The sequence below is a fragment of the Symphalangus syndactylus genome, chromosome 20 (genome assembly GCF_028878055.3).
Source record: "Symphalangus syndactylus isolate Jambi chromosome 20, NHGRI_mSymSyn1-v2.1_pri, whole genome shotgun sequence".
In the NCBI taxonomy this organism is placed as follows: Eukaryota; Metazoa; Chordata; class Mammalia; order Primates; family Hylobatidae; genus Symphalangus; species Symphalangus syndactylus.
In genome coordinates, this window is record NC_072442.2 from 60029692 (window position 1) to 60156180 (window position 126489).

At 50.3% G+C, this 126489-nt stretch overlaps 6 protein-coding genes, 1 long non-coding RNA gene, 11 other non-coding genes and 1 pseudogene across 38 annotated transcripts; 12 read left to right on the forward strand and 7 right to left on the reverse strand.

Moving 5' to 3' along the window:
• Positions 1–6205: 6205 nt before the first annotated feature.
• Positions 6206–6972, forward strand: LOC129469676 (small ribosomal subunit protein eS24-like; annotated as a pseudogene).
• A 3108-nt stretch (positions 6973–10080) lies between these two features.
• Positions 10081–15854, forward strand: SLC25A35 (solute carrier family 25 member 35). Of its 4 annotated transcripts, none has more exons than XM_055257550.2 (5): positions 10081–11344; positions 13200–13265; positions 14430–14582; positions 14939–15073; positions 15237–15854. In XM_055257550.2, the coding sequence occupies exons 1-5, from the start codon at positions 10970–10972 to the stop codon at positions 15408–15410; spliced, it is 903 nt and encodes a 300-aa protein (XP_055113525.2). In that variant the 5' UTR covers positions 10081–10969; the 3' UTR covers positions 15411–15854. The 4 variants fall into 4 exon arrangements, with proteins under 4 accessions (XP_055113525.2, XP_063484411.1, XP_063484409.1 ...); XM_063628339.1 differs by having other exon boundaries at positions 10362–11344; positions 14442–14582; XM_063628341.1 differs by lacking the exon at positions 14430–14582 and having other exon boundaries at positions 10106–11344.
• RANGRF (RAN guanine nucleotide release factor) lies at positions 15823–17290 on the reverse strand. Of its 2 annotated transcripts, XM_055257552.2 has the most exons (5): positions 17054–17290; positions 16847–16963; positions 16502–16658; positions 16327–16412; positions 15823–16102 (listed from the first exon to the last, which is right to left on the reverse strand). In XM_055257552.2, exons 1-5 carry the CDS (start codon positions 17128–17130, stop codon positions 15979–15981), a joined length of 561 nt encoding a protein of 186 aa, XP_055113527.1. In that variant the 5' UTR covers positions 17131–17290; the 3' UTR covers positions 15823–15978. The 2 variants fall into 2 exon arrangements, with proteins under 2 accessions (XP_055113527.1, XP_055113528.1); XM_055257553.2 differs by lacking the exon at positions 16327–16412 and having other exon boundaries at positions 17054–17271.
• A 19230-nt stretch (positions 17291–36520) lies between these two features.
• Positions 36521–58656, reverse strand: PFAS (phosphoribosylformylglycinamidine synthase). 2 transcript variants are annotated; one of them, XM_055257131.2, is made up of 28 exons: positions 58557–58656; positions 53759–53959; positions 53537–53672; positions 52705–52810; positions 52145–52334; positions 51926–52031; positions 51429–51569; positions 51186–51310; positions 50872–51000; positions 49601–49732; positions 49339–49467; positions 43887–43960; positions 43615–43771; positions 43244–43305; positions 42944–43105; positions 42543–42668; positions 42282–42413; positions 41766–41996; positions 41423–41603; positions 41252–41335; positions 40874–41029; positions 40538–40657; positions 39994–40139; positions 39657–39864; positions 39429–39520; positions 39227–39341; positions 38179–38502; positions 36521–38081 (listed from the first exon to the last, which is right to left on the reverse strand). In XM_055257131.2, exons 2-28 carry the CDS (start codon positions 53898–53900, stop codon positions 37771–37773), a joined length of 4017 nt encoding a protein of 1338 aa, XP_055113106.2. In that variant the 5' UTR covers positions 53901–53959; positions 58557–58656; the 3' UTR covers positions 36521–37770. The 2 variants fall into 2 exon arrangements, with proteins under 2 accessions (XP_055113106.2, XP_063485510.1); XM_063629440.1 differs by lacking the exon at positions 50872–51000.
• Positions 58657–59544: 888 nt separating this feature from the next.
• Positions 59545–80421, forward strand: CTC1 (CST telomere replication complex component 1). 5 transcript variants are annotated; one of them, XM_055255983.2, is made up of 23 exons: positions 59545–59889; positions 64747–64910; positions 69604–69841; positions 69991–70202; positions 70693–70837; positions 71870–72154; positions 72253–72381; positions 72917–73149; positions 73276–73453; positions 73547–73747; positions 75173–75299; positions 75730–75844; positions 75978–76302; positions 76390–76479; positions 76736–76929; positions 77586–77674; positions 77769–77943; positions 78265–78342; positions 78800–78944; positions 79040–79104; positions 79353–79518; positions 79616–79742; positions 79924–80421. In XM_055255983.2, the coding sequence occupies exons 1-23, from the start codon at positions 59857–59859 to the stop codon at positions 80061–80063; spliced, it is 3654 nt and encodes a 1217-aa protein (XP_055111958.2). In that variant the 5' UTR covers positions 59545–59856; the 3' UTR covers positions 80064–80421. The 5 variants fall into 5 exon arrangements, with proteins under 5 accessions (XP_055111958.2, XP_063485511.1, XP_055111959.2 ...); XM_055255984.2 differs by having other exon boundaries at positions 59829–59889; positions 70798–70837; XM_055255985.2 differs by lacking the exons at positions 79040–79104; positions 79353–79518 and having other exon boundaries at positions 59829–59889.
• A 752-nt stretch (positions 80422–81173) lies between these two features.
• TRNAI-AAU (transfer RNA isoleucine (anticodon AAU)) lies at positions 81174–81247 on the forward strand. The gene has a single exon. It is a non-coding gene; the product is annotated as a tRNA-Ile (tRNA).
• A 293-nt stretch (positions 81248–81540) lies between these two features.
• TRNAS-AGA (transfer RNA serine (anticodon AGA)) lies at positions 81541–81622 on the forward strand. The gene has a single exon. It is a non-coding gene; the product is annotated as a tRNA-Ser (tRNA).
• Positions 81623–81924: 302 nt separating this feature from the next.
• TRNAT-AGU (transfer RNA threonine (anticodon AGU)) lies at positions 81925–81998 on the forward strand. Its single transcript has one exon. It is a non-coding gene; the product is annotated as a tRNA-Thr (tRNA).
• Positions 81999–85609: 3611 nt separating this feature from the next.
• Positions 85610–85681, forward strand: TRNAP-CGG (transfer RNA proline (anticodon CGG)). The gene has a single exon. It is a non-coding gene; the product is annotated as a tRNA-Pro (tRNA).
• Positions 85682–86204: 523 nt separating this feature from the next.
• Positions 86205–86276, forward strand: TRNAD-GUC (transfer RNA aspartic acid (anticodon GUC)). The gene has a single exon. It is a non-coding gene; the product is annotated as a tRNA-Asp (tRNA).
• A 620-nt stretch (positions 86277–86896) lies between these two features.
• On the reverse strand, positions 86897–86968 carry TRNAG-UCC (transfer RNA glycine (anticodon UCC)). Its single transcript has one exon. It is a non-coding gene; the product is annotated as a tRNA-Gly (tRNA).
• A 611-nt stretch (positions 86969–87579) lies between these two features.
• On the forward strand, positions 87580–87651 carry TRNAW-CCA (transfer RNA tryptophan (anticodon CCA)). Its single transcript has one exon. It is a non-coding gene; the product is annotated as a tRNA-Trp (tRNA).
• Positions 87652–98470: 10819 nt separating this feature from the next.
• AURKB (aurora kinase B) lies at positions 98471–104634 on the forward strand. 12 transcript variants are annotated; one of them, XM_055255990.2, is made up of 9 exons: positions 98471–98547; positions 98809–98881; positions 101525–101627; positions 101740–101794; positions 101998–102189; positions 102477–102615; positions 102726–102874; positions 103971–104145; positions 104324–104634. In XM_055255990.2, the coding sequence occupies exons 2-9, from the start codon at positions 98834–98836 to the stop codon at positions 104495–104497; spliced, it is 1035 nt and encodes a 344-aa protein (XP_055111965.1). In that variant the 5' UTR covers positions 98471–98547; positions 98809–98833; the 3' UTR covers positions 104498–104634. The 12 variants fall into 12 exon arrangements, with proteins under 12 accessions (XP_055111965.1, XP_055111966.1, XP_063485549.1 ...); XM_055255991.2 differs by having other exon boundaries at positions 101998–102047; positions 102431–102615; XM_055255989.2 differs by having other exon boundaries at positions 98478–98547; positions 101995–102189.
• A 6219-nt stretch (positions 104635–110853) lies between these two features.
• LOC134735267 (uncharacterized) lies at positions 110854–113522 on the forward strand. The gene is made up of 2 exons (XR_010118261.1): positions 110854–111505; positions 112339–113522. It is a non-coding gene; the product is annotated as an uncharacterized lncRNA (long non-coding RNA).
• A 900-nt stretch (positions 113523–114422) lies between these two features.
• Positions 114423–116433, forward strand: BORCS6 (BLOC-1 related complex subunit 6). The gene has a single exon (XM_055255988.2). The coding sequence runs from the start codon at positions 114638–114640 to the stop codon at positions 115709–115711; it is 1074 nt and encodes a 357-aa protein (XP_055111963.2). The 5' UTR covers positions 114423–114637; the 3' UTR covers positions 115712–116433.
• A 613-nt stretch (positions 116434–117046) lies between these two features.
• Positions 117047–117120, reverse strand: TRNAI-AAU (transfer RNA isoleucine (anticodon AAU)). Its single transcript has one exon. It is a non-coding gene; the product is annotated as a tRNA-Ile (tRNA).
• Positions 117121–117479: 359 nt separating this feature from the next.
• On the reverse strand, positions 117480–117553 carry TRNAT-AGU (transfer RNA threonine (anticodon AGU)). Its single transcript has one exon. It is a non-coding gene; the product is annotated as a tRNA-Thr (tRNA).
• A 212-nt stretch (positions 117554–117765) lies between these two features.
• TRNAS-GCU (transfer RNA serine (anticodon GCU)) lies at positions 117766–117847 on the reverse strand. The gene has a single exon. It is a non-coding gene; the product is annotated as a tRNA-Ser (tRNA).
• A 435-nt stretch (positions 117848–118282) lies between these two features.
• Positions 118283–118354, reverse strand: TRNAW-CCA (transfer RNA tryptophan (anticodon CCA)). Its single transcript has one exon. It is a non-coding gene; the product is annotated as a tRNA-Trp (tRNA).
• Between the last annotated feature and the right edge of the window lie 8135 nt (positions 118355–126489).

A 126489-nucleotide genomic window follows, 5' to 3' on the forward strand; every position in this document is an offset into this window, starting at 1 on the left:
CAGGTTCGAGTGATTCTCCTGCCTCAGCCTCCCGAGTAGCTGGGATTACCAGCGTGTGCCACTGTGCCTGGCTAATTTTTGCTATTTTTTTAGTAGAGACGGAGTTTCACCATGTTGGCCAGGCTGGTCTCGAACTTCTGACCTCAGATGATCTGCCCACCTCAGCCTCCCAAAGTGCTGGGATTACAGGCATGAGCCACCACGCCCGGCCTATATTTCTTAAATGTATTTGAATGTGTTTGATTGAAGCCAGGCGCGGTGGCTCACGCTTGTAATCCCAGCTCTTTGGGAGGCCGAGGCGGGCCGATCAGCTGAGGCCAGGAGTTCGAGACCACCCTGGCCAACATGGTGAAACCCCGTCTCTACTAAAAATACAAAAATAAGCCGGGCGTGGTGGCGAGCGCCTGTAATCCCAGCTACTGTACTCAGGAGGCTGAGGCAGGAGAATCACTTGAACCTGGGAGGCAGACGTTGCAGTGAGCTGAGATTGCGCCACTGCACTCCAGCCTGGGTGACAGAATGAGACTTGGTCTCAAAAAAAAAAAAAAAGTATTTGATTGAAGTCTCATGTCTCCCTAAAATGTATGAAAGCAAGCTGCACCCCAACCACATTGGGCACATGTTCTCAGGATCTCCTGAGGGCTGAGTCACAGGCCATGGTCACTCATATTTGGCTCAGAATAAATCTCTTCAAATATTTTACAGAGTTTGACTCTTTTTGTCAACATCACCATCAATTTTATTTGTGTCTTATCTCATTACAAAAAGAAACTCAGCTCCGAAAATCGTATTATGCAGTAAACATGAGACTATTTTTGCATGCACATGTTATTTATTATAAAATACTTTTGCAAAGACACTGAAGGTTTTTGACGTAATAATTCATTCTTCTACCACCCTTACAGAGCAAAAGTTTTCTATTTTTTCATATTCCAAAGGTGCCATCATAGTTTCAAGTCTGTCTTCTGCCTTGTTCTCTTAGCATTGCTTTATAACAAATTATCATGTCGCTATGTCATCTTTGCAGCTATAATGTTTCCTGGAATATAATGTTGCATCAAATAGATTTCACCATCCTGATAACAGTAGTGCCCATCTCCTACGAAACTCTCCATCACCCACCCCACTCCCTGTGGTTCCAGTGGGACAGCCAATCACAACAGCCTCCCTCTGGCCACATGACTCAGGTTTGGTCAATCACAGTACCGTATTCCTCTGGCCACAGAGACTGGTCCAGGAATGAGCAGGTCAGGACAGACTCCAGGAGAAAGAGAATCTTCTGGGCCTCTGAGAAAGAGAAGCTTTCTCTTTCCTCCAAGCTCACAAGGCAGGAACAATCTAAGCCAGGAGCTGTCTGTACCTTGGCCTTCTTCCTTCCTCTGGAAAAGGAGGAAGCCAGTCAACAGTGGGAGAAAATGAGCCCTATACCTGAGGGAAGCAGAGCCAAGAGAGGGAGGAGGCCTGGTGGTGGCACATGCCTGTAGTCTCAACTACTCCGGAGGCTGAGGCAGGAGGATCACTTGAGCCCAGGAGTTCAGGCTGCAGTGAGCCAAGACCACGCCCCTGCACTCCAGCCTGGGTGACAGAACAAGACCCTGTCTCAAAAAAAAAGTGGGGGATTACAATGATATTTGAGTCCCTTGGACTTCCCAGTTTCCAGAGGCATGACATTCCCTTTTGTGCTTGAGCTGGTTTTAGCTGGTTTTCTGTCACTTACTGCTGAAAGAGTCTTGACCATTACAATTTATCCCCTAGTGCAGAACTGGGAGACAGTCCTCCTAGGGAAGCTTACAGTCTTTACCATTACAAATAATGAGTGCGGCCAGGCATGGTGGCTCACACCTGTAATCCCAGCACTTTGGGAGGCTGAGGCAGGCGGATCACGAGGTCAGGAGATCGAGACCATCCTGGCTAACATGGTGAAACCCCGTCTCTACTAAAAGTACAAAAAATTAGCCAGGCGTGGTGGCAGGGGCCTGTAGTCCCAGCTACTCGGGAGGCTGAGGCAGGAGAATGGCATGAACCCGGGAGGCGGAGCTTGCAGTGAGCCAAGATGGTGCCACTGCACTCCAGCCTGGGCGACAGAGCAAGACTGTCTCAAAAAAACAACAACAACAAAAAAAACTCTTCTGCTTGGGGAGACTGATTTGAGTAATAATAAAACTCCCGTTTCAGCTGGGTGCAGTGGCTCACGCCTGTAATCTCCTTGGGAGGCCGAGTTTGGCGGATCACGAGGTCAGGAGTTCAAGGCCAGCCTGGCCAACATGGTCTATACTAAAAATACAAAAAATTAGCCGGGTGTGGTGGTATACGCCTGTAGTCCCAGCTACTCGAGAGGCTGAGACAGGAGAATCGCTTGAACCCAGGAGACAGAGGTTGCAGTGAGCAGAGACCATGCCATTGCACTCCAGCCTGGCTGACAAAGCGATACTCCATCTCAAAAAAAAAAACAACAAGATTTGGTTTAGGAGTCATGCAGCTGGAGGCTGCGAGATTCTGAACCTCCCCAAATTGCTCCTGGGGATAACATCATTGTTGTAAAACCTAAGATCAGTGCTTGTGATATTCTGCAGACCCTGCACTCAAAGCATCATCTGGCAACACCCGGATCAATAAACTGGTTCATCTGGTCTTGTGCCCCCCACCCAGGAACCTACCCAGTGAAAGAGGAGTTTCAACTCCCTGTGATTTCATCTCCCACCTGACCAATTAGCACTCCCCACTTTCCGACCCCCTACCCACCAAATTATCAAAAACCCTGATCTCTGAATTTTCAGGGAGATTGACTTAAGTAATAATCAATTTTGCATATGGCGTGGCCGGCCTCGTGTCAATTAAACTCTTTCTTTACTGCAATGCCATGGTCTTTATTTGTGCAGAGGACAGGAAGAGCCCACTGGGCAGTTACATTTCCACTGAGGATGCTAAGCTGGTGGAATATGGGCCTGGAGCTACTAGTGGCCATCAATGAGGTGGCCTGAGAATAAAACCGATATATGGCAGAGGTGGAGGGAGACAGATGGAAGAGGTGGAGGGAGACAGATTTGAGTGCCTGATTCTGCTGACCTGAAGTCATATCTGTGTCCGGAGTTTTCAGTTGTGTGAGTCAATGAGTTCTCTTTTCGTAAGCTAGTTTGAGTTGGATTTCTGTCACTTACAACAACAAAACAATCCCTTGTAAAGGGAGCTTCTAATAAAAGAAGTGTTGAGTCCAACTGCCTCCCGTAGGGCCAGGACTTGGAAGTCCAGTAGAATCTTTCATGGAGCACAGAACACCTAGGCCTCATTTCTGTCCGGAAAGCTGTTAATGTAGGTAGCCTGCCTGTGATGGGGGATAAATCAGGAAGAAGCAGTAAGGAAAAGGGGGCCTGCTCTGGGAGTTTATACAGGTTTTGGTCCAGGTGAGGATACACACAGACGATCCTTCCACACCACCACTAGGTGGAGTGTGAGCACTTCGGGTGTGCGGTCAGCAGCCAAAAGGAACCCATCAGTGTCTAGGTCACCAAGGAGGAGGCAAGAAAGACACAGCCCCCTGCCCTCCAAGCCTCCGCGTCTTTCTCGCTCCCTCTCTATGTTACCACCCCTTCTTTCAGACACCTGGGGACTTTTATGTTCCCTATGCAACCCCCCTCAAATCTGACTCAGGACATTCACATCCAGGAATAAATGATAACAGCCTACAATAAATCAAGACAGCATGATATTGGTCAAAGACTAGACACACAGATCAAGGGAACAGAAGAGAGGGCACAGAAATCAAGCCACACAAATACAGAAAACAGATTTTTTACAAAGGACCAAAGGAAGAAGAAGAAAGAAGAAGAAGGAGAAGAAAAAGAAGGAGAAGGAGAAGAAGAGGAAGAGGAAGAAGAAGAAAAGAAAGAAGAAGAAGAAGAAGAAGAAGAAGAAGAAGAAGAAGAAGAAGAAGAAGAAGAAGAAGAAGAAGAAGAAGAAGAGGAAAAAGAAGAGGAAGAAGAAGAAGAAGAAGAGGAAGAAGAAGAAGAAGAAAAGAAAGAAGGAAGAAGAAGAAAAGAGACAAGAGGAGGAGAATGAGGAAGAAGAAACCAAACCCAGACCTCACATAATTTACAAAAATTAACTCAAAATGGATCATAGACTTAAATGTAAAAAGTAAAACTATAAAGCTTCTAGAAGAAAACATAAGAGAAAATCTAGGTGACCTTGGGCTTAATTATACATTTTTTGTTTTTTGTTTTTTTTTTTTAAGTTTTTGTTTTTGTTTTTTTTGAGACGGAGTCTAGCTCTGTTGCCTGGCTGGAGTGCAGTGGTACGATTTTGGCTCACTGCAAGCTCCGCCTCCTGGGTTAAAATGATTCTCCTTCTTCAGCCTCCCGAGTAGCTGGGATTACAGGTGCCCACCACCACACCCAGCTAATTTTTGTATTTTTAGTAGAGACAGGGTTTCACCAGGTTGACCAGGCTGGTCTCGAACTCCTGGCCTCAGGTGATCCACCCGCCTCAGCCTCCCTAAGTGCTGGGATTACAAGCGTGGGCCACTGCATCGGGCCTTTTTTTTTTTTTTTTGAGACGGAGTCTCACTCTGTCGCCCAGGCTGGAGTGCAATGGCACAATCTCGGCTCACTGCAAGCTCCGCCTCCCGGGTTCACGCCATTCTCCTGTCTCAGCCTCCCTAGTAGCTGGGACTACAGGCGCCCGCCACCACGCCCAGCTAATTTTTTGTATTTTTAGAAGAGATGGGTTTTCATCGTGTTAGCCAGGATGGTCTCAACCTCCTGACCTCGTGATCCGCCCGCCTCAGCCTCCCAAAGTGCTGAGATTACAGATGTGAGCCACCACAGGTGGCCAATTTTCGTATTTTTTTTTTTTAGTAGAGATGAGGTTTCACCATGTTGGCCAGGATGGTCTCAATCTCTTGACCTCATGATCCGCTGACCTCAGCTTCCCAAAGTGCTGGGATTACAGGTCAGGTATTTAGTAGAATGTTCCTCTGCCGAGGGCTTTTCTTAGGAATGTACTGGGCTTTTGACAGGAAGACCACTTTGGGAGGCCGAGGCAGGTGGATCACCTGAGGTCGGAGTTCGCAAACCAGCCTGACCAACATGGAGAAACCCTCTCTCTACTAAAAATACAAAATTAGCCAGGTGTGGTGGCGCATGCCTGTAATCTCAGCTACTTGGGAGGCTGAGGCAGGAGAATCACTTGAACCCGGGAGGCAGAGGTTGCAGTAAGCCAAGATCACGCCATTGCGCTCCAGCGTGGGTAACAACAGCAAAACTCCATCTCAAAAAAAAAAAAAGAAAGAAAGAAAGAAGAAAAAGTTTAGGCCGGGTGCAGTGGCTCATGCCTGTAATCCCAGCACTTTGGGAGGCCAAGGCGGGAGGATCACCTGAGGTCAGGAGTTCGAGACCAGCCTGGCTAACATGGTGAAACCCCGTTTCTACTAAAAATACAAAAACAAATTAGCCAGGTGTGGTAGGGTCATGCCTGTAATCCCAGCTACTCAGGAGGCTGAGGCAGGAGACTCGCTTGAACCTGAGAGGTGAAGGTTGCAGTGAACTGAGATTGCAACATTGCACTCTAGCATAGGCAACAAGAGCAAAACTCTGTCTCAAATAATAATAATAATAATAATAATAATAATAAAAATAAAGAATTTAAGAAGAAAAACAAGACAATTCTGATATTCCTATACACGTGTCCTGGAATAAACACTTAAGTAAATAGATGGCAAATTATGGAAGCCAGGTTTCTCACAGTTTAGATAAACAGGGGAGGTGGCTAGAATGATCCATGTAGTAATGGATTAAAGTTGGTGACATCAGTATGAATTCATGCTTAGCTTAATATAGATATGGATGGTTACATATGGAAATACATGTTTGTGTATATACATGGGTTAGTACACACACATTTATTTCCTTGCTTTCTCAGATGTGAGGGTCCAGAAGCAATGATACCTCAAAAGCAACAAGCATACCTAGTGTCCAGATCCTGGATTCTGAAACCATTTGCCAATAAAAGAAAATAGGGGTCCTTGGAGAAATGGCTGATTGCAGGACTGTGGCAGGAAATACACAAAATGAGCCTGGAGCATTTTATAGTACCAGAAAGTAAGGTGATACTAAATAAACAAAAACAAGGTTTTAATTAAAACAACAATGATGACAACAACACTGATGGGACTCTTATTTTTCTCCCTGGCTGAGGATTGACCGCCATCATGAATGACTTAGTAACTGTCTGAACTAGGAAGTTCATGATCAACTGACTGTATACTTCAGGAGGAACAAATGGTTATTGAGGTCCTTCACCCTGGGAAGGCAACAGTACCTAAGACAGAAATTCAGGAAAAACTAGCCAAAATGTATGAGACTACACTAGATGTCATCATCTTTGTTTTCGTTTGTCTTTGTGAGATGGAGTCTCCGTCTGTCACCCAGGCTGGAGTGCAGTGGCGCAATCTCGGCTCACTGCAACCTCTGCTTCCCGGGTTCAAGTGATTCTCCTGCCTCAGCCTCCCGAGTAGCTGGGATTACAGGTGCCTGCTACCACACCCGGCTAATTTTTGTAGTTTCAGCAGAGACCAGGTTTCACAATGTTGGCCAGGCTGGTCTCAAACTCCTGACCTCAGGTGATCTGCCTGCCTCTGCCTCCCAAAGTGCTGGGATTACAGGCGTGAGCCACCACGCCTGGCCTCATCTTTGAATTTGGATTCAGAACTCATTTTGGTGGTGACAAGACGACTGGCTTTGGCATGATTTATGATTCACTGGATTATGCAAAGAAAGATAAACCCAAATGCTGACTTCCAAGACATGGCCTGGATAAGAAGAAAAAGAACTCAAGAAAGCAATGAAAGGAACACAAGACCAGAATGAAGAAAGGGGGACTGCAAAGGACAGTGTTGGTGTGGCAAAAAGCCAAAGTAGTAAAGATGCTACAATAACATCTGTGGCCATTGTGGATTTTTCACGGGAAGATTTATAAACTAAAAACTTTTGTATGCAAAAAAAAAAATGGATGGGGGTATGCTAAAGAGACACAGGAGCCAATGGAAAGCGCTATCAAAGGCCAAAGCTAGAATGAAATTAGCTAGAAAATAAATATGAAGTATATTGGATTAGAACCCAAAGTATAAATGTCCATAAGTCCATACTGATTAAATAAATGGTCGAAAAAATAATGGGGGAGTAGAGACAAATATCTCATATGAAAGAACTCCAGGCCGGGCCTGGTGGCTCACAGCTGTAATCCCAGCACTTTGGTAGGCTGAGGCGGGTGGATCATCTGAGGTCAGGAGTTTGAGACCAGCCTGGCCAACATGGCGAAATCCCGTCTCTACTAAAAATACAAAAATTAGCTGGGCATGGTGGTGAGTGCATGTAATCCCAGCTACTTGGGAGGCTGAGGTAGAGAATTGCTTGAACCTGGGAGGTGGAGGTTGCAGTGAGCTGAGATCGCGCCACTGCCCTCCAGTCTGGGCAACAGAGTAAGTCTCCATCTCAAAAATAAAATAACCTCCAAATAATGTATTTACATACTCCCCTTTCAAGGAGGGAGAGGCATAACTTCCTACTTCTTTAATGTGAACTGTGCTTAGTGACTTCCTTCCAAAAAGTACAGTATGGAAAGGGGGAAAAAAGAATAATGTTATATGGGGAGGCTGAGGCAGAGAATTGCTTGAACCTGGGAGGTGGAGGTTGCAGTGAGCTGAGATTGCGTCACTGCACTCCAGCCTGGGCGACAGAGTGAAACTCCGTTTAAAGAAAAAAAAAAAAAGAATGTTATAATGGGAAAAACTGACAAATGCCACCTCAGCCAGGTGATCAGGGTCAATATCAACAGTGATGAGTCATGTTGATAGTATGGATCAAGTACCACCCTTGATATGATGTGATGAAAATAGCAGTTTACCTTGGTGGTCTTCCTGCCAAAAGCCCAGTACAATCCTAAGAAAAGCCCTCGGCAGAGGAACATTCTACTAAATACCTGACCAGTAGTCCTTAAAACTATTAAGGTCATCAAAAACATGAAAATTCTGAGAAACTGTCACAGCCAAGAGGAGCCAGAGGGCTGGGCACGGTGGCTCACGCCTGTAATCCCAGCACTCTGGGAGGCTGCGGCAGGCAGATCACCTGAGGTCAGGAGTTTGAGACCAGCCTGGCCAATGTGGTGAAACCCCATCTCTACTAAAAATACAAAAATTAACCGGGTGTGGTAGCGGGCACCTGTAATCCTAGCTATTTGGGAGGCTGAGGCTGGAGAATCGCTTGAACCTAGGAGGTGGAGATTGCAGTGAGTGGAGATTGAGCCATTGCACTTCAGCCTGGGTGACAAGATTGAAACTCCCTCTCAAAAAAAAAAGAGGAGCTACAGATATGACAGACAATTTAATGTAACTTGGTATCCTGGATGGGATTCTGGAACAGAAAAAGGACTTTGAGCAAAAACCAATGAAATCTGAATAAAGCATCCACTGTATCTCTCTCTCTCTCTTTTTTTTTTTTTTTGAGATAGAGTTTCGGCCGGGAGCGGTGGCTCACGCCTGTAATCCCAGCACTTTGGAAGGCCGAGGCGGGCGGATCACGAGGTCAGGAGATCGAGACCATCCTGGCTAACACAGTGAAACCCTGTCTCTACTAAAAACACAAAAAAATTAGCCGGGCGCGGTGGCGGGCGCCTGTAGTCCCAGCTATTCGGGAGGCTGAGGCAGGAGAATGGCGTGAACCTGGGAGGCGGAGCTTGCAGTGAGCAGACATCGAGCCACTGCACTCCAGCCTGGGCGACAGAGCCAGACTCCATCTCCAAAAAAAAAAAAAAAAAAAAAAAAGAGATAGAGTTTCGCTCTTGTTGCCCAGGCTGGAGTGCGATGGCGCAATCTTGGCTCACCGCAACCTCCGCCTACCAGGTTCAAGCAATTCTCCTGCCTCAGCCTCCCGAGTAGCTGGGATTACAGGCATGCACCACCACGCCCAGCTAATTTTGTATTTTTAGTAGAGATGAGGTTTCTCCATGTTGAGGCTGGTCTCGAACTTCTGACCTCAGGTGGTCCGCCCGCCTCGGCCTCCCAAAGTGCTGGGATTACAGGTGTGAGCCATCGTGCTCAGCCTTTTTTTTTTTTTTTTAGACAGTCTCGCTCTGTCACCAGGTTGGAGTGCAGTGGAGCAATCTCGACTCACTGCAACCTCTGCCTCCCAGGTTCAAGAGATTCTCCTGTCTCAGCCTCCTGAGTAGCTGGGAATAGAGGCATGTGCCACTATGCCCAGCTAATTTTTTTTATTTTTCGTACAGACAGGGTTTCACCATGTTGGCCAGGATAGTCTCGATCTCTTGACCTCATGATCCACCCGCCTCGGCCTCCCCAAGTGCTGAGATTACATGCGTGAGCCACCGCGCCCGACTTGTATCTCTTTTTTTAAACTTCTTTTTTAGTAATAGGATTTCACCATTTTGCCCAAGTTGGTCTCAAACTCCTGGGCTCAAGCAATCCTCCTGCCTCAGCCACCCAGAGTGCTGGAATTACAGGTGAGTCACTGCACCCAGCATGAACTCAAGATTTAGAACAATGATGAAATCTCGGGCGCGGTGGCTCACGCCTGTAATCCCAGCACTTTGGGAGGCCGAGGCGGGCGGATCACGAGGTCAGGAGATCGAGACCATCCTGGCTAACACAGTGGTCTCTACTAAAAATACAAAAAATAAGCCGGGCGTGGTGGCGGGCACCTGTAGTCCCAGCTACTCGGGAGGCTGAGGCAGGAGAATGGCGTGAACCCGGGAGGCGGAGTTCTCAGTGAGCTGAGATCGCGCCACTGCACTCCAGCTTGGGCGACAGAGCGAGACTCCAACTCAAAAAAAAAAAAAAAAAAAAAGAGCCTAAGGACTAAGGATTTAATTAACCAAGCACCACCCCGTGCAGCCTCAGGAGACTGGTCCCGCAGCGCAGGTGTGTCCCGTTACCCCCCGCAGGCCGGGCCGCGTCTTCCTGGCTCTCCTGGCGCCGGCACCGAGCAGGGCGTGGACTTGAACTTATGTGACCCCACCCGGTCACAACCCAGGGTAGGAAGCTAAAGAAGGGAGCCGTCCGCCCACCCGAGGGGCGGTCCCAGCACCCCAGTGGGGGACTGCTGCGCTCGGCCTCTGTGTTCGATCGGGAGCCCAGGTCTCTTCCCTGCCAATAACAAAACCGCCGCGTCCCGGGCCTCCCTTCCGGAGCCGGAGTCGGCGGCCAAGCGCTGGTGGCGGGGCCGGGAGTGTTAATTCCAACCGCCTCCGGGTGATTCCGGGGACCGGAGCGCCGAGAGCTCCTCCCATTGGCCGCGGAGTCGGCTCGGCGCTGATTGGCTGAGGGCCTCGGTTGTGGCTCTCGAAGGCTCTCCATTGGCCCCGCGCTCCAGTGGCAGGAGTGTGGCGGCCCGGCCTCCGCAGGTTACCCGGGGTTGAAGCTGCTGCGAGCTCCAGTGGCTGCCTGGGGACGCTCGGGGACGCTCATTCCTGGCCAGAGTCCTGACTTCTTTCTCGGATCCAGATCTCGTTGCTGGCTCGAGGAAATCACCGGCTCTTCTCCCGGATCCTTTTCTTCTCTCACTTGCTGGCTTTCTTCTTCCTGCCTCCCTGGCTTCCATCTCCCAATCCCGCGATTCCCTCCTCTACTCCCCTGCCCCCGTCGCCCGCCATCCTGAGCCATCCCACCTGCAACCTTCTGTCTTTTGCCCCTCCTTGACCTCAGAGGGTCCTGCCATAAGCTTCTCACCAGAATCTCCTAGATTTCTGTCTCTTCCCTGCTTGCCAGCTCTTGACTCCCAAATTCTAGCTGACGTTTGACCACTTGACATTTGACCCTGACACCCTTGACTGCAAATCCAAATTCTTACCTTCTGCAGCCTGTACTGCTAAAACAGGCCTTCCCCTGTCTTCCAACCCCGCTTTCTGACACACATTTTTACTTTCTTACTCTTGGGTCAGTTCCTGCTGCAGCTATCCCACCATGGACTTCTTGATGAGTGGCCTGGCAGCCTGCGGGGCCTGTGTATTCACCAATCCCCTGGAGGTGGTGAAGACCAGGATGCAGTTGCAGGGAGAACTGCAGGCCCCTGGCACATACCAGCGGCACTACCGAAATGTCTTCCATGCCTTCATCACCATCGGCAAGGTGGATGGCCTGGCTGCCCTGCAGAAAGGCCTGGCCCCTGCCCTCTTATACCAGTTCCTGATGAATGGCATCCGACTGGGCACCTATGGGCTGGCTGAGGCTGGGGGCTACCTGCACACAACTGAAGGCACCCACAGTCCTGCCCGCAGCGCAGCAGCTGGGGCCATGGCTGGGGTCATGGGAGCCTACTTGGGGAGCCCCATCTACATGGTAAGAAGAGGGCTCTTGCCTGGGACCTTCAGGGCAGATCCTTGTTGTAGGATAGGAGCCTGGTCTTTCCCAAGGGCATAGGTGGCAGGGTGCTGCCCCACTGCAAGCAGGGAAAGGCATCAGGAAAGTGCTGGTAGGCTTTGGGGTCTTCTGGTCTGCCCTATACACACCCATCTGATGGACACGATTGAATGTATTGATTAAGATTATGGACTTTGGGGCCGGGCGCAGTGGTTCACACCTGTAATCCCAGCACTTTGGGAGGCCAAGGCGGGTGGATCACGAGATGGAGGTCAGGAGATGGAGACCATCCTGGCTAACACGGTGAAACCCCATCTCTACTAAAAAATACAAAAAATTAGCCGGGCGTGGTGGCGGGCGCCTGTAGTCCCAGCTACTCGGGAGGCTGAGGCAGGAGAATGGCTTGAACCTGGGAGGTGGAGCTTGCAGTGAGCCGAGATTGCGCCACTGCACTCCAGCCTGGGCGACAGAGCAAGACTCCGTCTCAGAAAAAAAAAAAAAAAAAAGATTATGGGCTTTGGAATCAGCCTTTCTGGAACTAAAATCCTGGTTTTGAAAATTACTAGTTGTTGGCTGGAGGTGGTGGCTCACGCCAGTAATCCCAGCACTTTGGGAGGCCGAGGCGGGCGGATCACGAGGTCAGGAGATCGAGACCATCCTGGCTAACACGGTGAAACCCCGTCTCTACTAAAAATATAAAAAATTAGCCAGGCATGGTGGTGGGCGCCTGTAGTCCCAGCTACTAGGGAGGCTGAGGCAGGAGAATGGCCTAAACCCAGGAGGCAGAGCTTGCAGTGAGCTGAGATCCGGCCACTGTACTCCAGCCTGCGCCACAGAGCGAGACTCCGTCTCAAAAAAAAAAAAAAAAAGTAAGAAAATTACTAGTTGTTGAGCTTCAGTTGCCACATCTGTAAAATGGTGATAATTGTAGTGCCCCTTCTGTGTGATTATTGGGAGGATCGAGGGAGACAAATGCGGTAGACATGAAAGCATTAGTGCGAATCCTGGCAGACAGTAAGCATTTGGTAGCATTTGTTTTTATTAGTATGTGTTGATATTGAGGTTGGATTTGTGAAGGGGAGGGTAAGGAATTTAACATACGTCAGAGAGTCTAGGGATCAGGAAGACCCTGGGCATCACAGAATTAACAATCTCAACGTCTGCCCCTTTGAGTTATCTGGTATAGGTGAAGGGTCAAGAGCCTGAGGCCCAGAGAAGGGAAGTGACCCACTCAAGGTCACACAGCTGTTTATTGCTAGGACTAGGCCCTGCTTAGTGCTCCGAAGAGCAAAAGAGATTGGGAAGTAGTATGTCCTGTAGCAGAGGCAGTCTGGTCTCATCCTCAGGGTGTGAGTTTTAGGGACAGTGGTCTCTCCAAAGTCAGCTAGATAACTCTGTGGGGATTGGGGGCTAGAGAGCAAGTTTTGCCCAGAGTCTGATGGGGAGCCTGATAGAAGTGGTGGCTGGAGATCCAGTCTGGGAATGGGAGCTAGCATGAGAGGCTGGACACCAGGTCTTGCCTAACGTGAACAACCTTAGGAAATATTGCCATTCTCCCACTGATCCACCCCCCACACTGCTAGCCCCAAGGGAAGGAGGATATGAAGGGGGTGGAGTGTCTTGTAGTGCTGGGAGATCCATCCCCCCGGGGCTGGAGCCTAGAGATGGAGTCTTTTCGTTAACCAATTTGTTAAGTAGGAGCTACAATAATTATCAGAATAAGAGGCTATTCATTGCTGAACACCCTAGAGGAAGTGTGAGGGGGTGAGACATTTGGTTCTGAGGTAGGAGGATGGCCACTGGGGCATAGGCTATGATATTCTCTTGTTCCCAGGTGAAGACACACCTGCAGGCACAGGCAGCCTCAGAAATTGCTGTAGGGCACCAGTATAAGCATCAGGTGAGTGTTCCCAAGTCTGCCAAAGTCCCTGACCATCCTTTCTCTTTTCCCCTAGCTTTCTGCCTGCACCCAACAGCTCCAGTCCCAGCCACTGCTCTGCTCAACCCATCGGTTCTGTCCCATTTTGCCCCTAGAGTCTACCCAGACCCTCTTTACTTTTTTTTTAGACGGAGTCTCGCTCTGTTGCCCAGGCTGAAGTGCATTGGCACGATCTCGGCTCACTGCAACCTCTGCTTCCTGGATTCAAGCGATTCTCCTGCCTCAGCCTCCTGAGTAGCTGGGACTACAGGCGTGCACCACCACACCCAGCTAAATTTTTTGTTGTTGTTGTTGTTGAGATGGAGTCTCGCTCTGTTGCCCAGGCTGGAGTGCAGTGGCATGGTCTTGGCTCACTGCAACCTCTGCCTCCCGGGTTCAAGTGATTCTCCTGCTGCAGCCTCTTGAGTAGCTGGGATTACAGCCGTGCGCCACCACATCCATCTAATTTTTGTATTTTTAGTAGAGACGGGGTTTCACCATGTTGGTCAGGCTGGTCTCAAACTCCTGAACTTGTGATCCGCCCGCCTCGGCCTCCCAAAGTGCTGGGATTACAAGCGTGAGCCACTGCACCCAGCAATTTTTGTATTTTTAATAGAGATGGGGTTTCACCATGTTGGCCAGGCTGATCTCAAACTCCTGACTTCAGGTGATCCACCCGCCTGGGCCTCCCAAAGTGCTAGGATTACAGGCGTGAGCCACTGCACCCAGCAATTTTTGTATTTTTAATAGAGATGAGGTTTCACCATGTTGGCCAGGCTGATCTCAAACTCCTGACTTCAGGTGATCCACCTGCCTGGGCCTCCCAAAGTGCTGGGATTACAGGCGTGAGCCACCACGCCCGATGCCTCTTTCCAATATGTACTCCAGTTCCTCTAATATTCTGCCCCTGTTTCTCCTGACCAGTGAATGGCCTCACTTCTATCCATCCCGCCCCAGTTCTTGGGTGCCCAGGGAGGGAACAATGGGGTGGCTAGACAACCAACGGCCCACATTCTGGCTCTAAGCCCACATTGAACTGGTTGTCTGGACAAGAGGTTCCTATTAAGGACCCATCCTTGGCAGTGTTAGGATGGCAGCCCCTGATGCTGGGCTGTCTGAATCCCACCCCGGTCTTCCCCACACTAGGGCATGTTTCAGGCACTAACCGAGATTGGCCAGAAACATGGTCTGGTGGGGTTATGGCGTGGGGCTCTGGGCGGCCTGCCCCGAGTTATCGTCGGTTCCTCCACCCAGCTGTGCACCTTCTCATCCACCAAGGACCTCCTGAACCAGTGGGAGGTACTGCCTGGGAAACGGGTGGGTCTGTTTGGGGAAGGGGGGAAGGGGAGGGCAAGCTGCACTAGGCCCTGGAGGGGATGGTGCCCAACATTCACGGGTGAGGGAGTGGCAGGAGGGCTTGGAGTTCAACTCTTTAGACCCTTCCCACAGTTCTCTTGTCACTTCCTCCCAGAAGGGGTACCTGAGCCTTCAGGGTACCCTGGCCTTCCTCCTTCTCGCTGTTTTTGCACTGTTATAACTGGTGGAGTGGAAGCTCCCCGAGTTACCAGCATCTGTGTCCCCAGGACAGGGACTGTCCTGTCCTTGGGATGGAATGGTTGGCTGGTTAACAACGCTCTTCCTCTCTACCCCCTTAGATCTTTCCTCCCCAGAGCTGGAAGTTGGCGCTGGTGGCTGCCATGATGAGTGGCATTGCAGTTGTCTTGGCCATGGCACCCTTTGATGTGGCCTGCACAAGGCTCTACAACCAGCCCACAGATGCACAGGGCAAGGTAAGGAAGTGCTCTGGGATGCAAGCAGGAAGCAGGGGATGGGGAAGGCAGATTGCGGGTGCAGGTGGGATAGCCTGAAATGCAGCCTGTGGAGGTGCTGCCCCTGGTGGGCTCTGACAAACTCCTTCTCTGTGCTCTCCCTCCCTCTCTGACACGCTCTCAGGGCCTCATGTACCGGGGGATACTGGACGCTCTGCTGCAGACAGCTCGGACCGAGGGCATTTTTGGCATGTACAAGGGTATAGGTGCCTCCTACTTCCGCCTCGGCCCCCACACCATCCTCTCCCTCTTCTTCTGGGACCAGCTGCGCTCCCTCTACTACACATACACTAAATAACAGCCGCTCTCCCAGTCTCCATCAAATGAGCACTCCTTGGCCACTTGTGCCTCCACCACTATGTCCTGGTGACTACTGATTAGGTGACCTTTCATCCATCCACGGGAGACAGCCAACCCCACTCCCCATCTGTTCTCAGGGTTGAATCACTACAAGAGATGAGTTTCCCTTCTTTCCTTGGGTGTTGCTTTAAACCTTCCCTACCCATTCCCTGGGTAACTCACACCCCTCTCTCAGGGCTGAACCAGTCATCCCAGAGTGTATTTCCTCCCTCTCACCACTGCCACCCTTGAGTCCCTCCTGCTCCCATGCACAGCTTTAAACTCCTCCCTCCAGAACCAAAGGGAATTGAGAGACCCAATTCCCAGGCGTCTGGGACCCAGGCGTCCTGTTAGATTCAAAGGCACAGAGATTATATTGATTATAAAGCAAGTTTATTCTGAAGAGGGATTGTCTTATGTTTACGCACAGGCAAGAAATAAGAGGAAACCCTCTTTTCAACCTCTTTTCCCCCTCACAGAACCGAGTCCCCAAGTTCTCAGCAACATCATGCAGTGCTTCAGCGCCTTTACTGGGGACCAAAGATGTTGGGATCATGAAGGGTCAGACTGGTCACCAGCTGTTCAAAGTCACCCAGGCTCCAGGGTGCAGGTGACAGATTTTCAGGGCCAAGAGATGACCTGTTGTCAGGGCTTGGGGTGGGGGAACAGATGGAGAGAGAACATCATCCAGGCCTGAGGTTTGGAAATTGCCAATTCCTGTTCCCCAGAGGACCTGGGTATCAGTTACCCCAAACCTCTGGCCCACTCCCGCTTCCTTGGAGGATCCCACCAGTGAGTCTCCCTGTTCTGTCCCTCCCAGCCTGATTCTCCTAGGAACCCAGTCATGAGATACCCGCCCGTTCCTTCCTCCTTACGGGGGCTGATTGAAGGTGAGCAAGAGATCAGTCTGGTACTGGGGCAGCCTCAGCAAGGCCTGATGAAGTGTCACGTCCTTTGCTACCTAAGGGGATCAGAGTCGGGATGTTTACATGGATCTCTTGCGTCCCCGCTACCGCCCTTCCGGGACATTGCACACTCTCGGGCTCTCACCTGCTGGTTTTCCTTAGCTATCTGCTGCCTGCCAGAGAGGACCCAGGCTTCTTGACAGCAGCCCCTCAGGGCCAGGTTCTCCAAACTGAGAGGCTGAACAGACTCCACATGGACAGCCCTAGCCCCCTGCACGCCACCAACATCCTCAAAGTGGTACCTGGAGTAGGGAAGCGGGGTCAGGAAGAGACATCTCTGGTCGCCTCCCCGGGAGCATCTTTAAGTTGCAGGCCTGGCTCCCGGCCCCTTCGTGGTCTCACCTCCCAGATTAACCGTCGGCCGCGGGCCCCGCCCCCCACTGGCCCGACCCCGCCCCTGCCATTGGCCAGCCGGGGGCCATTCCCTCACCGCGCAGCCGCTTCGCCCCGCACGTGGGCCTGCAGCTCGAGAAGTTCCACGATCAGGCTCTGGTCCGTCACGGGATGGCAGAAAACTTCTTGATTGTCCGGGACTGGTCGGAGATCGCTGGAGTGAGGCGAGGCAGACCCTGATTGACCCCGGTCTCTTCCCACAACCCACCCAGTCAGCCGCCCCTGGGCGCCCCGGCCTTCTCACCTTACGTCAATGGCCCCCGTGGGGAGGGTGGCGGAAAAGGCGCCCCCGAACAGCGGGCAGTCTCTCGTGGGCTCCATGGGCCTGAGGCTGGGTTATGGGCATTAGAAAGGTTTAAAAGAAGCCCACATTGGGTCACGTGGCATCGGCTCCCTGTGTTTCGCAGCTGCCACCGCCACCCGGGTCTGACTTAGCTCCCGGATCCTTTAAGATTTGGCTCCGCCCTGCGCTCTCACTGGCCAATCGGCGCCAAGGCCCTGGGGGCGGGGGTCAGCGGCTTTGCTCTGGAAGCCGCGCTCTTAGGAGGGCGCCTGGCGGGACGCTGGGGTCTGCCTTGGGGTACTTAGGGTTAGGGTCTGTGTCGCCCTCGGTGGTCACGAGCATGCTCCCGCCAGCCTCCTCTTGATTAATTGATTGATTGATTGACAGGGTCTCGCTCTGTCGCCCAGGCTGTAATGCAGTGGCGCGATCACGGCTCACTGCACTCTTCACCTCCAGGACTCAAGTGATACTCCTGCCTCAGCCTCTCGAGTGGCTCCTGCTCCCGCCACCACGCCCGGCTAAATTTTTCATTACTTGTAGAGATGGGGCGGGGTGGGGAGTGTCTCCCAATCTTGCCCAGGCTGGCCTCAAACTCCTGGGCTCAAGCGATCCTCCCGCCTCGGCTTCCCTAAGTGCTGGAATTACAGGCGAGAGCCACCGCGCCTGGCCTCCTCGTCCTTTTCAAGTGGTCACACCTATCAAGAAGGTCGCCTGAGACCCTTCTGAGGGGCAGATGCTTGTCAAAGGGGCCCACGTCTAGGTAGGGTCTCTTGAGTCAGGGAAGCATAGTTTCACGGTGTTCTGGGCCTCTGAACGACGAATGGGCTGCCACCCAGACCGCTAATTCACAGATGCGATGCTGGGAATTAGGGGAACAATGAGTCCAGGTTAGGATTCAGGTCTCACACCTTCCTGAAAGTGAGAGCCAACCTGGGTATTAGAAATCTAATTCCCCTCAAATATTTGCCTTGGAAATGCTCCCCGGCAGGTGCAACCCTACTCCCAGCTCCGCAAACCTGGACAGAAGCACAAATTAAACCCTCTTTTGTTTGTCTTTTACAGATTTGTTGTGTTCTTTAAGTTTTAGCTTCACTAGGCCGGGCGCGGTGCCTCACGCTTGTAATCTCAGCACTTTGGGAGGCTGAGGAGGGCGGATCACGAGGTCAGGAGATCGAGACCACTGTGAAACCCCGTCTCTACTAAAAAATACAAAAAATTAGCCGGGCGTGGTGGCAGCCACCTATAGTCCCAGCTACTCAGAGAGGCTGAGGCAGGAGAATGGTGTGAACCCGGGAGGCGGAGCTTGCAGTGAGCCGAGATTGCGCCACTGCACTCCAGCCTGGGCGACAGAGCGAGACTCCGTCTCAAAAGAAAAAAAAAAAAAGTTTTAGCTTCACTATATCCTTCCAGTTCATTTCTCTATTCGTCTTTGATCCCCAGCACCTGGCACGGTGTTTAGAGCATAAGAGACCTGATATATATTGGTTTGTTTTGTTTTGTTTTGTTTTTCAGACAGAGTTTCACTGTTGTTGCTCAGGCTGGAGTGCAATGGCGTGATCTTGGCTCACTGCAACCTCTGCCTCCTGGGTTCAAGCGATTCACCTGCCCCAACCTCCCAAGTAGTTGGATTACAGGCATGCACCACCACACCCAGCTAATTTTGTATTTTTAGTAGAGACGGGGGTTTCTCCACGTTGGTCAGGCGAGTCTCGCACTTCCAACTTCAGGTGATCTGCCTGCCTCGGCCTCCCAAAGTGTTGGGATTATTACAGGCATGAGCCACCGTGCCCAGCCCAGACCTAATATATATTGTTAAGTGATTGAATAAACTCAATGCAAATGTCTGGAACCCAGGAGATCACCCATACCCTCATGGATTCTAGATGTCACCTACTTTCCAGCCAAGAATTGGGCAAGAGGACTCTGATCTTGAGGCCATTCCACAGGGTTCCAAATGCTGACCATACCTCTGGACCCTAATGATTTAGTGAAATGAAGCCAAAGGGCACATATTTATTGGTCTCTTACCTTGCTAGGCCCTATGTGAAGGGCTGGAGATACAAAGACATTTAGGACCCAGCCCCTGATGCCTCATTGAAGGAACAGTGGAGCACACTTTGAGTCTTGTTTTGTTTTTTTTGAGAGGCGGTCTCACTGTTGCCAAGTCTAGACTGTAGTGGTACAGTCATAGCTCACTGCAGCCTCAACCTTGTGGGCCCAAGTCATCCTCCTGCCTCAGCCTCCTGAGTAGCTGGGACTACAGGCATGCACCACCATGCTCTGGTAATTTTTGTGTGTGTGTTGTTTTTTTTTTTTTAGGGATGGAGTCTCACTGTGTTGCCCAGGCTGGTCTCAGACTTCTGGTCTCAAGTGATCCTCCTGCCCTGGCCTCTCAAAGTGATGGGATTATAGTCATGCGCCACCATGCCTGGCCCATACTTTGAGTATTAAAGGTTGACTCAGAATTCAGTAGGACATCCTAGGGGTATTCTAGCTGGGGGAACATCAGGAGCAAAAACTTGGAGATGAGAGGGCATATTTTGGGGAAAGTAAGTGTATCTGTTTGGCAAAGGAGGGTAGGATGGGAATGGGTGGCAGGGAGCTGCAAACACAGTCAGGTGTGCAGGGTTTTTGTAGCACACACTAAGGAGCTTGACTCCTCATTTCTTACTACAGCCATCAGACTCCTCTCTGAGTCTCATTTTCTCATCTCTAAAATGCTGTTGGGGGGCCAGGCGCCGTGGGTCACACCTGTAATCCCAGCATTTTGGGAGGCTGAGGCAGGCAGATCACTTGTGATCACGAGTTCGAGACTAGCCTGGCCAACATGATGAAACCCCATCTCTACTAAAAACACAAAAATGAGCTGAGCGTGATGGCGGGCACCTGTAATCCCAGTTACTAAGGAGGCTAAGGCAGGAGAATTGCTTGAACCCAGGAGGTGAAAGCTGCGGTGAGCCAAGATTGCGCCACTGTACTCCAGCCTGGATGACAGAGCAAGACTCCGTCTCAAAAATGAAATAAAATGCTGTTAGGAAGAAACGAGATGTGGGCCAGGTGCAGTGGCTCATGCCTGTAATCTCAGCACTTTGGGAGGCCAAGGCAGGTGGGTCACCTGAGATCAGGAGTTTGAGACCAGCCTGGCCAACATGGTGAAACCCCATCTCTACTAAACATACAAAAAAAAAAAAAAAAAAGGAAGAAATGAGATATGGATGTAGTTGAGTCTGACCTATTTCTGGGTAAAGAGAGTAGAATAAGTTTGCTGTATGAGGAATTTGACAGAGCGGGGGCGTTACAGGCTCCAGAGGGAGAGAAGGAGCCCAGCCATGGGAAACAAAAGGAGCCAGGTCAGAGGAGTCCACCCCATGATGCTTCTCTGGGATAATGAGTGACAGACCTCTTTGTCCCTCCCTCCTCCTTTCTGCCAGCCTGCTCTCCAGCCCCGTTCCCCACCAGGGGCAATACTGGCGCTGGCTGCTTTGGGAGCAGTCAAGCAGGTAGAGTCCTTGGAAAGGGACCTACAAGAACATAGAAGCTAACAGGGTGCCTGCACTAGGCATAAGGGGGTGTGGAGGCCTGTTACATGGGCCCAGAGGAAGTCACACTAGGTCAGGAAGGCTGAGAAAAAAAGCCCCCCCAACCTCCTCATTTTGGGTGTCTGGCCTGTCTCATGTTCTACCATGAGCCCTGCGCAGCTGGGGACCCCTGGCCCTCCACAATTCTGTGGGCTCTTGGGGGCTGCTCAGCCAGACCTCCTCTGAATGAATGGGGTGGAAGGCCACCCTCACTTGGCAAATCCCCACGCTTGGCTCCACTTCCCCTTCTCCCTTCACCTTTTTTTTGTGTGTGTGTGCCTGTCAATTCTGCTGGCCCTGCCACCTGTCAACTCCCTCAAGTGTTCAAATTCCAACTTCCCAAGGGACAGGATCCAGTTGGGTCGATTAATTGTTATTCAATCTGAAAGTACCTATTTGGCCGGCTCTCCTGCCTGGCCACTCCTCAGGCCACCACCCAAACACGAGAGAGATCTCTGGTCCAGCTGGCTGTGGCTAGGATGATGAGTATCAGGGGACAAATCTCAGTAGAGAGATGGCCAGCAGCCACTTTTCTCAGGAGAATGTGAGGGTATGGCTGGCTCTCAGCCCACTGGTTGCAAGTAGGCCTGCAAATGATTGATTCTCTACACCTGGGACATTCCCTTATCCAGTGCCCTGCATGCAGTTGATGCAGTTGTTTGCTTTCGGGACAAGAGTCCCAGAGACTCTCCCCTTTAGGGCACCAAGAAATGGACTCAGATCAGAGAGACAACACCACACCCAAAGTCAAGCATCCCTTTGAGAAGAGTTAGGACAATGAATATTTCTATTAAGCAGGGGTTTTTGTCTTTTTTTCTACTGTGGACTGCTTTGGCAGTTTTGTGAAGCCCATGATCCCCTATTCGGTGTAATGTTATTATTATTTTTATTTTTTCTGTGTTTTTGAGACAGGGTCTTATTCTGTCACCCAGGCTGGAGTGCAGTGGCATGATAACAGCTCACTGCAGCCTCAACCTCCTGGGATCAAGCCATCCTCCCACCTTGGACTCTCAAAGAGATTACAGGCATGGGCCAGGTGCGGTGGCTCACGCCTGTAATCCTAGCACTTTGAGAGGCCTAGGTGGGCAGATTGCTTGAGCTCAGGAGTTTGAGACCAGCCTAGACAACAAAGTGAGACTCTGTCTCTATTACCAAAAAAAAAATTAGCCGGGCATGGTGGCATACGCCTGTAGCGCCAGCTACTTGGGAGGCCAAGGTGGGAGGATGACTTGAGCCTGGGAGGCAGAGGTTGTAATGAGCCAAGATCACGCCATTGCACTCCAGCCTGGTCGACAGAGCCAGACTGTTTCTCAAAATATAAAAAAGAAAATTAAACCCAGATATTTGATAGAGTACAAATCTACTTCTTTGTTATTGTATTAACTAGGTCTAGCAGTGGTCTCTAATAAATGTAATAAAAAACTAGTGATGCATACAAATTATGGTTCAAGAGATCCACAGCCATTCTAAAGTAAGCCTATCTGTAACTGCTATTGAGATGAAACCACGGATACTGCTAATACTACTGTGGTTTGTTACCTAAATTCACAGTGAAAGGAAATGCTAAATTTCAGTTAAAAGGTTACTGAAAACATGGCTGTACGCAGTGGCTCACCCCTGTGATCCTAACACCGTGGGAGGCCCAGGAGGGAGGATTGCTTGAGCCCAGAAGTTCGAGACTAGGCTGGGCAACATGGCAGAACACCATCTCTACCAAAAAAATACAAAAATTAGCTGGGCATAGTGACTCGCACCTCCCAGCTACTGGGGAGGCTGAGGTGGGAGGATTGCTTCAGCCTGGGAGCTTGAGGCTGTAGTGAGTCGACATCCTGCCACTGTACTCCAGCCTGGGTGACAGAGGGAGACCCTGTCTCAAAAAAAAAAAAAAAAAAAAGCCAGGAGTGGTGGTACACACCTGTAGTATCAGCTACTTGGGAGGCTGAGGTGGGAGGATGGCTTGAGCCGGGAGGTTGAGGCTGTGGTGAGCCAAGATGCCACTGCACTCTAGCCTGGGTGACAGAGGGAGACCCTGTCTCAAAATATTATACATATTGAAAATAAAGATGGGCTGGGCGCAGTGGCTCAAGCCTGTAATCCCAGCACTTTGGGAGGCTGAGGCAGGTGGATCACTTGAGGTCAGGAGTTTGAGACCAGCCTGACCAACATGGCAAAACCCTGTCTCTACTAAAAATACAAATTTAGCCGGGTATGGTGGTGCACACCTGTAATCGCAGCTACCTGGGAGGCTGAGGCAGGAGAATCACTTAAACCGAGAGGCAGAGTTTACAGTGAGCCAAGATCACACCATTGCACTCCAGCCTGGGCGATAAGAGCTAAACTCTGTCTCAAAAAAAAAAGAAAGAAAGAAAAGAAAAAAGAAAGATGAAATTTTTATCCAAGCTCATTGACTAAAGATTAAGAAACCCAGCTATGAAGTATTTTGTATATTTAGCCCTGTGCTAGGCTTTAGGAGAGGGTCTAAAAATGGGTGAAATAGGCCGGGCGCGGTGGCTCACGCTTGTAATCCCAGCACTTTGGGAGGCCGAGGCGGGCGGATCACAAGGTCAGGAGATCGAGACCACGGTGAAACCCCGTCTCTACTAAAAAATACAAAAAATTAGCGGGGCGTGGTGGCGGGCACCTGTAGTCCCAGCTACTCGGAGAGGCTGAGGCAGGAGAATGGCGTGAACCCGGGACACGGAGCTTGCAGTGAGCCGAGATTGCCCCACTGCACTCCAGCCTGGGCGAAAGAGCAAGACTCCGTCTCAAAAAAAAAAAAAAAAAAAAATGGGTGAAACATGGCCCTTCTTTCTGGGCCTTCAGCCTGAACAGGAAGAGCTAGGGTGTGCTACAGTTCATATCCTGTAATGAGATCTAGTTTGTGCCCCTGCTTAGTCCCCAGCTGAGAAACCTGCCTTGGGGAGATGCTTAGAATTGTCTTGCAATCAGTGGTAGCCACAGTAGATACACAATACACAAAGGCCTGCTATAATGAAGTTAGTGTCTGAGGAAGACCAGTGTGTCCTAGTGTTTGGAGCAATTCTATACCTGTCACTCAGTCCTTTCCCTGGAACTTTTCAGCCCCATATCCCATCATTTTCCCCTTATAGTCTTTTTTTTTTCTTTTATGTTTTGAGACGGAGTCTCGCTCTGTCGCCCAGGCTGGAGTGCAGTGGCACGATCTTGGCTCACTGCAACCTCCACCTCCCGGGTTCAAGTGATTCTCCTGCCTCAGCCTCCCGAGTAGCTGAGATTACAGTCATGTGCCACCACTCCTGGCTAATTTTTGTATTTTTAGTAGAGATGAGGTTTCACCATGTTGGCCAGGTTGGTCTCCAACTCCTGACCTCAGGTGAGCCACCTGCCTTAGCCTCCCAAAGTGCTGGGATTACAGGTGTGAGCCACTGCGCCCTGCTGTTTTCCCCTTATAGTCTGTGTGCTAGACACTGAACTTTCTTCAATCCCTTGACTGAGTCAACCTCTTTCATGCCTCTGGGCATTTGCACATGCAGTGCCCTCTGCCTAGAACTTTCTTTCCCCCTTCTTCCCTAGCTAGCTCATCCTCAGATCTCCAGAAAACATTTGTAGATTAACTGCTGGCTCCTGCTGTGCTGCTATGCCCCTGTCACCACTGCAGGCGCCTCACTGTATAATACACTAAGCACCAGGAGAGAGGGGTCCGTGTCTGTCTTTTTACCATCAACTTCCCACTGACTTGTACAAGGCCTGGCCTGTATTTATTGGATGGCTGTTAAGAGATAGGTTATTTACCAATTAGGCCCTGTTAAGAGATGTTGTACAATAAAGAACTTGACTGGGCCAGGCGCAGTGGCTCAGCCTGTAATCCCAACACTTTGGGAGGTTAAGGTGGGAGGATCACTTGAGCCCAGGAATTCGAGACCAGCCTGGGCAATGTAGCCGGACCCCATCTCAACAAAAAATTTACATAATTAGCTGGGCATGGTGCTATGCACACCTGTAGTCCCAGGGAAGCTGAAGCAGGAGGATCGCTTGAGTCCAGGAGTTTGAGGTTACAGTGAACTATGATTACACCACTGCACTCCAGCCTGGATGACAGAACAAGACTCCATCTCTTTTTTTTTCTCTTTTTTTTTTGAAACAGAGTTTTGCTCTTGTTGCCCAGGCTGGAGTGCAATGGTACAATCTCAGCTCACCACAACCTCTGCCTCCTAAGTTCAAGTGATTCTCCTGCCTCAGCCTCCCAAGTAGCTGGAATTACAGGCACGCACCGCCATGCCCAGCTAATTTTTTTTTTATTTTTAGTAGAGACGGGGTTTCTCCATGTTGGTCAGGCTGATCTCGAACTCCTGACCTCAGGTGATCTGCCCGCCTCAGCCTCTCAAAGTGCTGAGATTACAGGCATGAGCCACCGCACCCGGCCAAGGCTCCATCTCTTAAAAAAATAAAAATAAAAATAAAAACGAAAGAGCAGGCACGGTGGCTCTAGCCTGTAATCCCAGCACTTTGGGAGGCAAAGGCGGGTGGATCACCTGAGGTCAGGGGTTCAAGACCAGGCTGGCCAACATGGTGAAACTCTGTCTCTACTAAAAATACAAAACTCAACCGGGCGCAGTGGTGGGTGCCTGTAATCCTAGCTACTAAGGAGGCTGAGGCAGGAGAATTACTTGAATCTGGGAGGGGGAGGTTGCAGTGAGCCGCGATCACGCCACTGCACTCCAGCCTGGGCGACAGAGTAAGACTTTGTCTCAAAAAAAAAAAAAAAAAAAAAAAAGACCAGGTGTGGTGGCTCAAGCCTGTAATCCCAGCACTTTGGGAGGCTGAGGTGGGTGGATCATGAGGTCAGGAGTTGAAGATCAGCCTGGCCAACATGGTGAAACCTCGTCTCTACCAAAAATACAAAAATTAGCTGGGCATGGTGGCATGTGCCTGTAATTCCAGCTACTCAGGAGGCTGAGGCAGGAGAATTGTCTGAACTGGGACCCGGGAGGCAGAGGTTGCAGTGAGCCGAGATTGAGCCACTGCACTCCAGCCTGGGCTACAGAGGGAGACTCTGTCTCAAAGCAAACAAACAAACAAACAAAAAACTTAATTGCCCTTTATGCCTGGTTGCTGAAAAACTCAAAATCTGTGGAATTTCCCATTATTGGAGTTCTTTGTTATTCTTGATAGGCCCTAATGGTTTATACTAATGAGGTGATTCATGGTGGGCCCCTAGATAGGTTATGCTAAGGACATGAATCAGGATGGGGGTGAGCCATGCCAGAAAGATCAACCATGTGATTAGAGGGTTGGAGCTTTGGCCCAGTTGATATCAGCCCAATAAAACCCCAGTAGGAATTCTGGACACTGAAGTTCAGTGAGGCTTCCTGGTTGGTGAACACACTGATGTGCCAGTAGGCTCTGTGCCCTGACTCCTCAGCAGTCCCCACAGAAGCTCAGATTCTGGGACCTGTTCCAACCTTCCCTATGCATATTCTTTTTTTTTTTTTTTTTTTTTAAAGACAGAGTCTCATTCTGTCACCCAGGCTGGAGTGCAGTGGCGCGATCTCTGCTCACTGCAAGCTCCGCATCCTGGGTTCACGCCATTCTCCTGCCTCAGCCTCCAGAGCAGCCGGGACTACAGGCACCTGCCACCATGCCTGGCTAATTTTTTGTATTTTTAGTAGAGATGGGGTTTCACCGCATTAGCCAGGATGGTCTCGATCTCCTGACCTCGTGATCTGCCTGCGTTGGCCTCCCAAAGTGCTGGGATTATAGGCGTGAGCCACCGCACCTGGCCCTTTTTTTTGTGTATGAGTCTCACTCTGTCACCCAGGCTGGAGTGCAGTGACACGATCTCATGTCTGGCTAATTTTTGTATTTTGAGTAGAGATGGGGTTTTGCCATGTTGTCCAAGCTGGTCTTGAACTCCTGACCTCAGGTGATCTGCCTGCCTCGGCCTGTCAAAATGCAGGGATTACAGGCGTGAGCCACCGTGCCCGGACACCTATGCATATTCTTTATAATAAAACCACAATGCCACAATTATAAGTATAGTGCTTCTCTGAGTTCTGTGAGTCCTTCTAGTGAATTATTGAGCCTGTGGAATTGTGGGAACTTCTGAACATATAGCCAGTCAGGCAAAGTGTGGCTGACTTGGGGACCCCTGAGATTTGTGGCTAGTGTCTGAAATGAGGGGAGTCTTGTGGAAGACTCAGACCTTTACTTGTGGGATCTGACACTAACTCTGGGTGGTCAGCACCAGACTTGTATAGTATGTGTAGAGGGATGAGAGTCTGTGCTAAGTTGTTACAGTTAGGAGAGGGAGAGATGAAACCCGGATGAGCAATGCAGAAGGAAAACAATAATATGGGACGATGCACAAGGTGGAGGGGAAAAATGTAGAGCAGGTTCCAAGATGGAAGCCTGGTCAAGAAGAATGGAGACACCAGCCGGGTGGCTCATGCCTGTAATCCCAGCACTTTGGGAGGCTGAGGCAGGCGGATCATGAGGTCGGGAGTTCGAGACCAATATGGTGAAACCCCGTCTCTACTAAAAATACAAAAATGAGCCAGGCATGGTGGCTCACACCTGTAATCCCAGCTACTCAGGAGGCTGAGACAGGAGAATCACTTGAACTTGGGAGGTGGAGCTTGCAGTGAGCTGAGATCGTGCCACTGCACTCCAGCCTGGGCAACCAAACAAGACTCTGCCTCAAAAAAAAAAAGAATGGAGACACCAATGACAGAAAGAGAGTTGGAGGGTTTGGGTTGTAAGTAGGGCAAAGAGGAGAGAGGGCCTCTGTTCTTTGCTGCTGCTAAGTCACGAGATTGGGCACTTTATCCTCTGTCCCCTAGTTCCCTACGATGAGTCCAATTCCTCTAATTCTGTCATTCATCCCTTTTCAGCATAAGATCATCAGTGCCAGTGCAGCAGGGACCACCATCCATATGCCAGTGCTCCATAACATTTCTCCATAAGGACTCTGTGCCTGGAGCCGGCTAACAGCACATGGACCCACTGCTCTCCCAACGAGGAACGAGGGACGAGGGACGTATTTTTCCAACTAGATTCTGGCAACCTTTAGTTTTGACTTCTCCACAGACACACGCCCTCCTGCATCTCACTGCTGTCTCTCAACACATATTCCAGAAGTGGGAGGAGGAGGCAGTTTGGACACTGTCAAAAGGGAGAGGTGGTGTGTGGTGATGGATAGCAACCCTGCTGGCCTGTCCTGAGTCTGATGGAGAGCCGAGGCGGGGCTCCCATCACAGCTCTTCAGAATCCTATGGGCCTCCTGCGGAGACAGAGACAAAACATGGAGAAGGGAAAGAGGACTTTCCACATCTACAACCAGTCTATGCAAACCTACCCAAAGGCCAAGGGAGCTGAGAGGCTGAAGAAAGAGACTGAGGCCAGGCATGGTGGCTCACGCCTATAATCCCAGCACTTTGGGAGGCCAAGGCGGGCAGATTACCTGAGGTCAGGAGTTCAAGACCAGCCTGGCCAACATGGTGAAACCCCGTCTCTACTAAAAATACAAAAGTAGCCAGGTGTAGCGGTGTGTGCCTGTAGTCCCAGCTTCTCGGGAGGCAGAAGAATCACTTTAACCCAGGAGGCAGAGGTGGCAGCGAGATGAGATAGTGCCACTATACTCCAACTTGGGTGTGGCAGAGCAAGACTCCATCTCAAAAAAAAAGAGGGAGACTGACGTATCCAGTTTCTCAGAAAGAAACACTTAATAGTGACTTAGAAACAGAAGTCAGTCAGTTATCCCTGAGTCCCAGGGCTGATATACCTGACCAGAAAGGTATAAATGCCTCAGTAGAAATGTGTGGCACCACTGAAGTCAACCCCTCAGGGAAAGGCGCAGAATGCTATGTGAATCTACCTAAGAGCAGGATTTAAGGTCACAGTAGATAAAGTGGCAATCTTAGAGGAGGCATTCCAGAACAGGGGTTAACCAGAGGACAACATGGCGGATCAGCATCCAAGATGGAGCAGCTTCATCCTCCACAACAATCCAGGCCGAGATCTCTGTGTCTGAAACCCAGTGGAACTGCCCCTTGTTTCTTCCCTTGGAACCTCTTAGAAGGTGCCATCCCTCTTAAGAGTCCATGTGGTCCCAGCTTCCAAAGCACCACATAATTTAGCTCTTTTTTTTTTTTTTTTTTGAGACTGAGTTTCACTCTTGTTGCTCAGGCTGGAGTGCAATGGCTCCATCTCGGCTCACTGCAACCTCTGCCTCCTGGGTTCAAGTGATTCTCCTGCCTCAGCCTTCCTGAGTAGCTGAGATTACAAGCATGTGCCACCATGCCCGGATAATTTTGCGTTTTTAGTAGAAACGAGGTTTCTCCATGTTGTTCAGGCTGGTTTTGAACTCCCGACCTCGGGTGATCCGCCCGCCTCGGCCTCCCAAAGTGCTGGGATTACAGGCATGAGCCACCATACCTGGCCTAATTTAGCTCTTTCCATCTGCTTGATTAAGCCAAGGCCACTTCCCTGTAACTTTCTACAGGTGAGATGTTTGGGAGTGGGGAGGGCGGCTGTACTGCGTTTGGCAATGATCTAGGGGAGAGGAGTTGTGGTAAACAGGCCTGCTTCCTAATCCCTTCTGTTGCCTTGGATCCACAGGCAGTGGGAAGCCGCTCAACTGGTTAGACTGTTGGGTTAGTTGTGGCCATTGCTTCTCAGCTTCCTCTTTTTCTGTCAACCCCTTCAATGTTGGGCTACCAGGCCCTGCACACTCCCCCTAGATAACCTTACCCATCCACATACCAGTGCTTCCCAAATATTCATCTCCGTCCCAGATCTCTTCTGACCATCACCTGGATACCTCCACCTACATGTCTCATTGACATTTCAAACTGAATACATCATAAGCAAAGCACATCATCTTCCTCCCAGACATGTCCCTATCACAGGTAATGACATTATCTACCCAGTGGTTCAAGCAAGAAGCATGGGCATCATCACTAGCTCCTCTTTCCCCATCCCTCTTCCCCAACACCCAGTTTGTGGTGATTCTTTCCCCGCCACCCCTGAGACAGAGTCTCGCTCTGTGGCCCAAGCTGGAGTGCAGTGGTGCGATCTCAGCTCACTGCAACCTCTGGCTCCTAGGTTCAAGCAATTTTCCTGCCTCAGCCTCCTGAGTAGCTGGGATTACAGGTGCGCACCATCACACCTGGCTAATTTTTATATTTTTAGTACAGATGGAGTTTCGCCATGTTAGCTGGGCTGGTCTCAAACTCCTGACCTTGTGATCTGCCTGCCTCAGCCTCCCAAAGTGCTGGGATTACAGGCGTGAACCACCGCACCTGGCCATTCATGGTGATTCTATCTCCTAATAGTCCTCGAATCCTTCCACTTCTCGCCATCTCCACTGCCACTACCGTAGTCCGGGCTAGCACTGTTTCTGCCTGGAGACTGTGTAGCTTTCTCCATGGCCTCCCATGTCCTCTCCTGCCTCCCTCCTCTCAGAGTGATTTCTCAAAAATGCAGGCCTACTCATGTCTATCCACTGTATAAACCCCTCCAAATGGCTTCCATTGCTCTTAGAATCGAGTCCAGATTCCTGTTCTGTTAGGCCTTCGATTTTGCCTGTCCTGTTTCCCAGTTATATTATACTTGATGTTCCAGACAGACTCACTCACCTTTGTTTAGCTCCTTACCATGTCTCTCGCCTCTGAGGCTTTGCAAATATTGTTGTTTTTCTGGAGTGCCACCCACCTTCATGTAACAAACTGCTACTCATCCTTCAGGTCTCAGCTCACTCCGAGAATCCTTCCCTGATCCCAAAAGTCTGGGCCACATCCCCTGCTATGAGCTCCACGGCACCCTGAGCTTCCCCTAAAAGGCATTAGATTGAAGTCACTTGTTCCAAGTCTATCTCCCTCATGTGTGCCACCCAGGAGGAGGCCCTTGACAATGTTGTTCCCTGAGTGACAGTATGGGCAGGGCTGTTTCACAGTGCTTTGTCTCATTCTGTAGTCACAGGCTGCCCCTCCAGCCTGACCAGGCAGAGGGAGCTGCACAAAGCCCTTCCTGCTTGGGGGAGGATGGCCCAATGTCGCAGGCACTCCTAGTGGGCTGCTCACACGGAAAGGTTTCCTGAAGCCCCACAAGATGACAAGACCCAGGCTCCACTGCAGCAGGTCTCCGGTCTCTACCATCTGGCTGTTTGCCGCTCCCAAGTGTCCAGTGACGGAAGGTTTATTTGGTTTCCACCACCACAGAGTCTTATATACAGCAGGTGCTGGGAGCACGCTGCTAGCCAGGCCCCGGGATACTGACCACCAGCTGCCATGGGAGACATTCCTTCACCAGGCTCACTACTGACTGATGTCCACTCCCCCTCTTTCTAGTCTTTCTCCATTATCTATGTTCTGGTTAAGCAGTGTCCCAGACACAGTTCAGAACAAAGTCCCTTGGTGGGCTGGCCTGTTGGAGAGCAGAGGATGCCCTGGCAGGAAGCCTCTCTAAAACAGGTGGCGCCCACCAGGTGGTCCCATCTGGACGCTCTCACCCACACTTCGTCTCTGTGCTTAGCCCCTGCCTGCTGCCTCCCCGGCCAGTAGTGCTCCTTCCAGCAACTGAGGATGACGGTAATGTGGGCTTAGTTCAGTGTTGTGTCTTTTTCTGTGCAACTGAAGGGCCCTGTTGGCTGCCAGACAAATGTTAAACTAAGCGGAAAAAAAAAAAAAAGAAAAGAAAAAATGTTAAACTAAGCAAGAAAAGAGGCCGGGTGCCGTGGCTCACGCCTGTAATCCCAGCACTTTGGGAGGCCGAGGTGGGTGGATCACAAGGTCAAGAGATCGAAACCATCCTGGCCAACATGGTGAAACCCCATCTCTACTAAAAATACAAAAATTAGCCAGGCATGGTGGCATGCGCCTGTAGTCCCAGCTACTTGGGAGGCTGAGGCAGGAGAATCGCTTGAACCTGAGGGACGGAGGTTGCAGAGTCAAGATCGCACCACTGCATTCCACTCTGGGCAGCTGAGTGAGACTCCATCTCAAAAAAAAAAAAGAAAGAAAGAAAGAAAGAAAAGAGACTTACTGGTTCTCCCTGTCTTTCCACTTACACAGGGCCAGTCCCCTTCATTTGACCTGATAACAAGAACTCGTGACTTTAACTGGACAAATGAGGTAAAAAGGGGAAATGCTTGAGAGGATGTACAAAGTCCAACCACTCATGAACCCAATCCACCAATTCACTCTTGTATTAAGGGAAAAAATGTATGTCAATACTTACTAATGTTAACATTCATGTGTATTCATTTATTCAGCATATATTTATCGAGCACCTACTAGGTGCTGGGCACTGTGCTAGGTATTAGGACACAGTGGGGAGCAAAAATGGGTCTCCTGATCCATGGAACTTACACACTAACAGAGAGACAGATCTTTGATCAAAGAAACAGTTCAGGCTGGGCACAGTAGCTCACGCCCCTAATCCCAGCACTTTGGGAGGCCGAGGCGGGCAGATCATGAGGTCAGGAGTTCAAGACCATCCTGGCCAACATGGTGAAACCCTGTCTCTACTGAAAATATAAAAATTATTGCGCCACTGCACTCCAGCCTGGGCGACAGAGTGAGACTCCCTCTCAGAAATAATAAAATAAAATAAAATAAATAAAAATATAAAAATTAGCCAGACACTGTGGCACGTGCCTGTAGTCCCAGCTACTTGGGAGGCTGAGGCAGGAGAATTGCTTGAACCTGGGAGGTGGAGGTTGCAGTGAGCTGAGATCACGCTACTGCACCCATCTCTTTTTTTTTTTTTTTTTTTTTTGAGATGGAGTCTTGCTCTGTCGCCCAGGCTGGAGTGCAGTGGCGCGATCTCGGCTCACTGCAAGCTCCGCCTCCCGGGTTCACATCATTCTCCTGCCTCAGCCTCCCGAGTAGCTGGGACTACAGGCGTCCGCCACCACGCCCGGCTAATTTTTTTGTATTTTTAGTAGAGACGGGGTTTCACCGTGTTAGCCAGGATGGTCTCGATCTCCTGACCTCGTGATCCGCCCACCTCGGCCTCCCAAAGTGCTGGGATTACAGGCGTGAGCCACTGCGCCCGGCCTTAGACTCCATCTCTAAATAAATAAAAACAGTTCACAGTTCATTGATTGCAATGGTGAAAAATAAAGTACAACAGAGACTTGGGCTGAAAAGGGAGGTACGTGGTGCTACTGAAGTAACCTCTCACAAAGGATTTGAGCAGCGCTGTTGACCCAGCTGAAACCCAAAGGAAGGACTTGATCACTGGTGTGTATGTTGTTGTAAATGGTTTTTGCTTTTAGACCTCAGGTTTAGAGAACTAAGGTCATCATGACCCTTGGTTCATGGCACATTGTATCGTCAAAGGCCCACTTGGGCACTTTCTTATTAACCTTTCATCTCCATTTTTCCTTCCCATTCCCTGTTTCCCCATAGGTGGTTAATGATGAACTTATGAGAGAACCTGCTCTGTCTGGCTTTCTCAGAGAACGCAGGTAGGTTGGGAGTTTGCGAAATGGGTATGATGAAAAGGTCATAGCTCAAGTGAAGGGGCTTTGGAAAGGCTGTTACTGGAAGCTGGATAAGGAGGGAAGAAAGAAAAGGAGCAATGGATTGGGGTAAAGTAATTATTGCACTGGAGGTCCTAATTACTTTGAAATCTCAGAGTATTGTGGATAAAGAAGCAAGATGGAGGGAAAGGGCCGGGCGTGGTGGCACATGCCTGTCATCCCAGCACTTTGGGAGGCCAAGGTGGGTAGGTCACTTAGGTCAGGAGTTTGAGACCATCCTGGCCAACATGGTGAAACCCCATCTCTACTAAAAATACAAAAACTAGCCAGGTATGGTGGCACATGCCTGTAATCCCAGCTACTTGGGAGGCTGAGGCAGGAGAGTTGCTTGAACCCGGGAGGTGGAGGTTGCAGTGAGCCGAGATCGCACCACTGCCCTCCAGTCTGGGCGACAGAGTGAGACTCCATCTGAAAAAGAAAAAAAAGTTGGAAGGAAACAGGACACCTGCATAAATAAGTTTGGAGACAGAGCCGATCCTGGGTGATGATAAAATCCAAGTGGGATAGTTAGCTGAGGTGGAATGAAGGTCACTGTAGAAAAGTTCAGTGTTGGATGGTCACTGACGTGGATACAGGATAACAGAAGGGGCTGAGGTGAAGCACAAGACAGGGAACCAGGGCCTAATACCCTTAAAGAATGAGAGGGAGTTAGGAGTGGTTGCACAGGGTAAGGTTTAGTTACAAGGGATGGAAAACACCAAAATTAATAGTGCTTAAACAAGATAGGCTGGCGCTTTGGTTTACACCTATAATCCCAGCGCTGTAGGAGGCTGAGGCAGGCAGATCACTTCAGGTCAGGAGTTCAAGAGCAGCCTGGCCAACATGGCGAAACCCCGTCTCTACTAAAAATACAAAAATTAGCTGGGCGTGGTGGCACGTGCCTGTAATCCCAGCTACTCAGAAGGCTGGGGTGGGAGGATTGCTTAAACCCAGGAGGCAGAGGTTGCAGCGAGCCGAGATCACACCACTGTACTCCAGCACTCCAGCCCGGGAGACAGAGCGAGACTCTGTCTCAATTAAAAACAAAAGCAAAAACCAAAACAGAAGTTCATTTCCTACACTCAAGACATTCAGTGTTATCTTGTCCTCATGGCACTCCTGTGTCAGAAGAACCAGTCTCCTTTGATCTTTTTTTCAAGACAGGGTCTGGCTCTGTTGCCCAGGCTGGAGTGCAGTGGTATGATCACAGTTCACTGCAGCCTCAATCACCTGGGCTCAAGTGATCCTCCCACCTCAGCCTCCCAAGTGGCTTCCTCTTATCTTGTTGCTCTGCATGGTACCAATTCCCAAAGCTACTTCAGTATGGCTACTGAACTTCCAGCTGTCGTGTCTGCATTCCAGACAATAGGAAGCAAGAATGGATAAAGGGAAAAATGTACCCTTCTTGTAAGAACACTTGGAAATTGTATACATCATTTTCTCTACCATTGGCCACAATTTAATCATAACTGGGAGGGAAGCTGGGAGATGTCATCTTTATTTTCAGCAGCCACAACCCCAGCTAAAATACTGGAACATTCTATTTCTTTTTTTTTTTTTTTTTGAGACGGAGTCTCGCACTGTCGCCTAGGCTGGAGTGCAGTGGCACAATCTCCGCTCACTGCAAGCTCCGCCTCCCGCGTTCACGCCATTCTCCTGCCTCAGCCTCCCGAGTAGCTGGGACTACAGGCACCCGCCACCTCGCCCGGCTAATTTTTTTTGTACTTTTAGTAGAGAAGGGGTTTCACCGTGTTAGTCAAGATGGTCTCGATCTCCTGACCTCATGATCCGCCCTCCTCGGCCTCCCAAAGTGCTGGGATTACAGGCTTGAGCCACTGTGCCTGGCCCTGGAACATTCTATTTCTTTTCTTTGTTTTTTTTTGAGATGGACTCTCTCTGTTGCCCAGGCTGAAGTGCAGTGGCATGATCTTGGCTCACTGCAACCTCCGTCTCCTGGGTTCAAGCAATTCTTCTGCCTCAGCCTCCCGAGAAGCTGGAATTATTGGCGCACACCACCACACCCAGCTAATTTTTGTATTTTTAGTAGAGACGGGGTTTCACCATGTTGGCCAGGCTGGTCTCAAACTCAGGTGATCTACCAGCCTTGGCCTCCCAAAGTGTTGGAATTACAGGCATGAGCCACTGCACCTGGCAGGAACATTCTATTTCTGGAGAGGAATCAATTATTGAAGAATTGGCACCCTCTCCCACAGGGAGCGCCGGGGAAGTCAGTAGAACACAAAGAATTGGGTGAAAGGGATGTAGTAGAATGGCATGAGCCTGCAATGGGCAGGGTTTTCTTTGAACTCGGTCAACAGTCTGGCAGTGGTACCAGGACCCCGACTCCCCAGCCTGGGGAAGATGAGATACGTGAGGTTGAGGTTTGAGAAGAAAAGCCACCACTTGGAGGGGCTGCAGAAATGGCTCTCAGAGGATAGCTGGTTTTCCATGAAGGCAAGGAGGGGGCAGAGAGCTAGCCTGGAGGGTTCATCAGAGGGCCCTTGGGAGTGGGTGGGTGGGAATGGAGCTGGGTGGGGGTCAGCAAGGACAGGGTTACATGGCTACTGGATGAAAACACGGATGAAAAGCCAGTGGACTTGGTCTTGATAGTGTCTGAGGAGGGTGGGTCTTACATGGCCATTGCGACCCAAACCAGAAACTGCTCCCCCTTCAAAATCCACAAGTTTACTTATCACAGCCAACCAGGAGGTTACCTTGCATGCCATCCTTTGACTTTTGCATCGAGCACTTAATAAACTTGATATCTAAGCCTTGGTACCAGCCCCCAAATTGTACGTTCGATACTATAAATTTGAAAGACATACATATATCCTTTCCAAAGGTCAGGAAAGAACAATCAAATGTCAAAAATGATCCGGAGGAGTCCCATACTGCTCAGGGTGGGTCACTTTGCAAGGCAATGAGAAAAATCTCTGAAATAGTTGTTTTCCCCACAGCCATCATTTAACATTGTTTCATTATTATCCGTTTCTTCTCAGGGTGGCTACTCTACCAGGAGCACACAGAAGTGCTCAGCGCCCCCGCCCAGCTCTCGAGCCCTCAGGGATATGGGATTATAGTCTCCATTCTCAGGCAAACTCCTTTTATCAAGATGTTGAACATTCTAGGGAGCCAACTGACTTGAGGTGTACAACAGAACAGTCATGAGGAAGGGACCTCTATTCCTGTGAGCAAAGGAAGCAACAGACAGCAAAGGAAGCAAAGACAGTTGCCAGCAGAATGTCTCGACACACTGCCTCCAGGAAGTGAAATGCAGGAAGGCGGGAAGCAGATGTAGTATGGGTGAGCCCAACCCCCCTCACCATCTGTGGACCCCAGGCAATGCAGTCAACCTTCATTCATTCTTTATTAAAAAGGCGGGGAGGGGCTATCAAGTCCTTTGCTGAATTTTAGTGAGAATTAATTCAGATACATACAAAATGCCTCACACATGCATGGCTTAAGTGTTATACACAGCTATTATTTTTAATTCTATTACACATAAACCCCCTGAGGCCGGTGACAGTGCTTTGCAATAATAACTAATCAACAACAGTCAATGGAATAAGTGAAGAGTAGAATTCCAGCATACTAAAGGGTTAGGATCTAGGGATGAGAGCGCCAACCACCTCTATCAGAAACAGAGCTGCTGGGCCAGGTGTAGTGGCTCCCACCTGTAATCCCAGCACTTTGGGAGGCCGAGGCAGGCGGATCACTTGAGGTTAGGAGTTTGAGACCAGCCTGGGAGACATGGTGAAACCCTGTCTCTACTAAAAATACAAAAATTAGCTGGGTGTGGTGGTGTGTGCCTGTACTCCCAGCTACTCGGGAGGCTGAGGCAGGAAAATTGCTTGAACCCAGGAGGCAGAGGTTGCAGTGAGCCGAGATCACGCCATTGTACTCCAGGCTGGGTGACAGAGTGAGACTGCCTCAAAAAAAAAAAAAAAAAAAAAAAAAAAAAAAAAAAAAGAAAAAGAAAAAGAGAGCTGCTAATTTAGAAGCAAATAACAGGAATGCTGGGTTCTGAGGCCAGCCCTGAGACAGCCAGAAACACTGAGAAACTTCCACAAGCAACAATTCCTTACATTCAGTGCAGTGTAGCACTTCAAGAGAAATCCAGAAAGTTCTAGTTCCAAATGAGAACAATGAGGCGGTGAGGGGCTGATCTGCATACTATTGCTGAATTTGTCTGCACCCCCTAAACCCCAATGATGAGAAAAGGGAGCGCAAAACATCCCTCAGAGTCAAGGAGGCAAATGCATGCCTGTGATCGGTGGGTGTTGTGAAGTAGGCAACAGAAGCCCCTGTTCGGACCTCAGGAGTCCTAACTTTTCCTTGTCGCTCTTTTCTCTGAATCACATGCTGTTTCCTGGGCTGAGAAAGGGCATGCCATGTTAGAGCAGAACCGAAAATAGACACAGCCGCGGAAGGAACATCAGCAGGCAGATCATCGAGTCTGCTGAGATTTTGGCATTTTGGTCCTTGTCTGTCCAAGATATTTTTGGAAATAATATGGGGTGCTCCTGAAGGTCATGACGAAGGGGGCAGGACCCACTTAGGGGAAAAGCCATGGGGCCCAGGTGAGCCCCTGTGGCCAGTCAGCAGCTCCCTTCCAGGGTCCAGTTTCGGGCATTAATAAAGAGCTGGAGCCAGGGGGAGGTGGTCAGAGTATCAAATGGAGGGGGTCGCCATGCCCACTGCCAAGGCCTCACGGCCCGCTCAGGGTGAGGCATGACAGCCAGGTGGCGGCCATCACGGGAGCAGATGCCAGCCACGCCCCCTGGGGACCCATTGGGATTCAGAGGGTACTTCTCTGTGGGGTTCCCATCATCATCGGCCCAGTGCAGTGGAGCCAAGCCCCTGGCCTCAATCTGAGCTTGGAGTTCTGGAGAAGAAAATGCCACGTAACCTGGGATGGAAGGAGGAGGGAAGTGAGAGCCAATGTCCTTCATGCCCACCCTTGCCCCCAACCCTCGGGCCCTCCCCCAGCCTTCCTTGCTCCTGACCTTCCCCGTGCGCGCTCCACACGGGCAGCACGGCGCCCTCCATCCCTCGCAGCATCAGGGCTGGCCCAGGCCCCACACGCACGCTGGCCCAGCGAGACTCGTAGCGCCCAGACAAGTTGTGGCGTAGCAGAAGGCCTGGCCGGGCTGGCTGGGAGTCAGGGCCCATCTCTGCAGCATCCTCACTGGGGTCGCCTCCCACCCAGCCCAGCAGAGCCAGCAGTTGACAGCCATTACACACGCCCAGGCTGAAGGTGTCTGGCCGCTTCCGGAAGCGCCTCAGCTCAGCCCCGGCCCTGGGATGAAAGGTCACGGCAGCTGCCCACCCTAGCAGGGAATAGGGAAGTCAGGGTGAGACGTGGAGGACCTCAGAAAAGGGAATTGGGAATGAAGGGGCATAACTGCTCTTCTGTTTCTTTTATTTTTTCTTTCTTCCTTTTCCCTCCCTCCCTCCCTCCCTCCTTCCTTCCTTTCCTTATTTTTTTTTTTTGAGGTGGAATCTCATTCTGTCGCCCAGGCTGGAGTACAGTGGCATGATCTTGGCTCACTACAACCTCTGCCTCCTGGGTTCAAGCGATTCTCCTGCCTCAGCCTCCCAAGTAGCTGGGATTACAGGCGCCTGCCACCACGCCTGGCTAATTTTTGTATTTTTGCATGCCTGTAATCCCAGCTACTCGGGAGGATGAGGCAGGAAAATCGCTTGAACCCAGGAGGTGGAGGTTGTGGTGAGCCGAGGTCGCGCCATTGCACTCCAGTCTGGGCAATAAGGGTGAAACTCCGTCTCAAAAAAAAAAAAAAAATATATATATATATATATATAATTTTTAAATATATATATATATACTTTAAATAATAATATATATATACTTTTTTAATGAAAAAATTAAAAATTTACTACCAGCCTTCTGTTGGCATGTGGCCCGGAAAGAATGGGCCCACTCTCTCCTAGCTCGGTGGAGTGAGAGGCCAATCCCCAGCCCAGGAAGAGGGGGCTAAAGGCACCTCTTCAGGAATGTGGGGGAAGGGAGTAGGCAGAAGCCTGCATACTGACCTTTGGCAGAGCCCAGGACATCTGCATAGCTGAAGCCGCCCACGAAAGCCACGCCACGGAAAGTGTCCAGCCCAATTGCCCCAGAGCAGAGGTCCTGCATAGTCACGTCCCATACCTGCGAAGGTGGGGAGGGGGAGTATGGGTGGGAGGACACGCAGCTGAGGCTAGACAACCACCCCCAGCTGCTCCCTACCCTGCTCACCTCAAACCCAGCCAAGTGGAAGGCATCGGCCATCTCCCGGTCTCCATTACTGCCCTCCTCTCGCAAGATGGCGACTCGGGGGCTGGGACCACCTTGGGGGAGAATAAGTGTCTTTGGGCCAGAAAGTTACTTCCCCACCCCAACTCCCCAGACACCTTTTCGAGGGCAGGCCCAGGCATCCAGGCTTAGCGCCCCCAGGATGCGGAGCCTCTGCACACACTCCCTCACCAGGCTCACGGGGCACAGAGGCTTTGGGAAAGGTGGGGGGCAGGCAATAGCTGGGCCCCATCCGCTCCCTCAGGCCCTGTTCCTCCTCTGCCACACAGCGAGGCTCTGCCTGTAGCCGGTCCAGCTGGAAACTCGTCTCCTCCCAGAGGGCTCGCAGCTCCCCAACAGGCTCCTCCAGAACCACAGCCCCGTTCACTGACACCTGGACCTAGGAAGAGGAACAAATCTCCCACGGGCTAGGAGAAAGGAAGGCCCCCTCCACAGTGGGAGAGCGATGGACCGCGGCCGCCCCACTCTGACTGCCCACTGCACACCGCTCTCTCCCTCACTTCCTCACCATGGCATGGGGCCCGGCCTCGCCTGTGTGGCCCAGCTCCAGGCAGTGGAGGCCAGCATCCTGGTAACGCTTCAGCACCTGGGCCAGGTCTGGCTCCTGCACCTCCAGCACGAGGCCTGGCTCCTCAGCGAACAGCACAGACAGGACTGGGTGAGCAATGGGGGGAGTCAGGGGGATGCAAGAAGGGCCAAGAGAGTTGGGGTGGGGATCAGGGAAATGCAGGAAGGGCCAGGGCGGGGGTCAGAGGGATGCAGCCAGAGAGTAGGGTGGGGATCAGGGAGGATGAGGGCTGGGAGCGCAGGACTGAGGATGTTTCATCATGGACATCTCAGGGATGGGAAGTCTCAGAGGGGTGCAGTCAGGAACATGGCGGGTGTCAGCCAGTTCCATCCAGTTCAGCTGTCAGAGACAGCACAGAAAAGCTAGTCGGGGAAGACTCAGTGAAAGGGGATTGGAGGGCACTCCACTCTTTGATATATTGAAAATGGGGTCTGCAGGGTGGAGAAGGCAGCCCAGGCCTGAGACTAGACCCCAGGTTCCTTACCATCAACCCCGGGGACAGGCACATCCACCTGTAGCCCACAATTTCCAGCAAAGGCCATCTCCAGCAGGCATGCGATGAGGCCTCCGTCACTGACATCGTGGCCTGAGCAGAGGAGGCGGTCTGGAGGAAGGAGAAGAAAGCTCAGCAAACTCGGGGCCCAAACCTGACAGCCCCGTCCCACCTTCCGGAGTCAGTCCATCAAGAGTGTGTGTTAGAATGTCAGGGGATCTGGGGTACATCGTCCACTGGAGTCCCTTTTGCCCCACTGCTCAGCTGGTGAACGCCTGCTGCACGCCTGGCACCCCGTGCGCCATCTCCCGAGGGGTCTTCACTTACCTTTCAGCAGCCCCTGAGTGATGGTGAAGGCCCGCACCAAGTTCTCAGGAAGGTCCAGGTCTGGAGGGTGTTCCCCGAGCTGGGAGAAGCACTGGGCCAGAGCCGTGCCCCCCAGCCGGTGCTGCCCAGGGCTCAGAGGCACATAGAGCAGATGGCCTGGGGAGACGGAGAGGGGTGAGGGGAGGAGAACAGCTCAGGAGGACCCGTCCCTGAGGTGCTCACAGCACTGCTGTTCCCAGCATGTGGTGAGACACCTAGACAATCAGTCCCAGAAAACACCACAGCCCAGTGTTGAGATGGGGGCCCAGCACTCACAAAGCAGGAGCCAAGCAAAGATCACACAAGCAAAGATCACAAAGGATGGGGCTATGTCCATACCTCTCCCTTCAGGATGCTTGAGGTCTGGGGTCACGGTGGCTGTGATGTCTGGGCAGACGGCATAGGCTGAGATGACCAGTGACCCTGGAGAGCAAGGAGGAGTCCAAAGGAATGAGTTGCCAACCCAGCTCCATAGCTCCTCCTCCCCTCCCTGGGGCTCCCACACCTCACCAGGGGCCCGCACAGTCTCAGTGCCAACCCGAGCAGCCATGCTGAGGGAGTCCTTGCCACCGTCCACTGCCACACCCAGGGCTGCCATCACTGCCACCATAGCCTCACAGGCATCCGCCAAAGCTGCGCCCTCCCCTGGGAGCTTGGCTGCCCACATCCAGTTCCCGCTACACTTCACATCCTGGGGGTAGCAGAGGCACAACATTAGAGGGGAAGAGAGATGTGGAGAGGCCAGGGGTGCAGGGGGACTGGGAGGTTGCAACATGAAATGAAGGGCTACAGATGGATGCGGAAGGGTCCTGAAGCCCGGGGGCTCCAGGATAGAAGCTGTGGGAGAACTCACCCTGAGGTCAGTGACCGGAGCAAACACCAGGTTGGTGAGGGCTTCGGCCACGGCCAGTCGGGCGGCGACCTTTGGGTCCAGCAGGCTCTTGACTGGCTGTTCTCCCAAGGCTGTGGCAGCCCCTACGAGCTCCTCATGGCTCAGTGCCACAACCGCTACATCTGCCAGAGGAGTCTGCAGGGGCCCCACGCACTGCTGCTGGGCCACCAGGCCGCCCACGGAGCGGTCCACCTGTTAACCAGGTGGGGTTAGCAAGAGAGCAAGGGACAGGGACAGCCTGTGCTCCCGCACATGCCCCCAAGGGACCCAGGGCAGTGGGAGGCCTGTCTTTCCCCCAATGCAGACAACAGCTCTAGTCAGGTAACAGGGAGACCAGGCCATCAGGGTGGCTGCCCTGCCCCTGCTGCTTCCCCCAGGGCCAGGCAAAAACCCCCACAGCAGTTTCGAGGGGTGGGAGGGCAGAGGAGGCTGAGCGGAGGAAGGAGGCAGGGGGCAGAAGAAGGGTGCAGGGAGGACCTTATTGGTGAGGTAGCGCTTGCTGGCCACGGCGGGCAGCCTCAGAACCCTCTCCAGAGCCTGGCGCACGCTCAGCCCTGGGGGCAAGGCCAGAGGCTGCAGCACAGGGGGCTTCCTCTGCAGGAAGAACTCCTGCAACACAGCGACAGGCAAGTGTGAGCACCTGGGGTGGGCTGGGCACACAGGTGACAAAGTGCACGTAGGGTAAAGGGTGGTGTGGAGAGGACCACAGGAGAAACTCATCCCCCCAACCCCACATACCTTCCGAGGCATCTTGCCCAACACCCATTCGAGCTCCAGGTCCACGGGGGTTGGCGGGGGTGTCGGGGGGGCATTCCCCTGGCTATTTCTTCTGACAGGACACTCCCGATCGTCCACCAGCACTATCTGTAGACCACAGGGACCCCACCCAGAGGGGATGAGACTATGAACACCAGCAGGGAATGTTCCTAGAAATCAGGGCACAAATGTGCTTTCCACTCCTTGTTTGGTTTCCATATTGAGTCCCTGCCCCTCCTTGGATCCTACATTCCCCACAGCTTGTTTGCCACTACCTCCCGTCTTCCTCTCGTCTCTCTCCCTTGACAGCTCTCCCTCTAGCCCATACCCAGGTGGCTCATGTCTGCCCCAGTGTCTGCTCCCAACTCCCTGGGCCAACTCACTCTCCGGTCTCCAGTGATGGTGCCCACGAAGCAAGCCGGGCAACGTTCACGGGCACTGACACGAGTCAGGAAGTCCCGGTCGGGGGACCTCAGCAGAAGTGCATTTGATTCCTGGTACTCAGCCCCCCAGATTTCCAGGGCATTCAGGGTTGAGTCCCCAAGCTGCACAGCCATGGCGGGGAGGAAAGAGAAGGGCCAGTGGGCACTCCCACGTCTCATGTTGTTGCAAGAGAGATGGGTGGGAGCGGGCTGTGGCTGGCAGGGGTGGGAAAATGACAGACTTCAGGGAATGAGACCCACCTGGAAGCGGCTGGTGTAAATGATGGCTCCAGCTGGGTCACTCAGCTCTTTTAGGACATTGCCTGGTGAGAGGGTTGCAAGGAGAAGCAGTGACCTAGTGGTGGTCAGGCAACAAAGGGCAGTCCCTGGCCTCCAAAGGAGCCTGTAATTCGGTGTGTTCCTGTGTCAACTGCTGCCACACCCTCACCACCAATCATCCCACGGCAGCAGGCTTCCACCCTTCCAACCCTGAACCTCTCTAGAATGTACAGAGCATGGAGAATGGGACCCAGAGCTGGGTGGTTGGTTGGAGATTCCTGATACCTCTCCCTAAACCAAACCTGGCAGGATACCAGACAGGCCCAGTCTCTTGTTCCAACTCCTTTCCTCACCATTGCCACCAGCGCCCTGATCATGAAGGCTGCAGATGGGGTTTCCCTTGGGGGCCTCCACACAAGCCCTGATCACACGGTTCATCTTCTGTTCCATCTCCGGGTCTCCTCGCTGCACAGCCCCAAAGTCCAGGTCACTGGTGTTATCTCCCTGCACCTGGGGGCATATATGGCATAGCTCAGCTCAGCGAGGCTGGAAGCTCCTGTATGCTCCCCTATGCCTGGGGCCCGGTTATATCAAGGATTCTGCACCTTTAGCAATTCCCACTCACTTGCACAGATGAAGCAGCTCCACCTCCAACTCCAATCCTGTAGACGGGACCTCCAACCTTTACAACTTCCATGCCTGTAAGAAGGGAAGGCAGAATCAGAACACTGGGGAAGCCACGAGAAGAGGCCTTGAAAGCAAGGCAGCGTGAGCACAGAGGAAGCTGATGTTAGGGAGGAGAAGCCTGACCACCTTTTTTTTTTTTTTTTTTTTTGAGATGGAGTCTCGCTCTGTTGCCCAGGCTGAAGTACAGTGGCGTGATCTCAGCTAACTGCAACCTCCGCCTCCTGGATTCAAGCGATTCTCCTGCCTCAGCCTCCTGAGTAGCTAGGATTACAGGCACCCGCTATCGTGCCCGGCTAATTTTTGTATTTTTTTTTAGTAGAGACAGGGTTTCACCATGTTGGCCAGGCTGGTCTCAAACTCCTGACCTCAGGTGATCCGCCCACCTCGGCCTCCCAAAGTGTTGGGATTACAGTCGTGAGCCACCCTGCCTAGCCCAGAAGCCTTACCACTTGACTGGGTTGATAGGAGAGTAAACTGGTACAACTGCGGAGGACGATTTGGCAATAACAACCAAAATGACAAGTGCACACAGTCTCTGATTGGGTAAATACACTTTGAGGAAGTTATCCTGCTAATTTATTTGCACAGGTATAAAATCACCTACTTACAAAATTAAACACCACAGTAACGTCTGTATTAGCAAGTACATGAAATAACTTAAAGGCTGACAACAGAGACCTCATTAAGTAAACTATGGTATGTCTATACAATGAAAGACTAAGCCACCAAAAAAAGAGAATATAGGAATGTAATGAAGTAATATGACTTCATCAATATGAAATTATTTCCAAGATATACTGCTGAGCGAAAAATGAAAAAGGCAAAAATATGTATGTCTATTTACAGTAGCATCAAAAAGAATAAAAATAATTAGGAATAAATTTAACAATAGAAGTAAGGCTTATACACTAAAAACTTTTTATTTTTTGAGATGGGGTCTTGCTCTGTTGCCCAGGCTGGAGTGCAGTGACGCAATCTCGGCTCACTGCAACTTCTGGATGCGGAAGGGTCCTGCAGCCTGGGGGCTCAAGGGTAGAAACTGTGGGAGAACTCACCCACACTCCCAGCACTTTGGGAGACTGAGGTGGGCGGATCGCTTGAGCTCAGGAATTCGAGACCAGCCTGGCTAACACAGTGAAATCCAATCTTTACAAAAAATGCAAAAATTAGCCAGGCATGGTGGCGGGAGCATGTAGTCTCAGCTACTCAGGAGGCTAAGGTGGGAGGATCACCTGAGCCAGGAAGACGGAGGTTGCAGCGAGCTGAGATCGCACCATTGCACTCCAGCCTAGGTGACAGAGCAAGATCCCATCTCAAAAAAGAAAAAAGAAATAGGAAAGGATCTGAATAGATGTTTCTCTAAGGAAGACATACAAATAGCTAACTAGTATATGAAAACATGCTCGGCCAGGTGCGGTGGCTCACGCCTGTAATCCTAGCACTTTGGGAGGCTGAGGCGGGTGGATTACCTGAGCTCAGGAGTTCGAGACCAGCCTGGGCAACACGGTGAAACCCCATCCCTACTAAAATACAAAAGAAATTAGCTGGCCGGGCGCGGTGGCTCACGTCTGTAATCCCAGCACTTTGGGAGGCCGAGGCGGGTGGATCACGAGGTCAGGAGATCAAGACCATCCTGGCTAACATGGTGAAACCTCGTCTCTACTAAAAAATATACAAAAAAATTAGCCGGGCATGGTGGCAGGTGCCTGTAGTCCCAGCTACTTGGGAGGTTGAGGCAAGAGAATGGCATGAACCCAGGAGGCAGAGCTTGCAGTGAGCCGAGATCGTGCCACTGCACTCCAGCCTGGGCCACAGAGCGAGACTCTGTCTCAAAATAAATAAATAAATAAATAAATAAATAAATTAAAAAAAGAAATTAGCTGGGTGTGGTGGCACATGCCTGTAATCCCAGCTATTCAGGAGGCTGAGGCAGGGGAATTGCTTGAACCCGGGAGGCGGAGGTTGCAGTGAGCCGAGATTGTGCCACTGCACTCCAGCCTGAGCAACAGAGCAAGACTCCATCTCTACAAAAAAAAAAAAAAGAAAGAAAACACGCTCAACATCATTAGTCATTAGAGAAAAACAAACCAAATCCACAATGAAATACTGCTTCATACCCACTATTATGCCTTACAATCAAAAGGACAGATAATAACAAGTGTTGTCAAGGATGTGGAGAAACTGGAACCCTCACACACTGCTAGAGGGAATGTAAAATGGTACAGCTGCTTTAGAAAACAGTTTGGCAATTTTTTGAAAAGCTGAACATAGTTACCACATGACCCAGCAATTCCACCCCTAGTTATATACCTGGGAGAAATGATAACATATGTTCATACAAAAACTTGTACATAGGCCGGGCGCGGTGGCTCACACCTGTAATCTCAGCGCTTTGGGAGGCCGAGGCAGGCAGATGACGAGATCAGGAGATCGAGACCATCCTGGCTAACATGGCGAAACCCCATCTCTACTAAAAACACAAAAAATTAGCCAGGCTTGGTGGTGGGCACCTGTGGTCCCAGCTACTCGGGAGGCTGAGGCAGGAGAGTGATGTGAACCTGGGAGGCGGAGCTTGCAGTGAGCCGAGATGGCGCCACTGCACTCCAGCCTGGGCGACGGAGCGAGACTCCGTCTCAAAAACAAAACAAAACAAAACAAAACAAAAAAACTTGTACATAAATGTTCATAGCAGCATTATGCATAATAGCTAAAAAGTTGAAACAACCCCAACGTCCACCAACTAAGGAATGGGTAAACAAAATGTGACATAGCTATATAATGGGATATTATTCAGCCATAAAAAGAAATAAAGTACTGATGCAATGGATAACCCCTGAAAACATTAAGCTAAGTGAAAGAAGGCAGACACAAAAGGCTGCATATTGTATGATTCCATTATGGTCATGGCCTGACTAATGACATTTTGCTTAACAACAGACCACATATACAACAGTGATCCCTTAAGATTATAATTGTGCTGAAAAATTCCTATTGCCTAGTGGCATCGTGGCACGCTGGTGGTGATGCTATTGTAAATAAACCTACTACACTGCCAGTCACACAAAAGTATACTGCAGACCATTATTGTATGTATACTACATAATACTTCATAATGACAATAAATGACTATTGCTGATTTATGTATTTACTACACTTTAAAAAAAATTTTTTTTTTTTTTTTTCTGAGACGGAGTCTCGCTCTGTCGCCCAGGCTGGAGTGCGGTGGCGCAATCTCCGCTCACTGCAAGCTCCGCCTCCCGGGTTCACGCCATTCTCCTGCCTCAGCCTCTCCGAGTAGCTGGGACTACAGGCGCCCGCCACCACGCCCGGCTAATTTTTTGTATTTTTAGTAGAGACGGGGTTTCACCATGGTCTCGATCTCCTGACCTCATGATCCGCCCGCCTCGGCCTCCCAAAGTGCTGGGATTACAAGTGTGAGCCACCGCGCCCGGCCAAAATTTTTTTTTTTTTTTGAGACAGAGTCTCACTCTGTTGTCCAGACTGGAGTGCAGTGGCGCAATCTTGGCTCACTGCAACATCCACCTCCCAGGTTCAAGTGATTCTCCTGCCTCAGCCTCCCGAGTAGCTGGGATTACAGGTGCGTGCCACCACACCCGGCTAATATTTGAATTTTTGGTAGAGAGGGGGTTTCACCATGTTGGCCAGACTAGTCTTGAACTCCTGACCTCAGGTGATCTACCCACCATGGCCTCCCAAAGTGCTGGGATTACAGGCGTGAGCCACCGCACCCAGCCTACATTTATTTTTTATTTTTATTCTTTTTTGGAGACAGGGTCTCACTCTGTCACTCGTGCTGGAGTGCAGTGGTATGATCATAGCTCACTACAGCCTTGAGCTCCTTGGCTCAAGCGATCTTCCCACCTCAGCCTCCTGGGTAGCTGGGACTACAGGTGTACACCACCATATCCAGCTAAGTTTTATTTCTTAACTTTTTTAGAGACAGGGGTCTGACTATATTCCCCAGACTGGTCTCAAACTCCTGGCCTCAAGTAATCCCCCTGCCTTGGCCTCCCAAAGTGCTGGGATTACAGGCATGAGCCACTGTGTCCAGCCAACTATACTTTTTACTGTTATTTTAGAATGTACTCATTCTATTTATATAAAGCAAGTTTATTTTGGCTGGGCACCATGGCTCACACCTGTAATCCCAGTGCTTTGGAAGGCTGAAGCAGGAGAACTGCTTGAGCCCAGGAGCTCAAGGCCACAGTGAGCTAGGACAGAACCACTGTTCTTCAGCCTGGGTGACAAAGTAACACCCTGTCTCTAAAAAGAGAAAAAAAATCTGACTTGAGAAAGAAAATGCAGATTAAAAATAATAATAATTAACAAAAAAGAGAAAAAAAAGTTTACTTAAAAACAATATGCCATGTTATATTGACAGTAGCTTCATATATCTCATATTTACCATGTCTTTTTTTTTTTTGACAAGGTCTTGCTCTGTTGTCCAGGCTGGAGTGCAGTGGTGCAATCTCCACTCACTGTAACCTCCTCCTCCCAGCTTCAAGTGATTCTTGTGCCTCAGGAGGCTGGGACTATAGGCGTGCACCATGACACCTGGGTAATTTTTTTTTTTTTTTTTTTGAGACAGAGTCTCACTCTGTCGCCCAGGCTGGAGTGCAGTGGCGGAATCTCAGCTCACTGCAAGCTCCGCCTCCTGGGTTCATGTCATTCTCCTGCCTCAGCCTCCCGAGTAGCTGGGACTACAGGCACCCGCCACCACACTTGGCTAATTTTTTGTATTTCTTTAGTAGAGATGGGGTTTCACCGTGTTAGCCAGGATGGTCTCGATCTCCTGACCTCGTGATCCGCCCACCTCAGCCTCCCAAAGTGTTGGGATTACAGGCATCAGACACCGTGCCCGGCAGATGCCTGGCTAATTTTTGTATTTTTAGTAGCAACAAGGTTTCAGCATGTTGGTCAGGTTGGTCTTGAGCTTCTGATCTCAGGTGATCCACCTGTCTCAGTCTCCCAAAGTGCTGAGATTACAGGTGCGAGCCACCCTGCCCGGCCCACCACGTCTTGATTGCATTATTTTCTCTTGTGCTTAATTTATTCTCATGCTGTTTTGTTCATCATGGCTCCTAAGTGTACAAAATTCCTGGATAATATTGCCAGTAAGAGGCTGTGTGGATTGTGTAGCAGGCTATGCTATCTAGGTTTGTGTATGTACAGTTTATGAAGCGGGCACAATAATGAAATTACCTAATAACCACATTTCTCAGAATGAGTTGTCCATCATTATGTGACACATAACATAAGCCAACACATTAAAAACTCACCACTAAAGTGTTCCGTAAGTTCCCTCCCTATAGCCATCCTGTGCTGGGGAGAAAGCTGGCTGGATCCAGAGAAAGGTGGCAGGCTCTTACCTGGCTCTGGGGCCTCCTTGCTTATGTGGTCAGCTTCCATGGACCCAATGCCCCCACTAAACATGATGGGCTTGATCCACTCACGCCGCTGGCCGTCTGGGAGCTGGAGGCCCAAGGAGCGGGCGAAGCCTGGAGTGTGAACATCAGAGGGACCTGTCACTCAGTTCCCCCAGTGCTCGCCCAATAGCACAGCCCCCGGGTCGCACACCCCACCCACAAGCCCCTCTGGGTGTTTGTCATCCCTCCACACCCCCAGCCTCACCAGCCAGCACTGGTTCCCCAAACTTGTTGCCATAGTCAGAAGCTCCATTACTGGCTTCAATGGCAACCTCCAGGGGCCGGGCAAAGTTCCCAGGATACTGGAAGCTTGGATCCTCCCAGGGCAGATTGTAACCTGGGAGGGAAGGAGAGAGAACTGGATGAACTGAATGAACTGTGAAGACAGGCCGGAGCAGCCTGCATCCTTCAGGAAGAGTCAAGGCCACCAAGGACCACCTGCATGGTTGCAGTGTTCCACTTCAGGAAGTCCTGTTTTAGGAAGCCGTAGAGCCTGCAGTGAGGCACTGGTCTTCTTTCCACCACCCACACCAGCCTTCCCCCTGAATCTCGCGATCAGAGTTACACAGGCTTTCTGTATTTTTTGAGATGGAGTCTCGCTGTATCACCTAGGCTAGGGTGCAGTGGCGTGATCTTGGCTCACTGAGAGCTCCGCCTCCTGGGTTCACACCATTCTCTTGCCTCAGCCTCCTGAGTAGCTGGGACTACAGGCGCCCGCCACCACGCCCGGCTAATGTTTTGTATTTTTAGTAGAGATGGGGTTTCACCGTGTTAGCCAGGATTGTTTCGATCTCCTGACCTTGTGATCCGCCCACCTCAGCCTCCCAAAGTGCTGGGATTACAGGTGTGAGCCACCATGCCCGGCCAAGTTTCTCAGGCTTTCTAAGAAACCAGATTTGAGGGGCAGGTGGTGATCATAAGAGCAACCCAGGCCGGGCGCGGTGGCTCAAGCCTGTAATCCCAGCACTTTGGGAGGCCGAGGCAGGCGGATCACAAGGTCAGGAGATCGAGACCATCCTGGCTAACACGGTGAAACCCTGTCTCTACTAAAAATACAAAAAATTAGCCGGGCGTGGTGGCGGGAGCCTGTAATCCCAGCTACGCGGGAGGCTGAGGCAGGAGAATGGCGTGAACCCGGGAGGCGGAGCTTGCAGTGAGCCGAGATTGCGCCACTGCACTCCAGCCTGGGAGACAGAGAAAGACTCCGTCTCAAAAAAAAAAAAAAAAAAAAAAAAAAGAGCAACCCAATATCATACTTTCTGGCTGAATGAAGGCTAGTTTCTGGCAAAATAGTCTGGCCACCTCATCTCTCCAGGTCTACACTTACAACCATAGTTAGTGAAAGGCCAGTTATCCTAGAGCCCTTCCTCCTGAGAAAAGGCACACAGGATAACCCTATGACCTAACAGATAGAAGTTTGGTGCCTGCCAGGACAAGGAATCCGGAAGGGAAGGTGCATAGAGAAGGAGATGGAACCTGGAATATGCAGATTTCCAAAGCAATAGCCGGCAGTGCCAGCCACCACGTGGGCCCCACGGCCTGTGCACTGGACATCTCGAATCCGGCCCCCTGTGCCAGTGGTCGCACCACTAAAGGGGCATACTCCTGCAAAGAGAGAGTGGGGAGAGGTCTGGGTGCCTCAGACACAAACCCCATCTCTGACCACCCCCACTGAAAATAAGGACAACCAGCTTCCCTGATTATTTTCCCCAAGCCCAGCCCAGGGGCCTAGGACCTTTGCCCTACCCTATTCTGTGATCTCACCTATTTCTCCAGGGAACCCAGCTCACCTGTGGGAAAGTTGTGAGTCTCTGCTGTGAAGACAACATGTCTTAGCCCTTGCTGTTGCCGGAAGTGGCTTGGCCGTGTAGGGTCCTCAGGCTGTAGGAATCGGACTTCCTTCCCCTGGATTGCACTGTGGACATATCCATCCTGGACCCTGCTTCCTTTCTGGGACCTACACTAACCCAACCAGGGCCTGGGGCCTCCCCTCCCCGGGTCCTGATGCCACCCTAGTCTAGGGCACAGCCCACCTGCTGTTATCACAGAATTTGAGGACGTTGTTGGGGTTCGAGGATTCCTGGGTGCTCATGATGGACTCAAACAGTGAGTGCATCAGCTTCTGCCCATCCACATGGAGCTGGCCCTTGAAGAACCAGTGTCGGCTGTGCTCGCTGCAGGGGGCGATGCAGGGAGGGGAAGGCAGGTGGAAACGGGGTCATTTCTTAATTCCATGTCTTCTCACCAGCATTTAACAGCAGAGTTACAGCCAAATTCATACTTAGATAATAGATCAAAACATATTCCAAAAAGTCATAATCTTCAAGTATTCTGTCATTTTGGACTATCCAGAGCCAAAGTGAAGATAAAACCAAGATTTGAATGTAGACTCCTTGATGGATGACAGGAGCCCAGGCCCTCAGAGACTCAGGGAGGCCCCTAAGCCAGGGGAGAGCCATGAAGGCGAGTCCCTGTGGTCTCTCCCAGCATCCATGGGCTCAGGTATCGGAACAATCCCATTCCTCCTCACCTATTGGACTGCGCCAAGTCAAAGGCCTCCACAGTGCTCGGGTTCCGCTGTAGCTCCTGGAAGCGCTTGGTGTAGAAGTCTAGGTCCCAAGAATCTAAAGCCAGACCTAGGAGACAAATCCAGGAAGAGGTGACTGTGGAACTCAGGCAGCCACATTCCAGATCTCAGCACCCCTAGTGGCCTATCCTGGGCCCTACACCTCCCTCCCCAGCTACTCACCAAGCTCCTGGTTGGCCTTCTCCAGCGCAAGCCGGCCCTCGCCCAGTATATTGATAGGGCCATTGAGGGGTTCCGGGATGCTCTCAGGGCAGAAACTCTGGATGGGATGGGGGAAGTGCTGCTCTGTCATCCGGTCGTGCAGGGTAGCCAGAGCAATGGCTTCCACCTCAGCTGACGGGGGGTGGGCAAACTAGGGGTGCAGACACACAGAGGGCAAGGGGTGAAGAGTTTAAGAATGGAGAGAAATGGTCCACTTTCCTACCCTCTTAAGTCATGCAAGGCCAGCCCACTGCCACTCCATATAGCACTTTTTCTCAGATTACAAAAAGACACCCTTTCCAGGTATGAATCCATGCCAGGATGCACAGATTAAGGGAAGCATAGGCTGGATTTCTGCCCCATTTACCCCTCAGCCAGGTACTTTCAGGCAGTGAACAACTTGTACAACCATACAGAGCAGGCCTCAAGCCAGGAGCACCTGTCCCTGCTTCTCTCTAGAGCTTAGGGTCTAATCTTATATCTCTGGCCCGTCTCCTTCTCCTGATTCCCCATCACCTCACCAAGAGCCGGTAGCGCCGGGTGGTCTCCACACGATCCACAGACCCCAGCCCAGCGGCGTGGCACACTGACACAATGTTGGTAGATGTTGGGGTGGAGAAGTTCAGCCTGAACAATGGGCCTGATGGTTAGTACTGGAGAACCCCCGGCAGGCCTCAGTGGGAAGGTGGATCCTGCCCACTGCTGTCTGGACAACCTCCCACCGCTATCCCCTCACCATTGGCTTTCAGCCTCAGGCTGGGCAACAAGAAACCTGGTTTCAAAGTACACTCAAACCAAACCATAACTGTCCTCTAGCATCAAAACTATTTGATTTTTTTTTTTCTTTCTGTGAGACAGGGTCTCGTTCTGTCGCCCAGGCTGGAGTGCAGTGGCACGATCTCGGTTCACTGCAACCTCCACCTCCTGGGTTCATGCCATTCTCCCGCCTCAGCCTGCTAAGTAGCTGGGACTATAGGCGCCCACCACCATGCCCGGCTAATTTTTTGTATTTTTTAGTAGAGACGAGGCTTCACCGTGTTAGCCAGGATGGTCTCAATCTCCTGATCTCGTGATCCGCCCGCCTTGGCCTCCCAAAGTGCTGGGATTACAGATGTGAGCCACTGCGCCCGGTCAAAACTGTTTGATTTTAACTTGGAATCTAATTTATTTTGCTTTGAGAACATGTTTTGGAGCAGGCTGGGTCTTCAGAGGGATCTACCCAAATGGGGAAAGCACATGCGTGGTTTCCTAGGCAGGAAGTAGCAAAGAGCAAAGGAAAAACAAATCTCCCAAGGATCACAAGAGGAAGCAGAGAAAAGCAGGAGAAAGGGGTGGGCAGGATGAGATACTTACCTGGGCCCGACCTCCAGCAGCAGGTCATGGGAGCCAGGAAGAAGCCAGGACTCCCGAGCAACATCATTCAGCAATAAGGGGCAACCAAACAGCCACATCAGCTTCTTTGTCTCCTCAGCACTGGGGAGGGCCTCAGCTGCAGGGAGACAAGGCAAGGACACCCTGAGACACTGCCCCCAGCACCGAGGCATGTCCCCCAAGAATCTAATACCTGGGCCCAACCTGTCCAGTTCACATTGTAGCACAGTTCAGTCTCGACGCCCTGCAGCTCTGGCAGTTTCCCTTGCAGTTTCCTTAGAGTGTGTCCAGAGGCTGCCCCCTCGTGGCCAGAGGGACAAACATAGAAGTGAAGGACTGGGGACATCTCTGCAGGTGTCCTTTGCTGGAGAGATGTGTCCTTTGCTGCAGAGATGAATTAGGTTCCTAAAAAAATAACATTAACTGAGCCGGGCGCAGTGGCTCACATCGGTAATCCCAGCACTTTGGGAGACTGAAGCGGGTGGATTGCCTGAGGTCAGGCGTTCGAGATGAGCCGGGCACGGTGGCTCACACCTGTAATCCCAGCACTTTGGGAGACTGAAGCGGGTAGATTGCCTGAGGTCAGGAGTTCGAGATCAGGCCGGCCAACGTAGTGAAACCCTGTCTCTACTAAAAATATAAAATTAGCTGGGTGTGGTGGTGGGCGCCTGTAATCCCAGCTACTAGGGAGGCTGAGGCAGGAGAATTGCTTGAACCCGGGAGGCAGAGGTTGCAGTGAGCCGAGATCGCGCCATTGCACTCCAGCCTGGGCAACAAGAGCAAAACTCCGTCTCAATAAATAAATAAAATAAAAATAACATTAACTATGGCCTATCTGTTGAACTGATTTCAGATTTCAAGGAAAGTTGAGGTGTTAGGGATAGGGTATGGGAAAGTAATAGGGACATTTAGAGAAACAAGGTAACCTGAAAAATGTAACCTTGGAGATTTTACTGAACCTTGCAAAACGTGGTCTTTATTAATGTGGTAGGGAGGTGTACAGGTACGTGCTTGACACGTGTTCCTGGAGTACATGCACTTTGCTGGGCCCCAGGCAAGGTCTTAGGAACACCGCTGTGAAACAAGACAGAAACTATGTCTGCTCTCACAGGGTCTATATTTTATTGGGGGAGAAAGGCCAAGTACCCAGACATTTCCAGTCCCGTGTGGTGAAGGTCAGGGGACTGTGGACACCAATCCTGCACTTTAGGTGTCAGGAAAAATTTCCTGAGAGAAATGGCATCAGCCATGGATTGAATGTTTGTGTATCTCCCCCTCCCAATTCATATATTGAAACCCTAATCCTCAATGTGTATTTGGAGGTGGGGCCTCTGGGAGGTAATTAGGTCATGAAAGTGGAACTCTCAAGAATGAGCTACTAATCTCACCAAACCTCTTATAATTTGCTCTTATAAGAAGAGGCCAGATTGGGCGGGGCATAGTGGCTAACACCTGTAATCTTAGCCCTTTGGAGGCTGAGGTGGGAGGATTGAGCACAGGCATTTGAGAACAACCCGGGCAACATGGCAAAAACCCCATCTCTCTCAAAAAAGATAAAAAAATTCGCTGGGTGTACTGGCATGTGCCTTGTAGTCCCAGCAACTAGAGAGGCTGAGGTGAGAAGATCACTTGAGCCTGGGGAGGCGGAGGCTGCAGTGAGCTGTGATTAAGCCACTGCACTCCAGCCTGGGCAACACAGTGAGAACTTGAGATCAGGAGTTCGAGACCAGCCTGATCAACATGGTGAAACCTCATCTCTACTAAAAAAATACAAAATTAGCTGGGCGTGGTGGTGCATGCCTGTAATCACAGCTACTTGAGAGGCTGAGGCAGGAGAATCACTTGAACCCGGGAGGCGGAAGTTGCAGTGAGCTGAGATCGAGCCATTGCACTCCAGCCTGGGCAACAAGAGCGAAACTCTGTCTCAAAACAAACAAAAACAAACAAACAAAAAAGATCTCTGATCGCAAAGCTTTTGTTGAAGAATTTATTGCTTGATGATATCATGTCATAAATTATTTATTTATTTACTTATTTTCTTTTTCTTTTCTTTTGAGATGGATTCACTCTGTCACCCAGGCTGGAGTGCAGTGGCACAATCTGGGCTCTGCAACTTCTGCCTCCTGGGTTCAAGTAATTCTCCTGACTCAGCCTCCCAAGTAGCTGAGATTACAGGCATGCGCCACCATGCCCAGCTAATTTTTGTATTATTAGTAGAGACGGGGTTTCCCCATGTTCGCCAGGCTGGTCTCCAACTCCTGACCTCAAGTGATCTGCCCGCCTCGGACTCCCAAAGTGTTGGGATTACAGGCGTGCGCCACCATTCGGACCCATAAATTATTAAAAAAAAAAAAATAGAATTGTTTAAGCAGGGCTGGGCATGGTGGCTCACATCTGTAATCCTAGCACTTTAGGAGGCCAAGACGGGCAGATCACTTGAGGTCAGGAGTTCAAGACCAACCTGGCCAACATGGTGAAACCCTGTCTATTAAAAATACAAAAAATTAGCCGGGCGTAGTGGCAAGTACCTGTAGTCCCAGCTACACGGGAGGCTGAGGCAGGAGAATCGCTTGAACCTGGGAAGCAGAAGTTGTAGTGAGCCAAGATTGAGCCATTGCACTCCAGCCTGGGTGACAGGGCAAGACTCTGACCCCCCCAAAAAAAAAAAAAAAAAAGAATTGCTTAAGCAGATCCTGAATTCCAGCAGAACAGCTGACTCCACCAGCTCAAAGACTCCCACAGAAGCCAGGAGCAGTGGCTCATGCCTATAATCCCAACGCCTGTAATCTCAGCACTTTGGGAGACCAAAGCAGTGGACTGCTTGAGCCCAGGAGTTTGAGACCAGCCCTGGGCAACCTGGTAAGACCCTGTCTTTATAAAAAAAATTAAAAATTAGCGAGGCATGGTGGCGTGTACCTGTGGTCCCAGCTACTCAAGAGGCCGAGGCAAGAGGATCACTTGATCCCATGAGTTTGAGGCTGCAGTGAGCTATAGTTGTGCCACTGCACTCCAGCCTGGGTGACAGAGCAAGACCCCATCTTTCTTTTTCTTTTTTTGAGATGGGGTCTCACTCTGTCGCCAGGCTGGAGTGCAGTGGCACGATCTCGGCTCACTGCAACCTCTGCCTTATGGGTTCACGTGATTCTCCTACCTCGGTCTCCCGAGTAGCTGAGACTACAGGTGCACACCACCATGCCCAGCTAATTTTCGTATTTTTAGTAGAGATGGGGTTTCACCATGTTGGCCAGGATGGTCTCAAACTCTTGAACTTGTGATCCACGCACCTCAGCCTCCCAAAGTGCTGGGATTATAGGCGTGAGCGACTGCGCCAGGCAGACCTCATCTTTCAAATTAAAAGAAAGAAAACAAAAAAAGACTCCCACAGTGGAACCAAGTGAGCATGAGAATCAGTTTCTTCATCTCCCTGTTTCACGACCTCACCCTGCACTCTTCAATCAATGATTTTCACACTTCATCCCAATCCTACTCCAAACCCTTTTTTAAAAACCCTAGCCCCAAAGTACTCTGGGAGATGGATTTGAGGTTTCCTCCTGTCTCCTTGTTCAGCAGCCCTATGATTAAACCTCTTTCTCTGCTGCAACCTGGTGTCTTGGTGTATTGACCTCCAGTGTGCATCAGTCAACAGAACTATTACAGTTAATACTTTTAGCTTAACATTCAAAGGCCCTCCCCATGTATCTCAAAGTACCTGTCCAATTTCTGGTCCCACTGCCTCTCAGCGGGACCCTGGCTTTACTCACCAAACTCTGCTGTTCCCCTAGCCTTGCCATCTCAGTAAACACTACCATCATCCAATTTGTTGCTCAAGACAAAAACACAGAAGTCATCCTTAATTCTCTTTCCCTCAGACTCTCTAAATCCAATCCACCAGGAAATCTATTTCCAATCATGTCTCAAATCTCTCATCTCTTCATCTCTACTACCTCACTCTAGTTCAAGTAAGCCACCACCATCACTCACCTGAACCAATGCATTAACCTCCTGACCACTGCATAACCACAATTCATTTGTCACACATCAGCATAAAGTGGATTATGGCTTCCCATCACACATGGTATAAATTCCAACTCAGCATCCTGGTTTACCAAGTCTGGCCACTCTCTGGCCTACCTTTCCAACCCTATCTCACACCATTCTCTTTTTCACCCACAATGCACCAACCACATTAGCTTCTTTTTTATTTCTCTAACTTGCCAAGCTCAGTCCTGGAAGGCATTTTTTTCACCCTGACAAATGCATGGCTAGCTCTTTCTTGTTATTTAGATTTCTGGTGATTCGCCTTCGTGGAAAAGGCTTCACTAACCACTCAAGTAGTTACTGTCAGATGGCCGGCCCTATTTTAATTTCCTATAAAGCGCTTATCACTATCGGATGTTTTTATTTTTCGCTCTATATTCTCCACTAGGAAAAAATCTCTACGTGGGCATGGGATGTTGCTGCTTCGTTTCCATTGAATTACCAAGACTTAGAACAATACCAGGGCTTGGAACGCAAAAAAATTCTAAAACTTGTGGACTGACTGAATGAACTCTTGATTCTCACCACTCTTCAGCCCCTCTCCCACTTGCAGGACAGTCTTCCTGAAGGCATTTTGTTTATTAAGTCACTTGATTTCCGTCTATCATTCCCAGTAAAATATAAGCTTCAAGAGCTCAGAGACAGGGTTTGCGTGCATGAGGGCTGTATCCCATGACCAGCATGGTGCCTGATATAAAGTAGGCGGCCTGCAGACTTTCTGTTAGTTGAATCCATGAATGGGACAATGGGGCTAAGTTTACATGGGGGTCGGCCATGCCTGGGGTCTGCGGAACGCACGCAAGATAGGACGAATGGACGCCTCCACTAAAGCAAATACGCGGGCACCAAGTAGACACAGCTCGGCCCGGTGAGGATACTGAAGCGGTCAGACCAGGCTTGGGCTAGATGACGAAACGCTGCACCTGGAGGAGGATCCAGGTCCGCACGCGGTAACTATACTCACGTGGAAGGTGCACTCGCGGCCACAGAGCACCTCGAATCGTCGCGCGCGCTTGTTACGTCATCCGTTTGCGCCGCGGGCAGAGACTGGACCTGCCAGCGCTGGGGCGACTACGCCCCGCCCACTTTTCCCAGCCACCCGGCAGGATTCCAGGTTCTTGGTGGGGTGAGGTTTGTCCCCAAGTGGTTTCTCCCACAAATATGTCTTGAATTGACGTTTGTGAAAATACATTCAGTTCCCCGTCCCCGCGGGGACAGTTAAGTAATGACATCAGTTAGTTAAGGCCATAATGCAAGCATGTGAAAGTTGTGCTTTGGTGGCATTACGAGGAAGCGCTTCTCTGCTTGGCAAGATCAGGGAGACTGAAAGATGCTTAGAAGTCATCCACCAGGAGGGCTGTGTTTGAGTTCCTGAGCTCTCCCACCCCATCCTTGTGAAGGCCTGCGGGATGCCGGACAGGATGTCACTTAGAAGGGAGACGGAGGCTGGGCGCGGTGGCTCCCGCCTGTAATCCGAGCACTTTAGGAGCCCGAGGCGGGCAGATCGCTTGAGCCCAGGAGTTCGAGACCAGTCTGGGCAACATGGCGAAACCATGTCGCTACAGAAAAATACAAAAATTAGCCGGGTGTGGTGGTGCACGCCTGTGATCCCAGCTACTCGGTGGGCTGAGGTGGGAGGATCGCTTGAGCCCGGGAGGTCGAGGCTGCAGTGAACCGAGATGGCGCCGCTGCGCTCCAGCCTGGGCGATAGAGCGAGACCTCGTCTCAAAAAAATCAGAGAGAGCCAGGGGCTGTGGTTCACGCCTGTAATCCCAGCACTTTGGGAGGCTGAGGCAGGTGGGTCACCCGAGGTCAGGAGTTTGAGACCAGCCTGGCCACGTGGTGAAACCCCGTCTCTACTAAAAATACAAAAAAAAAAAAAAAAAAAAAAAAAAAAGTAGCCGGGCGTGGTGGCAGGTGCCTGTAATCCTAGCTACTCAGGAGGCTGAGGCCGGAGAATCGCTTGAACCTGGGAGGCGGGGGTTGCAGTGAGCCCAGATCGCGCCACTGCACTCCAGCCTGGGCGACAGAGCCAGGCTTCGTCTTAAAAAAAAAAATCAGAGAAAAGAGACAGGGGTGTCGGGAGTTGGGATGGTGCACCGAGGCGCCTCGCGGAGTCTCTAGGATGCAAGGGGGTGAGCAGCGAGAAGGAGCTGGAGGTGGCGAGTAAACCCGCTCACCAGTGACGTCACCGAGCGCCCCCCCCCCCACTCCCACCCTCAAGCGAGCACCTGCCCCTCCCGGGGGCGGAGCTCCGGCGCATCATGGCGGCTGGCCGGGATCAGGCCCTTTCCTCCGTGAGTGCTGCTATTACGTCCCCTGTTCCTTTTTTCTTGTTTGTCACAGATATTCTTTCTCTTCCTATTTCCTCTGCCTTGTCTCTTTGGGCTGGTTGGCCGCGTCCGGCCAATGGGTGAGGGAGTTGTGAGTCGGTCCGCTCCTACCTCTTACTGGTTCTGCGAATGTTTATTCCCTCATTCACGCGGCGCCCGCTGTGAGCCTTAAACTGGTCTCCGTTCACTCTCTACGGTTTAGGCCGGGTAGGAAACCAGGAGCAGGTTAATGGGGGAGCTATGGGGCTGTGGGTTCCTGGAGAAGACCCTTGACGGAGCTGTAGGGGAAAAGGGCAACCATAATAAGAAAAAGCGTCTGAGACCCGAAGTGCGTGTAGAAGGCAAAAAGCGCCAAAAGGGGCCGGGTGTGGTGGCTCACGCTTGTAATCCAGCACTGTGGGAGGCGGAGGCGGGCGGATCACTTGAGGTCAGGAGTTCGAGACCAGCCTGACCAACATGGTGAAACCCCATCTCTACTAAAAATACAAAAATTAGCCGGGCGTGGTGGCGCGCACCTGTAATTCCAGCTACTCAGAAGGCTGAGGCAGGAGAATCGCTTGAACCGGGTAGACGGAGGCTGCAGTGAGCTGAGATTGTGCCACTGCACTCCAGCCTGGGCAACAGAGCGAGACTCTGTCAAAAAAAAAAAAAAAAAAAGCGCCGGAAGGGGTTTCAGGACGGAAGGAAACATGTTCAAAGGCTGGAGGATAGAGCAGGTGTCTGAAAAACTCAAAAGTTCAATTGGGTGGTGGTGGAGGGGTCAGAGCTGACAGTTTTGTACCTCTTGCTAAGCAGCGACTTTAACATGAGGGTAATTGGGTGTAGTGGCACACGCCTGTAATCCCAGCTGCTCAGGAAGCTGAGGCAGGAGAATCGCTTGAACAAGGGAAGTGGAGGTTGCAGTGAGCCGAGATCACGCCACTGCACTCTAGCCTGGACGACAGAGCCAGACTCCATCTCAAATAAATAGATAGATAGATAGATAGATAGATAGATAGATAGATAGATAAAAAAGATGTTAAGAAAATACAATCTAAAGGATTGGTTTGTGTGTGTGTGTGTGTGTGTTTTTTTTTTTTTTTTTTTTGAGACGGAGTCTAGCTTTGTCACCAGGCTGGAGTGCAGTGACGCGATCTCGGCTCACTGCAACCTCTGCCTCCCAGGTTGAGGCGATTCTTCTGCCTCAGCCTCCCGAGTAGCTGGAATTACAGGCATACAGGCAGGCGCCGCCATGCCCAGCTCATTTTTGTATTTTTTTTCTTTTTTTTAAGTACAGACGGGGTTTCACCATGTTAGCCAGGATGGTCTCGATCTCCTGACCTCATGATCTGCCCGCCTCGGCCTCGGAAAGTGCTGGGATTACAGGCGTGAGCCACCGCGCCCAGCCAGGACTGGGACCTATGTAGGGAAAGGAAGGAGTTAAGGAGGTCATCTAGGTTTCAGGATAGAAAAACTATTTGGTTAAGGGTACTATTTGCTAAGTTAGTGAACATAACACTAGAAGAGTTCTAGAAAAGGAGAGGGTTTTGTGGAAAGTTCAGTATTGGGCATGTGTGCTGCCTGTGGATTGACCACGGAGAGTCTGGCAGATGGATACGACTAAAGCCCAGGAATGAGATCTCAGCTAAAGTAGACATGCAGGAACAGTTATCATCTGGCCATGGCTGTTAAACCCATGCAGTGGTTGAGATAATTGTGGGAAAGCATATTGTGTTCTTAAACTTCAGCCTGTATTAATCTGGGTCTTCCCCCCTCCTTTTTTTTTTTGAAACAAGGTCACCCATGCTTGAGTGCAGTGGCACCATCATGGCTCACTGCAGCCTCCACCTCCCTGGGCTCAAGTGATCCTCCCACCTCAGCCTCCCAAGTAGCTGGGACTACTGGCGTGTGCTACCACGCCCGGCTAACCTGGCTAATTTTGAATTGTTTTAGAGTTTCACCATGTTGCCCAGGCGGGTCTCAACCTTCCCAGGCTCAGGTGATCCTCCCACCTCAGCCTCCCGAGTAGCTGGGACTACAGGCACGAGCCACCATGCCCAGCTAATTTTTCTTTTTTGTAGAGATGGGTCTTTGCCTTGTTGCCCAGGCTAGTGGTGAACTACTGGGCTCAAGCGATCCGCCTTGGCTCCCCAAAGTGCTGGGATTACAGGTGAGAGCCACCACATCCAGTCTGCTCCATTTTTATTCATAGATGAAAACATGAATTTGCCTTTTTAACAAAACTTAGGTAATTTTACCTTGAGGCCATGGGATCACTTTGAGAGACAATAGTATTCAGTGCACCAAGCAAAGGAGAGGCCATCCAAGAAACAGGAACTACAAAAGAATACTGGGAGAGGAAGACAAAAAGTGTGAGAGTTGGAACTTTGCTTATACTGGTGGGGCAACTCTGAATGATGATTTGGTCTGCTTTCCACAGCTCTGACCATGAATGAGTGTGTGGCTGAAGTGGGCTGAAGGTCAGTGGGTAGGGCTGGCCACAAGGATGCTGAAGACATCTAGAACTTGGAGACTTTTTTTTTCCTTTTAACTTTTATTTTAGATTCAGGGGGACGTGCACAGGTTTATTATGTAGGTAACCTCGTGTCATGGGGGTTTGGTATAGAGATTATTTCGTCACCCCTGTACTAAGCATAGTACTTGAGGGGTATTTTTTCCGATCTCTCGCTTCCCACCCTCAAGTAGGCCCCAGTGTCTGTTATTTCCCTCTTTGTGTTCATGTGTTCTCGCTATGTAGCTCCCACTTAGAAGTGGGAACAAAAATGCAGTATTTGGTTTTCTGTTCTTGGGTTAGTTTGCTAAGGATAATGGTCTCCAACTGCATCCATGTTGTAGCAGAGAACATGATCTCATTCTTTTTTATGGCTGCATAGTATTCCATGGTGTATATGTACCACATTTTCTTTATCCAGTCTACTGTTAATGTGCATTTAGGTTGATTCCATGGAAGACTGGCTTTTCTAGCTCTTTTCAAGCTCCTTAAGATTAGAAGAATGTGAAAGGCCAGGCGCAGTGGCTCATGTGTGTAATCCTAGCACTTTGGGAGGCTGAGGCGGGCAGATCACTTGAGTTCAGGAGTTCGAAACCAGCTTGGCCAACATGGTGAAACTTCGTCTCTACTAAAAATATAAAAAATTAGCTGGGCATGGTGGTGGATGCCTGTAATCCCAGCTACTTGGGAGGCTGAGGCAGGAGAATCGATTGAACCCGGAAGGCAGAGGTTGCAGTGAGCCGAGATTGCGCCATTGCACTCCAGCCTGGGCAACAGAGCAAGACTCCATCTCAAAAAAAAAAAAAAAAAAGAAGAATGTGAAAGATTGACCAGGATGTTAATATATGAGCCTTGGAGGACCAGGGAAGGTGCTGTAGTGGCTTAGAAGTAGCATTAAGGGAGAAGGATAAAGGGCCTACTACCAAGTGTGTTAAAGCTGCCTAGCACTGGGAGTAGGCCAAACTGGTCCGTTTCCCTAAAGTTATCTACACATCATGGCAACTATGTGTCCAGAATCTGTGTCAGGTATACAAAGATAGTCCATATCCTCCTCAGGAAGCCCACACCTTAGCTGAAAAGACAACAGGAAACAAATCGAGTGAGGTTGTGTCTTGCATATATTTAGCTTGTGGGAAATGCATACATTTGAATAAAAAAAGGAGATGATTAAAAATTATACTCTGCCTATGTCCTTTTTATGTACTGTCCACTATTAGGCACTTATACATAGTATGGCACTATGTCTTACTCATTTTTGGTTTTGGTTTTTTTGAGACAGCATCTCACTCTGTCACCCAGGCCAGAGTGCAGTGGCACCATCCGGGTTCACTGAAGTTTCAACTGCCCCAGGCTCAGGTGATCCTCCCACCTCAGCCTCCCGAGTAGCTGGAACCACAGGCATGTGCCACCACGCCTGGCTTTTTGTATTTTTGTAGAGACATGATTTCGCCATGTTGTCCAGGCTGTTCTTGAACTCCTGGACTCAAGCAATCCACCCGCTTTGGCCTCCCAAAGTGCTGGGATTACAAGCGTGAGCCACTGCACCCAGCCTGTCCTATTCTTTATGAACAGTTTAAAGGATTGTTCAACAATGTTTTTGTCTACTCAGGAGGCTGAGGCAGGAGAATGGCGTGAACCCGGGAGGCGGAGCTTGCAGTGAGCCGAGATTGCGCCACTGCACTCCAGCCTGGGCGACAGAGCGAGACTCCGTCTCAAAAAAAAAAAAAAAAAACAATGTTTTTGTCCATTCTTGCTCTTCAACGTACTGACTTTAGAACCAGATTCCATGTAAGATGGCATGAGTACAAGTTTGTTAGAGAAAGGGGCAAGACCAAAGCTGGATGGCCAGCTGTCTACGGTATGGCTGGACTAAGACTTTTAAGGTTTCTTCAAGTTCTAAACTCCTTTACTTTTGATCTTCATTTCATGTGCCCTCTGGATATTCTTTTCTTTTTTTTTGAGACAGAGTTTTGCTCTTGTTGCCCAGGCTGGAGTGCAATGGCTTGATCTTGGCTCACCACAACCTCCGCCTCCTGGGTTCAAGCAATTCTCCTGCCTCAGCCTCCCAAGTAGCTGGGATTACAGGTGCGCACCACCACCCCCGGCTAATTTTGTGTTTTTAGTAGAGACAGGGTTTCACCATGTTGGTCAGGCTGGTCTCGAACTCCCAACCTCAAGTGATCTGCCTGCCTCAGCCTCCCAAAGTGTTGGGATTACAGGAGTGAGCCACTGCACCCAGCCTGGATATTTTTTTCTAGTCCTTTATTCTTCCCAAGTTTCCTTGGTGGGCCAGATAGTCAAGATGTTTTAACTAAATTCACTTTCCTCAGGAACAAGCCTGGCTTGAGGATGCTCAGGTCTTCATCCAAAAGACCCTGTGTCCAGCTGTCAAGGAGCCTAATGTCCAGTTGACTCCATCGGTAATTGATTGTGTGAAGACTGTCTGGTTGTCCCAGGGAAGGAACCAAGCTTCTACACTGCCCCTCAGCTATAGGTAAGGAGAGGTGGCGGTTGCAGGGGCTGGGCAGGGGTGGGTATTGAATTCAGGATTGAAAAGTAAGGTTCTATAGTTAGAAAAAGGGCAAGTGAGAGAGTGAGTGGAGGACAAGGTAGTCTAAACATACCCCTTCTGCAGAGCTTTTTTGTTCTAACGCTGTCAAGCTTTCCTTTTCCTAAAGTTCTCCCGAATTGGCTCAAGATTAAAGAAAAGGAGAGGAAGAGGGGAAGAGAGAAGGAAAATTTGGAAAAAGAGCTCTCAAAGTGGGGAGAGAGGCTGGTGTTATCTTTATTTTGTGTATTAGGAAACAAAGATACAGAGAGTTGTTTGACATTACCAAGTACAGATCATTGTGTTTAAGATGTGAGTTTTCGGGCTTCTGAGAGTGTGTTTTTATATATATATATATATATATTTTTTCTACACTATCATTTCCAAAAGTGTTCTAGGCAATGTTAGTAAAGCACAAGAAAAGGGGTTCATAGCTAAGTAAGTGTGAGGGACATTGAGTATGATAAACTTCTCTGGGAGAGTCATAGGGTTTATTAACATATTAGAGGCTATGACAAGTCCTGCAAAAGAAACCTATTTATCTCCTCATAGAAGTAATCACTATTGGCCAGGCACAGTGGCTCATGCCTATAATCCCAACACTTTGGGAGGCCAAGGCCAGGTAGATTACCTGAGGTCGGCAGTTCGAGGTCAGCCTGGCCAACGTGCTGAAACACCGTCTCTACTAAAAAAAATACAAAAATTAGCCAGGTGTGGTGGTGGGTGCCTGCAATCCCCAGCTACTCAGAGGCTGAGGCAGGAGAATCGCTTGAACCCGGGAGGCGGAGGTTACAGTGAGCCGAGATCACACCATTGCACTCCAGCAGTGAGCCGAGATCGCACCATTGCACTCCAGCAGTGAGCCGAGATCGCACCATTGCACTCCAGCTGGGCAACGAGAGCGAAACTCCATATTTAAAAAAAAAAAAAAAAAAGTAATCACTATCTTGAAGATGGGATATATTATTCTAATAAATATTTTAGTATTTTTACTACACATGCATCTATCCTTAAGCAATATAATGTAGAGTTTTGCATACGTGTAGACTTTAAATAAATGGTACCATACCCTATGTAAATACCCTCTGTGGGTTGCCTTTTTTTTTTTTTTTTTTGAGACAGAGTCTCACTCTGTCCCCCAGGCTCTAGTGCAGTGGTGCAAACACAGCTCACAGCCTTTACCTCCTGGGCTCAAGCAATTCTCCTGCCTCAGCCTCCCACATAGCTAGGACCACAGGTGCATGCCACACTGGTCTCGAACCCCTAGGCTCAAGCAGTCCTCCTACCGTGGCCTCCCAAGGTGTTGGCATTATAGGCATGAGCCACCGTGCCTGGCCTTTTTTTTTTTTTTTTTAAGATGGAGTCTCATTCTGTTGCCCAGGCTGGAGTGCAGTGGCATGATCTCGGCCCACTGCAACCTCTGCCTCCTGGGTTCAAGTGATTCTACTGCCTCTTCAGTAGCTGGGACTATGCGCCACCACACCAGCTAATTTTTGTATTTTTTAGTAGAGATGGGGTTTCACCACTGGCCGTGCTGGTATCGAATTCCTGACCTCAGGTGATCTGCCGTCGTGGTCTTCCAGAGTGCTGGGATTATAGGTGTGAACCGTTGCACCCAGCTCCTGCCTGCTTTTTGTGCTTAACATTATACTTCTTTTTTTGTTTGTGGTTGTTTGTTTGTTTTTTGAGATGGAGTCTTGCTCTGTCATCCAGGCTGGAGTGCAATGGCATCATCTCGGCTCACTGCAAGTTCCACCTCCCAGGTTCAAGCGATTCTCCTGTCTCAGCCTTCCAAGAAGCTGGGATTGCAGGTGCCTGCCACCACACCTGGCTAGTTTTTGTATTTTTGCAGAGATGGGGTTTTGCCATGTTGGCCAGGCTGGTCTTGAACACCTGACCTCAGGTGATCCGCCCACCTCAGCCTCCCAGAGTGCTGGGATTACAGGCGTGAGCCACCGCACCCGGCCAATAGTGTATATGCATGTCTTGAGCCTGTGTTTACCTTGGTTAAAAAATTATTTTTATTTATTTTTGCCTATTTGGTAGGCATTAAATGATATTTCGTTACATTAATTCCAAAGTAATTTCTTTTTTTTTTTTTTTTGTGATGGAATTTCACTCTTGTGGCCCAGGCTGGAGTGCAGTGTCACGATCTCTGCTCACTGCAACCTCCGCCTCCCAGATTCAAGCAATTCTGCCTCAGCCTCCCGAATAGCTGGGATTACAGGCGCTCGCCACCACGCCTGGCTAATTTTATATTTTTGGTAGAGACGGGGTTTCACCATGTTGGCCAGGCTGGTCTCAAACTCCTGACCTCAGGTGATCCTCCCACCTCGGCCTCCCAAAGTGCTGGGATTACAGGCATGAGCCACTGTGCTTGGCCTAATTCCAAAGTAATTTCTGAGGGTACTTGTACCCATTTTTTTTTCCTTTCTATCTTTTTATTTCACTGGACTGTTTTCCTTTCTTTTAGTATAATTCTTTTTTTTTTTTTTTTTTTTTTTTTTTTTGAGACGGAGTCTCGCTGTCGCCCAGGCTGGAGTGCAGTGGCGCGATCTCGGCTCACTGCAAGCTCCGCCTCCCGGGTTCATGCCATTCTCCTGCCTCAGCCTCTCCGAGTAGCTGGGACTACAGGCGCCCGCCACCACGCCCGGCTAATTTTTTGTATTTTTAGTAGAGACGGGGTTTCACCGTGGTCTCAATCTCCTGACCTCGTGATCCGCCCGCCTCGGCCTCCCAAAGTGCTGGGATTACAAGCGTGAGCCACCACGCCCGGCCTCTTTTAGTATAATTCTTGTCCACGTCCGTAACACTTAAGATTACTTTTCTTGGCTGGGCGCGATGGCTCATGCCTGTAATCCTAGCACTTTGGGAGGCTGAGACGGGCGGATCACGATGTCAAGAGTTCAAGACCAGCCTGGCCACCATGGTGAAACCCTGTCTCTCCTAAAAATACAAAAAATTATCCAGGCATGGTGGCACATGCCTGTAGTCCCAGCTACTCAGGAGGCTGAGAAAGGAGAATTGCTTGAACCCGGCAGGCGGAGGTCGCAGTGAGCCGAGATCACGCCAATGCACTCCAGTCTGGGCAACAGAGTGAGACTCTGTCTCAAAAAAAAAAAAAAAAGAGACAGTTCTCTCTGGTTGCTTTTTCCTGGGTCTTCAGATAAGTAGGAAAACAGAGAAAGAACACGGACTTTTGAATGAGGCACATCTAGCTTTGCCACCCATGCCTCTGTGTACCTGAGCCTCTGAGTTTCCCCATTGGTGGTGTTTACAGGGTTTTGAGGTGAAGAAAATTCAATATTGAGCCTGACCAGACTCAGTATAGTATAGCGTGCGTGGCAGGAGCCAACAGGTATTAGTTTCTGTCTTTGCCTTGTGTCTTCTCCAAAGCCGTCAGGGAGGGAGAGCAGATGCAGAAGGGGAGTGGCTTTCTAGAACAGCATTCTCTCTCTTCAGTACTCATTTGTGCGTAACGTTCTTGAGTCCAACAGGGAGGATTAATTGTCATGTTTTGTAACTCGATCCTTTTCATTTCCACTTAAAAAAAATCATGGGGCTGGGCACAGTGGCTCATGCCTGTAATCCCAGCACTTTGGGAGGCTGAGGCAGATGGATCACCTGAGGTCAGGAGTTTGAGACCATCCTGGCCAACATGGTGAAACCCCATCTGGAGAGCATTCAAGATTTCAGTCTTGTTTTCACTCCAGCCTGGGCGAAAGAGTGAGACTCTGTTTCAAAAATAAAAAAATTAAAAAAAATCAGGGGAATGCAAGCAAGTGAGAATAATGGTATTACAAAAAGGTGAATTTATCACAACTTTGATAATTTAACTATTATTTGTATCACATCCAACACCCACATCTCAGCCTCAGCTTCTCCCCTAGTCTCTAGTACTGTGCTATTCTAGACTAGAAAGGAACTTGGCTGGGGTCATTGTAGTTGGACCGTTAGATGCCTAAGTGGTCCCGTTAAGTTCTCTCTGGAGCTAAGAGCTGAGATGCTTTCAAGAGAATTGCTTTTGTTATTTACAAAGTGTTCTCCCCACACATTCATTTCCTCAGGCCCCTTATGCATTCCTACTTTATTTCTCTGGATCCTCTCCCTGGTACCATCTTATTGAAGATACTATTCAGCACAGAATTGGACTCAGATCCCATCCTTATTTTCTTTTTCCTTTTTTTTTTTTTTTTTTGAGACAGTCTCACTCTGTTGCCCAAGCTGGAGTGCAATGGCATGATCTTGGCTTACTGCAACCTCCATCTCCTGGGTTCAAGCAATTCTTCTGCCTCAGCATCCCAAGAAGCTGGGATTACAGGTGCACACCACCATGCCCGGCTAATTTTTTGTATTTTTAGTAGAGATGGGGTTTCACCATGTTGGCCAGGCTGGTCTCAAACTCCTGACCTCAGGTGATCCACCTGCCTCAGCCTCCCAAAGTGCTAGGATTACAGGTGTGAGCCACTGCGCCTGGCCCCCATCCTTATTTTCTTAGGCCTTTAGCCCCAGGTTTTACCCCTTTAATCAATCAAACTCACCTCTTAGTCCATGTTCCCTGCAACCTTTCCCTGGGCTCTTGAGGGTTTATCAGGCTTGGACCTGGCTTTGCAGGACCTCTGTTCCCTTCACTCTACAGCTTCGTCTCAGTACAGGACCTCAAGACTCACCAGCGTCTCCCATGCTGCAGCCACCTGTCCTGGAGCAGTAGTGCATACCAGGCCTGGGCCCAAGAGGCTGGACCAAATGGGAACCCCCTGCCCCGAGAGCAGCTGTTACTTTTAGGGACACTAACAGACCTATCGGCGGACTTGGAACAAGAGTGCAGGAACGGAAGCCTCTATGTGAGAGATAACACTGGCGTCCTGAGCTGTGAGGTGAGTGGAAGGTAGAGGCCAGATGCCTCAGATCCTGACAAGAATGGTGTCCAAGGATCAAGGCAATTAAGTCTCTGAGGAAATAAATGGGGAGGTGGGTGGATAGGATGCTAAGGTCCTGATTAACCCTTGCTCTTGGTCTTTTTTAGCTCATAGACCTGGACCTTTCTTGGTTGGGCCATCTTTTTCTATTCCCCTGTTGGAGTTACCTCCCTCCTGCCAGGTGGAATTCCTCAGGGGACGGGCACTTGGAGCTGTGGGATGCCCCTGTGCCAGTGTTTCCTTTGACCGTCAGTCCTGGCCCTGTCACGCCTATCCCTGTCCTCTACCCAGAGAGTGCTTCCCGCCTGCTCAGGCTCAGGTAATTTCCCCCTCTAGGCATGGCTGGGGCACTGTGAAACTGGAGGATGATGCTGGGTCAGTGGAGGGAGAGAAAGAAGGGCATTGATAGTAATATAGACTGAATGTTCCAAATCAAGGGAATAGTGGGCTTTGACTAGAAAGAAGGTAAAGAGAAAGGTTTTTCAAGGGATCCGTGCCTTACCTAAGGGGGAGAGAATTTCGAAGGTTTTTAGCATACCTAGCTTTGGGCTATGGACATTTTGTATCACTACCAGGTTATTCTTCACTGTGGAAGGGACAGCATTTATAGGGAAAAAGAAGAGAAATAAAGATGACTGCTGCTTTTTTTTTTTTTCTCTTTTTGAGATGGAGTTTCACTCCTGCTGCCCAGGCTGGAGTCCAATGGCGCTATCTCAGCTCACTGCAACCTCTGCCTTCTGGGTTCAAGTAATTCTCCTCCCTCAGCCTCCTGAGTAGCTGAGATTACAGGGCTTTTTCTTCCTTCTTAGAAACAAGCTCAGAGGTGTGCAGCGAAACCTGGCTGGGAATCTAGTTCGATTGAGTGCTCTGGTGAAAAGTAAACAGAAAGCTTACTTCATCCTGTCTCTTGGTAGATCACACCCAGCTGTCACTCACGTGTCCGTCATCGTGCAGGTGAGGATTGGGGTCATTTCAGCCATGGAAGTGGGGGAGGGTGTTAGAACTTTCAATAGGAAAGATAACATCATAGGAGGAACCACGTAGGAAAGGGGGACAGCTGGGGAGAGCTGTTTTCTGGAATAGCGCTGTTGGGAGAAGATTCCGAGAAATGTTTGTGCATAGAGTGAGGGAGTAGACTCTCCTGCTGTGCAACTCACTTGAGCACACAGCTTTTAGATTGTATGTGACCTTTTAAAAAACTGCCACGCTCACTTGTGGAGATGACCAAAGAAATCATTCATCTTAACACCTTCGAGACATTGAATACAGGCATTAAAAAAACAAAGAAACAAAAACTTAGTACTTACTGTTGACTCTTTTTGCATCAACTAGTACAATTTTATTTTTATAATTTCAACTTTTAGACTCATGAGGTACATGTGCAAGTTGATTAACTGGGTATATTTTGTGATTCTGAGGTTTGGGGTATGATTGATCCCTTTACCCAGGTACTGAGCATAGTACCCAAGGTAGAAATTGTAAATCATTAATTTTTATTCTAACCATTGTTTTATGACATGTAAGTATCTGAATAATGTTTCTTTTCCTTTTTATAAAAATTTAAAAAATATATGTATTTTGTAGAAATAGGGCCTTACTATGTTGGAGAAGAACAGTTTGTCATACTTCCCTTGACATCAGTCGCAATACTGGATACATATATACTCAATACATATTCATTACATGAATGAATGTTGTTTGTGTGTTATGGGGCGGGATAGGGCACACTTTTCTCAGTGGAATAATGTATTTTGAAGGAAGTTTTAGGGATGGTTTGTATGTTGGGGAAGTGGTTTGGAAATATTTGGCATCTCCCGTGAGAGGAGAGACGCTGAGATTTAGTTGGCAGACATAGGGAAGATGGAGAGATGAGTAGAGACTCACAGGGGGCAGGGCTCTGAGTTCAAATCGTGAGGGAAAGGGACTCTGGCAGAGTGGCAGTGTTGGGGTCTCTTGTGTCACATTGCCTGTCTCTGCACAAGCCAGGTCCCTGCCCAGCTGGTGTGGCACAGAGCCCTTCGGCCTAGTACGGCCTATGTGCTGACAGAACTGCGAGTGTCCAAGATCCGTGGTCAGCGCCAGCATGTTTGGATGACCAGTCAGTCCTCCCGTCTGTTGCTGCTGAAACCAGAATGTGTGCAGGAGCTGGAACTGGAGCTGGAAGGACCCCTCTTAGAGGCTGACCCCAAGCCACTCCCCACGCCCAGCAATTCAGAGGACAAGAAGGATCCAGAAGGTCTTGTCCGGTATTCTAGACTCCTGTCCTATTCGGTGAGCACAGGGAGAGATCCTAGAGCTTGAGGGGCCGGAAATGTGGGTCTTCAAAGAAGAGGAAAATAGTGGTCAACTGGACCTCGACCTGTTTGCAGGGAACAGTCACTGGCGTGTTGAATGAGCCCGCTGGCCTCTATGAGCTGGATGGGCAGCTGGGGCTCTGCCTTGCCTACCAGCAGTTCCGTGGCCTCAGACGGGTGATGCGACCTGGAGTGTGTCTGCAGGTATGTGAGATCAGGGCTGATAATAAAAAGACCTCTGCAGCTTCTCTTACCTTCACGGGCTCCTTTTGTGCAGCAGGGTGGTTATATAGAAATAAAAAGTGTGTGTTAGGGGCGCTTTGGCTAAGGATAACTTGGACAGAAGTTTAAATCAAGAAGGAGTAGAGTCTTGGGTACCATGAGGAGGGGTTGTGGCCAGAGCATCTCCTTCACAGAAGGGCCTTTCAGCTGGAGGAGGAGATGGCTGAAGCACAGATCTGGGGCCAGGATGATCTCAGGCGACCTGGTGAGAAGCGTCAGCCATGTCTGTTCATCCAGGAGCCACCCAGCCCACAGCAAGACTGAGTGGAGCTCATGGGAGATGAAGGCTGACCGCAGCGGGAGTGGGTTGTAATGGAAAGTGAGGCCGGCCCACGTGGGAGAAATTGCTTTCCGTCTTCCCGGAACCCAGGCAGTGGCAAAGTGCAGTTAACTTTGCCTGGGTTCATTGAGTTGGGGGCTTCATCTCTGCTTTTTCATTTTCTCTGCTTTCCCCCAGCTCCAGGATGTTCACCTGCTCCAGTCGGTGGGAGGGGGGACAAGAAGGCCGGTGCTCGCCCCCTGCCTCCGTGGCGCTGTTCTGCTTCAAAGCTTCTCTCGTCAGAAGCCTGGGACTCACTCATCCCGTCAAGCCTACGGGGCCTCCCTGTACGAGCAGTTGGTGTGGGAACGTCAGTTAGGACTTCCCCTCTACCTGTGGGCTACCAAGGCCCTGGAGGAGCTGGCCTGCAAGTGAGGAGGCTGAGGGCCCAGGGCGGGGAGGCAGTAGGAGTAGCACACTTCCTTGGCAAGGAGAGGAGGATTCTTGAAGAGGCAGGCTCTTCAGGGGAAGTGACTGCCCTGCTTTTCCTGGCCAAGGCTGTGTCCCCATGTGCTGAGACACCACCAGTTCCTGCAACATTCCTCTCCTGGGAGCCCCAGCCTGGGACTGCAACTCCTGGCTCCTACCCTGGATCTTCTGGCTCCGCCAGGCAGCCCTGTTCGAAATGCACACAATGAGATCCTTGAAGAGCCACATCACTGTCCCCTCCAGAAAGTATGAGGATGTGGGGGAAGGATGGTGGCAGAACACTGGAGGACACCTGGGGCCCATGGGACACACATCTGATTTCTCTTCTCTCCTTGACAGTACACTCGGCTGCATACTCCCTCCTCCTTCCCCACTCTGGCCACCCTGAAAGAGGAAGGACAGCGTAAGGCCTGGGCCTCCTTTGACCCTAAGGCCCTTCTGCCCCTCCCGGAGGCCTCCCACCTGCCCAGCTGCCAACTCAATCGCCGCCTGGCTTGGTCCTGGCTCTGTCTGCTGCCCTCTGCCTTCCACCCAGCCCAGGTAAGGGGAACCTTAGCCGGGCTCAGGGGACTTCCTTTTTTTGTCATCCTTATTGCCACGACCCTAGTCTCGGTTACTATCATTTTTTTGTCATTTTGACTACACTAGCCTTCTAAGCAGACCACTTCATCTGTTGTTGGCCCCTCCAATTCATTCTCTCTGCAGCAACTAGAAAGGGGGCATATGCCAGGCACAGTGGCTCATGCCTGTAATCCCAACACTTTGGGAGGCTAAGGCATGAGGATCACTGGAGCCCAGGAGTTTGAAACCAGCCTGGGTAGAGAGACCTTGTTGCTACAAAAAAATTGTTTTAATTAGGTGTGGTGGCATGTGCCTATGGTCCCAGCTACTCAGGAGGCTGAGGTAGGATCGCTTGAGCCTGAGAGATCAAGGGTATAGTGAGCCAAGATCACACCACTGCACTCCAGCCAGGTCAACAGAGCAAGACTCAGGAAAAAAAAAAGGAAGTTTTAAAAAAAAGTGAAACTTGTATTACAGAACTCTCTTGTTTAAATCCTTTTTTTCGAGACAGGATCTTGCTCTGTAGCCCAGGCTAGAGTGCATTGGCGCGATCATGGCTCATTGCAGCCTCGACCTCCCAGGTTCCAGTGATCCTCCCACCTCAGCCTCCCAAGTAGCTGAGACTATGGACGTTCACCACTGTCCCTGGCTAATTTTTTTTATTTTTTTGGGACAGAGTCTTGCTCTGTCACCCAGGCTAGAGTGCAGAGGCACTATCTTGGCTCACTGCAACCTTGCCTCCCAGGCTTAAGCAGTCCTCCCAGCTCAGCCTCCTGAGTAGCTGGGACTGTAGGCATCCATCACCACGTCCAGCTAATTTTTGTGTTTTTATAGAGATGGGATTTTGCCATGTTTCCCAGGCTGGTCTTGAATTCCTGGACTCGAGTGATCTGCCTGCCTCAGCCTCCCAAAGTGCTGGGATTACAGGCATGAGCCACTGCACCCAGCCTGGGTTAATTTTTACACTTTTTAATTTTTAGAGATGGGGTCTCACTATGTTGCCAGGCTGATCTCCACCTCCTGAGCTCAAGTGATCCTTCTGCCTTGGCCTCCCAAAGTGCTAGGATTATAGGCGTGAGCCACTGCGCCCAGCTTAAATTCTTTGCGTGCCTCTCCCAATGCATATAAAGTAAAGTCAAACGTCTCATTCTGTCCTGTGAGATCCCGCATGGCCTCTTACCTGTAACCTCTATTCGTGCCTTTTCTCTTTTCCTACTAAATGTGTGAATGCGTGTGTGTTTTTTTTTATGTCTGTCTTCCCCACTTGAATATAAGTTCTTTGAAGCCAGAGACATGTCTTTTTTTTGTTCATTTTGTAGCTTTACCATGTAATACAGAATCTGGCAAACCGTAGATGCGCAGTATTTGCTGAATAAGCATTTGATAACCTTCATCTTCTTGCAGGTTTTACTTGGGGTTCTGGTGGCTTCATCTCATAAAGGTTGTCTGCAACTTCGGGACCAAAGTGGTTCCCTGCCCTGCCTGCTCCTGGCCAAGCACTCTCAACCCCTCAGTGACCCACGGTTGATAGGTCTGGAGTTCAGATGTGGAAAGAAGATGGTATTGGGGTGGTGGTTCTCATAGCCAGGGTAGCCTGGGAGGAAAAGTCTGCTGGGATTTACTAGAGATGCTGAAGTGACACATGTCAATCAACAACTTCTGGGAGACTGGTATGGCAGGCAGAGAACAGGAGCAAGAGGACCCCTAGCCAGAATTTCCAGCATGCATTTCTCCACCGTAGCTCCTAACATGCACTCCAAGATTACAACTGTGTCTCCTACATTCTTAGTTTGGAGAGAAGGTGTCACCCCTCTAAGGTGGGGGTCAGGTGTGGGCTTTCGTGTCATGTTAGGGCAGCAGCTCTGGCCTGGGATGGGCAGTGAGACCGGTAGGATGGTCTGTCTTGCAACCCACCCCACAGGTCTCCTTTCTTGTCAAAATAGAAAACTTTCTTCCTCTAGGCTGCCTGGTGCAGGCAGAGAGGTTTCAGTTGATCGTAGAGAGGGACGTGAGAAGCAGCTTCCCTTCCTGGAAGGAGCTGAGCATGCCAGACTTCATCCAGAAGCAGCAGGCCAGGTTGGCTCCTTGGGGTCATGGTTGTCTTAAGTCTGGGGGGAAGGAAGGGCCTGGTGAAAGGAGTGGGATGCTGGGGACCAAAATACCCAATGCCTGCATCACTAAGAAATCTATTCCTTCTCTCTCCCAACAGAGTCTATGTCCAGTTCTTTCTGGCTGATGCCCTGATCCTGCCTGTGCCCAGACCCTCCCTTCATTCAGCAACACCCTCAACGCCTCAGACAGATCCCACCGGCCCAGAGGGACCCCACCTAGGACAGAGCCGGCTCTTCTTGCTCTGCCACAAGGAGGCCCTCATGAAGCGTAATTTTTGTGTCCCCCCAGGAGCAAGTCCAGAGGTGCCCAAGCCCGCCCTCAGTTTCTATGTGTTGGGGAGCTGGCTTGGGGGCACCCAGAGGAAGGAGGGGACTGGATGGGGGCTGCCCGAGCCCCAGGGAAATGACGACAAGGATCAGAAGGTAAACTGGGACTCCAGGGACCCAGGACCTGACCTGTGCCCTGAGCCTCTGGCTAGGATCCCAGCACTTTGCTCTCCATCCTCCCAGGTTCACCTCATTTTCTTTGGCTCTTCAGTCCGCTGGTTTGAGTTCTTGCACCCGGGACAAGTGTACCGACTCATAGCTCCTGGCCCCTCTGTGAGTGTCCTACTTCATCATACCTTTCCCCAGAAAGCTTTTTTGGGGTTGGGGTCTAAAGAGGGCATGCCAGTGCCTGGTCACTCTCTAGGCCTCCTGGAAGAAGGCCAGATTTAGATACACCAGAAAGCCTGTGTGTGTTGACACACTTCCTTCTCCATGCTCCAGAAAGAACAAAATTGGGTCAGAATATTTTGTGAACCTCCCACTGGACTAGCACACACTCACAGGCAGTCATCTTCCCATTTCCGTGCAGACACCAATGTTGTTTGAGAAGGATGGTTCATCCTGCATATCTCGGCATCCTCTGGAGTTGGCTGGCTGTGCATCCTGCCTCACTGTCCAGGACAACTGGACTCTGGAGCTTGAAAGCTCCCAGGACATCCAAGATGTGCTGGATGCAAACAAGGCATTGCCTGAATCCTCACTGACCGACCTGCTCAGTGACAAGTAAATGTCCACCAAGCCCCTCTGGTTAATTTGGCCACTCTCTCTTCTCCCAAGCTAGCTGGGTTTGGTGAAGACTTCATTTTCTGCTGCAGGAGGTATTTCTTTTGTTATTGTTGTTTTTGTTTGTTTGGTTTTTTTGTTTTTGGTTTTGGTTTTGGTTTTTTTTTGAGATGGAGTCTCACTCTGTTGCCTAAGCCGGAGTGCAATGGCCTGATCTCAGCTCACTGAAACCTCTACTTCCCTGGTTCAAAGGATTATCCCGCTTCAGCCTCCCAAATAGCTGGAATTATAGGGGTGCACGCCACCACGCCCAGCTAATTTTTTTGTATTTTTAGTAGAGACAAGGTTTCACCATGTTGGCCAGGCTGGTCTCGAGCTCTTGACCTTAAGTGAGCCTCCCACCTCAGCCTCCCAAAGTGCTGGGATTTAGAGGTGTGAGCCACCTTGTGCGGGTTTTGAACGATCTGCCACAACCCTCTTTTTCCCATAGGCCCTGTTACCCTTAGTGTGCAGTGTGGCAGAGCTCAGGTTTTTTCAGGACTTTATATATGAAGTTCTAGCAGATACTTTAGCTCCATTTTCTGCCTTGGATCTGACTGTCTCCACTCTGTGCTTTCTTGTGCCTCCATTCTCAGTGTATTTCCCTGACCTTCCAGTTTCACAGATTCCTTGGTGTCTTTCTCCGCTGAGATTTTGTCACGGACACTATGTGAACCCCTTGTGGCGTCTCTCTGGATGAAACTGGGTAATGACCCTTCCTTTGTGGGGAAGGTGTGAAATAGAGTGATGGGACTTTGTGGACTTCACAGATCCTACTAACACCCACCTTCCTTCTACAGGGAACACGGGGGCCATGAGAAGGTGTGTGAAGCTAACGGTCGCTCTTGAGACTGCTGAATGTGAATTCCCCCCTCACCTGGACATATATATTGAAGACCCACACTTGCCTCCCTCACTAGGACTCCTTCCAGGAGCCCGGGTCCACTTTAGCCAGTTGGAGAAAAGGGTTTCCAGGTGAAGATGTGTAGTGTCACCCTCCTCCTCTTGCTACTGATGTGGCTCTCTGGAATGTTCACCCCTGCTTAACTTTGCTGCAGCAACCCCTTCTCTTTCATACAGCTCTCCATATATCAGTCTGCCATTTGTGCCCAGTACCGTCACGAGGTGTTGCAGGCTGGTCCTCCTACTAGTCTTCCCCTAGATTTGGTAGGGCCATGGCTAGGGTATGGCCCTCAGGGGGAGTGGCCACTCTGTGGTGCTTGATCTCTGAGTCCCAGCTTCTACCCCAATTTGCCTTGTCTTCCTGGTCACTCACTATTCCTCTTCGACTTGCAGATCTCACAATGTTTATTGTTGTTTCCGGTCATCCACTTATGTGCAGGTCCTGAGTTTTCCCCGTGAGACCACCATCAGGTCAGTGCCCAGACCCCAACCCCTAAACTTCCTGGCTTCACATCTGCATCTCCCACATGTCCCTGGTTCTGAAGATTTTGCCATCATTACAGTCTTCGCCATTCCCAACAAGATGTGTTGAGTCAGAGGAGCTACTCTACTCCAAATAAAAAATGCTCTGTGCCTATCATTGTACTCAGAATCATTTAGTATTCTAGGCTTTTAAAGGCTTTTCAGTCTTAACATGCAAATATTTCTTGGCTAACATCATGGTGTTCAAACCTGAAAAATAACCAATGACTATCCGAGATCAGGAATTAAAATGGGGGGAGGGGATGGGGCTTCTAGGAGCGCATGGAACCCACTGCTGTCCCCATCCTGATGCCCTTTAAGTCCTTCTAGACCCACCCTGCTTTCAGAACCCCTTTGCCTGTTCTGTTATCTTGACCCCTGTCTCTGTCTTCCTGTATTTATTTAGCGTTCCCCTGCCCCACATCTACCTGGCTGAACTTCTGCAGGGTGGTCAGTCCCCATTCCAGGCCACTACCTCTTGCCATATCGTCTCTGTCTTCAGCCTTCAGCTGTTCTGGGTGTGTGCTTATTGTACCAGCATCTGCCGGCAGGTAAGGGAGGGAAGGAACAGGCTGAACTGGGTATGGAGTGCCGGAGGGATGTGATGGGACCAAGAGGACTTTTCCAACCACTGTCTTCATCCCAGGGAAAGTGCACTCGCCTGGGCCCCACTTGCCCTACACAGACAGCTGTAAGCCAGGCCATCATCAGGTGAGAGCACAAGGCGGGCACCCATTGTGCCGTTTACTTATTAGACCACTTTGTCTATCTGCAATTTCTACATTAGCATAATTCCTGGCTCATGAGAATGCTTAATATTTTTTGAACGAATGAATGAGGGTAAGCTCCTAAGTCTTTGAGCCAAAGACTGCAAACAGCGGGGAGGGAGGCATGTTGGGTCCAGGGTGTTGGCAACCTGGGTTGCTGTAGGCGTTTTTATTTCCTCCTGCTTCCCATAGGCTCCTGGTGGAGGATGGGACTGCCGAAGCCGTGGTGACCTGTAGGAATCACCATGTGGCAGCAGCACTAGGGCTGTGTCCTAAAGAGTGGGCCTCCCTCCTAGAGTTCGTCCGAGTGCCAGGCAGAGTGGTCTTGCAGTTTGCAGGGCCTGGAGCCCAACTTGAGGTGTGATGTGGCTGGGAGGGAGGGACTCGGATACCCAAATTCCTGGGCTTTTGGCAGAGGGTTTAAGAGCCAGTTAACCTTGACCTTCTCTTTCTAGTCTTCAGCCGGGGTTGATGAGCCCATGACCATGTTCCTCTGGACACTTTGTACTAGCCCCTCTGTCCTCCGTCCTGTTGTGCTTTCTTTTGAGCTGGAAAGGAAACCGTCTAAGATTGTCCCATTAGGTAAGGTTGGAGATGGGGGGATCATGATGATATGGGGATCATGGTGATACAGATAGATGGGTCTCTGGGAGGAAGAGGGATGAGGGACTGATGGGGAATTTCTGGAGTTAGGGAGGAGAATGGTGGGTGGGAACTAAAAGCCACATGCCTGAGACGTGTTTTTCCTCTATTCCCACCTCAGAACCTCCTCGGCTACAGCGATTCCAGTGTGGAGAGCTCCCTTTCCTGACTCATGTGAACCCCAGGCTCCGATTGTCTTGCCTTTCTATCCGAGAGTCAGAGTACTCCAGCTCTCTGGGGATCCTTGCTTCCTCTTGTTAACTGAACTGCAAGGATGGCCTGAGAGTCCTTCCTTGCTGAAAACCTGAAGGCCTAGGTCCTGGCTCCTCCCCCATTTGTTCTGTGATTGAACCAAGGACTCCAGATTCACAAACTGCTACTCCACTATAATTTCCCTTCTTTGGTGTTCTGGTGCCAGCCTGACTTGGCAAAATTGTGGAAACAGGAAATCATGGCACTATTGATATTTCCTCTGATTGGGACAAGGCACCTGCATTCACAGGCAGCCCTGAGCACCTGGGTTCTGACTTTGTGGCAGGAGCTGAGGGAACAAAAGACTTGCTCGCTGTGGGGTGATGGTGACAGGCCCATTGACGTGCAATGAAGCCCTCTGGTGTCATTTCTCACTGGTAATCATTTCTGGGGTCCCAGGCCTCCTGCCTCCTAGTTGTCCACCTCCTAGGAACTCCTAGTCGTTCATCATCATTTCAGCCCTTTGCCACCAGGGCCAAAGGTGGAAAGTGATTTGGAAGAGAAGAGCTTTTGGTCCAGCAGAAGAAATGATAGCAAAGTCAGTCTGTAATGGAAGTAAATTGGGGAGTTGGCGGCAAGGCAGAGAGCATAGCTATGATAGTCTCAGTCAGTAAGGCTGGGCCCTGCAGGAAGTCAAGTATGAACGCCTAGAGGTGTTAAGCACAAAGAAGGTGTAGGGGGAGGCAAGTGCCAGGCACAAGCAGGGGCAGGTGAGGACTCTGGGTGCTTGTGCTATAGGGCCCCAGGCTACGGTCAGCCCTGTAGGTTTCCCAAGGGCCCGGCCTAAGGCAGATCCTTGATCAATATACCACGAGACCAGAAGGTACTCCGAAATCACAACCACAGAATTAGGGGATCTAGGAACAATTCTTTGGAGATACCAATGCATTTGGCTGGTGTTGCCGCATTTCTTTACTGGGGACTGATAGGTGGAGAGGTGGAAAGATGAGCTGAGGCACATCTTTCAGAGCTACTGGGAGGCCATTTCTTCCTGGCTGTTAGGATTTGTTCGTATTTGGGAGACCTTTAGAGCATGGTTAAACCCATATGTTGGGGTTCATGCTGCTTTTATGGTAGCAATACCCTATATTAAGATTCGAGGTAACATGGCAAAAAACTGGCCGGTTAGCTCAGTTGGTTAGAGCGTGGTGCTAATAACGCCAAGGTCGCGGGTTCGAACCCCGTACGGGCCAGTAAGTGGGTTTTTTGTTTTGTTTTCTCACCCTCTGCTGTTACCCAGAAGTTTCTACCCGGAGCCAGTTGCCTTCTGCTAACAGAATTATATTGCACCTACTGCTTCCTATTCCCTGAATCATTGGCGTTCCCAAAGGCTTGGAAGGGAGGAGTCTCTGGGCATCCGGGTGAAACGAAGGTTCCCGTGCAGCTGCCGCGTCTTTTTTTCCCTGGAAGCGCGTTGTTGGAGGCAGATGTTTATCGGTCAAAGGAAGTAAGAAAGGCATTGGATGAAAGGAGAGGGAGAAGCCTTGTAGTCGTGGCCGAGTGGTTAAGGCGATGGACTAGAAATCCATTGGGGTCTCCCCGCGCAGGTTCGAATCCTGCCGACTACGTCAGTTTTTCTTCAGCATACTGACCATATTTCTCTTCTCCAGGACGGGATGATCCAGTCGGCACCCTCCAAACCTCTCATCTAGGAATTCTAGAATCGAGATTTTGACTTAAAGTCTATTATTTTGGTTTGAAATCTATGATTAACTTCTTTGGACACTGAAGGAAAATCCGAGGACTGGACAAGTGATGCAAGAGCCAGTTGATTTCCCAAATTGGTTTTAGAAAGATCTGAAAAAATTCGGTCTGGGATCCTAGCTCTGTATTCTTGTAGATGAATTTCAGAAACCTTTAAGGCAACTTCGGCGCCGTGGCTTAGTTGGTTAAAGCGCCTGTCTAGTAAACAGGAGATCCTGGGTTCGAATCCCAGCGGTGCCTTTATTCAATTGAAATAGCGTGATTTTGCAGCTGAATCCACATCCCTACAGGTATTGTTTTTATATCAGAACGCGTAAGAGTTTCTGTTCTGCACTCATAGCACCCACATTTCCTGCTGAGTCGACCTGCCACTCCCATGAGATCGCCACTCTAAAAGGTGGTTCTCTAACTTAGGGGCAGAAATGCTGCATAGGCCTAAGGGTCCTTTGCCCAACTGATGCCACACCCCACTGGTGCAGGTGGACTGGATCAGGCGGCCGCCCCACCCTCGACGGAAGGGGCTGCCCACCTTCCAGGCCTCTTTCCCCACCCTAGGACGTCCCCTAGAACCTGAGCCACTTTGTTTTGTTTGGCTCTTCATTATATTTCTTTGGGTTTGGTGGCTCATACTTTTATACATATAGTATATAATATAAAAATATATATTTAGGCCGGGCGCGGTGGCTCACGCCTGTAATCCTAGCACTTTGGGAGGCCAAGGCGGGTGGATCACGAGGTCAGGAGATCGAGACCACGGTGAAACCCCGTCTCTACCAAAAATACGAAAAATTAGCCGGGCGTGGTGGCGGGCGCCTGTAGTTCCAGCTACTCCGGAGGCTGAGGCAGGAGAATGGCATGAACCCGGGAGGCGGAGCTTGCAGTGAGCCGAGATCGCGCCACTGCACCCCAGCCTGGGAGACAGAGCAAGACTCCGTCTCAAAAAAAAAAAAAAAATTGTATATATATATATATTTAAATATACAATATTTAAAATTTGGCACAGCTTCTAGATGCGGTCCTCTAACTGGTCTTTCACTTGCAGTTACCTCCATCCCTCTCCACGAGCGCGATGTCAGGGTAAGGAGTAAGCAGGGATCCGCCTGGCCTGGCCTGGCACCAGGTTTCCTGCAGCAGGGTGCAGAAGGGCTGAGGCCATGTGACCAGAGTCCAAGAAAGCATCATTCGGGAGTCCCTAGGGATCCTGGTGTGGAAGGGCAGGGCACATTTCTGGAGCACTGAAGCTAGGCTGGTTAAGGAAGAAATAAATGCCGGAAATAAGGCAAGAAATAGGATCTGTGAGCTCTTGGCAGGACCTAAACCTCCTTGGAAGATAGGCAGAAAGCCCTCGACACCATTCCATGGCCCACGAACCAATGTAAGATGAGCAAATGACTTGAAGGAATTACTACCTCCAGGTCAAGCCAGGGATGCAGCACTGCCGAGACCATGTTTGTGCCAAGCACTGGGCTGGACCCTGTGCAGAACCAAATGAACAAGGCATGTTCCCCTTTTCAGCACTAAGGGCACTGTAAGAACAGGGAGAAGTGGAATCTAATCTGGCCTGAGGGTAGAGGGTGATCAGCTAAGTCTGAAACACCATGTAGAAACTTGCCATGTATGGCCGGGGGTGGTGGCTCACGCCTGTAATCCCAGCGCTTTGGGAGACCAAGGCGGGCGGATCACCAGACCAGCAGCCTGGCCAACATAGGGAAACCTGGTAACATAGTGAAACCTTGTCTCTACTAAAAATACAAAAAATTAGCCAGGCGTGGTGGCAGGCGCCTGTACTCCCAGCTACTCGGGAGGCTGAGGCAGGAGAATCGCTTCAACCTTGGAGGAGGGAGGAGGTGTGGTCAGCTGAGATCGCGCCACTGCACTCCAGCCTGGGCAACACGAGTGAAACTCCGTCTCAAAAAAAAAAAAAATAAACAAATGATCAGCTGTTTGTTAGTTCTTGGTTATTAAAAGTGGGGTCTATGTACACACTTTTCTGAGGAAAAAATAAAGTGTGGGGTATGTGGATGGGATTATGTATGAACTCCGTGGATTGTACGTGTTTAGGAAGAGGGCCATGGCTTTTTTTTTTTTTTTTTTTTTTTGAGACGGAGGGAGTCTCATTCTGTCACCCAGGCTGGAGTGCAGTGGCACAATATTGGCTCACTGCAACCTCCGCTTCCCGGGTTCAAGCGATTCTCCTGCCTCAGTCACCCGAGTAGCTGGGATTACAGGCGCCTGCCACCACGCCTGGCTAATTTTTGTATATTTAGTAGAGATGAAGTTTCACCATTTTGGTCAGGCTGGTCTTGAACTCCTGACCTTGTAATCCACCCGCCTCATCCTCCCAAAGTGCTGGGATTACAGGTGTCAGCCACTGTGCCTGGCGAAGAGGGCCATAGCTTTCATAAGGGTCATAAAGGATTTAGGCCTCCCCTTCTGCAGAGATTAAGTGCCTGAGGCCAGGGAAGAGGTGACTGGATTATTTTGCAGAGAAAGCTGGGGCCCAAGGGGTGGGAGACAGGAACTGGAAAAGGGTAGGAATGGAGTAGGAGATGCCAGATCAGCCCTGAGAATCTCTTTACCCATCTCAAAGACTTGGGACACTAATGGGAAAGGCTGGGTTAACTTCTGCTGCCCTTCCCCACTGTCTGTCCAGGGGCACCTGGGAAAGGACAAATAGGAGCTGAATCCTTCACTGAAAGCCCGGTCAACGTATCTATGGGTTGGGCATTAGGAACGGCCTGGCCCCACAAATCACAACAACGGGGTGTAGAACAAAATGGTTCCAGAGATGCCACCAGGCTGGTCCAGGGCCGATGCAGGCCAGAACCCGGCTGGGAGGACTCCCTGGAACAGGCACGGAGCTGAGGAAAGGCAGGACACGTGGTCTGCTACTGAACCCACCAGATCTTGCTGGGACTCTGGGCTGCTCCGGAGTAAGAGCAGCATGGTGAGTGTTTAAGAGCGCAGAGGCTCACTGGGCAGCCCCGGGGACACTGCTAAGTCCCCAAACCGGGTCTACAGGCCTTCGACCACACTCATGCGGCCACATGCCTCAGAGCCTTCGGGGGGTCTTAGGAGGCAGGCAAGAGGGTCTCCTTCTAGGCCATTCTAGGAGGGGACTGGAGAGCAGAGGTTAGACTGCAGGGTAGGGGTAATCTGATCTTACAGTCCGGAAGCCATGAGACTAGTCCCCTGGCCTTGCGCCCCGCCCCACTGCAGGGTGGAAAGCCTGTCCCCCTCCAGTCACCCAGCTCAATAACGCCCTCCTCCGTGGGTCTTCTGGGCCCCAGAAATCATTCCCTCTTTCCCTCGCCTGGGCACTGCCATGCGGTCTGGGGAACCCGTGGGCTATCGACGGGTCTGGCCCAGGGTTTGCCTTGCCCGTTAGCCCAGGAAGATAGACAGACACGGGGACTGGTGTTACCCTAGTGATTTCTCCCGCCCGTCCCGAAAGCAAGCAACTCCACCGCTTCTCTTCAAAGCTCTGCAACGAAGGGCTAGGTCCAAGGACCGCAGGCAGAGGCGGGAAGTGTCAAGATCCTAGGTTACGGAATGGCACCAAGTCGGCAACCAAAGAAAGCAGCAACCCGGGTGTTCAAGGCAGTCATGCAGGGCGGCGCAGGGGCGACGCCGAGGCCACTCCCTCCCACTTCCTTGACGCTATTTCCTGGGAGGAGCCGGAGCTCGCGGCCGGGAGCCAAGAGATTCCCAGCCCCGTGCTCCAAAATACTCGGCCTGAGGGAGGCTGTCCCTGAGCGCGCGCCAGGACCGTTCCACCATGCATAGTGGATCCAGCACTATAGCAAGCCTGGCACGACCTCTAAGGGGGTTCGCGGCAGCGTTTTCTCGTCGGCTCGTTGGTCTAGGGGTATGATTCTCGCTTCGGGTGCGAGAGGTCCCGGGTTCAAATCCCGGACGAGCCCTCCTTTACGTTTTGCTGAGACAAGAGTGTCTTCAAGGAATGTGTTACCTGACCAGCGCTGCAGGAGGCTTGACTGGAAGTCATCAATATACAGTAAGCTCTTTTGTGGCACCGCGGTAGCAGAAAGAATCTCAGTTCCCAGACCCGCCTGGCATGTCAGGAAGAGAGGAGGCACGCCCAGACTTGGGCAGGTCGCTTCCTTTCTGCTTCCTGACTTCCTTCGTGGTGTCTCAACTCGGCCACCACAGCCTGGTTTCGGTTTGATTGACACCGGTCAATCTATAGTTGTGAATGACAGTGTTCGGGAGAGCCTAGGAACTGTCAGAACTTGGTTCTCTGCAGCCCTGAAGTCACTTTATCTCTTTCGGTCACTGCATCTGACTATTGGTGCCTGAAATACACCCACAGTTTCTGGTCGGCGTTTCTCGGTGGCTGAAAGAACAGAACCCCTAGGAACCCTGCTGTCAGCACGCCGAGTGTAAAGCCCCAGATCAAGGATTCGGAAAGGGTTATGTGTGGATCCTTCCTCGTTAGTATAGTGGTGAGTATCCCCGCCTGTCACGCGGGAGACCGGGGTTCGATTCCCCGACGGGGAGAGTACTAGTAGTTTTGAAACTTTCTTTTTGCTTTCATTAAATCCGTCCTGGTCCCTGGGATGGAGATATAAAAAAGAGGGAAAGGAGGAGGGGAGGAGAGTTTGGCCTTCCTCTCCAGCTCGCATTCTAAGTTTCCATTTTACTTCAAGCAACTTAAGAGTTCAAACGTGTACCTGAAGTGGCCATTATCTGCTCCGCTCAGTATGTTCATTAGCGCTCAGACTTAACCTAGCTTGCTCCCTCTTTGACGGAAGTGCGCATTTCCAGTGTCTGCTTGAACCTGGGCAAGTAGCTTTGGCCCCCAGCCGTCCAGGGTGCAGAGCCCGGGCTTTTGTTTCCTTTCGCCTCCCTGCTTTTTGTGGATTCGCACTGCGATCCGGGAACAGTAGGCAACCCCGGGCCGAGATTCCGACGCGAGGCTCTCGCCTGGAGGGGCTTGCAGGGCGCATCCGCCAGGAGCGCGGTGGTCCGGCCGTGATCGCGGTTGTAGCGGAAAGCGGGTCCTTTCGGAGCGGAAGGTTCCTCAGGAAAACCTCACGAAAACCCTCAACGATGCCGGGGCCCAGAAAACACGAAAAGGAAAAGAGGGGGAAAAAAAACAACAAACACCCAAAACTACTTGCGTTGGCCGGGAATCGAACCCGGGTCAACTGCTTGGAAGGCAGCTATGCTCACCACTATACCACCAACGCTCGGGTAGTCTTGGTTTTCATACCTCAGGTTGGTTGGGGTGAGTCGGGTTGGACCCGTGCAGATCCAGGGAAACAGCATCAGCGAGATCGAGGTAAAAGTAATGGCTGCCGTCGTCTGCCCAGCGCGCAATTGTGAGTGACCTTCACTGCTAGCGCGCGCCACCCACCCCACATGAACCTGTAGGGTTATGCCCAGTCTACAGACGAGGAAACCAAGATCCAGAGAAGCTGAGTCACAGGCAGAGCTGGGATTACGTCTAAGATTTGTCCAGGAGGCGAGAACTGCAGCGACACCATGATGATTTATCATCTCCAGAAAAAAAAAAAAAAAGTCCTAGACACATAAAAATGGCTTCTCTGTAGAGTGAGCTCAACGAGCTCAATGTGATTCCAGTTAATGAATTGGGCCTTAAGCCAAATTTGCCTAAACACAATTTGCCTCTCTTTATTATTTATCCAGAGGATGAATTTAATGCCTACGTACGTGCGCCCACACCTCGTCAGCTGGTGCCTCAGAGAAATGCGCTGACAAATCTTAACGATGGGGCCTCATGACAAAAGTCCGCCCCGTATTGCTGCTCAACACACCCATTAAGTCACACAGTTGGGCAGGCCTCGTGGCGCAACGGTAGCGCGTCTGACTCCAGATCAGAAGGTTGCGTGTTCAAATCACGTCGGGGTCAAGTGAAACATTGTTTTCCCTAATCAAATAGATTTACGGTGACATTTTTCAGGATAGGAAAAAAAAAAAGCCTCCTCAGTAGAAGGATAGGAGGGGAATAAGACAAATATGAACGTTATTCAGAAGTTGGGTACAATTTCAGTTGGGTACAGACTTTCCCAGACTTTCAACATTATGTGATATATCCCTGTGGCAAAACTGCACATGTACCCCTAAGGTCTATAAAAGTAAAAATAAATTTAAAAATTAAAAATCCCTGTTGTATGAAAATTTTTAAAGAATTTTTTTAATTATTATTTTTTGTTTGTATGTTTTTTTCCCTTGAGACGGAGTGTCTTTCTTGTTGCCCAGGCTTGAATGCAATGGCACTATCTTGGCTCACCGAAACCTCCCCCTACAGGTTCAAAGGGATTCTCCTGCCTCAGCGTCCGGAGTAGCTGGGATTACAGGCATGCACCATCACGCCCGGATAATTTTGTGTTTTTAGTAGAGACGGAGTTTCTCCATGTTGGTCAGGCTGGTCTCGAACTATCATCCTCCGGTGATCCACCCGCCTGGGCCTCCCAAAGTGCTGGGATTACAGGCGTGAGCCACTGTACCCGGCCTTTTTTAATGTTTTTAATAATCTCTGCTGTTCTATGTATGTTTACTTAACACTGAACATAAGGATATTAAATACAAATATTACCTATCTCCAGATTTCCCAGCAGTCACTAGAAGCCCAGGACCACGTGCATTTTGGCTGCTTCCAGTATATTGAAAAACAAAACTGGTAGGGTGGGATGGCTCACGCCTGTAATCCCAGCACTTTGGGAGGCCGAGGCGGGCAGATCAAGAGGTCAAGACCATCCTGGCCAACTTGGTGAAACCCAGTCTCTACTAAAAAATACAAAAATTAGCTGGGCATGGTAGCGCGCGCCTGTAGTCCCAGCTACTTGGGAGGCTGAGGCAGAAGAATCGCTTGAACCCTGGAGGCAGAGGTGGCAGTGAGCCTAGATTGGCACCAGTACACTCCAGCCTGGCTACAGAGACTCCATCTCAAAAAAAAAGGAAAGGAAAGTAGGGAGGGAGGAAGGAAGGAAAGAAGGAAGGTGGAAGGGAAGGAAGGAAAGAAGGAATCCAGGCCAGCCACCCTGTATGCCTTGTCTTTTCCAGTGGGAAATTTATACCCTTCACCTCTCTCCTCCACTAACAATACCTTTGTAAGTGTGACTGGCTTTGGTTGATGGGGAAGAATTTGGACCATCTCACCACCATCCACACAGCAGACATTGCCCAGGTTAAAATCTGTGCTCCGCTTTCCTTCCCCTTCCTTGCCCCTGCCCACCTTCTGCCACAGCCATCACTGTGTCACTGTATCACTGTGTCCAAGACAGAGGCAGACAGTTGACCAGTCCTTGCAGAAACGGTGCTTGAAGAACTGCTGATGACCTGAGCAAGGTAACAGCATAGAAACTCTGGCGACCTAAGGCGGAGCTGGCTGTGAGGCTGGCTACCCAGCAGTCCCACCACCATTCTCACTTCCAGGGCAACCAGAAAACCTTGCCTGCATTAGTTATTTCGTAAGGAGATGCAAAATGATCATTTCCTAATTCGATCATTTTGTGTACATTTATTAGCTGAAACACACACACAAATATATTTGTAACAAAATAAAGAGGAAAAATCGCTTCTCGGCCTTTTGGCTAAGATCAAGTGCAAAATAAAGAGGAAATACAGCCAGGTGTGGTGGCTCATGCCTGTAATTCCAGCACTTTGGGATGCCGAGGCGGGCAGATCACCTGAGGTCAGGAGTTTGAGACCAGCCTGGCCAACATGGTGAAACCCCATCTCTACTCAAAATACAAAAAAATTAGCCAGGCATGGTGGCACACGCCTGTAATCCCAGCTACTCGGGAGGCTGAGGCAGGAGAATCGCTTGAGCTTGGGGGCGGAGGTTGCAGTGAGCTGAGATCATGCCGTTACACTCCAACCTGGGCGACAGAGTGACGTTCCGTCTCAAAAAAAAAAAAAAAAAAAAAAAACTAAATAAAAGGAAATAACACTTACAGTCCTTGTTTCTCTAACTGGCCACGTAGTGGTAGCTGATAACTAGCTTCTTCTTCTTTTCTTTTTTTTTTGAGATGGAGTCTCGCTCTGTCACTCAGGTTGGAGTGCAGTAGAGTGCAGGTGATCCACCCATCTCGGCCTCCCAAAGTGCTGGGATTACAGGCGTGACCTACCGTGCACAGCCATTTTTTAAATATTTTTAGTAGAGACGGGGTTTCATCATGTTGGCCAGGCTGGTCTGGAACTCCTCACCTCAGGTGATCCTCCTGCCTCAGCCTCCTAAAAGTGCTGGGAATATAGGTGTGAGCCACCGCACCTGGCCTAACTAGCTTCTTCTACTACCCATTTTGTCTTCCCATTGTCTTCAGCCAGCCCGTCAACTGGTCCTGGTTCTTTTCCTGGTAGGGAGACCCAAACCTTGTTCCTGAAGGGTCTAAGCCACGAGTAGTCCTACCTGAATTGAGTGCTTGTAGTTTTCCACTGACCTTAAAATCTGTATTAGTCTGCTCAGGCTACCATAACAAAATGCCACAGACTGGGTGGCTTAAACAACAGACATTTATTTTCTCACTGTTCTGGAGGCTCAAAGTCCAAGATCAAGATGTTTTCAGTGTTGGTGTCTGCTGAGGCCTCTCTTGCCGGCTTTTACATGCCGCCTTCTTGCAGTGTCCTCACATGGCCTTTCCTCTGTGCCGACAGGGAAAGAGAGAACTCTGGAGTCTCTCCCTCTTCTCCTAAGGATGCCAGCCCTGTAGGATTAGGATTCCACTCAAATGACCTCATTTAACCTTGACTACTTCCCTAAAGGCTGTGTCTAGAAATACATTTACATTCGGTGTTAAAGCTTTATCATATGGATTTTGGAGAGACACAATTTCATCCATAACAACCACAGAAGAAAATGGTAGAGAAACAATATACATAGACCTAATTCTTGAAATTATTTATTTTATTATTATTATTACTATTTTGAGACCGAGTCTCTGTCTGTCGCCCAGGCTGGAGTGCAGTGGCGTGATCTCAGCTCACTGCAAGCTCCACCTCCTGGGTTCATGCCATTCTCATGCCTCAGCCTCCCTAGTAGCTGGGACTACAGCCGCCCGCCACCACGCCCGGCTAATTTTTTTTTTTGTATTTTTAGTAGAGACGGGGTTTCACTGTCTTAGCCAGGATGGTCTCAATCTCCTGACCTCGTGATCCACCCACCTGGGCCTCCCAAAGTTCTGGGCTTACAGGCATGAGCCACAGCGCCCAGCCTAATTCTTGAAATTTTACACTGGAACTCCACCTGTATGCCTTTTAGTTCATTTAAAAAAAATCATAAACAAATATAGCAAAATATGTTAAGATTTGACTAATTTAATAGTAGTCACACAAGTGCCTTTAAAGTGTATTCCTGGACGGGTGTGGCGGCTCACGCCTGTAATCCCAGCACTTTGGGAGGCCAAGGTGGGTGGATCACCTGAGGTCAGGAGTTCGAGACCAGCCTGGTGAAAATGACGAAACCCCCATCTGTACTAAAAATACAAAAATTAGCTAGGCATGGTGGCGCATGCCTGTAATCCTGGGAGGCAGAGGTTGCAGTGAACCAAGATCACCCCATTGCACTCCAGCCTGGGCGACAAGAGCAACACTCTGTCTTAAAAAAAAAAAAAAAAAAATTAGCTGGAATGGTGGCAGGCGCCTGTAATCCCAGCTACTCGGGAAGCTGAGGCAGGAGTATCGCTTGAACCCGGGAGGCAGAGGTTGCAGTGAACTGAGATTGCGCTACTGCACTCCAGTCTGGGCAACAAGACTGAAACTCCATTTCAAAATAATAGTAATAATAATAATTATTATTATTAATTATTAATTATTATTATAAGGCCAGGCGCGGTGGCTCACGCCTGTAATCCCAGCTCTCACGGAGGCAGATGTGGGAGGATAGCTTGAGCCCAGGAGTTCGAGACCTGCCTGGGAAATATAGCAAGACCCTGTTCTCCACAAAAAAGAAGAAAAAAAAAAGACAAAAAATAATAATAATAATAAATAAAAAAAAGCCGGGCGCGGTGGCTCACGCTTGTAATCCCAGCACTTTGGGAGGCTGCAGCAGGCGGATCACGAGGTCAGGAGTTCAAGAACAGCCTGACCAACATGGCGAAACCCCGTCTCTACTAAAAATACAAAAATTAGCCGGGCATGGTGGTGCACGCCTGTAGTCCCACCTACTTGGGAAGCTGAGGCAGGAGAATCACTTGAACCAGGGAGGCAGAGGTTGTGGTGAGCTGAGATCATGCCACTGCATTCTAGCCTGGGAAACAGAGCAAGACTCCATCTCAAAAAAAAAACAAAGATATTTTATAATTTTTTGTGGTAAATTATACTTAACATAAATTTTACCATTTTAACCATTTTATTTATTTATTTATTTATTTATTTATTTATTTTTTTTTTATTTTTTTTTTTTGAGACGGAGTCTCGCTCTGTCACCCAGGCTGGAGTGCAGTGGCGCGATCTCGGCTCACTGCAAGCTCTGCCTCCTGGGTTCACGCCATTCTCCTGCCTCAGCCTCTCCAAGTAGCTGGGACTACAGGCGCCCGCCACCACGCCCGGCTAATTTTTTTTGTATTTTTAGTAGAGACGGGGTTTCACTGTGGTCTTGATCTCCTGACCTCGTGATCCGCCCGCCTCGGCCTCCCAAAGTGCTGGGATTACAAGCGTGAGCCACTGCGCCCGGCCTCATTTTAACCATTTTAAAGTGTACAATTAAGGGTTTCTGTTATGTTCTCACAGTGGTGCATCAATCATCACTATTTATTTCCAGAACATTTTCATCACCCCCCGAAAAAGAAACTATTGGCACTCACTCTGGATTCCCCCTTCTCCCTTCCCCTAGTCTCTAGAAACCACTAATCTGTTTCTGTTCCAGTGGATTTGCTTATGCTGGATATTATGCTGGATATCGCATGTAAATGCGATCATATAATATGTGAACTTTCTATCTTTTTTTTTTTTTCAGACGGAGTCTTGCTCTGTTGCCCAGGCTGGAGTGCAATGGCACGATCTCAGCTTACTGCAACCTGTGCCTCTTGGGTTCAACGGTTCTCCTGCCTCAGCCTCCTGAGTAGCTGGGACTACAGGTGCCCATCACCACACCTGGCTAATATTTGTATTTTTTGTAGAGACGGGATTTCGCCACGTTGCCCAGGCTGGTCTGGAACTTCTGGGCTCAAGGGATCTGCCCACCTTAAGCCTTCCAAAGTGCTGAGACTGCAGCCATGAGCTACTGTGCTCAGCTTAGCCTCTTTTGTTTATACTGTTTTCATGGTTTCCATGAAATAAAATATCAGTACTTCATTCCTCTCAGGACTAAGTTTCTATTTTATGGATGTATGACATTTTGTTTATTCATTCACCAGTTGATGGACATTTGGGTTGCTTCCAACTTTTGGCTGTTGTGAATAATGCTGCTTGTGAATATTTAGGATACTTCCTTTCAATTCTTTTTCTTTTTTTTTTTGAGACGAGAGTCTTGCTCTGTCACCCGGGCTGGAATGCAGTGGCATGATCTCAGCTCACTGCAACCTCCACCTTCCAGGTTCAAGGGATTCTCCTCCGTCAGCCTCTCGAGTAGCTGGGATTACAGGCGCATGCCACCACACCTGTCTAATTTTTGTATTTTTAGTAGAGATGGGGTTTCACTACGTTGGCCAGGCTGGTCTCGAACTCCTGACCTCGTGATCCACCCGCCTCGGCCTCCCAAAGTGCTGGGATTACAGGCGTGAGCCACCGCGCCCGGTCCACACCTTCTTTTTAGAGATTATTTGTCATTAATATTTAATCCTGCAAACAGTTCCATGACTCTATACACCTTCTAAAAAATTAGAACGTTAAAGACAAAGCTTAAGTCCCCTTTGATGACCACCCATCTCTGCCTGCTCCCTCCTCTCCACAGAAGAGACAATGGCAATGCAAATACATGAGGTATATTTCACTATGTTGATGTGCGGGCAGTTAAAGGTAAATTGATAGATTAAAGAAGCAAATTGGTGTAACCAAGTCCAAACTTGTTCTGAGGCTGCAATGAGCTATGATTGTGCAGCAAGTGTGCTTGCCTCGGACAAAAGAGACCTTGTCTTAAAAAAAAAAAGAAAAAAAAAAAGGCCAGGCGCAGTGGCTCATGCCTGTAATCCCAGCACTTTGGGAGGCCGAGGCGTACGGATCACAAGGACAGGAGTTCGAGACAAGCCTGGCCAATGTGGTGAAACCCTATGTCTACTAAAAATACAAAAATTAGGCCGGGTCGGCCGGGCGCGGTGGCTCACGCTTGTAATCCCAGCACTTTGGGAGGCCGAGGCAGGCGGATCACGAGGTCAGGAGATCGAGACCACGGAGAAACCCTGTCTCTACTAAAAATACAAAAAATTAGCCGGGCGTGGTGGCGGGCGCCTGTAGTCCCAGCTACTCGGAGAGGCTGAGGCAGGAGAATGGCGTGAACCTGAGAGGCGGAGCTTGCAGTGAGCCGAGATTGCGCCACTGCACTCCAGCCTGGGTGACAGAGCGAGACTCTGTCTTAAAAAAAAAAAAAAAAAAAAAAATTAGCTGGGCGTGGTGGGGTGTGCCTGTAGTCACAGCTACTTGGGAGGCTGAGGCAGGAGAATGGCATGAACCCGGGAAGCGGAGTTTGCAGTGAGCCGAGATCACACCACTGCACTCCAGCCTGGGCCATAGAGCAAGTCTCTGTCTCAAAAAACAAACAAACAAACTGTATATATACTCTTATCTTCCCTCCTTCCTTTCTGTCCTGAAGCTGGCCATAAAGAAATTCTCTGAACAATCTTGTTCAATTATAGGTCATAAGACCCGCATTTCAGAAGGTGGAAGGAATACTGCCCAGAGAAGCCAAGAAGAATCTAGACAGGCCTTGCTGGGCTTCCCCATTCAGCCTATTAGTACTAGATCATACCCTCTTTGTCCAATCACATTTCTACACAGTTGTCCATGCTTCAATCACACCTATTTAATGAAGTCTCCATAAAAGACCCAAGAGGATGGGGTAGAGAGAGCTTCCTGAGAGCTGAACCCGTGGAGCATCCTGGAGGGCGGCACTCCTCAGAAGGGCATGGAAGCTCCATGCCCCTCCCACATCCTTGCCCCGTGCATCTCTTCATCTGTATCCTTGGTAATATCCTTTATAAGGCCAGACACGGTGGCTCATGTTTGTAATCCCAGCACTTTGGGAGGCCGAGGCGGGTGGACCATGAGGTCAGGAGTTCGAGACCAGCCTGGCCAACGTAGTGAAACCCCGTCTCTACTAAAAATACAAAAACCAGCCGGGCATGGTGGTAGGCGCCTGTAATCCCAGCTACTCGGGAGGCTGAGGCAGGAGAATCACTTGAATCCGGGAGGCAGAGGTTGCAGTGCACCGAGATTGCACCATTGCACTCCAGCTTGGGCAGCAGAGACACTCCATCTCAAAAAAAAAAAAAAAAAAAAAATCCTTTATAATAAACCAGTAAACATTTTTCCGAGTCCTGTCAGCCACTCCAGCAAATTCATTGAACATAAAGAGGGAATTGTAGGAACCCAACTTATACCCAGTTAATCATGAGTACAGGTAAAAACAACCTGAGGCTTGCAGTTGGCATCCAAAGTGAGGGACAGTCTTGTGGGACTGAGCTCTCAACCTATGGGATCTGATGCTCTCTCCAGGTAGATAGTGTCAGAATCTAATTGGAAGACACCCAGCTGATGTCTGCTGCAGAACTGATTGCTTGCTTGGTGGTGGAGTAAAATCTCCACACATGTGGTCGCAAAAGTCTCCTGTGTTGATTGCTGTGGTGTGAGGGCAGAGGAAAAATTGGGTCTTTTTTTGTTTTTGTTTTTTTTAGACAGACTCTTGCTGTGTTGCCCAGGCTGGAGTGCAGTGGCGTGATCTCGGCTCACTGCAACACTCCCAGGTTCAAGCAATTCTTGTGCCTCACTCAGCCTCCTGAGTAGCTGGGACTACAGGCACCCGCCACCACAACTGGCTGATTTTTTTTTTTTTTTTCCCGAGACGGAGTCTAGCTCTGTCACCCAGGCTAGAATGCAGTGGTGCGATCTCGGCTCCCTGCAACCTCCGCCTCCCGGGTTCAAGCAATTCTCCTGCCTCAGCCTCCCAAGTAGTTGGGATTACAGGCGCCTGCCACCACATCCAGCTAATTTTTGTACTTTTAGTAGAGACGGGTTTCACTGTGTTGGCCAGGCTGGTCTCGAACTCCTGACCTCATGATCCACCCACTTCAGCCTGCCAAAGTGCTGGGATTACAAGCATGAGCCACCGCACCTGGCCAGAGCTGGCTAATTTTTTGTACTTTAGTAGTGACGGGGTTTCACCATGTTGCCCAGGGTGGTCTTGAACTCCTGAGCTCAGGCAATCCGTTCTCCTGGGGCTCCCGAAGTGCTAGGATTACAGGCGTGAGCCACTGTGCCCCGCCTGTTTTTTGTTTTTATTGAGACAGGGTGTCACTCTAATGTCGGGGCTGGAGTGCAGTGGCGCAATCATCGCTCACCACAGCCTTGACCTCCAGGCTCTGCTGATCCTCCTGCCTCAGCCTACCAAGTAGCTTGGACTAGAGGCACACACTACCATACCTGGCTAATTTTTTTTGTATTTTTTGTAGAGATGGGGTTTCACATGTTGCCCAGGCTGATCTTAAACTCCTGGGCTCAAGTGGTACAGCCGCCTTGGCCTCCCAAAGTGCTGGGATTACAGGCGTGAGCCGCCAAGCCTAGCCATGGTTTGTTTTTTCTACACAATATGCTTAAACCGCAAATAGCATTTAGAATGCATTCAGGAAGGATATGAGCTGAATAATAATCTTCTCTATTGTTTATGTAAGAAAAGTGCTAACGTAGGCATGTAGAGGCTCAACAATGTCATCAAGTCCTGGAGTTCTTTCCAGGCCTCTCTTCTGCCTTCTGCAATGTTAGGCTTCAATGTCAAGCTGCTTCCTTTAGTAGCACTAGAAGCAGCAACGAGGGCTGCATGCTTCCCTGCTCACTTCCAGAAATCTCTTCCTCCATACCTTGCCCTATACATCTTTTCATCTATATCCTTTGTAATACACTTTATGATAAACCAGTAAACGTTAAGTGTTTCCTTGAGCTGCCCAGCATTCTGAGCAAGAAAACTGATTCCCACTAGCTGGCCCACTTAAATCACACGCTTATCCCTGATCCAATAACTATAATCTGGAATAAAAGGTATTGATTAGTATAAGTCAATTGGGGCTCATTTCTGGACCTGGAATGGAGTCCGTTTTCTTCTCAAATCCTCAAAACTCTAAGTGCTTTCAGAAGTGGGAATAAAGCTGGGCGCAGTGGCTCACGCCTGTAATCCAAGCACTTTGGGAGGCCATGGCGGGCGGATCACCTGAGGTCAGGAGTTCGAGACCAGCCTGAGCAATCTGATGAAACCGTGTCTCTACTAAAAATACAAAAATTAGCCAGGCATGGTCACATGCACCTGTAATCCCAGCTACTCAGGAGGCTGAGACAGGAGAATCGCTTGAACCTGGGAGGAGGAGGTTGCGGTGAGTTGAGATTGTGCCATTGCACTCCAGCCTGGGCAACACAGTGAAACTTCATCTCAAAAAAAAAAAAAAAAAAAAGTGAGATTCAAATAGGTCTTCATCAACCTAGGGATTTGGAGTTGTCAGCAACAGAAACTACTACAGAAACCGACTGCATAGACTGGAGAGACAGGTGGTCCTCTAAAGGAAAAACAGAGTGTTAGAAGAAAGAAGAAGAGTGCTGGACAGTACATACTTAATAAATATCCACTGGTTATTTCATAGAAGGCCCAAAAACGTATTTATTTAACCCAGTAATGAAATCTGAGGGTTAGGAAGAGCAGAAAAGAAGGGAGTGTGGCAGGAAGGAGGAAAAATGAAAGTGGGCCCAAACAACATGGCAGCTAACAGAGATCTTGCAACGAAAGGTCTACTGGTGGAAAACTCCTCCCAGGAATGTCAGAACTTTTAAGAATGACATAGTAATGACACAAGAATAAACACACAGGCAAATGAGCAAACAACAGAATACAAAGTCTAGAAACAGACACAAGTAAATATGCTAACATTATATATCAAGGGCAGCATTTAAATTCTGTTGGGGCAGTTTGTTTAACAAATGGTGTTGACATAACTGGCGCTCCATCGGGCAGAGAAGTTAGACCCCAGCTCATACATGCATAAGGATAAACTCCAGTTATATTAAAGATTTAATTTTTTTATAAAAAAGAAGAAGGCCGAGCACGGTGGCTCACGCCTGTAATCCCAGTATTTTGGGAAGCCGAGGCGGGTGGATCACCTGAGGACAGGAGTTCGAGACCAGATTGGCCAACACAGCGAAAACCCGTCTCTACTAAAAATACAAAAATTAGCCAGGCATGGTGGCGGGCGCCTGTAATCCCAGCTACTCGGGTGGCTGAGGCAAGAGAATCGCTTGAACCTAGGAGGCAGAGGTTGCAGCAAGCCGAGATAGCACCACTATACTCCAGCCTCGGCGACAGAGAGAGACTCTGTCTCAAAGAAGGAAAAAAGAAAAGAAAAGAAAAGAAAAGAAAAAGCAAGATAATTCACTGGGGGAATTTGGGGAAATTTCCTAACCTGGAAGCCAGGCGTGCGCCCTTCTCATTCCGCCTCTTCCATTGGGTTCCCATGACTACGTCACAGGACATCGAGCCAATGGGAACTAGGCATGGGCGACGAGCTCACCCAATGGGGCCGGGGCGGGAGATTTGAAAAGTCCTTGGCCAGGGCGCGGCGTGGCAGATTCAGTTGTTTGCGGGCGGCCGGGAGAGTAGCAGTGCCTTGGACCCCAGGTGAGCTGGCCTCCTGTCGCAGGCCTTGCGCCGGGAGTGGGCAGATGATCAGGCAGATCAGAGGGTCCGTTGGGCTGGCCTGCAAGGAGGTAGGGACGATAGAAGGGTGGGGGCGGTGAGACCAGCGCCCGGATTGGGGCTAGTGTGCTGACCTGCTCCCTTTTACCAGCTCGGGCTAGCGCTTCCGGCTCGATCGGTCCAACCCCTCCCTCTCTCTCTCCTTTTCTCTGCTTCTCACGGCTGTTTCCCTTCTCCGCCCAGCTCTCCTCCCCCTTTCCCTCTAAGGATGGCCCAGAAGGAGAACGCCTACCCCTGGCCCTATGGCCGGCAGACGGTAAGGCCCTTCCCTCGGTCCCCGCGCCCCCATGACCCCGCATGGCGAGTTCTTGCTGGGAAACTTGAGATCCTGCAATGAGCAATCCTTTAAGCACTTTCTTCCCCGTTATGTTCCAAAGTACGGGCCCCAAGTTTGATGACCAGAACCCGGTCTGGTCATTTGTAGCCACATCCTGTCAGGTGCTGCCAACGTGAATCTGACCAGCCAGTGACTCCCAGCCGGTGAGGACCTCTGCAGGGCTCGTCACATACAAATGGTATCTGGGACTGAGCAGGCAGAGCCTGGCCTTCAGGCCATGATTCCCAACCCATATCCTAAAAAAAAAAACTAGACAGCAAATAGAAATAGACTCTAAAAGGATATAAAGTTACAGTTTAAAAGGCCCAGGGCAAGTCTAAATTACAATTTGGAATTAATGACTAAATTGAGGTAAGGATCTAAATGGATCTAAATTGACTTATTTCCCAGTGGTCCAGACAGATTTCATTGAAAGGCCTCCTCTCTGATTTGAAATGCCACCTTTATTATATATATATAAATTACCACATATACGTGGGTCTATTTCTGGACTGTATTTTATTCAACTTGCTTATTTGTAGATCTGTACCAATATCATTATTTGGGAACAGGTTTTTAGGGGCCTAGGGGCTTTCTTCTCTTGGCTGCAGAAGAAGGAAGGGGCCCTGCACAGGCTTTCCTCCCTGCTTGTGGAGCTCAGGCTTCCTGGAGAGTCTGTCTGTTCCCTTGTGCATCAGCTCCCTCCCTCATGGAGCACTGAGTGAGGCTGTCAGGAATGGAGTCTGAATGAGAAACCATTGTCACTTTTATCTTGGTCACTCCTAAAAGAAAGTGCATCTATTATTTTGAGAAGTTGAAAGTGAGGTCAGGTATGGTGGCTCACGCCTGTAATCCCAGCACTGGGAGGCTGAGGCAGGTGGATCACCTGAGGTCAGGAGTTCGAGACCAGCCTGGCCAACATGGTGAAACCCCGTCTCTACTAAAAATACAAAAATTAGCCAGGCATGGAGGCATGCGCCCATCATCCCACCTACTCAGGAGGCTGAGGCAGGAGAATTGCCTGAACCTGGGAGGTGGAGGTTGCAGTGAGCCGAGATGGCGCCATTGCACTCCAGCCTGGGTAATAGAGCGAGACTCCATCTCAAAAAAAAAAAAAAAAAAGAAGTTGAAAGTGAGAAGTGGCCGGGCGCGGTGGCTCACGCTTGTAATCCCAGCACTTTGGGAGGCCGAGGCGGGCGGATCATGAGGTCAGGAGATCGAGACCATGGTGAAACCCCGTCTCTACTAAAAAATAGAAAAAATTAGCCGGGCGTGGTGGCGGGCGCCTGTAGTCCCAGCTACTCGGAGAGGCTGAGGCAGGAGAATGGCGTGAACCCGGGAGGGGGAGCTTGCAGTGAGCCGAGATTGCGCCACTGCACTCCAGCCTGGGCGACAAAGCGAGACTCCGTCTCAAAAAAAAAAAAAAAAAAAAAAAAAAAGAAAGTGAGAAGTGGTCCAGGGCCATCAGGGTAGCTCTTAGTGTCCTTAAAGCCTGTTCCTGCAAAGTGAAAATCTTGGTTATTGCTATAACATTCAAGGCCTCAAGCATCTTATCTAAGCCTTAATAAACTAAGCTTTTTAGGAGACTTTGAGAATACCTCTGTGCTAAACCCCTTGAATTGTGGGTGTTCATTGACCCAGCTCTCTACTGTGGTGTAAGTGAGGGGCTAGATGAATGACTGTGTTGTTATGGACAGGACTTATACAGGTTGAACAGCTTCATGCCTGAAAAGTGTGGGCCAGGGCCGAAGAGGTGAAATGTTAGCTGTTGGTGTGAGTAGGCCTACTTAGGTTATTTATTTTTTATTTATTTATTTATTTTTTTTTTAAGATGGAGTCTCACTGTGTCGCCCAGGCTGAAGTGCAATGGCACAATCTCAGCTCACTGCAACCTCTGCCACCCAGGTTCAAGCGATTCTCCTGCCTCAGCCTCCCGAGTAGCTGGGATTACAGGTGCCTGCCCCTGCACCCGGCTAATTTTTTTTTTTTTTTTTTTTTTTTTGAGATGGAGTCTAGCTCTGTTGCCCAGGCTGGAGTGCAATGGCATGATCTCGGCTCACTGCAACCTCTGCCTCCCAGGTTCAAGCAATCCTGCCTCAGCCTCTTGAGTAGCTGGGATTACAGGCGTGCACCACCACGGCCAGTTAATTTTTGTATTTTTAGTAGAGATGGGGTTTCACTGTGTTGGCCAGGCTGGTCTCAAACTCCTGACCTCGTGATCCACCTGCCTCCGCCTTCCAAAGTGCTGGGATTACAAGCATGAGCCACCAAGCCTGGCCGCACCCAGCTAATTTTTTATATTTTTAGTAGACATGAAGTTTCACCATGTTGGCCAGGCTGGTCTTGAACTCCTGACCGCGTGAGCCACTGTGCCCGGCCCTAGGTTGTTTATTAATAACCCATTTTAATATGGGACTATGAGCAGAGGCTGGGAAGCAAAACTGTCACATCAGGGTTCCTCTTTGAATTGCGGGTAGGCGGGTGGGTGGCTCTTTAGCAAGGGGCTGAAATACTGCTTGCAGCACATTCCACCCCGGTCATCAGACAAAGGCACCTTCAGAGCTACCCCCTGCTCCTTCTCAGGCTCCATCTGGCCTGAGCACCCTGCCCCAGCGAGTCCTCCGGAAAGAGCCTGTCACCCCATCTGCACTTGTCCTTATGAGCCGCTCCAATGTCCAGCCCACAGGTAACTGGGGCAAGGGGAAGAGGACTGAGCTGGGGAGATGACCGTCTATGGGAGGGTTTAGGGATGAGAAGGTCATCTCTGTTGGCATTCAACTTACCTGTTCTCTCCTTAGCTGCCCCTGGCCAGAAGGTGGTGGAGAATAGCAGTGGGACACCCAACATGTTAACGTAAGTGCCCCAAGTCTTGGAGTGGATGGGGGTGAGGGGACAGTGAACAGGCAGGAAGTCGGGGAGATAAAACCTAAGCGCAGGAGGAGCAGGGATGAAGAGAAGTGGGGCAGAGGACAGGATGGGATGAGGAAGCAGAGAGAAAGACAACCTCTTAATAACCAAAACCGGTTCTGAGTTGCCTTCCTCCACTTTCTAAGCAGGCGGCACTTCACAATTGATGACTTTGAGATTGGGCGTCCTCTGGGCAAAGGCAAGTTTGGAAACGTGTACTTGGCTCGGGAGAAGAAAAGCCATTTCATCGTGGCGCTCAAGGTCCTCTTCAAGTCCCAGATAGAGAAGGAGGGCGTGGAGCATCAGCTGCGCAGAGAGATTGAAATCCAGGCCCACCTGCAGTATGGGTTGATGCCCCCTGAGCCGAAGCCCCTCTGCTCCCTCACCCCCAGCTCCTCATTCAGCCCCACTTCATCCAGATTGCTTTCTCTGTAGCTATGGCTAGTGAGCCCCATTTAGGTCTTAGTCCTGGCGAGCCTTGAATCCAGAAATCTGCCTCCAGTTTCCCCTTACCACTCCCAGCCCTGGTGTCCCCGGCCTGGGCCACGTCTGACCCCAGTTTGCTCCTATCATCTTTTCCAGCTCTTTCATGGCTTTGGCCTGAGGCCTCCTCTGTCTCTTCCCCCAGCCATCCCAACATCCTGCGTCTCTACAACTATTTTTATGACCGGAGGAGGATCTACTTGATTCTAGAGTATGCCCCCCGCGGGGAGCTCTACAAGGAGCTGCAGAAGAGCCGCACATTTGACGAGCAGCGAACAGCCACGGTCCGGGCGGGTGGGCACCTGGGGCGCCAGTAGGGGGCTCGAGGCTGAGGGTGTGCTGCTTGTAGCTGGAGGTCCATCCTTGTCTGATTGCCTGTCGTTGCCCCTCCCAGATCATGGAGGAGTTGGCAGATGCTCTAATGTACTGCCATGGGAAGAAGGTGATTCACAGAGACATAAAGCCAGAAAATCTGCTCTTAGGGCTCAAGGGAGAGCTGAAGATTGCTGACTTCGGCTGGTCTGTGCATGCGCCCTCCCTGAGGTATGGTGGCCTGGGAGGCCAGCCGTGGGTGTGAGGCTGGGCCATTAAAACCTCTCCAGGGGCCGTGCGCGGTGGCTCACACCTGTAATCCCAGCACTTTGGGAGGCTGAGGAGGGCGGATCACCTGAGGTCAGGAGTTCTAGACTAGCTTTGCCAACATGATGAAACCTTGTCTTTACTAAATATACAAAAATTAGCCGGGCGTGGTGGCGGACGCCAGTAATCCCAGCTATTGGGGAGGCTGAGGCAGGAGAATTGTTTGAACCTGGAAGGCAGAGGTTGCAGTGAGCCGAGATTGCACCATTGCACTCCAGCCTGGGTGGCAGAGTGAGACTCCATCTCAAAAAAAAAAAAATGGTTAGAGTGTGGTGCTAATAATCCCAAGGTCGCGGGTTTGATCCCTGTACAGGCCAATGGTAAAACTTTGGCCAGGCACGGTGGCTCACGCCTACCAGTCCCAGAACTTTGGGAGGCCAAGGCAGGTGGATCACTTGAGGCCAGGAGTTCAAGACCAGTGGACCAGCCTGGCTAACATGACGAAACCCCATCTTTACTAAAAACACAGAATTTATTAAGCAGACATGTTGGTGCACACTTGTAATCCCAGCTGTTCGGGAGGCTGAGACATGAGAATCACTTGAACCCGGGAGGCAGAGGTTGCAGTGAGCCAAGATCGCCCCACTGCACTCCAGCCTGGACTCTGTCTCAAAAAAGTCCGGAGCAGTGGCTTTTTTTCCTCCCACAACATTTTTTAATGGTTTCATAGTATCACACAGTAGCTGATTTATTTAAGCAGAACATGCCTGATGGGCATTAGAGATGTCCCCAGTGAACTCCAAATGAACACTGCCCTCATATCGGAGTATCTTATTAAGATATATCCTTCAGTGTGGAGTTGCTGGGCTGTGTGCAGGCTCACTTCTGGAGCTTTGGGATATATCATCACCCCAACCCCACCCCCACTCCAGTGGCCCTGCCTGGCTGGACCTCTCCCCTGGTACATCCCATGGTCTTTTGGCTCCCTGCCATCAGGCAGCAGGGAAAGGAGAGTTCCTATGTCACTGGGACCCCTGCCCACGCCCCTTATCCCTCCCAGGAGGAAGACAATGTGTGGCACCCTGGACTACCTGCCCCCAGAGATGATTGAGGGGCGCATGCACAACGAGAAGGTGGATCTGTGGTGCATTGGAGTGCTTTGCTATGAGCTGCTGGTGGGGAACCCACCCTTTGAAAGTGCATCACACAACGAGACTTATCGGCGCATCGTCAAGGTGGGAGGGCAGCCTGGGCTTTGTGCCAGCTGCTGAGGCCAGGAGCTGGGGGGCTGGGGGTGGGCAGAGTGTATTTGCATGGCCCTAAGTAACTCCAAACAATGCGTAGTCAAGGAAGATGTAGCCAGGGTGAAACTAATGAAACTAATGCAGCCCTTCCAACTCTTCACACCTGCAGGTGGACCTAAAGTTCCCCGCTTCTGTGCCCACGGGAGCCCAGGACCTCATCTCCAAACTGCTCAGGCATAACCCCTCGGAACGGCTGCCCCTGGCCCAGGTCTCAGCCCACCCTTGGGTCCGGGCCAACTCTCGGAGGGTGCTGCCTCCCTCTGCCCTTCAATCTGTCGCCTGATGGTCCCTGTCATTCACTCGGGTGTGTGTGTTTGTATGTCTGTGTATGTATAGGGGAAAGAAGGGATCCTGAACTGTTCCCTTATCTGTCTTCTACCTCCTCCTTTGTTTAATAAAGGCTGAAGCTTTTTGTACTGATGAGTGGAGATGTTTCTAGGTGGAGGCTTTGCTGTGGAGGAAGCTGTTCCCTAGAAGGAGAGCTGGCTCACCCTGAGGAGCCCAGATGAGCATTACTTTGCTATCCCTGGTAACACCCTACCCTCTCAGCTCTGACACCCACCTGGTCAGCTCCCAGACACCCCCACCCCTACCCCCACTTCCACCTCTACCCTCACTGTCTATTCTTTCCGTTGCTCTGACTCCCAGAGCCCGGGGGCACTGGGGGCCCTGGCTCCCCATTGCTACATTGGAACACCAGCCATCTCTGGCCACCTTCTTTCACCTCTCTCTTGGTTGTCCAACTTCTAGTTTTTCCTTTTCTGTTTCATTCTCTGCCCCTTTGCCAACATAGGAGAAACTGAACGACTCTCTACCCTAGAAGCTGTCTTTGATTATTTCACTGCTCTGGTCAGGATCTAGTACAGAAGCCAATAGAAGCAGCAGTGATTCTGTCTTGTTCCTGACACGAGGTTTCACTGTTATGCATGATGCTTGCTGTAGGTTTTTGATAGATACCCTTTATCAGGTTAAACAGGGCCTATTCTACTCACAGTTTACTCAGAGTCTTTAAAAAAAACAAAAACAGGCCGGGCGCGGTGGCTCAAGCCTGTAATCCCAGCACTTTGGGAGGCCGAGGCGGGCGGATCACGAGGTCAGGAGATCGAGACCGTCCTGGCTAACACGGTGAAACCCTCGTCTCTACTAAAAATACAAAAAATTAGCCGGGCGTGTTGGCGGGCGCCTGTAGTCCCAGCTACTCAGGAGGCTGAGGCAGGAGAATGGCGTGAACCCGGGAGGCGGAGCTTGCAGTGAGCCGAGATCGCGCCACCGCACTCCAGCCTGGGCGACAGAGCGAGACTCCGTCTCAAAAAAAAAAAAAAAACAAAAAACAGTTAAGTCTGGGCGCAGTGACTCATGCCTGTAATCCCAGCACTTTCAGAGGCTGAGGCGGGCGGATCACGAGGTCAAGAGATCGAGACCATCCTGGACAACATGGTGAAACCCCATCTCTACTAAAAATACAAAAATTAGCTGAGCGTGGTAGTGCGCACCTGTAATCCCAGCTACTCAGGAAGCTGAGGCAGGAGAATCGGTTGAACCCTGGAGGTGGAGGTTGCAGCAAGCCCAAATCGCACCAATGCACTCCAGCCTGGCTACACAGCAGGACGGAGTCTCACCCTGTCGTGCAGGCTGGAGTGCAGTGGCCCGATCTCGGCTCACCGCAACCTCCAACCTCTCGGGTTCAAGCTATTCTCCTGCCTCAGCCTGCCAAGTAGCTGGGATTACAGGCGCACGCCACCAAGCCCGGCTAATTTTTTTGTAGTTTTAGTAGAGATGGGGTTTCACCATGTTGGCCAGGCTGCTCTCGAACTCCTCACCTCAGGTGATCCACCCTCCTCGGCCTCCCAAAGTGCTGGGATTACAGGTGTGCCACACCTGGCCAAGTTTTTGTGGTTTTTTTTGTTTTTGTTTTTGAGACAGAGTCTCGCTCTGTCGCCCAGGCCGGAGTGCAGTGGTGTGATCTCAGCTCACTGCAGCCTCCGCCTCCCAGGCTCAAGTGATTCTCCTGCTTCAGCCTCCCAAGTACTTGGGATTACAGACATGTGCCACCACTCCCGGCTAATTTTTGTATTTTTAGTGGAGACCGGGTCGGGGTTTCACCATGTTGGCCAGGCTGGTCTCGAACTCCCGACCTCAAGCAATCTGCCCATCTCGGCCTCCCAAAGTGCTGGGATTACAGGCGTGAGCCACTGCGCCTGGCCGGATTGATTGATTTTTTTTTTTTAATTCATTGCTTTACACCAAGCCTCTAGAACAGTGCCTGGAATGTAGAGGACACTCAGTAACTACTGTCAGATGAATAAATCTAACCAAAATTATGGTGGCAGTGGGGTGGAAGAGTGAATTCCTTGAATTTTATAGCAGGAAAAAAACAGGTCATGCCTAAAACTGAAAACTTAAGAAGCAGCAACGGAAGCATGTGATTTAAAAATGTATGGTAGGGGCTGGGCGCAGTGGCTCATGCCTGTAATCCCAACACTTTGGGAAGCCAAGGCAGGTGGATCACCTGAGGTCAGGAGTTCGAGACCAGCCTGACCAACATGGTGAAACCCTGTCTCTACTAAAAAAATACAAAATTAGCCGGGCGTTGTGGTGCACGCCTGTAATCCCAGCTACTTGGGAGTCTGAGGCAGCAGAATTGCTTAAATCCGGAAGGCAGAGGTTGCAATGAGCTGAGATCACGCCATTGCACTCCAGCCTGGGCAACAAGAGCAAGACTCCATTTGAAAAAAAAAAAAAGAAATCTGTACTTGTACACCCTGAGAACATAAAAATTAAAAAAAATAAAATAAAATATACATGACTGTTGTTTAACAACTTAAAAAAAAAATGTACGGTAGGCCAGGCTCGGTAGGCCACACCTGTAATCCCAGCGCTTTGGGAGGTCAAGGCGGGCGGATCACGAGGTCAAGAGATCGAGACCATCCTGGCCAACATGGTCAAACCCCGCTTCTACTAAAAATACAAAAATTAGCTGGGCATGGTGGTGTGTGCCTGTAGTCCCTCCTACTAGGGAGGCTGAGGCAGGAGAATCTCTTGAACCTGGGAGGCAGAGGTTGCAGTGAGCCAAGATCACGCCACTGCACTCCAGCCTGGCGACAGAGTGATACTCCGCCTCAAGAAAAAAAAAAGTATGGTAAATACCCAAAGCAAACCAAAATAAAACAGTGAAAAGACTTGGAACTGGCTATCTCTAGGGAGAAAGAAATGGGCAGAGTGCTTATTTATTTTTTATTTTTTGAGACGGAGTTTTGTTTTGTCACGCTGGAGTGCAATGGCACAATCTCAGCTCACTGCAACCTCCACCTCCCAGGTTCAAGCAATTCTCCTGCCTCAGCCTCCTGAGTCGCTGGGATTACAGGCATGTGCCACCATGCCCAGATAATTTTTGTATTTTTAGTAGAGACAGGTTTTCACCATGTTGGCCAGGCTGGTCTCAAACTCCTGACCTCCAGTGATCCGCCCGTCTGGGTCTCCCAAAGTGCTGGGATTACAGGCATGAGCCACTTCACCCAGCCTATAATTTTTTTTTTTTTTTTTTTTTTTTTTTTGAGACAGAGTCTTCTCTCTGTCTCCCAGGCTGGAGTGTAGTGGCATGATCTCGGCTTACTGCAAGCTCTGCCTCCTGGGTTCACGCCATTCTCCTGCCTCAGCCTCCTGAGTAGCTGGGACTACAGGCGTCCACCACCACGCCCAGCTAATTTTTTTTTTTGTATTTTTTAGTAGAGACGGGGTTTCACCGTGTTAGCCGGGATGGTCTCGATCTCCTGACCTCGTGATCCGCCTGCCTCGGCCTCCCAAAGTGCTGGGATTACAGGCGTGAGCCATCGCGCCCGGCCTTTCAGCCTATAATTTTTAATATGGATATCCCTAGGGTTTTTTTTAAAGCCCTTCTACTGGATGCACATGCAGATTATTTCCAATGCTTTGCACTGTGGCCAGTGTCTTGAGTGCCTCCTGTGCACCTTTGTGATGGTCTCTAGTTGTCCTCTAGGGGACATCTGAAGAAAGACATGGCAATGGTGAATACCAGCATCTAGAGAAAGACATGGTAATGCTGGGTACACGCAGGTAAACGGTCTATAGATATCACCAAAAATGCCCTTCTAAGTGGTGGACAGTTTACACTCCCACCGGCAATAATGAAGGACACTCATTTTTCCACAGCCTTAACGCTGACTCCTACTTCTACTGTTACCTGCGGTAAGTCTGCAGCTGTCCGGGAAATTTCAGAGTTGCAACTCTGCAGCAACCTCGCTCCTCTGTCTTCTCGAGGGCAAGAATTCAAACGAGATAAAGGCAAGGTTTTTGCTTTTTCTCAAGACGGAGTCTTGCTCTGTTGCCCAGGCTGGAGTGCAATGGCGCGATCTCGGCTCACTGCAACCTCCGCCTCCTGGGTTCAAGCGATCCTCCTGCCTCAGCCTCCCGAGTAGCTGGGATTACAGGCACGCGCCACCACGCCCGGCTAATTTTTGTATTTTTAGTAGAGACGGGGGTTTCACCATATTGGCCACGCTGGTCTCGAACTCCTGACCTCGTGATCCGCCCCTCCTCGACCTCCCAAAGTGTTGGGATTACAGCCGTGAGCCACCGCACCCGGCCAAAGGCAAGGTTTAAGGCAGAAGGGAGAACTGATTTTAAGCAAAGTGAGAGTTTATTACAAAACACAGTACACTTAGAAGAGGACCAGGCTAGCGACTTCACAAATCAAGTGCCCCTTCCTTTTCTTTATTTAGAGTTTTTATACCCCCTACCTTTTCCCGTACTCTGTCTCCGCCTGATGTTCTTCCCTTGAGCGGGCTATGGCTTAATTGTTGCATGCGCAGTGGCCTGCCGGCATTTGGGAGGGACCGCATGCGCAGTGTGTTTACCGAAGTCCAGCGCATGCTCATTAGGGGCAATCCTCCCTTTCTGGTCCAGATCCCCCACAGGAAGGTTAGATACTGACCAAATTCAACCATTTTCCTTTTTCACTGTACATGCTTAAAACCTTATAGGAGTGATGGCTTGCTAACTCCAAGTGTTTTCTCTGTTGCAAGACTCCTCTTATTCCCGGCGCCAGTGATGGCCGTTTATTATCTCAGACGGATAGTTGTATGCCTGCCTGTCCTTCACTCGATGAGAACTAGACAGCTTTGGGGTTCTTCCCTTCTCCTGCTCATTATGTCAGAGGGACAGATTTCTAATCGCTTGACCATGGCAGAGAATCGCTTGAACCCGGGAGGCGGAGGTTGCAATGAGCTGAGATGGTGCCACCGCACTCCAGCACGGGCAACAGAGCGAGACTGCGTCTCAAAAACAACAACAACAAAACACAGAAAAAAGACAATACATAAGTGAATGAACATGGCTGTGTTCCAATAAAAATTTATAGACCCTGAATTTTTTTTTTTTTTGGAGACAATGTTTCATTCTGTCACCTAGGCTGGAGTGCAGTGGTGTGATCTCAGCTCACTTCAACCTCTGCCTTCTGGGTTCAAGCAATTCTCGTGCTTCAGCTTCCCGAATAGCTGGGACTATGGGCACACTTCACCACGCCCGGCTAATTTTATTTTTTTTAGATGAAGTGTCGCTCTGTCGCCCAGGCTGGAGTGCAGTGGGGCGACCTCGGCTCACTGCAACCTCCACCTCCCTGGTTCAAGCGATTCTCCTGCCTCAACCTCCCGAGTAGCTGGGATTACAGGCACCCGCCAATATGTCCGTCTAATTTTTGTATTTTTAGCAGAGACGGGGTTTCACTGCTAAAACCCCGTCTTAGCTAAAAGACGGTTAGTCAGGCTGGTCTGGCACTCTTAACCTCAGGTGATCCACCCACCTCGTCTTCCCAAAGTGCTGGGATTACGTGTGTGAGCCACCACGCCCGGCTTCCCGGCTAATTTTTGTACTTTTTGTAGAGACAGGGTTTTTGCCATGTTGGCCAGGCTGATCTTGAACTCCTGGCCTCAAGTGATCCGACCGCCTCGGTTTCCCAAAGTGCTAGGATTATAGGCCTGAGCCAATGTGCCCAGCCAACTTTCATATTCTTTAGATTATTTTCTTTTTTTTTTTTTCTTTTTTTTTTTTTTTTCTTTTTTTTGAGACGGAGTCTTGCTCTGTCACCCAGGCTGGAGTGCAGTGGCGCGATCTCGGCTCACTGCAAGCTCCGCCTCCCAGGTTCACGCCATTCTCCTGCCTCAGCCTCTCCGAGTAGCTGGGACCACAGGCGCCCACCACCACGCCCGGCTAATTTTTTGTATTTTTGGTAGAGACGGGGTTTCACCGTGGTCTCGATCTCCTGACCTCGTGATCCGCCCGCCTCGGCCTCCCAAAGTGCTGGGATTACAAGCGTGAGCCACCGCGCCCGGCCTCTTTAGATTATTTTCAACAGCCGGGCAGGGTTGCTCACGCCTTTATTTTTTTTTTATTTTTTTATTTATTTATTTTTTTTTTTTGAGACGGAGTCTTGCTCTGTCACCCAGGCTGGAGTGCAGTGGCGCAATCTCGGCTCACTGCAAGCTCCGCCTCCCGGGTTCACGCCATTCTCCTGCCTCAGCCTCTCCGAGTAGCTGGGACTACAGGCGCCCGCCACCACGCCCGGCTAATTTTTTTGTATTTTTAGTAGAGACGGGGTTTCACCGTGGTCTCGATCTCCTGACCTCGTGATCCACCCGAGCTCACGCCTTTAATCCTAGCACTTTGGGAGTCTGAGGCGGATGGATCACCTGATCTCAGCAGTTCAAGATCAGCCTGACCAATATGGTGAAATCCCCATCTCTACTAAAAATACAAAATTAGCCAGGCGTAGTGGCACATGCCTGTAATTCCAGCTACTTGGGAGGCTGAGGCAGGAGAATTGTTTGAACCCGGGAGGCAGAGGTTGCAGTCAGCTGAGATTGCGCCACTGCATTCCAGCCTGGGCAACAAGAGCGAAACTCTGTCTCAAACAAACAAATACAAACATAAAACCATTCTTCGCTCATGGCTGTATAACAACAGGGGTTGAGCTGGATTTGGCCCTTGGGCCATACTTTGCTGAACCCTACTGTAGTTGACACTGTGGTAGCCTCCTGACAGCCCCTCCTGCCTTCCCATTATGTCGCAACTGTTTGAATTTGGAAGGAACTGACCCGTCTCTTGCTCCAGGAGGAGCATAACTCTTAACCTAATCAGTTAATTCTTTTTTTGAAATAGGGTCTCGCTCTGTTGCCCAGACTGGAGTGCAATAGTCCGATGATAGCTCACTGCAGATTCAACCTTCTGGGTTCAAGCAATCCTCCCGCCTCAGCCTCCACAGTAGCTGGGACTCCAAGTATGCAACACCATGTCTGGCTAATCTTTTTTTTTTTTTTTTTTTTGAGACGGAGTCTAGCTCTGTTGCCAGGCTGGAGTGCAGTAGCATAATCTCGGCTCACTGCAACCTCCGCCTCCCGAGTTCAAGTGATTCTCCTGCCTCGGCCTCCAGATTAGCTGGGATTACAGGTGCGCGCCACCACACTGGGCTAATGTTTTTGTATTTTTAGTAGAGACGAGGTTTCACCATGTTGGCCAGGATGGTCTCGATCTCCTGACCTCGTGAACCACCCACCTCGGCCTCCCAAAGTGTTGAGATTACAGGCGTAAGCCACCGTGCCCGGCTGATAATTTACATTTTTAAAGGATCATTCTGGTTCTCTGTTGAGAATAGACTGTAGAGAGGTCAGGATAGAAGTGAGACCGTTCGGGAAGCAACTTCATTTATCCAGGCCAAAAATGATGGTGGTTTGGACCAGGGCAGAAACAATGGTAAGGATGAGAAGTGGTCAGATTCTGGATGTATTTTCGAGCAGAACCAACAAGATTTCCTAAAGGATTGGCCATGGATGATGACAAAAAGGAGTCAAGTACAACTCCAGGGTTTTTGGCCTTAGCCACTGGGAAGATGGAGTTGCCATTTACTGAGACAGAAGTCACCGTAGGAAGAAACAAGGTTTTGCGGGGGAGGTGTGGTGCGATAGGGGTGGGGCAAGGAAACAAATCACAGGAAGGATAAAGGTGGGGCTATCTTCAGGCTGGCACAGGAATTCAAACGCTCTCAGAACTCATGCCTCTTCATCTTTTGTCTCTGGTTCTCTTCCTTATCAGCCTCATTCTTTCCTTCTACAGACAGTGATCTCCTGGACATGAAAGATGGACAAGCTGATACCCAGCTAGAGCTCTCAAGAGAACAGAAACGCGTTTCACATTCTCCACAAAGCTAGAAACAAACAACACTGTGGAGGATTTTTACTGGTCATACCTTGGGTCATGTGCCCTTCCCTGAACCAATCTGCAGTCAGAAGGATGAAGTACTCTAATTGGCCAGTTTTGGGTCACGTGCCGGTTCCTGGCTGTCATTGCACCAACACATCAGGGAATGGGGAGTTGAGGAGTGAGGAGCTTCCCCTACACAGAGAGACGGTGGGTAAACCATTTGTCTGCTAAAACCTTCCAGATACATCTAGAATGCATCCATCCACATCATGCTAGGCTGAGCTACTATCACCTGGTACTTGGAACCGCTTCCTCACTGGTCTACCATCTCCCTTGCAAACATTTTCTACAACAGCCAGTAATCCCTAAACATGAATTCCATCACATCACTCTCTTCCTGTGCTCAGCTTCCCATTCTCAAGGGAAGTCCTCCCATCTTCTACAGAATATCTACCTACCCAGCCCAATTATATGTGAGCTTTTTAGGTTTTTTTTTTAGAGCAAAGGAATGACAGGTTTTGTCAAGCTGCAGGTGACTATAAGATACAGACAGCTGACAATTGTGGACTCCTCAGGCGTGGTGAAAGATTGAGCTACTATCATTAGGGTTGGCTGGATAGGACCCCGGCAGGCACCTGGGGATAGTGGTGCTGGGAAGTTCTGGGGAGTTGCACTTCTGAATGCTGGCATGACACTGCCTCAAGACATCTCTCTATCCAAATGGAAAAAACAACCACATCCTTTGTCAGCTAAGGAGAGTTAGCAAACTGTTTTTATTAAATACTGATGTCTGGCCGGGCACGGTGGCTCACGCCTGTCATGCTAGCACTTTGGGAGGCCGAGGCGGGTGGATCACTTGAGGCCAGGAGTTCAAGACCAGCCTGGCCAACATGGTGATACCCCATCTCTACTAAAAATACAAAATTAGCCGGGCGTGGTGGCGGGCGCTTGTAATGCCAGCTACCCGGGAGACTGAGGTAGGAGAATCACGTGAACCCAGGAGGTGGAGGTTGCAGTGAGCCGAGATCGCGCCACTGCACTCCAGCCTGTGTGACAGAGTGGGACTCTGCCTCTAAATAAATAAATAAATAAAAATACTGATGTCTCCGGTAAAAATACTAAATGCACCATTGCATTTAGAGGAAATCTCCATTCCCTAACAGGAACTACAAGGCCCCCTGCATGACGTGGCCCCTGCTGCCTGTTCAGCTCCTTGGCTCGAAATCCTTCCCCTCACCTTGCTGATTTTGTTTTAGTCACAATGTCTCCTGCCCCCTCACCTCAGTTTCTTGAATACGTCGAGACTTCTTTGTCTCTGAGAGGTAGCTCAAGTTTTCTTCCCTCTGCCTGGAGGGTGGCTGCGTCTTTTTGGTTCTTTTTAGTTTAAAGTCTCACCAAAGAGGTCTTTTCCTGACTCCTTAACCAAACTAGTGCCTGCTCAGTTATATTCTCAATCATAACACTTTATTTCGTGTATAGCACATATCAAAATTTGTGATCATTTCATTTGTTGAATATTTTACCTGTGGCAAAATCACATGCCATCCTCCAAGGGGCGAGACCCCTCAATGTGAAAGGGGCAAGAGACACAGAACAAGAGTGACAAACTCATAGGAAAGCCCAGAGGCCGCTGCTTTGACCACAGTGGGTCGCTCTGAGCAGTTCAATGGTTAGGTCTGTTAACCAAGAAAGATAGAGCAAACCATTCATACTCATGCTGGACTTCTGGTTTCCTTCTTTTTAGTCAACTAGGTTCAACCCTGATGGTCCAAGCAGGATATGCCATTTTCATCCTAAGAACCTCTCTAGGAACCCCAAGTGGGCTCCCCACTTGGTATTTTTGCTAAGCAATCACTGTGGGGAGGTACAATTACAGGCAGAAAGAATCTGAGCCCCACCCCTCGGGACTCAGGAATTTGAGGACCTTGGTCTTTAAGATCTGCCCCATCAGCTTTCAGAAAGGGCGGGGCGACGGGAGCAGCTGTCACCTCCTTCTCTCCACCCTGCCGGCGTTCACGTGTGTTCCGCTGTGCAGTAACAGCTCTTCTTCCGGGACTTCCTGGTCGCCGCGACCAATCAAAATGCTTTTCCTGTCCTTACCATTGTCAGCCGCTGCCAATCGGCGCGCCTCTACCAACGCCCCTTAAAGGAGCAGCCACCGCCTCCGGAGCCGGGGCGAACCAATTCCTCGGTTGCGGCCCCCACCTGCAGTATGGAGTCGTCTCGGGGGCGGCCCGGGCCCGAGACGGACCTTCTGGCTGTAGCGGAACATCAGGCCCCAATCTTTGGCGGCGGGCCGGGCCGAACGTCCTCTGAGCCGCCCTCAGGCCTCCGGGTGTCCGGGGAGGAAGAGGCCGAGAACGTTGGGGGCGCGAACCGCCACCCCAGGACGTCCCCGAAGACGTCAAGCTGCGGCGTCGTCCACCGGCCAGAACGGGAGGCTGTGGAGAACGAGCCCGGCCCTCAAGGGACGCCGTTTGGGGCCGGGAGCCGCAGGGGGGCGCTGGGTGTAGAGCACGAACCGCCCCTGTCCTCCGGGCACAAGGACCCGGTGCCGCCCGAGGGCAAGCCCGCCTCCGGGAGGGACTGCCGTCGAGGGGGACCAGGCGGCGGGATGGATGTTGAGCAGCAGGAGGAGGAAGACAACGACGAGGAGGCGGCCGCGGGCGGCAGAGCCGGCCGCTCGTTCTCCAGCCGTCTTCAGGACAGCCGCAGCCTGGACGGGCTGAGCGAGGCGTGCGGTGGCGCCGGGTCCTCAGGGAGTGCCGAGTCCGGCGCGGGCGGCGGACGCCGCGCCACCATCTCCAGTCCCCTGGAGCTCGAAGGCACAGTGAGCCGCCACGGCGACCTCACCCACTTTGTCGCCAACAACCTGCAACTCAAGATCCGTCTGAGCGGCGCCCCTCCACCCCCGCCTTCTGCCCCTGCGCGGCCCTGCCCAGGGCCTGCACCCACACCCACACCGGCCATTCCCCCTATCGACCCCGAGGTGCTGCGGGATCTGGAGCGGTTGAGTCGGGAGCTGGGAGGCCGGGTGGACCGTCTGCTTCGCGGTCTGGGTGGCGCGGTGCAGGAGCTGACGGCCCTCAGCGTGGGCTGCATCCAGACCTACCGCGACGCTGTGGACTCCTTAGGTGAAGCTGTGGACATGAGCATCAAGGGCATGTACACCCTGCTGGCGCGCTGCGAGGAGCTGGAGCGGGCTCTGCAGCCGGTTCAGGGGCTGGCGCGCCAAGTCCGGGATATCCGACGTACTCTGGAGGTGTTGGAGGCCCTGTGCAAGTGACCAGGAGGACAGGAGAGGCCGGGCCTGGCCAGGGCAGGGCCCAGCAGGACCCTAAGGACTCTTCAGGGAGTCCTGGTGGGAAGTGGCCGCTGAGGGGAGGCCTGTGTGTTGGAGGCTCTTCCAGATACGTTCAGCTGGCCCGTGCCCACTCGCTGGGCCTTAGGCTGGTGTATATGGGGAAGTTCTAACGGCTCTCCTGGTGGGAAGGGATGTTGCTCTGCTTGTATTCAGTTGGCCATCTGTAGCTACCCTGTTCTTCCCAACTCTCCTCCCTAGGTAGAGCACCAGCCCTGGGAATACAGGGCTTTAGGTCCGCTTGAAGGTGAGGACGTGACTCCCACATGTAATCAGGAGAAAGGGACAGAGGAAGCCCCAGCCCCCACTGTGGCTATCCTGACTCCAGTGGCCACATCTCAGGTGCCAGGGGCTGTGGGAGCTTGTGCCGTCCTTGGCCAAACACCCCGCAGGCAAAGATGCACCCCTGCTGATGGAGAGCCTTCTGCTTCTGCCCTCTGGCCCTCTACCATACCACTTCCCCAGCCAGAACCGGGGTGCAGCTAAGAGAAATGGGTTGCACGGCGGAGGGGGTGAGGTGGGAGGCGTCTCACTGCTCTCAGGGTTCAGGTAGAATGTTGCTGGTTTTGAAGCTCACCTGTTGTGGAGTGTTCTAATCAGTTTTGGCTTTCTGAGTTTTTGTGGAATTAAAGTGCTGCTGCTGCGAAGGCTGAGGCTGAGTCTGTGTGGGGTTGCAGTGATTAATAAGCCAAAGGAATGGGAATGAGGGTCGGTGTTGTTCACGCAGCTCCCTTGGGGCTGGTGCTGGGAGTGGGGTGGGGGTGGCTCCATGGGGGAAGATATGGTTCTTGCTCTTAAGCATCTGGTCTGAGGGGAAATGTGAGGACACAGATAATCATTCACGGGCCCAGAGATCCAGTAACCACAGAAACGTAAAAAAGATGCTCCAGAAGAGAAGGGGAAGAAATTGCCTTCTCAGATCCTCATGAATAGGCAGGGACTGGGCGGACTGGACGGACATCTTACCTCTGGAGGAAGACTGAGAACACTTGTCAGATCCATTCCTGATCATTTCCCACACGCTGCAGATCAGTGTCACCTGGTTTGAGACAAATTTGTCCCAGAGCCTTTTGTTTACAGTTCACACGGTATTAGTTCAGGAGCCATATATTATGGCCAAATGATGTAGAAGCAAAGATCACGAAACAACCCCGGTTTCTCTCAATCCCTTCCTCTCAAGACACGCCCACTTTAGAATGCGCTCCAATACGCTTCCTGTTTTGGGATTGGAAATGTGGCGCTTTTGAAAAGTTTTGCTCCTGGCCCGTACGGGGATCGAACCCGCGACCTTGGCGTTATTAGCACCACGCTCTAACCAACTGAGCTAACCGGCCAGCTGCTGAGGCATTATTGAAATAAATCTATTTAGTTACAACACTGTTCAGTCCTCTCGGGAAAAACCTTCAGTTGTGGGACTGCTTTATGAGAAATGAAAACGGAACACAAACACTGACTAACTAAGCACCTAGACGAGTAACAGACAGTACTAGCAAGTACAGGTGATGCGACTGGTGTAACTGCAGGTCGAGGCGCAAGTACCATGTGCACGAAGGGCAAAAAACCCAACAGCGCGTGGCAGATGCACCGAGAGAAGATAGTTGGGTATGTGAGTAAACCATATAGGATGAAAGTTATGAGTTTCTGCAACTGTCCTCACAATGTTTAATGTTGGCAAAAGCGTGGGGAAACACCGAGGCACCGCTGGGATTCGAACCCAGGATCTCCTGTTTACTAGACAGGCGCTTTAACCAACTAAGCCACGGCGCCGCCGGAAAGCCGCCTAGGATCTTATTTCCTTGGCCAGGTCAGCTCAATTGCAGAGCACGAATACAAAGATGTCACAAAAAGACGGCTGCATTGGAAAATGCAGACAGGATGGATGCAGCCGGGAAAGACACGAAAACTCAATGGAGTGACTGGGGGTAACAAGAGAAATCCTAGTTTCGATGCTACAAAACTGAGCACCGGACTTCCTTAGTCGACGAGGATGGGATTCGAACCCACGCGTGCAGAGCACAATGGATTAGCAGTCCATCGCCTTAACCACTCGGCCACCTCGTCTACAGGTATGCCTCTTTGTACAGACGGCCCTCCACGTCTCACGTCTCTGGGACCTGAACTTCCTGCAGGTGGGGCTCGCCTCCGTCGTGAAGGCTGCACATTTTGAAGGAACCCGCTCGGCACTGGAAAGAGAACTCGTAGATCAGAGACCGACTTCTTCCGTGCGTGATCGCCCGACCCTCCTCCCTCTGCTGAGAGGTCTAGAATTGTTCCTGTCTTAGGACCCGCGTTATCGCCCAGAATTACGGTACCCCGATCCATCGAAAAAATCCCCGCGCGATGGTTGGGCTGTCCAGACGGGGCGGCCTCGGAACTTCCAGAAACCCCTCTCCTTCAGGCCCCAAGGAGATATTGCTTCTTCAATGACCTGAATGCTGAAGCTCGACCGTAGTTTAAAATAAGGGGGGGTAATAAAAACAGAAGAAAAATAGTCGCTGACCCCGACGTGATTTGAACACGCAACCTTCTGATCTGGAGTCAGACGCGCTACCGTTGCGCCACGAGGTCGGCCGGCCACTCGGCAGCTCAGGTTTCCCCATGACCACTGTGTGCCCAGAAGGCCAGGATCATGAATCGAGGCATGGATGGGCACCTAGGGCATTTCTGCCCCTCTGAACAGCTGCGGGGTCGTATCTGCGCTCGCGGAGCAGCCTTGTAGGACGAGCCGGGCGGGTGAAACCCCAGGGCAGTGACTATGGGATCCAGGCTCAGCGGTCTGTCCCTCCCGGCCCCCGGTGTCCTGCCAACGCCCAGATAGAGGGTCCCTAGCTGATCGCAAGGGGATCCCAAAGCTTACAGCCCAGCGGGGACGGACCTGCCTAGAAACGGATGGAAGGATGGGAACCAGACGGAACGTGACAGAGCAGTGCCAGAGCCTAGGGCACCTGAAGGGATGAGAGATTTGCTCCCCCAGCAGCAGGTCTCCTCCCCGGCTGCACTTTTACAATTGCCTGCGAAGCCTTCGAATGTACCCACGCACAACCCCCGGGTTCGGAGATTCTGATTTAAAAGGTCCAGGGAAGAGCTCTGAGATGGGTATGTGTAAAACTTTTGAAAAATATCGATATTTCAACTGTTGGAGGGAACATAAATCTTGTCTATATTTTGATGAGTTTTGACAAATACGTACACCTGCGCAAATCACAACTCTTTAAAAACATATAGGACATTTCCCTCGCTCAAGGTTCTTGCATGTCCCTTCTCTACGGATCCCCACTCCTCCCTTCCCAGAGGCAGGCAATCTGTGTTCTAATTTTGACCACCACAAACATCAGTATTTCTCTTTTTTTTTTTTTTTTTTTTTGAGACGGAGTTTCGCTCTTGTTGCCAAGGCTGGAGTGCAATGGCGCGATATCGGCTCACCGCAACCTCCGCCTCCCGGGTTCAAGGGATTCTCCTGCCTCAGCCTCCCCAGTAGCTGGAATTACAGGCATGAGCCACCACACCCGGCTAATTTTGTATTTTTAGTAGAAACAGGGTTTCTCCATGTTGGTCAGGCTGGTCTCGAACTCCCGACGTCAGGTGATCCACCCGCCTCGGCCTCCCAAAGTGCTGGGATTACAGGGGTGAGCCACCCGGCCCGGCCAACGTTGTTGTTGTTGTTGTTGTTGTTGTTGTCGTTGTCGTTGTTTGAGACAGAGTCTCACTCTGTCGTCCAGGCTGCAATGCAGCGGCGCGACCTCGGCTCACTGCAACCTCCGCCTCCCGGATTCAAGCAAATCTGCCCCAGCCTCCCAAGTAGCTGGGATTACAGGGCCCACCACCGCGCCCGGCTATAATTTTTGTATTTTTAGTGGTGACAGGGTTTCACCATGTTGACCAGGCTGGTCTTCAACTCCTGACCTCGTGATCCGCCCGCCTCGCCCCCGCAAAGTGCTGGGATTACAGGCGTGAACCAAAGTGCTGGGATTACAGGCGTGAACCACCGCGCCCGGCTATGTTTCTAGAAGAATGAAAGGAGTTCAACAGGCCGAGATGGCACAAGAAGTCATGCCTGTATCTCATTCCTTCCCATCCAAGCCAAATTTCTACACAGTGGCACTCTCGAAAGTTATCAGGGACCACAGAGACGTCAACGCCAACAGGCTTTCTCAGGCCAGGCAACATCTTCTCCATGAGCCTCATTTCCCATGGTTGTCTTGACACTAGGCTCCTGGCCCCTCCTAAGTGGCTCCCCACTCCAGTCTCTTTTTCTTTTTTCTTTTATAAATTTTTTTGAAACGGAGTCTCACTCTGTCGCCCAGGCTGGAGTGCCGTGTGGCGCTTTCTCGCTCGCCACAACCTCCGCCTCCCGGGTTCAAGCGATTTTCCTTCCTCAACCTCCCGAGTAGCTGGGACTACAGGTGCGTGCCACGATGCCTGGCTAATTATTAATTAATTAATTTATTTTTTTAAGTAGAGACAGGGATTCACCATGTTGGAGAGGCTAGTCTCAAACTCCTGACCTCAGATGATCCACCCGCCTCGAGCTCCCAAAGGGCTGGGATTACAGGCGTGAGCCACCGCGCCCAGCTCCAGTCTCCTTTTCTGTTCTCCCTGTAAATCCTGGTTTTCCTCGGGTAAGGTTTTCTCTCCTCATGCTATACATGTTCTACGGATTCAGCTATTTCCTGCGTGCTAAGGGCTCCTGAATCTCGCTCCCACCTCTAGACTCAGATGTCTAGTGCCTGCTGATACTTTCACTTGACCCTGCCATACTTCCTTCCAGTCTTTCTGCACTCCCAAAGAGTGGCCAGGCCCAGGCTGGGGGATGTATCCTTGATTCTTCCCTCACCCTACCATCTTACTTCCAGTCACCACATCCTGTCAATTCTATTTCCTCAATAATCCCCCTGTCAACCATCCTTCCCCATCCCACTGACAACCCCTCAGCCTCTCTTGCTGGATTGTTGTAGCAGGCTCCTTTCTAATCTCCCTGCCACCCGAAGAGTCAGGTAATCGTCTTTTTTTTTTTTTTTTGAGATAGAGTCTCGCTCTGTCTGGAAGAAGAGGAGGAGGGGGGGGGAGGAGGAGGAGGAGGGGGGGGAGGAGGAGGAGGAGGGGGAGGAGGAGGAGGAGGAGGGGGGGAGGAGGAGGAGGAGGGGGGGAGGAGGAGGAGGGGGGGAGGAGGAGGAGGAGGGGGAGGAGGAGGAGGAGGAGGAGGAGGAGGAGGAGACGGACACGGAGACTGGCACAGTGGCTCACTCCTGTAATCCCAGCACTTTGGGAGGCCAAGTCGGGTGGATCACCTGACATTGGGAGTTCGAGACCAGCCTGACCAACATGGAGAAACCCTGTTTCTACTAAAAATACAAAATTAGCCGGATGTGGTGGCGCATGCCTGTAATTTCAGCTACTGGGGAGGCTGAGGCAGGAGAATCCCTTGAACCCGGGAGGTGGAGGTTGCGGTGAGCCGATATCGTGCCATTGCACTCCAGCCTGGGCAACAAGAGTGAAACTCCAGCTCAAAAAAAAAAAAAGCTTAGGCACCAACCTGAAGAAGCTCCCACCGACCAAAATTGGGACAATTTGAACATCAAAAAGAATAACTGCAATGGATTGAAATACACAAAAGATGTTAAAATGTACAAGTTCATAATGATATTAAAAACAACTAATTACTTTTGCAAGATGCTAGAGAACCAACTCATTTTTCTGAAAACTGGTAAATCATAAGAAAAAACCCACACATTTATCCTGCCTTTCCTGTATGAACTGTGTCTCATAGTAAACAAATTGATGATGGCAAGTTCTTACTGCAGAATGATAGAATTAGGACAACCCAATTTTGCAACTCCTAATGAAATAACAGAGCTAGGCAGTGATGATCAACAAAACCATTAGGTGAAAAGCGGATGGGGAATTTTATAATTGTTGCCTAGTCTGACTACACCTGAACCCAATGCTCAGACTAAACACCAGAAAAAGAGGGAAAAGCAGGCGTCCTGATGCAATGGAATCAGGAGAACAAACTGTCACTCACGATGTGTTTTTACCAGAAAACTGAACGTGAGACTAACCAACCACTGGATCTAAGAACCAGTTTACAGGACATGCAGGGCATGGAGGAGCGTGTTAAATCACATCACAGGAATAAGGCCCAGAAATGGCTCAATGCCTTCAACTGATAAATTGCAAGAAAAAAAAAAGAAGGAGAAAGGAGGTGAGAAGGTAGGGAGGAGGCAGGACCCAAGATGATGGAGACATGACAACCAGGTGCAATGTGTGGACTTTATTTGGACCCAGATTCAAACAAACTGTAAAAGAAAAAAGAAGTATGTAGCAGACATTTGGGCAATTTGAACTGTTTGATGATGTCTAGGATTTGCTTCAAAATAACCTGGTGTGTGCTATGAGGGAGGGTATACCTGAAACAAGGTTGGCCATGTGTTGATAATTGTTGAAGCAGAATAGAAGGGTTCATTATCTCCCCTCCTCTCTGCTCCCCCACCCCTCCCCCTCCCTCCCCATTTCCCCCTCTCTTCCCCTCTTTTTGAAGGAGTCTTGCCCTGTCACCCAGGCTGCAGTGCAATGGCACGATCTCAGCCCACTGCAACCTCCACCTCTCAGGTTCAAATGATTCTGCTGCCTCAGCCTCCCGAGTAGTTGGGATTACAGGCACCTGCCACCATGCAGCTAATATTTGTATTTTTAGTAGTGACTGGGTTTCACCATGTTGGGCAGGCTGGTCTCGAACTCCTGACCTCGTGATCTACCCGCCTCGGCCTCCCAAAGTGCTGGGATTACAGGCATGAGCCACCGCACCCGACTATTTTCTTTATTTTTTCATGTTTGAATTTGTCCTTCATAAAAAAAAGATTTTTAACTCCTTTTATTAAGAGTTCAAATCTTAGTACTTGCGGGTCCCAGTCCTGGAGTGAGTAGTCACTTGGGGGGACACCTCGTCACCAACAGTACCTCCTATGGCCACTGGCCAGCTCTAAATATCGGTTTTGTGAGCAGGCAGAAATAGCGTCTCTATAGGGCAGGGTTCTGTGAACCAAGGTCATGGAAAATGACAGGACAGGCTACTCACTGTTTATCAATTCAGGACGTGAAATGTGACTACCCCGTTGTTACTTATATAATAGTAAGTCCCCTATGCAGAATGCCTTTTTTTTTTTTTTTTGAGATGGAGTCTCGCTCCGTCGCCAGGTTGGAGTGCAGTGGCGCGATCTCGGCTCACTGCAACCTCCGCCTCCCAGGTTCAAGCGATTCTCCTGCCTCAGCCTCCCGAGTAGCTGGAACTACAGGTGCGCACCACCATGCCTGGGTAATTTTTGTAATTTTAGTAGAGACAGGGTTTCACCATTTTGGCCAGGATGGCCTTGATCTCTTGACGTCGTGATCCGCCTGCCTCGGTCTCCCAAAGTGCTGGGATTACAGGTGTGAGCCACTGCGCCTGGCCCAGAAGGCCTATTATAAGCAGAATGCCCCAGACCTCCAGCTGTCAGAGCCCCCATAATCTAACAGCCATCCTGACCCTCCCTTTTTCCCACTTATCCACAGCACCAAGGCCACACTTCCTTTATCTTCTAAATATCTTTTGATACCCTCCACCTCCTTGGTCCAAGCCTCATCCTGTCTCTTCTGGATAATTATATGGCTTCCTCATTAGCCTTCTGTTTAAAATCTGCTTAAAAGAAAGAAAAAAATGAAAAAAGAATTTAAATAAAAATAAAATTTGCTTAAAATCCATTATCCATGTTTTTTTTTTTTTTTTTTTTTTTTTTGAGACGGAGTCTTGCTCTGTCGCCCAGGCTAGAGTGCAGTGGCGCAGTCTCGGCTCACTGCAAGCTCCGCCTCCCGGGTTCACGCCATTCTCCTGCCTCAGCCTCTTCAAGTAGCTGGAACTACAGGCGCCCGCCACCACGGCCGGCTAATTTTTTGTATTTTTAGTAGAGACGGGGTTTCACCGTGGTCTCTATCTCCTGACCTCGTGATCCGCCCGCCTCGGCCTCCCAAAGTGCTGGGATTACAAGCGTGAGCCACCGCGCCTGGCGTATTATCCATGTTGCAAATAGAGTCATCATCTAGAACACCAACCTGACCATGTCTCTCCCTGTAGCTGCAAGGCCTGACTTCATCTGGCCCCTGTTTACCTAACGAACCTCACACTGATCTTTTCTTCCCCTTCCATCACTAGGTTCCTGAAATGCTGGCTTCCTTACTGTTCAACGAACACACTTGGCCTGTTCTCACCATCTTTGCACTTGCTATGTCCTCTGTCTGGAATGCTCTTTCCCTAGATCTTCATGTAGCTGACTTTTTCACTTCCTCCTCTTCAGGGACCTTGGAAAACCTTGCAAAAGCAGGTCCTGGATTTTCCTCACTTTTGGCCTATGACAACTTCTTTCATCTGTGAACAGTTATATTTGATGAACCTCTCACTAGGTGAGATCACCTCTGAAGGTCTAGGTCGAAAATGCATGTAAGTTACAGAAAGAGGGAAGAAAAGCATGCACGGTTCTTCATTTTTTTTTTTTTTTTTTTTTTTTTTGAGAGAGGTCTCACTCCTGGCGCTCAGGCTGGAGTGCAGTGGTGTGATCACGGCTCACTGCAGCCTCCACTTCCTGGGTTCAGGTGATCCTCTCACCTCAGCCTCCTATGCAGCTGGAACTACAGGTGTGCACCACTCTGTTTGGCTAATTTTTTGTATTTGTTTGTAGAGACGGGGTTTCGCCATGTTGCCCAGGCTGAACCTTCAGTCTTTTTATCTTGTCTCCTAAGAACGTTTGAATGCTTGCTATGCTGTCATTTCTGCATTGGAGAATACAGGAAGCTCATCTCTTATTGTAAATTAGGTGTCATTACTATCACTCATTTTAGGAATCAAATGCAATGGGGTTCATTTCAAAGGAGAAAACTTGATGGGTTTCCTTGTCCATCCTGAGAGCAGGGAGGTTTGAAACTCTCTTCAGAACTTTGAAGGGGCCCAACAGTTAAGAAAAGAACTGGCCGGGCATGGTGGCTCACGCCTGTAATCCCAGCGCTTTGGGAGGCCGAGGCGGTGGATCACCTGAAGTCAGGAGTCAGAAGTTCGAGAACAGCCGGGCCAACATGGTGAAACACGGTCTCTATTAAAAATACAAAAATTAGCTGGGCATGGTGGCGTGCGTCTGTAGTCCCAGCTACTCCAGAGGCTGAGACAGGAGGATCACCTGAGCCAGGGAGGTCGAGGGTCACTGTAGTCATGATCATACAACTGCACTCCAGCCTGAGTGACAGAGCAAGACCCTGTCTAAAAAAAAGGAAGAGAGAGAAAGAGAGACTTTGTTGAACCTCCTTTCAAAAAAAAAAAAAATAATAATAGTAGTAACTCCTCAGTAAAGTCTAGAAGATCACAATCTTTTATTTCATGGGGATAAAAGCAAGTTTTGGTGGTTACATTGTCTCCAATATGAAGAAAAGGCTGTGCTGTCTTTTAAAGAGACGGTTTATATGAAAATGTCATTACATAGTTTCAATATATAGGAGTTCAACATTTTAGGGACCCTCAATCCTATAAATCATTCCATTTTTTTTTCAATTTCATGTCTTAATAATACTATATAAGACTCCGAAAATATTAATGTTTATTGTTTAAAACTTTTTTTTAAGATGGAATCTCATTCTGTCACCCAGAGTGGAGTGCAGTGGTGGGATCTCAGCTCACTGCAACCTCCACCTCATGGGTTCAAGAGATTCTCCTGCCTCAGCCTCCCGAGTAACTGGGACTACAGGTGCGTGCCATGATGCCTGGCTAATTTTTGTATTTTTAGTAGAGACGGGGTTTCTCCATGTTGGCCAGGCTGGTCTTGAACACCTGACCTCAGGTGATCCATCCACCTCGGCTTCCCAAAGTGCTGGGATTACAGGCGTGAGCCACCGCACCTGGCCTAAAACTTTATTAAAAAGATATATATGTATGTATATGTGTGTGTGTGTGTGTGTCTATATATATATATATATTTTTTTTTTTTTTTTTTTTTTTGAGATGGAGTCTCGCTCTGTCGTCCAGGCTGGAGTGCAGTGGCGCAATCTCGGCTCATTGTAATATCTGCCTCCCGGGTTCAAGCGATTCTCATGCCCCAGCCTCCCGAGTAGCTGGGAATACAGGTGCATGCCACCATGCCCGGCTAATTTTTTTTTTTTTTTTTTTTTGTATTTTTAATAGAGACGGGATTTCATCATGTTGGGCAGGCTGGTCTCAAACTCCTGACCTCAGGTGATCCACCCGCTTCTGCCTCCCAAAGTGCTGGGATTATAGGCATAAGCCACCATTCCTGGCCTTTATTATTGTTTTAATAGAGAAAGGTGTCTCACTATGTTGCTCAGACTGGCTTCAAACTCTTGGGTTCAAGGAATACTTCGCCTTGGCCTCCCAAAGTGCTGGGGATTACAGGCATGAGCTTTTGCTTCTGGTCCCACAGTGCATTTTCTTTTTATTTCTTTACTTTTTTTTTTTTTTTTTTTTTTTTGAGACGAAGTCTTGCTCTGTTTCCCAGGCAGGAGTGCAGTGGCACGATCTTGGCTCACTGCAACCTCTGCCTCCCGGGTTCAAGCGATTCTCCTCCCTCAGCCTCTGGAATAGCCGGGATTAGAGGCAGGCGCCACCACACCTGGCTAACTTAACTTTTTTTTTTTTTTTTTTTTTAGTAGAGATGAGGTTTCACCATGTTGGC

Excerpts from the sequence above, each read along its gene's own strand:
- SLC25A35 (XM_055257550.2), top strand. The coding sequence starts at position 10,970 with ATGGACTTCTTGATGAGTGGCCTGGCAGCCTGCGGGGCCTGTGTATTC. Across the intron at positions 11,345-13,199 it reads TGGGGAGCCCCATCTACATG|GTGAAGACACACCTGCAGGC; the intron begins GTAAGAAGAGGG and ends TCTTGTTCCCAG. Across the intron at positions 15,074-15,236 it reads CCACAGATGCACAGGGCAAG|GGCCTCATGTACCGGGGGAT; the intron begins GTAAGGAAGTGC and ends ACACGCTCTCAG.
- CTC1 (XM_055255983.2), top strand. The coding sequence starts at position 59,857 with ATGGCGGCTGGCCGGGATCAGGCCCTTTCCTCC. Across the intron at positions 70,203-70,692 it reads TCCCGCCTGCTCAGGCTCAG|AAACAAGCTCAGAGGTGTGC; the intron begins GTAATTTCCCCC and ends CTTCCTTCTTAG. Across the intron at positions 75,300-75,729 it reads CAGTGACCCACGGTTGATAG|GCTGCCTGGTGCAGGCAGAG; the intron begins GTCTGGAGTTCA and ends TTCTTCCTCTAG.
- PFAS (XM_055257131.2), bottom strand. The coding sequence starts at position 53,900 with ATGTCCCCAGTCCTTCACTTCTATGTTTGTCCCTCTGGCCACGAGGGG. Across the intron at positions 52,335-52,704 it reads CCCGGCGCTACCGGCTCTTG|TTTGCCCACCCCCCGTCAGC; the intron begins GTGAGGTGATGG and ends CTGCACCCCTAG. Across the intron at positions 42,669-42,943 it reads CCATCACTGGAGACCGGAGA|ATAGTGCTGGTGGACGATCG; the intron begins GTGAGTTGGCCC and ends TGTGGTCTACAG.
- AURKB (XM_063629476.1), top strand. The coding sequence starts at position 100,773 with ATGGAGTCTCACTGTGTCGCCCAGGCTGAAGTGCAATGGCACAATCTC. Across the intron at positions 102,190-102,476 it reads GAAATCCAGGCCCACCTGCA|CCATCCCAACATCCTGCGTC; the intron begins GTATGGGTTGAT and ends CTCTTCCCCCAG. Across the intron at positions 102,616-102,725 it reads ACGAGCAGCGAACAGCCACG|ATCATGGAGGAGTTGGCAGA; the intron begins GTCCGGGCGGGT and ends TGCCCCTCCCAG.
- BORCS6 (XM_055255988.2), top strand. The coding sequence starts at position 114,638 with ATGGAGTCGTCTCGGGGGCGGCCCGGGCCCGAGACGGACCTTCTGGCT.
- RANGRF (XM_055257552.2), bottom strand. The coding sequence starts at position 17,130 with ATGGAGCCCACGAGAGACTGCCCGCTGTTCGGGGGCGCCTTTTCCGCC. Across the intron at positions 16,659-16,846 it reads CGGGGCGAAGCGGCTGCGCG|GTACCACTTTGAGGATGTTG; the intron begins GTGAGGGAATGG and ends TCCCTACTCCAG. Across the intron at positions 16,413-16,501 it reads TAGCTAAGGAAAACCAGCAG|GTAGCAAAGGACGTGACACT; the intron begins GTGAGAGCCCGA and ends TGATCCCCTTAG.